This window comes from Rana temporaria, chromosome 2 (assembly GCF_905171775.1).
Source record: "Rana temporaria chromosome 2, aRanTem1.1, whole genome shotgun sequence".
Classification (NCBI taxonomy): domain Eukaryota; kingdom Metazoa; phylum Chordata; class Amphibia; order Anura; family Ranidae; genus Rana; species Rana temporaria.
Genome location: NC_053490.1, coordinates 514144514 through 514288692, shown reverse-complemented (window position 1 = coordinate 514288692; position 144179 = coordinate 514144514). Strand labels below are relative to the sequence as shown.

Here is a 144179-nt window from a genome sequence, read left to right as displayed (position 1 = left end):
CAATTTTTCCGACAGCATAAGTTTTTGTCGGAAATTCCGATCGTGTGTACGCGGCAATAGGGATTTATTTACTAAAGGCAAAATGCACTACAAGTGCACTTGAAAGTGCAGTTGCTGTAGATCTTAGGGGTAGATCTGAAATGAGGGGACGCTCTGCTGATTTCTATCATCCAATCATGTCCAAGCAAAAATTCTGTTTTTTATTTTCTGTGCTATTTAGGTGTTTTGATATAGAATGCATCGTATTGTTTTTCTATTCTGAAACAGCAAAAAAAATGTATTAAACAAAAAAAACAGAGCAAATGAACGTGTGTGTGTGTGTGTGTGTATATATATATATATTATAAACCCCTATGACTTTTTCAGGCATTTTCATTTATATGCTCCTACAGGCAGAAAATAAAACCCATCAAACTCGTGTTTTTTGAGAGGCGCTAGTGCCCCAAAAAAGCACAAAGAAGCTTGAAAACGGGTAAAAAGATTTGTTCCAGCTTTTTTTTGTTTGTTTATACAGTGGTCAAAAAAATACTATCTAGGAGGGTTTGTGGAAAAAATGTTTTTTTTTAAAAAAACATGCGCACAAAAAAGCACAAGCTTCTTCAAGCCAAAAATAAAGCTCAAATGCTTGTAAAAGCAGCTTTGTTTTGCTTGAGCTGCAGTGTGCATGAGCCTTTGAATTCAAATGTAGTTAAAGTAAAAAGTATCTATAATGGAAAAACACATACTGTATTTATCTTCATATAACGTGCCCCCGGCGTATAGCGCGCACCCCCAACCTGGAAGGGAAATTCCTGGAAAAAAAAGAAATATTTACAGTTTGGATGCCCCTCGTCTGTGTCTTGCCCAGCGTCCATCGGCGGCCTTATCCGGTCTGGCGTCCTTCTGCGGCCATCGTGGTGTCCTCCCCGCTGTGTTTTTCAGCCGATCCCCGCTTCCCGCGCTCTGTTTGAACCACTCCGCCGACATATACCGAGCGCAGTACACTCGGGTATACTTGGGCAGGCTTGGCTCCTCTCGCGTAAAGGACGTACAGGACGCACAGGATGTGACCGCGAGCGGAGCCGAGCCTGCCCGAGTGTACTGCGCTCGGTATATGTCGGCGGAGTGGTTCAAACACAGCGCGGGAAGCGAGTATCGGCGTATATCGCGCACCCGCGATTTTGCCCTGATTTTAAGGGCAAAAAAGTGCGCGTTATACGCTGATAAATACGGTATGTGAGAGTCAGGAAAAGGCTGCACACCCCACAATACCATATATACTCGAGTATAAGATGACCCAAATATAAGCCGAGGCACCAAATTTTACCACAAAGAACTGGGAAAACGTATTGACTCGAGTATAAGCCTAGGGTGTCCATCTGCATGCCTCACTTTGCCTCACTTTGCCCATGACTAGATTGATGTTTAACATGGTAGTCTATGGAAGGAGTGCCCGACATTGAAAAATCGGTGCTCTCCAGCCGTAGGTCTCCCAGACAACAAACTTTGCACGCTAGTAGAGGAGAAATGGGGCTATATGTGTGCCAAGTTTCGGGTCCAGGGGACCTAGGACCGGCCGTAACCTTGTTCCCAAATTATCCGGAAGAAATTACTGTTTACTGTTTAACATGGGAGTCTATAAAAAGGAATGCCCGGGTTTAAAAAAAATCGGTGCTCCCCGGCCGTAGGTCCCCCGGACAACAAACTTTGCACACTTGTAGAGGAAGAGTGGGGCTACATGTGTGCCGGTACCGGGTCCCCAAAGTCCAGGAGATCAAGCGCAAAAAGGTGACTTGATTATAAGCGGGTCCTTTTCAGCACAAAAAAATGTGCTGAAAAACTTGGCTTATACTCGAGTATATACGGTAATAGTAATTGAAAAATTTAAGTTTTTCTTAGCAGCAAAAAGAGTCAATAGATTTCGATTTATAAAAAACACAGATTCTTTTATTTACAAAAAGTTTTACATTTTATCGTGCAAAAAGTTAAAATATGAGCTCTGGTTTGCGAGGCAACGGGAATTGACGGGAACAATATACATCAAAGAATGGCATATCTATATGTGGTATTTACACCATATGATGCATAAGGGGTATTTTTATTTAAAAAAAAATCTATTTTTCAAGTAAAAAGTATTAACCTAGTGCGCATGTGCGGGACTTCTGGAGCAGACGTGCTCTAGCTGAGCTCTGCTCGCTCCGGCCCTGAATCCGGCTACAAACAGCGCTGACAGAGGGGATCGAGCGCCGCAAGCATCGCGGCTGTGTTCCCGAGAGGGGAATGAACAGAAGGGCTAGAGGACAGCCGAAGAGGGGACAAAATAAACACGCCGGATCGTCCGGCGGCACAGGGCCTTCCCCAAACGCTAGGCCGCAACCTAAAATGGCGTCGGGACGGAGCGACGCACGAGGCGGTGCTGCTTCCAGGGCCTCTCTGGCACGGACATCCAGCCAGGACAGCTTACCAGAGCTGGTGGGGGATCCGTTTGCTTCCCAATCCTCGGGAGACTCGGCGGCCTGCAGCAGGAGGGGTGAGTCAACTTTACAACCCCCGTCCCCGGGCCCCTATGTGGCCCAACAGGAGGCAGTGGACTCTCCAGCCTCATCCCTAGGGGGAAACATGATGGATTTGGCTGAGGCCATGTTCAGCCAGGCCAGCCAGGCTAGCCAGCAGGGACAGGACATTGTGATGGCTCAGATCCCACAGTATTCCCCAGATGCTGTGCTGCTGGCACGCTTCTCCACAATGCTGCAGCAGGAACTGTCCAAGGCCTGCACCCTCATCACAACAGATCTTAAGAGGGACATTCATAGCTTTGGAGAGCGCTTTGACCGGATAGAGACTAAAGTGGATGGTACGGTCAAAAAAGTCAATCAGAATGCTAGCATGATCACTGACCTTCAAACTAGGCTGGAGGAAGCAAATAATAAAATTGAAGATTTAGAGAACGCACTCGCAGGTACAATGTTCGCATACGGGGTCTTCCTGAGACGTGCACGGACCTGGAAGAGGCCATGGGAGAGCTTATGAAGGAATTGATACCTGATATTGCTGACCACCACATGGAGATCGATCGTATCCATAGGGCCCTGACAGCCCCTCGGTCGGACGGTCTGCCGCGCGACGTAATAGCCAAGCCGCATTTCTATCGCATTAAGGAAAAACTGATGTTGACGGCTCGAAACAGACCGGACCTGTCACTGCGGGGGTCCCCGATACAGCTTTACACAGATCTGGCTCCATCAACGGTCATGAAACGCAGGAATTTAAAGCCTTTACTGCAGCAAATGATCAACAAGCAGATAAAGTACAGATGGTCTTTTCCGTTTAAACTGTCTTTTGCTTATAAAGGCCGCTCTTATTCGTTCACAACATTCCAGGCGGGAGAGGATCTGCTCCTGGAATTGGGAATCATCGCTCGGGGCTCTCCGACCCCGTCGCCTCGACGGGATGAGGATCGTCCCATCTCCCCGCTATGGCAGGATGTCAAGAAGCGCCAGACCAGGCAGTCGCAGCGAAAGACCTGATTAAGCACCCGACTGATTTGGTGGCTTTTCATTTGTGGTGGGACACAATTGTCCCGATGCCAAAGATGAAGCTTGGATGTCTTGTTGGAGCTTCCCCTCTATAGCCTCCCTTTCCGCGCCTTTTTGTGCGGAGGGTGGTTGTGTACTTCTGAGATTTTTGAATTTTTATTTTTATACTTTTACTTGCTTTCTTACCCGTTTTGTATTTTTCTGGTCCTCGGGCCCCTCTGGCCTCCCCCCCCCCCCCCCCCGGGGTTTTGATTGCTGGAACCCGGACAGGTTGGAATCCAGCTCAACTACATATTGTTCTTCGCGGTGGACTGCCTGGGGTTGGGGGGGAGGGTGGGGATCAGTGAGATATGCTGAGAAATGTTTAAATACGTGTTGCTTGACTGACCAGTTTTTTCCCTCTTAGCAGGAATGTTGTCTGACTAGGCAATTTTTCACGCACCGATTGTCAGCACAGGAGTGTTATATTTTTTGGGTTGGAGTGGTTATATGTGCCACCCGATTGCAAGACTACTCACCCTCCCAGGAGGATGGTACCCTTGCACACTTTGTTCCGGGAGTTTTCCCCCGTTCGGATACTATTTTGATCTGTTATTACAGATATGTTCATTCAGGATCTTGGCCGCTAGGCCTACTGTTATTCCTTTTGTTTCTTGCTTTATTTTCTCTTATCCTTTCTTCTTTTCTTTTGAGGGCACCGTTCCAGCTCCCGGTCCGCCTCGCATCTCCAGCGACTGTCCTGCGATCATCAATCACCACAGTGACTTCTCCAACCCGCTTGATGTCCCAAGGTAAGAGTGCTCTGCCCTGCCGCGATGGCTAGATCCTATTCAACGGATTATGCAGTCATTACTCATAATATCCACGGATTTAACTCCCCTATCAAGAGAACCAAAGCCTTTCAGTTTTATCATAAGCAGAGGGCTGACGTTCTCCTGCTACAGGAGACCCATTTCGCCAGGTCCTCGGCACCTCGATACCTCAATGCTAGGTATCCACAATATTTCCTCTCGTGTGGCCCGGAAAAGAAAGGGGGAGTAGCTATTTGTTTTTCTAAGAGAGTTCCCTTCACACCTATAACTGTAGTCAAAGACAGGGAGGGGAGATACCTGATGGCAGTGGGTCGTCTCCACGATCAGCTAGTTTCCTTTATCACGTATTACGCCCCAAACACGGGCCAGCTGGAATTTTTCCGAAATATGCTTCGGATACTATTGCCTAAGGTTCAGGGACAGCTGATAATGGGAGGGGATAGTAATATTCCGTTGGATAGGACTATGGATAAATCGGACCCGACTAAATCAATCATGAGGCGTCCCCCGGCGAGTAGCTGCAAGGTTGCACGATTGTTTAATTCGTGTGATCTGATTGATATTTGGCGGGAGTGCAATTCCTCAACGAGGGATTTTACTTACTATTCCCAGGTGCATCGATCCTTCTCTAGGATTGACCATCTCTTGGTCCGTACCTCTTTTGCTCCCATACGTGACTTCTGCAAAAATTTTAACTACCCCTTGGTCGGATCATTCTCCGATAAAATTATCCACCAGAGGGCTGTGGACTAAAGCCACCCCCTCACCGTGGCGCCTCAACGCTAGCTTACTGAATGACCCTGTCCACTATGGGGAAATTGAGAGGGAAATACAGGCATACTTTGAAGTTAATAAATCAGCTGACACCTCCCCTGCGATAACTTGGGCTGCCCACAAAGCAACAATACGGGGCAAACTGATCCAAATAGCTAGTAGACTGAAGCGGACGCGGGAGCAAACAATTTCTCGGTTGGAGGACGACTTGGAGGCCCTAATGTTGGAACAGCATAGGAACCCCCAGACAGATTTGAGTTTTAAAATTGACGAGGCACGCTTGGCGCTGAATCTTAGTCTGACTACGCAAGCTGAGAAACACATCAGTTGGTCCAAACATCGGTTTTATACGATGGGGGACAAACCATCTACGTTGTTAGCGAGGAAATTGGTGCCCCGACCGTACACCCCGACTCTGCCGAAGTTGCGCTTACCGACCGGCCACTTCACTCAAAACCCTGAGCGGATCGTTCGGGAATTCTATAAGTTTTACTCGTCATTGTATCTCCAGCGGGACAGTTTGGACCGGACTAAGCTCGAAGCATTTTTTCATGACCTTAAATTGCCCAAAATTTCCCGAGACCATGCGGACCTGATGGATGATGCGATTACTGAAGCTGAGATTGGGGCGGCCATTAAATGTCTGAATCCCACAAAGGCCCCTGGACCGGACGGTTTTTCTGGTCATTACTACCGGAAATATCGAGACGTTCTTACCCCTCATTTATGTAAATATTTTAATGATCTACGCCGGGATGGCAAAATCCCTACACACGACAACGCGGCTTTCATTCATGTCATACCGAAACCGGGCAAAGACCATGGAGATTGTGCGAATTATCGCCCAATCTCGTTAATTAATACTGACCTGAAAATATTAACTAAAGTCCTGGCTCTAAGACTGAATACTTTTCTCCCTCATTATATCCATCTGGACCAGGCGGGTTTCGTTCCCAATAGACAGGCGTCAGAAACTCGCAGAATTATCAATTTGATCTCGGCGATTCAATAAAACTGGGATGGGGAGGGTCCTAGAGGAGGTATGTTGCTTTCATTAGACATCCAGAAAGCGTTTGATTCCCTCTCCTGGGATTATCTCTTCGACGTGCTACATCGGTACAAATTTGGTGAGCGTTTCCTGGCTCTCCTTCGTACGCTTTACGATACACCGACGGCCTCCTTAATGATTAAAGGATACCCCTCTCAATCTCTAAACATCAGAAGGGGCACTAGACAGGGATGCCCGTTGTCCCCGCTCCTGTTTGTCATGGCTATAGAGCCGTTAGCAATAAAAATCAGGGACTGCCAGGATGTTCGGGGGATCGTTGGTGGTGGCTACGAGCATAAATGTTTATTTTTTGCAGATGATTTGTTGCTGACTATGTCCTCACCAATCACGTCCCTACCCAATCTATATAATATTCTAAAGCCATTTTCAGATATCTCGGGTTTGAAAATAAACCATAGTAAATCTAGAGCCCTCAATATCTCTTTGTCTAGTTCTGCCCAGTCAGTGATCGAAAGAACACATCGGTTCCATTGGGAATCTGAAATGCTTTCTTATTTGGGAGTCAATCTGACCTCTTCTCTCCAAACCTTGTATAAAAAGAATTACCCAGCCTTAATTAAAAAAATTATCGAGGACCTGGCGAAATGGCGAATCCACCCTCCATCATGGTTTGGCAGACTCCACTCTATAAAGATGAACATCTTGCCAAGGATATTGTACTTATTTCGTACATTACCGACAGCCTTGGTGCGCAGTGACTTGGAGTTGTTACAAAGAAAAATCCTTGAATTCATCTGGGGAGACAAGAGGCCTAGGGTGAACAAACGCACTATGTATACCTTGAAACGGAAGGGAGGATTGGGCCTACCTAACCTGCAGAAATATTTCTATGCGACTCAGTTAGCCCAACTCTCCAGGTTCCATTCAAAGCGGTCACAGGCGATCTAGATGATCATGGAATCCTACGATTGTCGCCCGTCTCCTATTTCCCATATATTGTGGCTTCCGCCTAAAGACAGACCCACCATTTTATGCCCATCTTTATCCTTTTCCTTGGATATTTGGGATAGGGTCTCTAGAACACAGGCTTTTAAATCGCCTCATTCCCCATTGGCCCCCCTGTTGAGAAATCGTGCTTTCACCCCGGGTCTCGACCCAGTTGCTTTCCAATGGTGGACGAATAAGGGACTACTGCGCATAGCGGACCTTTGCGACAGAGGGAAGGTTCTCTCTGAGCAGGTTTTGCGGGAGAAGTATCAAATGCCATTGATAGAATGTTACAGATATGTTCAGATACGTCACTTTATACAAAAGTTGGCCCGCCAGGGAGACTTGGAGGTTCATACCCCCATGGAGTATCTTTGCGTTCGCTATGACAGTTTACGGGGACATATTTCTGAGTTATATGCGATGCTGATGTCGTCTTCCACTAAGCTGAATTACATGCTCCGGTGGGAGGAGGACCTGCAGGAAACCTTTGATCTAAATAAGTGGTGTGAGCTGGCAGAGACTGCTTCTAAGTCACTTATAAACACGTCCATTATAGAAGCCAATTATAAAGTGCTGCTTAGATGGTATATGGTGCCGGCCAGACTCGCTACCTTTGTTCATGGGGCCACCCCCAACTGTTTCCGGGGATGTGGCCAGGTGGGAACTGCCTATCACATCTGGTGGTCATGTCCAAAGGTCAGAAGATTCTGGATCAGGGTATATAATTTTATCTACTCATTGACCCAGTTGAACATGACTAAATCTGCAAAGCAGGCTCTTTTGGGCGACAGGGTGGTGGAGGCCTCTAAAGACCAAAGGCGATTGCTTAAGTTTATCTTTATATCAGCTAAGATCACGATAGCCAGAAATTGGCGCGCCGCCTCCTTGCCGCTCGAACAGCTTAAACGGAAACTGTCATGGTTAATGCTAAATGAGAGATTGACGGCACTGATTCAGGACAAGCTGGAGATTTTCCATAAGGTTTGGGACCCGTGGCTGGCTTACTTGGCTAGCGATCTAAGATCGCTGGAGGTGTGAGCTACGGTCATGGATCCATTTTTTTTTTTCACGTCAGACATAACCACAGCAAGAGACCTGCTCATGATTTTATTCATAATTCCGTCTCTATTTCGGGTATTGCATCATTTGTGGTACTTTTTTTTTTTTTTTTTTTTTTTACTTGATTCTATATTTGTTATTCTGCTTTTGCATATAGTTTAATTTTTTTTTTTTTTTTTTTTTTCCATAACTTCTTTCAGCCCTTTAACAATTTAGGCTGGCTAGAGCATTCCTCATAAATACAAGGTCCAACATGCTATCATTACGTGATAACGTGGCGGATCACCCCATCCTTATCCCTTCCCTCTCCTCCCCCCCCCCCCCAACTACCCTTCCCACCCCCCCACCAGACCATCTCCCGACTCCACCTAGTATTTTTATTTCCTGTACTGCTGCATTCTTATTCCGCTCTCATATTTTCTGCGTACTTCCTAGACTTTTTGAATTCAATCCATGTTTCCCAGATACCCTCATTTCCTGCCTTGTTCTTTTCAACACCATATTTTACTTTTTCCCTCCTATAGGTACCCTCTACAGAGTCGATCCACTCCCATATTTGCGGGCTTTCCGGGTTTCTCCATTTTAGGGGTATCAATCGTTTCGCAGAGTTCAACAAATGCGGAATCAGTGATCCCCTATATTCGTTCACTGGCGTTTCTCCCCCATGAAAGAGGACTATCCAAGGGTTGTCTTCCAGTTCTTTTTTAGTTATCTCTTTTATCAAAGCCAAAACTTTTCCCCAGAACGTTTTGATTTTTATACAGTCCCACCACAGGTGGGCCATCGTTCCTCTTGCCTCACATCCTCTCCAACATTCCTCTGACTCCCCTGCTCCGAATTTGGCCATTTTATCTGGGGTAGTGTACCATCCTGTCAGACACTTGAAGTTCATCTCGGCGGTTTTTACATCAACCGCTGACGTATGAGTCAAATTAAGGATTCTCCCTATGGTCGTCTTCCCCCTTGGAACTCCTAGGTCTCTCTCCCATTTTTGTATGTAATTTAGCGTATCCGACTCGTCTATTTTCTGCAAATATTTATATACTTTGGAAATATTTCCTTTTGAGCTTTCGGTACTGCACATGTGTTCCAGTGTAGTGTACTCCTCTCGTGACCTCAATGGGTGTGGGAGGCACTTAACGAATGACACCAACTGAAGGTATCTCCACTCGCAGAGTGTCTCCATTTCAATCCTGATTTCGTGAAGGGTCATAATTTTACCCTTTAATATTATGTCTTTTAACTGTGTTCTATTTTTAATCCAGTTACCACCTACCTCTTTAGTCCCGGGTGCAAAATATTCGTTTTCTTTCAAATCTATAAGGGGTGAGTTGAATTTAGTTTTTAATTGTTTGTGTAGTCGATCCCATATCCTTAAAGCGTTATGTGTGATTGCGTGTGTTGACGTGTGTAGGGTTCTACAATGTGGGGGGTTCCAGATTAGTCTCCCTAACTGTGCCCTCGCTAAAGTGCATTCAATACTTATCCACCTTTTATCCTGTGACTCTTTAGCCCATTCTATGACCCGTGTGAGGACCGAAGCGTTATAGTATAGTCTAATGTCAGGTACAGCCTTTTTCTTGGTTCGTTTTAGAATTTGGGCAGAGACTCTGTGTTTTTTATTGTTCCATATGTATTTCATTAGAAGGGTGTTAATTATTTTGATATATGACGGAGGCAGATAAATTGGGGCCATTTGGAATTTATACAAAATTTTGGGGATAAGTACCATTTTTACCACATTTATCCTCCCAAACCACGATATTGGTCTATTGTATATAGTTTTGGATCCATTTAATTGATTTCTAGGGGCTGGTCGGTTGCTCTCCTATCTGTTCCCTCTCCTTTTTTTTTTTTTTTTTCTCTCCTTTCTCTTTTCTTTTTCTTCTTTTCTTTTCCTTATACGATACTGCTTATTTATTTTTATTTTTTACACCTCCATCTTTCCAACAGAAGCCTTACAAAGCGGGTCCTCCCGTTTGGATAGTAATAGAGGCAACAGAATGGATTTGGGGTTTCCAGATCCAGGTCTCTTGACCGGCAGGTCTTGGGCCTACTAAGGTTTGGTCATTGATTAATTGGGGAGAACCACACTCAGTGTTTTACCCTGGAGTATTTTATTATGCTTTTTGTTACGATGATGATGCCGAATAATATATGGTGTTATGTATTGGGATGGAGACCTTAGGTGTTTGTTAACACTTTTGTGGCGATGCTTCTGTGTTGTTGTAATACTCATTTTCTTTCAATAAAAACTATTGGAAAACAAAAAGTATTAACCTGTTTTGATCTTAAAGGGGTTGTAAAGCTTTGTTTTTTATTTTCTAAATAGGATCCTTTAACCACTTGAGATCCGCGCTGTAGACAAGACGTCCACAGCGCGGCTCTCAAGTGCAGAGTGGACGTCTTTGGACGTCTTTTTCTGTGCATTACCCACGCGCGCCGCTGGGGGGCGCGCAGCGGGTAAACACTGTGCCGGCGCATCGCTTGGAAGCAGATGCGTGTACCTGCCGGCCGCGATGTCCGCCGGGTACACATGATCGGCGGTGACAGCAGGGACGTAGAGCTCTGTGTGTAAACACAGAGCTCCACGTCCTGTCAGGGAGAGAGGAGACCGATCTGTGTCTGTTGTACATAGGGACACAGCATCGGTCACCTCCCCCAGTCAGTCCCCTCCCCCCACACAGTTAGAACACACCCAGGGAATACATTTAACCCCTTCCTCACCCCCTAGTGTTAACCCCTTCCCTGCTAAGAAAAAATTGGTGGGAGCGGGTAACAAGCCCTGGGATTTTAGAGTCGTTTATAGTAGGAAATAGATCCAAAACAATATGGTAAATACAAAAGTAATAATTTATTGATACATTGAATATTTCATTAAAAGAATACAGAACATGGATGGTCTCTGTGATAGTTTAGCGACTTAAAAAAGCAGCAGAAGAACCTGTTGGGGGATGCCCGACATGTTTCGCTCAAGGAAAGAGCTTCATCAGAAGAAATACAACAGGATAAGCTACAAAATAAAGAAAAATAATAATACATAAACATAGGGCATTGTAAATACTGCCAAAAGACAACATTGGAAAAAAACGCTGCTGTTACAATACATATACATAATGTAGTAATGAACTACATCAAATGAATATTGAAAAGGTCAAACATTTGTAATAGTGATGATTCATGTAAATACAAAGATCACAAAAACGGATAACATTTCATACAGTAAATGGACCGTGAGCAGACTTACCTATCAAGGCCAGAGATCATCCAATCACATGAAAACCACTGTGTGCCAATAATAAGTCAACAGCTATGAAGAAAATTCCATAGTCTTTTATGCCCACTTCAGCATGCATCCAGGAAACCGCATAGAACCTGTCCATCCAAATGTGGTGTTCACAAATGCTATAGTAAGTAAAGGTAAAAGTAGTGAATACTAAGGGAACAAACCCCTAAAAAATTAGGGGAAACCTCATAAAGAGTTATAGAAAAATGTTATAAAAAATATGTATATAAAAATATAAATACCTTAACTAGGAAATTGGGTCGAATCAGAAAGGGCTGGCAAAATTGCGTTCCAGCACATAAGCGGTTAATCAAACCAATGTGCAATAGTCAGCCGGAGAGGACCTCTGGCAATGGTGATTGCTAGTAAAAGATATGTAGGGAGAGCAAACCATCAATATGGGTATAGGTAAAAGCACCAGTTACACCACTGCCTAAAACATCATTAAAGTGGAGTTCCACCCATAAATATAACATTACATCAGTAGTTTTAAAAAAATGTCATTAGTCCTTTAAGAAAACATTTTTTTTTTAGATGCCTTCAAAATGTTGTTGCTAGGCAGAATAGTTAATCTTCCCACTTCCTGCACCTAGGTGCTTAAGCTTCCTAACCTACACCTCACAGACTCCTGGGAATGTAGTGGGTGTAACTTTCCAGGAGTCTGTGCACTCCCCAGTCTCGAAGAATCATGTGACTTGGACAGTACAGGTGCTGAAACCTGATCTGAAACCTATTACACTGCTTGTGCAGCACTGCGCATGTGCGAGATCTGCAAGGCTGAAATCCAGGAAGTCATACAGTCTGGCTTCATGATGCCCACACTTAAGATGGCCCCAGTCAATTTCTATTTTATAAAGTGTCTAAATGCTGTAACAACCTAACAAAATGGACCATATGCCTCGTTTCCACTGAGCGGATCGGTTCAGTACGGTTCGGTACGGTACGCTATTTTGGGTGTTTCCACTATGAAAGTGTGCCATTAAACCGAACCGTGCCGGACCATTCTGGGTCCTGCTTCAGATGTGGGGCCATAGAAAATGGAACGGTTCCATTAGGGCGGAGATACAATACATTCCACTGATTGGTGGACGCGCTAGGCATTTTTTCTAAACCCTGAATGGTCCCTGATGGTCCGATTTGCAGTGGAAACGCTCAAGAGAATAGACCGGTCCATTCTAAACCGTTCCAAATTTACTGACCCGAACCGTTCCGTTCAGTGGAAACAAGGCATTAGTTTACAGACTAACTTTACTAGAATACATTAAGCTTGTGTATTACAGGGGTATTTATATTTAAAAAGTGAAATTGTGGCCGGAACTCCGCTTTAAGATGAAATAAGCAGGAAGCTGTATCACACAACCAAAATAAACATACCTGTACAGGGAGGTTGGAAACAAATAAAGGCAGGAACAGCCTGGGACCCTGACAGAGCAGAGCCATGAACAAGCAACTGAATCTGACCTTTAACCACTTCCATACCAGGTACTTACGCAGCTTCCCGCCCAAGCCAATTTTCAGCTTTCAGCACTGTCGCACTTTGAATGGCAATTGCGCGGTCATGCTACACTGTACCCAAATAAAATTGGCGTCCTTTTTTCCCCACAAATAGAGCTTTCTTTTGGTGGTATTCGATCACCTCTGCGATTTTTTTTTTTTGCGCAACAACTAAAAAAAGGCTGAAAATTCGGAAAAAAAATTACGTTTTTATTTTTTTCTGTTAATTTTTTTGTAAATAAGTTTTCTCTTTCAATTACGGGCACTGATATGGCGGCACTAATGGGCACCGATGAGATGGCACTGATGGACATCGATGAGGTAGTACTGACGGGCACAGATGAGGTGGCACTGATTGGCGGCGCTGGTATGCGGCACTGATGGGCACACATAGGCGGCACTGATGGGCACACATAGGCGGCACTGATGGGCACACATAGGCGGCACTGATGAGCACACATAGGCGGCACTGATGGGCACACATAGGCGGCACTGATGGGCACTCATGGGCGGCACTGGGCACTCATAGGCAGCACAGATGGGCACTCATGGGCGGCACTGATGGATACTTATGGGTGGCACAGATGGGCACTGATAGGTGGGCACTGGGCATGGATGGGCACTGTGGGGTGGCACTGATGGACACTGGGGTGGCACTGATGGACACTGGGGTGGCGCTGATGGACACTGGGGTGGCGCTGATGGACACTGGGGTGGCAGCACTGATTTTTATCAGGTTGCCAGTCAGTGCCCATTTGTGGGCACTGACTGGCATCTTTTTTCTTTATCCTTTTTTTTTTATTTTTTTTTCTGGCTTTTTTTTTTTTTTTTCTGGCATTTTTTTTTTTTGCCCACCCTGGTGCTCCAGGGTGGGCATCCCTGGTGGTCCAGTGTGGCGATCCGAGGGGGGGCTGCGCTGATAAACAATCAGCGCTAACCCCCCCTGTCAGGAGAGCCGCCGATCGGCTATCCTCTACTTGCGTCTGTCAGACGCGAGTGAGGAAGAGCCATCGACGGCTCTTCCTGTTTACATTGTGATCAGCCGTGGTTGGACACGGCTGATCACGTGGTAAAGAGTCTCCGCCGGAGGCTCTTTACCGAGATTGGAGATGCAGGGTGTCAGACTGACACCCCGCATCACCGATCGCCGCGATGCGCGCCCCCACGGCATGAAATCCTGCAGGACGTTCTAGAACGTCCTGTCAGGATTTCATAACCACTTCCCGGACGTAAATCGGCCATAGGCCGGGCGGGAAGTGGTTAAATACCCCCCATCACGGCGTGTTGCAACGCCGCTGGGGGTGGGCTCGTGGTGCCTAGTGACAGGTGTGCGGGATTGGGGAAAGCAAAGAGATGGAAAATCGCCCCATAGCACTGTTCCGCCCTGCAACGGAACAGAGGTTACTGCGCATGCGCAGTGACGCGCATCGGGCGTCACCAGGGTAGCGACGCTCGCGGGCGCCATCTTGGAAATGGGAAAACATCCTGGCAGACTGAGAGCCGACTGCCAATGAGGATGGAACCCAATCCAAGTTCGCCAGCCACAGGAGGGAGAGGCGGCGAATGGGCATGCTGTGTAGCGGAGGCAGACAACCCCAATGGACTGATCCATGATGGTTGTCGACCCCCAGGGGCAACAAACTGAACCCAATGCACTGAACGAACGGGATGGCCCCAGTAAAAGGGTCAACACGAACGTAAGCATACAGGTCAGAGGACACCCGGGGGGGGGGGGGATCACCCTAGCGGACAAGACCGACCACAAGTCTGTGAAACGGGTGCGCCCCTAGTGCCCATATAGCATGTGATAACAACCGTGGAAAGACTGGAGAACAATGAGGCTAAAAAAGAATGCATGCATGGTGGCACAACAATATATAGTAACAGAAAAATATATATTGGTGTTGAGAACAACAAACATATACCAAACAGGCAGCAGGAGATGGTGGATAGGATGTATATTTTTATATACATATTCTTTATGAGGTTTCCCCTAATTTTTTAGGGGTCTGTTCCCTTAGTATTCACTACTTTTACCTTTACTTACTATAGCATTTGTGAACACCACATTTGGATGGACAGGTTCTATGCGGTTTCCTGGATGCATGCTGAAGTGGGCATAAAAGACTATGGAATTTTCTTCATAGCTGTTGACTTATTATTGGCACACAGTGGTTTTCATGTGATTGGATGATCTCTGGCCTTGATAGGTAAGTTTGCTCACGGTCCATTTACTGTATGAAATGTTATCCGTTTTTGTGATCTTTGTATTTACATGAATCATCACTATTACAAATGTTTGACCTTTTCAATATTCATTTGATGTAGTTCATTACTACATTATGTATATGTATTGTAACAGCAGGTTTTTTTTTCAATGTTGTCTTTTGGCAGTATTTACAATGCCCTATGTTTATGTATTATTATTTTTCTTTATTTTGTAGCTTATCCTGTTGTATTGCTCCTGATGATGCTCTTTCCTTGAGCGAAACATGTCGGCATCCCCCAACAGGTTCTTCTGCTGCTTTTTTAAGTCGCTAAACTATCACAGAGACCATCCATGTTCTGTATTCTTTTTATGAAATATTCAATGTATCAATAAATTATTACTTTTGTATTTACCATATTGTTTTGGATCTATTTCCTACTATAAACGCCTCTAATATCCCAGGGCTTGTTTCCCACTCCCACCAATTTTTTATTTTCTTATACCGTGATGTGGTGTTACTGATTTGATTATCTATGCCTCATTTATTCATTTGCCCTTCCCTGCCAGTCAGATTTATACAGTAATTAGTGCATTTTTATAGCACTGATCGCTGTATAAATTTGAATGGTCCCAAATTTGTGTCAAAAGTTTCCGATATGTCCGTCGCAATATCGCAGGCCTGACAAAATAAAAAAATAAAAAATAAATCATAAATCTATCCCCTATTTTGTAGGTGCTATAACTTTTGCGCAAACCAATCAAATTTGCTTATTGCGATTTCTTTTTTAACAAAAATATGTAGAATACGTATCGGCCTAAACCGAGGAAAAAAATAGTTAAAAAAAAAAAAAAAATGGGATATTATTATAACAAAAAGTAAAAAATATGGGTCCAGATTCACGTACAATTCCGCCTTTGGAAACTTAAGCCATTTAAGTTACACCGCCGTAAGTTTTCAGGTTTAGTGCTCGATCCACAAAGCACTTACCTGGAAACTTGCGGCGGTGTATCGGAAATGCGTCCGGCGCAAGGCGGGCCAAATCGAATGGGCGGCTAACATTTAAATTAGGCGCGCGCCCGCGCCGGACCTACTGCGCATGCTCCGTTTCCTAACTCCCGCCGTGCTTTGTGCGAAGTGACGTAATTTTTTTGAACGGCGACGCGTGCAGCGTACTTCCGTATTCCCGGACGGCTTACGCAAACGACGTTACATTTTGAATTTCGACGCGGGAGCGACGGCCATACTTTAGACAGCAAAACGCTTGCTGACTAAAGTTAGGGCACCCAAAAAAACTACTAACTTTGCGATGGGAAACTAGACTAGCGGCGACGTAGCGAACGCGAAAATCCGTCGTGGATCCGCCGTAATTCCTAATTTGCATACCCGACGCTGGTTTACGACGCAAACTCCCCCCAGCGGCGGCCGCGGTACTGCATACTCAGATCCGACAGTGTAAAACAATTACACCTGTCGGATCTTAGGGATATCTATGCGTAACTGATTCTATGAATCAGTCGCATAGATAGAAACAGAGATACGACGGCGTATCTCTTTTGTGAATCTGGCCCATTGTGTTTTTTTTCCCAATTTTTTGTCTTTTTTTGTTTATAGCGCAAAAAATAAAAATCGCAGAGATGATCAAATACCACCAAAAGAAAGCTCTATTTGTGGGAAAAAAATGTTAAAAATGATAATTTGGGTACAGTGTTGTATGACCGCGCAATTGTCATTCAAAATGCGTCAGCGCTAAAAGCTGAAAATTGGTCTGGGCACGAAGGGGGTTTAAGTGCCCAGTAATGAAGTGGTTAAGCTAGCGCATTGTTGGTTCACTTACATTTTCCTTCGCTTTCCCTTCTAAATGTTTTTTTCTTTGTCTGAATTTCTCACTTCCCGTTTCACCTCAGTAAGCTTTCCACCATCATCTGAGCGGTGGTTAGTCAGCCAGAACAGCTTCCTGAACACCTTACTTAGGAGGAACAGGAACTGAGAAATTCAGAAAACAAAGGGAAAAAAAAACATTTAGAAGGCAAATGGAAGGAAAAGGTAAGTGAACCAACAATGCACTCGCTTAAAGGAACCTATTTAGAAAATAAAAAACAAACCTTTACAACCCCTTTAACCACTTCCCGACTATATACGGCCGCAGGGTGGTTCTACTTCTCTGGGACGCCGTCTTTTTACGGCCGCCCCTTTCCTCGCTCCCGAGCGCGCAGCGGGGAACTTCTGTGCTGGCCGTGTCCCTTGGACACAGCCAATCACAGATCGCCGTGAACGGCCAATCGGAGTGGCCGTTTGGTAGGCGATCTGTGCGGCCAATGAGAGATGATATCATATGTAAACATATGAGATCATCTCTCATTGCCGGCTCTCAGAGACAGCGTCCTGTCAGGGAGAGAGGAGACCGATCTGTGTCTCTTGTACATAGGGACACAGATCTGTCACCTCCCCCAGTCACCCCCCTCCACACACAGTTAGAACACTATATAGGGAATACATTTACCCCCTTCCTCACCCCCTAGTGTTAATCCCTTCCCTGCCAGTCACATTTATACAGTAATTAGTGCATATTTATAGCACTGATCACAGTATAAATGTGAATGGTGCCAAAAATGTGTCAAAAGTGTCCGATGTGTCCGCCATAATGTCGCAGTCGCAATAAAAATCGCAGATCGCCGCCATTACTAGTAAAAAAAAAATAATAAAAAATAATATTTCTGTCCCTTATTTTGTAGGCGCTATAACTTTTGCGCAAACCAGTCGCTTATTGCGATTTTTTTTTTTTTTTTTTTTACCAAAAATATGTAGAAGAATACGTATCGGCCTAGACTGAATTTTTTTTTTTTTTTTTTTTTTTTTAATTGGGATATTTATTATAGCAACAAGTAAAAAATATTGTATTTTTTTTCAAAACTGTCGTATTTTTTTGTTTATAGCGCAAAAAATAAATACTGCAGAGGTGATCAAATACCACCAAAAGAAAGCTCTACTTGTGGGGAAAAAAGGACGTCAATTTTGTTCGGAAGCCACGTCGCACGACCGCGCAATTGTCAGTAAAAGCGACGCAGTGCTGGAAGCTGACATTTCACCTAGGCAGGAGGATGGTATATGTGCCCAGTAAGCAAGTGGTTAAAGCGGAGGTTCACCCTTAGAGGGCACTTTTTCCCCTTAGCTTCCTGCTCGTTTTCTCTAGGGGAATCGGCTATTTGTATTAAAATATGTGCAGTACTTACCCGTTTTCGAGCTGCATCTTCTTCCGTCGCTTCCGGGTATGGGCTTCGGGAATGGGCGTTCCTTCTTGATTGACAGTCTTCCGAGAGGCTTCCGACGGTCGCATCCATCGCGTCACAATTTTCCGAAAGAAGCCGAACGTCGGTGCGCAGGCGCAGTATAGAGCCGCACCGACGTTCGGCTTCTTTCGGCTACGAGTGACGCGATGGATGCGACCGTCGGAAGCCTCTCGGAAGAATGTCAATCAAGAAGGAACGCCCATTCCCGCAGCCCATACCCGGAAGCGACGGAAGAAGATGCAGCTCGAAAACGGGTAAGTACGGCTCATATTTTATATACAAATAGCCAATTCCCCTAGACCGAACGAGCAGGAATCTAGGGGAAGAAAAATTTTTTTTTTAGAAATGGGTGAACTCCCGCTTTAAAGTTCAACTTATATTGCATCGAACATAAATCTTTAACTTTTAATTCCCTTCCTCTCCCTTTCAAAATAAATAAATAAGAAAACCCAGATAGAATAAAAAAGGGGGAGTGGGGATTAAAGAAGAGATTAGCAAAAAAAAAGGGGGGGGGGTTAAATTCTGCAACAAATAGATAAATTATGCTATTCAAAAAAAAAAAAAAGCTAGAGGTTATTTAACCACTTGCCGTCTGGCTCACACCAATATACATCGGTAAAGTGTCACGGGTGCGCAAAACGATGTACCCGTACGTCACTCTGTCATCGGCAGCTAGCGGGTCCCGCGGACTCGATGTCCTGCGATCGAGACACGGAGAGGCAGAACCGGGAGATGCCTATGTAAACAAGTTCTGCATAGCAACATGACGGGGATCTACTGATCCCAGTGATGGGGAACAGTGATCTCTGTCATGTTCTAGTGAGACCATCCCCCTACAGTTAGAACACACTGAGGGAACACGCTTAACCCCTTGATCGCCCCCTAGTGTTAAACCCTTCCCTGCCAGTGTCATTTACACAATAATCAGTGCATATTTATAGAACTGTTCACTGTATAAATGCCAATGGTCCCAAAATAGTGTCAAAAGTGTCCGATATGCCGCAATGTTGCAGTCATGATAAAAGTTGCAGATCACCTTCATTACTAGTAAAAAAAAATTATAATAAAAATGCCATAAATCTATCCCCTATTTTGTAGACGCGATAACTTTTGCGCAAACCAATCAACATACGCTTAATGGGGTAGATCCACATACAAATACATCGGCGCAGCGTATGCGAGATACGCTACGCCGCTGTAACTTACTTTTTGCTGGTTCGAATCCCCAAAGAATTTGCGCCGCAAGTTACGGCGGCGTAGTGTATCTCAAGCGGCGTAACGGCGCGGAATTCAAATCGGCGATTAGGGGGCGTGTTTCATTTAAATGAAGCGCGTCCCCGCGCCGAATGAACTGCGCATGCGCCGTGCCTAAATTTCCCGCCGTGCATTGCGCGAAATGACGTCGCAAGGACGTCATTTTTTAAACTTAGACGTGACCTACATCCATCCCAAATCACGGACGACTTACGCAAAAAAAAAAAAAAATTCAAATTTCGACGCGGGAACGACGGCCATACTTAACATGGCAAATCTAACTATACGCTGCAAAAAAGCAGCTTTAACTATACGCCGGAAAAAGCCGACTAGAGACGACGTAAGAGAATGCGACGGCCGCGCGTACGTTCGTGGATCGTCGGAAATAGCTAATTTGCATACCCGACTCGGAAAATGACGTGAACGCCACCCAGCGGACGCCGAAGTATTGCATCTTAGATCCGAAGGCGTACGAAGCCGTACGCCTGTCGGATCTAACCCAGAAGCCGTCGTATCTTGTTTTGAGGATTCAAAACAACGATACGACGCAGGAAATTTGAAAGTACGCCGGCGTATCAGTAGATACACCGGCGTACTCGCTCTGTGGATCTGCCCCAATGTGTTTTTTTTTTACCAAAAATATGTAGAAGGGCCAAAACTGAGATTTATTTAACATATCATTTTACTGGATATTTATCATAGCAAAGAGTAAAAAATAATTGCTTGATGCGCTATATACAGTGGCGTAACGTGGGGGGTGCAAGGGGGGCCACCGCCATGGGCACAACATTTAGAGGGGCGCTGTCACAAGTGTGGAGAGGAGGGAGCGCCAACAACAGATGGGACATAGTAACATATGCATGATGTCACCAATCCAGACTTTACCAGTCATTATCATGCACGCTCTCCTCTTCCCTACAGCCACCGCTGTCTCACACAGTGGATAATATGACCAGACTGGAGCTAGCTGAAAATAGGTCAGGGGGCGCAGATTATGCTGACAACCCACGCTACGCCACTGGCTATATATATATATATATATATATATATATATATGTATTTAAAATAAAAATGCTATAAATCAATAACCTATTTTGTAGGCCCTATAACTTTTGCGCAAACCAATCAGTATACACTTATTGCAATTTTTTTACCAAAAATATGAAGAAGATTACATATTGGCCTAAACTGAGAAAGATTTTTTTTTTCTTTGATATATTCTTGGTAAATATTATTTATTTATTTTCAAAATTGTCGCACTTTTTTTTGTTTATAGCGCAAAAAAAAAAAAAAAACACAGAGGTGATCAAATACCACCAAACGACAGCTCTATTTGTGGGGGAGAAAAGGGATGTCAATTTTGTTTGGGTACAACGGCGCACGACTGCGCACTTGTTAGTTAAAGCGACGCAGTACAGAAACACCTGAAGGGTAACCCTCCACAGTGAGTCGCTCTTTAGGGTAGTGAGTGCAAGTGATTAATTTTTTTACTGAACAATCCTTATGCTTGCAATGTGAAATATATTATATCCAAATCATTAGTGAGCAAAAAACACTGGTGCATTAACACATTCTAGTATCAAAAAATTCTTCTCAGAAGACCATGGGGTAGATCCACGTACCTTCGCGCAATAATACGCTGGGCGCAGCGTATCTAAGATACACTACGCCATCGGAATTTTTTTTTTCGAATCCTCAAAGAATTCGCGCCATAAGTTACGGCGGTGTAGTGTATCTTTGGCGGCGTAATGGCGCGCCATTCAAATCTCTATGATGGGGGCGTGTTTTATGTAAATACGTTGTGACCCGACGTAAACAACGGTTTTTTTTAACTGCGCATGCGCCGTCCGTGGGGGTATCCCAGTGCGCATGCTCGAAATGAAACCGGAACAAGCCAATGGTTAAGACGGTGACGTCATTCTACGCAAATCCCTATTCGCGAACGACTTACGCAAACGTCGTAAAAAAATTCAAAATGCGAGGCGGGAACGACGGCCATACTTAACATTGAGTACGCCTCATAATAGCAGGTTTAACTATACGCCGGAAAAAGCCGAACGCAAACGACGTAAAAAAATGCGCCGGCCGGACGTACGTTCGTGGATCGCCGTAACTAGCTAATTTGCATACTCAATGCGGAATTAGACGGAATTGCCACCTAGCGGCCGCCTAAAAGTTGCATCTTAGATCCGACGGCGTACTAAGACGTACGCCTGTCGGATCGAGCCGAGATGCCGTCGTATCTTGTTTTGAAGATACAAAACAAAGATACGACGCGCAAAATTTTAAATTACGCGACGTATCAATAGATACGCCGGCGTAATTGTTCTGTGGATCTGGCCCCATCTAGAAATCTGAAAAATAGTGACTAACATAGGTTCAGTCTTTTTAATAGTGCAGAAAAACTTGTGGCAGACTTTTAAGGGACTTGTGCTCTTCCAAATGTGACTCGTGCCTATATAGCAGATTAGGTGACTTCCGTGCTCCCCTTCAGTTCCCCACTCACCAGATCCCTGTACCCCCTGCAGGGGTAAATCGCATTTAGTGAGTGTAGTGGCAGACCTCAGGGCGTTCACCTCCTGCTTGATTCCATACGTGATGGGATATCCAGATCCTTATGTTTTTCCAGGGATGAGCCGTTCACAGTGGTTTAGTTTATCGTTGTTACCTCCTCCGTGGTAAACCACGGATTACCCTCATGGAATAAAAGAGGATGGATACTTCATAGTGTAAATCTGGATGATTTTATTTAAGATATAAAAAATCTCTTTAAAAACACCACTTGATGCAGTCAAGAGCACAAAAATAGTACAGCTAGGTTGCAAGCCACTGACCGGAGCTCCGCAACCGGAAATGACGTGAGTGCATACCGAAGCTCCGACTTACGTGTTTCGTCATAGGATGTGGTCTGAGGCGGTGCCATCTTTGTACACCTCACATTTATTATAGTGAGCGGTCTTGCAGGGTCAGCCTCCTATAGGTGTGTTCTCAAATTAGGTTATTTGGTAACCACATGTGCAATAAGCACCCCCTTCTATTTAATTGTCCTTTACCTCCCACTACCAGTTTCACAGATACCGGGGAGAATCACTACACCATATAGTATATTCTCCATGGGGATCTGTGTATACTCAGGCCCTGCACCCCCGGTGGTCGAATTTGGTATTTTCGCCCGGCAGTTGCGCTCACCATTACAATCCAGATACTATCAAGTAAAACTTTCTAAAATTCAAATCATTCTAAAACACAATATATTCAGGTTAGAGAGGGAAAGAGTGTTGTTGGTTTTAGTTCTATATGCACCAGCTCGGGAGGAGCACGAATAGTCAGGCGCATCGCAGGTGGAGGCGTCCCCCAGCCATCTATCCCAGACCTTGTGGTATTTGCCTGGGCATCCCCTGTGGACGTAGAGTAGCTTTTTGAAGGGTAGAGTAGTGTTACAGCTCTGATCCACTGCTGCAGTGTGGAGGGGGGGGGGGCCTCATCCATGTCTTAGCTATCTGAAGCCTGGCAAGGAATAGTGTTTCCTGTAAAAATATGTTCAAGTACTTTTCGGCTTCAGGGAGTGAAAGAAGCACCAGCACACACTGAGGCCCCGTACACACGTCCGAGGAACTCGACGTGCCAAACACATCGAGTTCCTCGTCGAGTTCAGTGTGGAAGCCGCCGACATCTCGGCGGGCCGACTTTCCTCATTGAACAACGAGGAAATAGAAAACATGTTCTCTATTCGGCCCGACGAGTTCCTCGTCGGCTTCCTCGCTGAAAAGTGTACACACGACCGAGTTTCTCGGCAGAATCCAGCTCCGATCGAGTTTCTGGCTGAATTCTGCCGAGAAACTCGGTCGTGTGTATGGGGCCTCACGGGGGCAGAGGGACAGTGGGGAGCCCATGCGGTCGTGGAGGAACCGGACCACCTGGGTCCAGAACCCCTATACGCAGGGGCACGTCCAGAGGAGATGATAGAAGGTGGCGCTGGGATGGTCGCAGCCGGGGTTGTATGCGGGTCTGTATCTAGAGATACGGTGGGTGTCAGGTATGAGCGGTGGGGGATATATAGGTGGGTGAGGCGGTCAGAGATCTTGGGAGAGACAATTCTGCAGTTGGCGAGAGCTTCCTCCCAGTCCTCAGCTGACACCTCGCCACATCCTGTGTTTCTTGATGCCACACAGGACTTCTGCCACACAAGGTCCACCATGTGCTAATTCCCTATTTGGGGGTCACCTTACAATTCTAACGGGGGGAACGGGGCCTATGCGCAAATGCACACAAGTCTCGTATTCCTTATTACATGAAGGCTCTCTTCCTTCCATTGCATACACAATAACCAGGGAAGGTACATGTGTATCCACACCCACATCGCTTGGATGTGGGTACACACGTATGTTGTGCAATGCCCCTTCTAGGTGCATCTTTCATATATATGCACCCAGCAGTCACCATTGTGACTAGGTGTTCCAATCTGGTTCTAATCTTTTCATACGCCATATCTTACATTTTTGAGGTATAGTTCAAAGTTGTAAAGGGCAAGATATTTCATATCTATTTGTTTCCTTACTGGGAGCCTACCTGTAAAGGTTAATTAGAGAGGGGTTAATAAGAAAATTCTGGTATCACAAAATGAGACCAAGTGGATTTATAGATTGGGGTCTTTGGCACCTAGGGGGCCTCAACCTCGAAAGAGACCTCAATTGTTTTATATCCAACTTCTGAACAAGAATTCCATCTAGCTTCTTATTAACCTTTACAGGTAGGCTCCCAATAAGGAAACGAATAGATATGAAATATCTTGCCTTTTACAACTATGAACTAGACCTCATAAATGTAAGATAGGGTGTATGTAAAGATTAGAGGACCAGATTGAAACACCTAGTTACAATGATGTTTGCTGGGTGCATATATATGGAAGATACACCTAGAAGGGGCATTGCACAACATACGTGTGTACCCGCATCCAAGGGATGTGGGTGTAGACACACATGTACCTTCCCTGGTAATTGTGTATGCAATGGAAGGAAGAGAGCCTTCATGTAATAAGGAATATGAGACTTGTGTGCATAGGTCCCGTTCCCTCAATTAGAATTGTAAGGTGACCCTGAATAGGGCATTAGCACATGGTGGACCTTGTGTGGAAGAAGTCCTGTGTGGCATCAAGACATACAGGATGTGTGCCACTCAACTGCCCGACCTGGCTGGTGCACATAGGACTAAAACCATTAGCAACAACACTCTTTCCCTCTCTAACCTGAATATATTGGGCCAGATTCACGTCCGATCGCGTATCTTTGTGTGGGCGTAACGTATCTGATTTACGTTACGCCTCTGCAACTTAGACGGGCAAGTGCTGTATTCTCAAAGCACTTGCTCCGTAAGTTGCGGCGGCATAGCGTAAATCGGCCGGCGTAAGCCCGCCTAATTCAAATTTGGAACAGGGGGGCGTGTTTTATGTAAATGTTGTGTGACCCGACGTGGAATTTCCCAGTGTGCATTGCTCCAAAGTAAGCCGCAAGGACGTCATTGGTTTCGATGTGAATGTAAATGACGTCCAGCCCCATTCACGGACGACTTACGCAAACGACGTAACTTTTTCAAATTTCGACGCGGGAACGACGGCCATACTTAACATTGGTACGCCGCACTTACGCCACCATATAGGAGGGGTAACTATACGCCGGGAAAAGCCTAACGTAAACGGCGTAAATGTACTGCGTCGGCCGGGCGTACGTTCGGGAATTCTCGTATGTAGCTAATTTGCATACTCAACGCGGAATTCGATGGAAGCGCCACCTAGCGGCCCGCGTAAATATGCAGTTACGATACAACGGTGTAACACAGTTACGCCAGTCGGATCTACGGGAAATCTATGCGTAACTGATTCTAAGAATCAGGCGCATAGATACGACCGCGCAACTTAGAGATACGACGGCGTATCTGGAGATACACCGTCATATCTCATTTGAGAATCTGGGCCACTGTGTTTTAGAATGGTTTGAATTTTAGAAAGTTTTACTTGATGGTATCTGGATTGTAATGGTGAGCGCAACTGCCTGGCAGAAAAACCCATTTCGACCACCGGGGCGCAGGGCCTGAGTATACACAGATCCCCATGGAGAGTATACTATATGGTGTAGTGATTCTCCCCGGTATCTGTGAAACTGGTAGTGGGAGGTAAAGGACAATTAAATAGAAGGGGGTGCTTATTGTACATATGGGGCCAAATCCTCAAAAGGGATACGCAGGCGGAACTGCTGTTCAGCCTGCGTATCCCTGTGCCTAACTTTGGAACTGATCCTCAGAAGCAGTTTTCCAAAGATAAGCAGAAGATCCGACATCTGTTAGGCCCCATACACACGATAGAATCCATCCGCAGATAAATCCCAGCAAATGGGTTTCTGCGGATAGATCCTATGGTGTGTACACGCCAGCGGATCTGTTTCCGCGGAGAAATCTCCTCTGGGATGGATTCCAGCAGATCGGATATTTGCTGACATGCACAACAAATCCATCTGCTGGAATCCATTCCAACGGATGGATCCGCTCGTCTGTACAGACTTACCGGATCCATCCGTCCAAAGGGATTCCCCGCACGCGTCGTAATGATTTGATGCATGCGTGGAATTCCTTATATGACAGCGTCGCGCCGTCGCCGCGTCATAATCGCGGCGACGGCGCGACACGTCATCGCCAGAGGATTTCCGCGCGGATTTCAATGCGATGGTGTGTACACTCCATTGCATAGAAATCTGCGGAAATCTTTGAGAGGATTTATCCGTGGAAACGGTCCGCTGGACCGTATCCGCGGATAAATTCTCTCGTGTGTATGGGGCCTAAGAGACTTACACTGTCGGATCTTAGGATGCAGTACCGCATCCGCCGCTGGGGGCATTTCGTGTCGAAATGCCGCTTTGCGTATGCAAATGAGGACTTACGGAGATCCACAAAGCTATTCAGCTTTGTGTTTTCTGCGTAAGTTTACGTTTGCATACGTAAAATTAGTTCTGCTTTTACAAAGTATAAACTAGTAACACCTTGTAAAAACAGACCTTTTTTTCGATCGCCGCGATTTTTTTAAAATTTTAATTTTAATTTTTCCCGGTTCGCGTAACTTTTTTTTTTACCCGACGCAACTTTATTGTCCCGTCGCAATCCACAAAGCCCGGCGTAACGTAATTTCGCGCGCTGCCCGTCGGGAAAATGACGTCACGAGCATGCGCAGTACGGCCGGCGCGGGAGCGCGCCTCATTTAAATTGTCATCGCCCCCTGCAGAAGAGGACCGCCTTGCGCCGGAGACATTTAAGTTACACGGCCTGAAATTTCTAGGTAAGTGCTTTGTGGATCGGGCACTTAGGTAGAAATTTTAAGTCAGTGTAACTTAAATGGAAAAAGATAAGTTAGGCAGGATTTTTGAGGATTTGGCCCATGGTTACCAAATATCCTAACTTGAGAACACGCCTATAGGAGACGGACCCTACAAGACCGCTCACTATAATAAATGTGAGGTGTACCAAGCTGGCACCGCCTGAGATGACATCCAATGATGAAATGCGTAAGGCGAAGCTTCATGAAGCACGCACGTCATTTCCGATTGCGGAGCTCCAGTCAGTGGCTTGCAACCTAGCTGTACTATTTTTGTGCTCTCGACTGCATCAAGTGGTGTTTTTAAAGAGATTTTTTTATATCTTAAATAAAATCATCCGGATTTACACTATGATGTATCCATCCTCTTTTATTCCATGAGGGTAATCCGTGGTTTACCACGGAGGAGGTAACAACAATAAACTAAACCACTGTGAACATAAGGATCTGGATATCCTGTCACGTATGGAATCAAGCAGGAGGTGAACGCCCTGAGGACTGCCACTACACTCACTAAATGCGATTTACCCCTGCAGGGGGTACAGGGATCTGGTGAGTGTGGACCTGAAGGGGAGCTCGGAAGTCACCTGATCTGCTATATAGGCGCGAGTCACATTTGGAAGTGCACAAGTCCCTTAAAAGTCTGCCACAAGTTTTTCTGCACTATTAAAAAGACTGAACCTATGTTAATCACTATTTTTCATATTTTTATATGGTCTTCTGAGAAGATTTTTTTTATTTTTATACTAGAATGTGTTAATGCACCAGTGTTTTTTGCTCACTAATGATTCGGATATAAATATTTCACATTGCAAGCATACGATATAGATGTTGTGAAGGATTGTTCAGTAAAAAAATTAATCACTTGCACTCACTACCCTAAAGAGCGACTCGCTGTGGAGGGTTACCCTTCAGGTGACGGCAGTATCTTTCACCTATTTTTTATTACTCACCTGTGAAGAGTGACCCATTATATGAGCACTATTCAGTTGGTAGGCAGCACCACCCACCCCCTTTTCTTTATATATCTTAAAGTGGTTAATATATCTAGTATATCATGTTCTGCCATACTTTACTTAGAAGTCTGAAATAAATTTGTAGTACAATGAAGTCGTTTTAAATTCAAACCATTTTGTCCATAATTCAAAATGTCTTCTGATCAGTTCTTTACTCCTACATGTTAATTCTCCCATTAAACGGAGATCATCAACCTTCCGTAACCATTAGGAAATGGTAGTTATAGATCGCTTTCCCCAATAACATGGAATTAGGCAGTGGCGGTGCGTCCATAAGGCCTCGTACAGACAGACGTAGACAATTATATACAATAAAGCGCATGTGGTAAATCCTGTAAAGGAAACAGACGGACGGACTGTCCGCTGAAAACGGTCCGCCGGACCGTTTTCAGCGGACATGTCCGCCCGGAGATTTCTGTCTGATGGTTGTACACACCATCAGACAGAAATCCGCGCGTACACTATACGCGGTGACGTGGCCGCGCCGTCGCCGCGACGTGCGCGGCCCTGGAAGTTCAAAGCTTCCACGCATGCGTCGAATCACTTCGACGCATGCGAGGGATGTCGGCCGATCGCACATGTACGGTGAGTCTGTACAGACGACCGAACATGTCCGACGGACAGGCTTCCAGCGGACATGTTTCTTAGCATGCTAAGAAACATTTGTCTGCTGCAAAACGGTCGGCTGGACAAATGTCCGCTGGAAACCTGTCCGGTCGGCCGTACACACGACCGAACATGTCTGCTGAAACTGGTCCGCGGACCAGTTTCAGCAGACATGTTCGGTCGTGTGTACGGGGCCTAAGGGGCGCATGGGCGCCGCCCCTTCTCTCAGTGGCAGCAATTTATGGGCACAGTGGCTGCGTTTGATGGGCACAGTGGCTGCGTTTGATGGGCACGGTGTCTGCAATTGATGGGTTGTTTTTTTTTTTGTTCGTTTGCGCCCCCCCCAAGGGATATGCTGGGTAGGGATAAATGTTGGATTGTGGACACCCTATATTGAACTATTGACTCCTTCATACAAAAAAATAGGAATGCCAGTGATTCATGTCTAATTACTTCCCCTTGTATCAAAGAGACACTTTTTTAAAACCATTGACATTTATACAGCGATCAGTGCTATAAATAGCCACTGATTTACTGTATAAATGTCACTGGCAGGGAAGGGTTTAACACTAGGGAGCGATCAAAGGGTTAAATGTGTGTTCCCTCACTATGCGTTCTAACTGTGGGGGGATGGGACTGACTGGGGGAGGAGACTGATTGGTATTCCTATTGTGACGATATTGGTATGATATCCCCGTCAAACAGTCCCTTCTTCCCATAAAAGAAATCACAGCAGCATCCATACATGAGCCAAGGCTTAATGCTGGTATAACACAGAGTTTTAATCGTAAGAAACCAGAGCTTATATGTGGTTACAACTGTTACAATGACAAATCTCCGCCCCCCTCTTACACAGTGGGGGGTCTTCAATACAGCTCCTTTGAAATAAAGATATTTCTTTGAACTACTCAGTATCTAGCCGGTTCGGCACCGCATATAGAGAGATAATTATCACAAGGAAGCAATCAGCATAATTAACATGAGCCACTTATCTAATCACAGTAACCAGTAAACACAGGGCTAGAACAATTAACATTTGAAACAGGGCTAGCTGCAGAAGAGTAAATACAATTAACAGCCTTAAACAAGCAGGGAGGATTAAACTGAAGCATATAGGTAAAAAGTCCATCACAATGGCCCCCCTTCTTCTCCCTGCTCCGGAAAAGCCGGTTGGACCTTTCCTGGTCCAGTAGGGTTGACGGGTTCAGAGCTTTTAGTCCGAGGTTAACTCCGTTTGGCGTGACAATCCATCAGCATTCCCGTTTTGCTTGCCTGGGCGGTAATGAATCGTAAAGTCATAGGGCTGTAAGGCCAAGCTCCAGCGTAGCAAACGTGCGTTGTCCCCTGAAACCCGGTTAAGCCACACCAAGGGGTTGTGATCGGTGATGAGAGTGAAAGCCCGGCCATAAAGGTAAGGTGTGAGCTTTTTGAGTGCCCATACCAAGGCCAAACACTCTTTTTCAATGGTGGCGTAACTGACCTCCCTTGGCAACAGCTTCCGACTCAGGTATGCCACCGGGTGCTCTCCTCCATCCTCCCCGATCTGGCTTAGTACTGCCCCCAGTCCAAACATTGAAGCATCTGTGTGGACAATAAATCTTTTGTTAGGATCTGGGGTAACCAACACCGGAGCATTAACCAAAGCAGTCTTTAGGGTTTGGAAAGCCACCTCGCATTCCGGGGACCACAGGACTTGTCGGGGTAGCTTCTTTTTGGTCAAGTCGGTCAGGGGTTTGGCCAGGGCGCTATAGTCGGGTACAAAGCGTCTGTAATAGCCGGCTGTGCCCAAGAAAGCCATGACTTGTGTCTTGGTGTGGGGAGTGGGCCAATTGGCAACGGCCTCGATCTTGGCCGGCTCCGGCCGTTGCTTACCACATCCTACTCGGTGGCCCAAATATTGTACCTCTGCCATACCCAAATGACATTTGTCGGGTTTCAGGGTCAGCCCGGCCCCCTTGATCCTATCCAATACTACCCCTACGTGCTCTAGGTGCGCTTCCCATGTATCGCTGTAGATGGCGATGTCATCCAGGTAAGCGCATGCGAAGCTCTGGAGACCCCCAAGTAACTGATCCACCATCCGTTGGAAGGTGGCCGGGGCGTTCTTCATCCCGAACGGCATAACCCGGAATTGGTATAGGCCGAACGGGGTGATGAAGGCCGACTTCTGTCTGGCATCTTCTGCTAGGGGAATCTGCCAATATCCCTTGCATAGGTCTATTGTGGTCAGATACTTCCCTGCAGAGATACAGTCAAGCAGCTCGTCCATCCGTGGCATCAGATAGGCGTCCGTAACTGTCTTGTCGTTGAGGCGCCGGTAATCTACACAGAAGCGGGTTGTCCCATCCTTCTTTGGCACTAAGACTACCGGCGAGGCCCAAGGACTTTCTGAGGGTTCGATTACGCCTAGCCGAAGCATCTCATCTATCTCCTTCCGCATTCCTTCCCGGACTGCTTCGGGGATACGGTAAGGAGGCTGTCTCAGGGGTGTCTGTCCTGGAGTCTCCACCTTGTGTACGGCTAGGCGTGTGTATCCAGGCTCCTGAGAGAATGTGGCCTGTTTTTCTTCTAGTAAGCGGCCAGCTTGAGCCCGCTCTTGCGGCTCCAGCTGTTCACCTAGCTGGACTTTCTCTATCTGTGTCATCCCTTTTGCTACTGCCCAATAGGTCGGGAAGGGGTAGGGTCTCTGTGTCTTCTCCTGCTGGTGCACAGATAGCGGCTACCTCCTCTGCCCGTTCCTGATAGGCCTTGAGCATGTTGATGTGAAAGGTTCGTTTCACATCTTCATCCTCGCAACTGGCTATCGTGTAGGTAGTGTCGCATATCTGTCCTATAACTTTATAGGGGCCCTGCCAGGCAGCCTGGAGCTTGTCTGTTCGGACCGGCCTTAATACCATGACCTTTTGGCCTATCTGAAAGCTCCGGTGCCTAGCCCGTCGGTCATACCATACCTTCTGGCGCTGTTGGACCGCCTGGAGGTTCTCTCGCACTGTCTGGGCTAATTCCTCCATGCGATCCCTCAGCTCCAGGACATAAGGTACAACCGGGGTCCCCTCAATTTCTGTTTGCCCCTCCCAGTGATCCTTGATGAGATCTAAGGGCCCCCTCACCCGCCTCCCATAGAGAAGTTCGAAGGGTGAGAATCCGGTCGATTCCTGCGGTACCTCTCGGTAGGCAAAGAGAAGGTGCGGCAGGAATCGCTCCCAATCCTTGTACGCCCCTGTGAACGATTTCAACATTTGCTTTAGCGTTCCATTGAAGCGCTCGCACAGGCCGTTAGTCTGGGGGTGGTATGGGGAGCTAGTCAGGGATTTAACTCCACAGGTTTTCCATATCTGCTGGGTTACCTCGGCCGTGAATTGGGTACCTTGGTCGGACAGAACCTCCTTGGGAAAGCCTACTCGGGAAAATACTTTAACTAGGGCCTCTGCTACAGTCTCCGCCTGTATGTTAGAGAGAGCTACCGCTTCAGGGTAACGGGTGGCGTAGTCTACTACGGTGAGTATATACCGCTTGCCGGAACGGCTAGGTTGGGCCAGGGGCCCTATAATGTCCACGGCTACCCTTGTGAACGGTTCTTCAATAATGGGCATGGAAACTAGTTTAGCCTTTGGGTGGTCTCCCTTTTTACCTATACGTTGGCATACCTCGCACGTTTGACAATACGCCCTGACGTCGTCGGATACCCCAGGCCAGAAAAAGTTCTGGGTTATCCGATACCCTGTCTTGCGTATTCCCAAATGGCCTGCCAAGGGTACGTCGTGCCCAATCCTCAATAACTCCTGCCGGTACTTCCGGGGAACTACCAGCTGGCGTTTTTGCTTAGGCCCTGGGGCATTACTCCGGGTCTCGGTGAGCCTGTACAAGCGGCCTTCCTCCCAGATAAATTGCTCCTTCTCTAACCCCCCTTGGCCCCTCCTGGCTTTCTCTCGATACTTTCTGAGGGAAGGGTCTCCGGTCACCTCCCGCCCAAAGTCCTCTGGGGTGTCCCAGGGTAGGGGTTCCACAGTCAAGGGTAGGTTGGGTTGGCTTACCTGGGTCTCAGTAGGAAGCGGATGGCTCTCGGCAGCGCGACTTTGTGCTCTGGTGGTTACTGTGTGGGCCTCCTGAGCGGTGGTAGAGGCGAACGCCGAAGTCAGGGGCCCAATGTCGTTGCCCAAGATGACTTCAGAAGGTAAGTCTTTCATGACGCCCACATGAACATCGCCAGCTCCCGCACCCCAGTCCAGGTGTACCTGTGCAGTAGGAATACGGTATACTGCCCCCCCTGCCACTTTCACAGCAATTGATTTCCCCGGTTTCTCTGATGCAGTAATAAGGTGTCTTTGTACCAACGTGATGGTCGCCCCACTGTCTCTTAATCCTCGGGCGGTTTTTCCGTTAACCATGACCAGCTGACAATGGTGTTTCCGGTTGTCCGTAATAACAGATTGTACCGTGAGGGCTTCGTAAAGGGGGCCCAATGGTTCTTCCTGACCCAGCTCCTGGGGATCCCAAGCCGAGTCTACACAATGGGCTGCTGCTGGTGGGCGGTACCCAGGTTGAGACCAATTTGACCTGGTGTTGTCGTTCATGGGGCAATTTTGCTTGAAGTGACCGAGCTGTTTGCACCGGAAGCAGCATTGTTCGTTGTCCTCCTGGCGTGGATAGCGAGGGCTAGATGTCATCGGTCTGTTAGGAGGTTGGTATCTAGCGGCTGGTGGGTGTGAGGGCGCCGTTGGTCGTGGAGGTTGTACCCGTGGTGTGACCTGGTTTGTCTTGCGAGTATCCGCATATTCATCCGCCAACTTCGCGGCCTCTGGTAGAGTCATGGGCCTGCGATCTCTCACCCAATCTTTGACATCCGTCTGGATGTGATTGTAAAATTGCTCCAGGAGCATTAGTTGCAAAATGTCCTCTGCGGTGGTGGCCTGGCTGCTGTTAACCCAGTTAGAGGCCGACAGGGACAGCTGGCATGCCCATTCTGCGTAAGAGTCTTTCGTGGTTTTGCGTGAGTCCCTGAACTTCTGTCGGTGGGACTCTGGGGTTACTGCATAACGAGCCAGGAGCGCTTCTTTAACCCTGGCGTAGCTATGGATATCCTGATCTGGCACGGTCCGGAAAGCATCAGAAGCTTTGCCTGACAGTTTGCCTGACAATATTGAAACCCACTCTCCTCTAGCTATTCGGTGCAGGTTACATTGTCGCTCAAAATCCGCCAGGTAGTTATCAATCTCACAGTCCTTGTCATCAAAAGCTTTAAAAGCGCTAAACGGAATCTTCCTTGCGTCTGCTGTGCTGTACTCACTGTTCGTAGAAGGTGCGGCTGCTTGTTGGACTGCTGCCAGTTTTAACTGTAGCTCTGCGTCTCTTATTTGTTTATCCTTCTGTAGTTCTGCGTTTACTAACATGTCCATCACTTTCAGCACCACATCCGGCGTTGGGTTCGGGCCGAACCACGCTAGCTTCTCTCTCATTAGCTTGTTGGTTGGTGACTCCTCCTGAATCACTGGTGTCTCCATCTCTTGTACCGCTGGCGTTGCTGCAATCACGTTCTCCTGGTCTAGCTCCATTAATTCTGCTATGATGACCCGCTTGGTTTTGTTGCTAGCAATCCTTCCACGAACTTCCAGTAGTTCTTTCAGTGTATTTCTTTTAAGCAGGGCGTAGCAGCCTTCCATTCACTGTTCCCAGTGTCTGCTTGGAATCCTGGTGTAAAGGAGAGTAGAAGGGAAGATCCCGCTGCTGCCAGCCAATTTGTGACGATATTGGTATGATATCCCCGTCAAACAGTCCCTTCTTCCCATAAAAGAAATCACAGCAGCATCCATACATGAGCCAAGGCTTAATGCTGGTATAACACAGAGTTTTAATCGTAAGAAACCAGAGCTTATATGTGGTTACAACTGTTACAATGACAAATCTCCGCCCCCTCTTACACAGTGGGGGGGTCTTCAATACAGCTCCTTTGAAATAAAGATATTTCTTTGAACTACTCAGTATCTAGCCGGTTCGGCACCGCATATAGAGAGATAATTATCACAAGGAAGCAATCAGCATAATTAACATGAGCCACTTATCTAATCACAGTAACCAGTAAACACAGGGCTAGAACAATTAACATTTGAAACAGGGCTAGCTGCAGAAGAGTAAATACAATTAACAGCCTTAAACAAGCAGGGAGGATTAAACTGAAGCATATAGGTAAAAAGTCCATCACACCTATATACTAGGAACACATTATCTGTCTCCTCTCTCCTGACAGATCCATGTTCCTGCTCTGTCACAAGCAATCACGGGAGCCCGGCAGACATCACAGCTGTCGGGCACACGCATCAGCTCCTCAGTGGCCCGTGTGCGCCCCCTATACCCCTTTAAGCGGCCTCCTTACAACTACACCAATTTGTGCAGGGGAGCCCTTCTGCCGCCATCAAACGATGTTGAGCGGACGGCATACGGTTAAAATGTACCTCCTCCATTTCGCACAACGTGGCAGGCACATAAGTAAGTTGTATAGCCTCTGTTAGCACAGAAGAAGCACAATGGTAAAGGTACCCTAAACAACGATAGCAATGGAATATTTAAATGGTGATGGTAGTGATCTATCACTTGTCTTAAAATGTGAGTGGGCACTGTATATCCCTTTCATGACTAAGCCTATTTCTGACATTTTGGTGTTTACAAGTTAAAAATCCGTATTTTTTGCTAGCAAATTACGTAGAACCCCCAAACATTTTATATATTTTTTTTAGCAGAGAATCTAGAGCATAAATTGGCAATTATTGCAATATTTTATGTCACACAGTATTTGTGCAGCGGTGTTTTAAATGCAACTTTTTGGGAAAAAACACTTTCATGAATTAAAAAAAAATTAAAAAGTAAAGTTAGCCCAATTTTTTTATAGAATGTGAAAGATGAAGTTCCGCCGAGTAAATAGATACCAAACGTGTCACGCTTTATAATTGCACGCACTCGTGGAATGGCGACAAACTATGATACCTAAAAATCTCCACACTTTAATTTTTTTTACAGTTACCAGGTTAGCGTTACAGTGGAGGTCTAGTGCTAGAATTATTGCTCTTGCTCTGACGATCGTGGCAATACCTCACATGTGTGATTTAAACACCGTTTACATATGTGGGCGCGACTTCCATATGCGTTTTCTTTGCTGCACGAGCTTGCGGGGACGGGGGCGCTTTAAAATGTTATTTATTTTTTCTTATTTATTTTGACATTATTAAATTGTGTTTAAAAAATAAATAAAAATGATCACTTTTATTGCTGTCACAAGGAATGTAAACATCCCTTATGACAGTAATATGTGGTGACAGGTACTCTTTATGGAGGAATCGGACCCCAAATCCCTCCTTTTACACTTCAAACTGCTATTCTGAATACTGTATATTTTTTAAAATCTGGTGCTTTTGGCAGCCGAGTAAACCGGAAGTGACGTTGTGATGAGAGAGAGATCAGGAGATTGGAACAAAGCCGTTTACGGCTACAAAATAGGGGATAGTTTTATGGCATTTTTATTAATATTAATATTAATATTTTTTTTTATACTAGTAATGGCGGCGTTCTGCGATTTTTATCGGTACTGTGACATTATGGTGGACACTTTTGACACATTTTTGGGACCATTGGCATTTTTATAGCGATCAGTGCTATAAAAATGCATTGATTACTATAAAAATGCCACTGGCAGGGAAGGGGTTAACACTAGGGGGCGAGGAAGGGGTTAAGTGTGTTCCCTGGGTGTGTTCTAACTGAAGGGGGGGTGGGCCTGACTTGGGGAAATGACAAATCGCTGTTCATACATTGTATTAACAGGCGATAGGTAATTTCCCCCGCCTGACAGGACCGGGAGCTGTGTGTTTACACACACAGCTCCCGGTTCTCGCTCTGTAATGAGCGATCGCGGGTGCCCGGCGGCGATCGCGCCTGCCGGGATCAGGGACGAGCGGGGGGGGGCGTGCGTGCCCCTATTGGCTGAAAGGCGAGATGATGTATATCTACGTGATCTCGCCCAGCCTCCATATAACTGCGGCGGCTGGTCGGCAAGTAGTTAATGAACAGGCTGAATGCACCAAATTGAACATTTTGTTAAAACCAGTCTTCCGGATTCTCTTGTGATTATCGCTAGCGGCTGCTATAGCCCCTAAAAATAACCACTGTCTTCTCCCAGTGGGGACGGGAGGTACTGTACCATCATCAGTAAGAACCACACCAAAGCCACCAGTGGAAAATCTTACCTCCACTACTCTAGCTGCCATCACCCCGCTTGGAAACTTAACATTCCTGGGGGCAATTTTAATAGGTTATGTAGAAATTGCTCCAAGACAGGGATGGACTGGGACAAAAATTTGGCCCTGGACTTCATCCAGACTGGCCCACCTTGACAGGTCCCATGGTGGCTGGACAACTTCCCCACCCCCCCCGGCCACCCAAGCCCCCTCTCCCCCTTGACTAGCCACTAGCCGTTCTACTTTATTAGAGTAGAATGGCTGGTACTGGTACTCTTATAGGCAGTACCAGTGGGGAAGCTAGACATTATTTCACCCAGGGAAAATAATTAATTTGGTGCCCCCCCCCCCTTATGGGACAAGATTAGGCAGAAGTGAGAAACTCCCAGGCCATAGCTGTTGAGTCAGCTGTCTGTCCCCTTCTCCATGCTCCTCTGTTGTCCCCCCTGCTTCTCTGGTCCTCCCCTGCTTCTCTGTTCCCCCCAGGTGAGCGCTGCGTGGAGGGAGAGGAGGTGACCTCTGAGGGAAGGGAGAGACAGAGGAGAGGAGGGGGGCTGCCGTCTGCTGTCACTGAAGCCGGCCCACTGAGCCATCGGCCCACCGGGAAACTCCCTGTAGTCCCAATGGCCAGTCCATCCCTGCTCCAAGATGGAGGATTACCGGTGATAGAGACTCATTACTTAATTGATATCCTGATAAACTCAGGGCTAACCATTTCTGCCGGAAGATTCAAATTATAAAGTGAGACAATGTAATCTATGAACAGAACACATCTCACCTCTCCAACGTTCAAACGGCCAAGAGAATGGCTGCCGTCTGTGTAGTTCACTTTATTTTTTAGCACACGAGCACAGAATGCATTTTCGTTGGTTCACAATTAAACAGAAACACCCATCAATCCTCCCACCCCCCTGTGAGGCTGTCATTGGCCAGTTCATATCCAAACACATCGAAGAGTTAAAACAGTCCAATCAGAGGTTTACACGAAGCAGGGAGTAGATTCAGCATAACAGTCCTTAATGGTTTTCTTTCAAACGTCTCACAAGTTCCTCCTGAGTGTGTAGAAGGGGAAGGCTTGAGCACATCTGTAACATGAGGAGCGATTTCCTCTTACAACCAAGTCCATATTTGTTCTTTGAAATTAGGAATTTAGGAGGGAGGGGGGACACGGAGTGAGTGAGTGAGGGGATGGAGTTGCTTCTTCATTTGGAAGACAGAAGGAGAAAATGTACACTGAACTAAAACCATCAGATATGATTCCTGATATCTGACAAATTCTTTATCAGGGAAAATAAACAATAGTGATCATTCTCATACATACATATACATATACAAACAGGAAATATGGAAATATTAACCGAAGTTAAAGAAAATATAAACCGAAAACCATTTCAATAGTTCTAATAATAAAAATAATTTTCATTTTAGTTTCAAGTCTATCACACCGGTACATTACACAGGGGACTTTGATGCGCGCTCCATAGTCATTCATTCGGTATCCACAGCCGCCTAATGTAAGACTCAGCCCCGCTTCCCAGCGCCCGCGTCATTGGATTTGATTGACAGCAGCGGGAGCCAATGGCTGCACTTCTATCAATCTATCCAATCAAGAGCCGAGGACGATGGGATGAGGAAAAAGTGAAAAAACATGAAGGTTTACAACACCTTCATTATAAGGAATTGAGGAAGAGGAGAAGAGAAAAATACTTGGCAGTGCTCTCATTTGTCAACTGTTTTATGACCTACCTAGAGATAAGGGTTCATACATATCAGGTGAGTGATTAGTTTGTCAGGGATGTGGATGAATAATTATTGAATTCAGACAACATTTTTGTTATTCAAATATCACCCGCCACTTTATTAAGTACACCTGTTCAATTGCTTGGTAACACAGATTGTTAATCATCCAACCACATGGCAGCAACTCAATGCATTTAGGCATCTAGACGTGATTAAGACAACTTGCTGAAGTTCAAACTGAGCATCAGAATGGGGAAGAAAGGGGATTTAAGTGACTTTGAATGTGGCATGGTTGTTGGTGCCATACGGGCTGATCTGAGTATTTTAACCACTTCCCGTCCGGTCAATAGCAAATTGACATCCGGGAAGTGGTTGCGATATCCTGACTGGAAGTCATATGACGTCCAGCAGGATAACAGCCGCCACGCGCCCGTGGGGGCACGCATCGCAGCTATCGGTGGTGCAGTGTGTCAGTCTGATACACCGCTACACAGATCTCGGCAAAGAGCCTCTGGTGGATCAGCCACGTCCAATCACGGCTGATCACAATGTAAACAGGAAGAGCCAGTGATCGGCTTTTCCTCACTCGCGTCTGATAGATGCGAGTAGAGGAGAGCCGATCGGCTGCTCTCCTGATGGGGGGGGGTCTGTGCTGATAGTTTATCAGTGCAGTTCCCCCTCGGATCCCCGCAAAGGACCACCAGAATGCCCGCCAGGACCACCTACCTGGGATGGGAATCCACACTGGACCACCAGGTATGCCCCCTAGACCACCAGGGAAATGCAAATCTGTGCCAAGACAGCTGCCAATCAATGCCCAGGCTGAGCTAAGGCACAGTTGTGTTAAAGGGGAGGAGAACGAGGAGGACTTCGGGGGCTTCGATCTCAGGTAAGTGGCACATAATGAGCTAGTATGCTATGCATACTAGGGGAACAAAACAGGAAGCGCCACCTAAGTGCAATATGTTGGTCACAATTTAATAGGTTAAAAAAAGGAAATGCACTTACAAAGATGTATAAAAAACGGGCTCATCTGTGTGCTGTAATCACAGTGCGGTCCCGTCTCGGGTGCATCCAGGCTCACAGGTAGGCAGAAGAGTGTAGAAATTCATTCTGTAGTAATCAGAAAGCCAACCAGAACGTGCGTGGAACACAGACGATGACATCACAGGAAGCGGAACCAGAGAAAGCACCAGGGGAAGGACATTATGTCAGTATAGGCTACGCGCTCTGAGCCTTCTGCTCCTTCTAAAGGCCTGCATACTAGCTCATTATGCCTTTCTCTTGCAGGTTTTTTCCCCCCGTTTTTCGGGCTTTCACACTGGAGAAACAGCAGCCGCTGTTTAAGGTCGGTTTGCAGGCGCTATTTATGGCGCAATAGCGCCTGCAAACCGCCCCAGTGTGAAAGGGGTCTAACAGATAGAAACACTCCCTAGGACACACTGAACCCCTTCAACGCCACCTAGTGGTTAACCCCTTCAATGCCAGTGTTATTTTTACAGTAACAATGCATTTTTATAGCACTGATCGCTGTATAAATGACAATGGTCCCAAAAATGTGTCAAAAGTGTCCGATGTGTCCGCCATAATATCACAGTCACGATAAAAATTGCAAATCCCTGCCATTACCAGTAAAAAAAAAAATATTAATAATAAAAATGCCATAAAACTATCCCCTATTTTGTAGACCCTATAACTTTTGCGCAAAACAATCAATATACGATTATTGCGAATATTTAATTGTTTTTATCAAAAATATGTAGAAGAATACATATTGGCCTAAACGGAGAAAAAAAATACGCTTTTTTTAAAAAAAAAATGGGAATATTTATTTTAATAAAAAGTACAAAATATTGCTTTTTTTTCAAAATTGTCGCTCTATTTTTGTTTATAGCGCAAAAAATAAAAACCGCAGAGGTGATCAAATACCTCCAAAAGAAATCTCTATTTGTGGGGAAAAAGGGACGTCAATTTTGTTTGGGAGCCACGTCGCACGACCGCGCAATTGTCAGTTAAAGCGACTCTGTGCCGAATCGCAAAAAGTGGCCCGGTCCTTTTGCAGCCAAATCCTCCGGGGCTGAAGTGGTTAAACACCACGACCTACCTGAGTATTGTTGCTGACCACCATGTCCATCCCTTTATGACTACAGTGTCTCCATCTTCTGATGGCTCCTTCCAGCAGGATAATGTCACCATGTCATAAATCTCCAATCATCTCACCACTGGACAATGAGGTCACTGTACTCCAATCATAGGTGTGCGCAGACTATTGCATTAGCGCAGTGCTTCTCAAATAGTGGGGCGCGCCCCCCAGGGGGGGCCCGAGGCTCCATAAAGGGGGGCTCGTTCCGGACTGCGGCGATCGCGCCATTTAGTATCCGCTTCTGTCCCCAGCCTCCTCCGCTAGTTAGAGGAGCGGACGGCGGGAGGCGGGACATTTTTGAACTGGGGGACGGGACCAGAGAGGTAGCAGCCTGTCATGTTGGACGGCAGGTGATTGGCTGCTAGGAGGCGGTCCTAGCAGCCAATCACCAGTTCGCCCAAAAGTCTCCCCGCCCCGCCCAGTGCTGCTGCGGCTTCACTGCTCTCCGCGCTGAAAAGTTACAGGTAGGAGTGGAGAGGGAAGGGAGGAAAAATATATGGAGATATTAAGGACGAGGAGTGGGGGCTGTGCTGTGGGGGGAAAGGGGGGGGGGTTATGTGATGGGGGAAACTGTGTGCAGGATATGTGATGGGGGTCATGTAAAGGGGGCAATACTTTGTGGGGGGGGTATGTGATGGGGGCATGTAAAGGGGGAAATACTGTGTGGGGGGATATGTGATGGGGCAATACTGTGTGGGGGGATATGTGATGGGGCAATACTGTGTGGGGGGGATATGTGATGGGGCAATACTGTGTGGGGGGGATATGTGAAGAAGGGCAATACTGTGTGGGGGGATATGTGATGCGGGAAATACTGTGTGGGGGGATATGTGATGGGGCAATACTGTGTGGGGGGGATATGTGAAGAAGGGCAATACTGTGTGTGGGGGGATATGTGATGGGGCAATACTGTGTGGGGGGGGGAAAATGTGATGGGGCAATACTGTGTTAGGGGGATATGTGATGGGGCAATACTGTGTGGGGGGGGAAATGTGATGGGGCAATACTGTGTGGGGGGGGATATGTGATGGGGCAATACTGTGTGGGGGGGATATGTGATGGGGCAATACTGTGTGGGGGGGGGAATGTGATGGGGCAATACTGTGTGGGGGGGGATATGTGATGGGGCAATACTGTGTGGGGGGGATATGTGAAGAAGGGCAATACTGTGTGTGGGGGATATGTGAAGAAGGGCAATACTGTGTGGGGGGATATGTGGATACAGTGTTATGCAGAGGTGTACTTATAACAATTTTATAGACAAATGATACTATTTACAGTCGCGCGGGGGGCGCAAAATATTTTCTTCTTCCTAGGGGGGGCATGACAGAAAATAATTGAGAAGCACTGCATTAGGGTGTGTACCCCCTAAGCTCAAACATACATGCCTTTCCCTGCAGTCTCAACTGCACTGGACAGTAAATGAACAGGATAATGCTGAGTGGCTTCCTGTTTATTCACAAACTGAAGCATAGTAAACACAGTATCCTATGCTTCAGTTATGAATGAACACAGTGAGTGTGTGTGCTCACTGTGTTCATTTAAAAAAGGAAGGGGCCGGTAAATTACATATTTACTAGCCCCTTCCCATCGCTGTTCATCCTGAAACATCCCCTGCAGCAGCCAAGGGGAGAGGAGGGGTGGGAAGCCAGCAGCAGTGTGGGAAGGGGGCAACACATGGGGATGTCCAGACAGTAGGGGGAATCGGCACTGCATGTAGTGATTAGGGCGTGCAATATCTAGAAGAATACGTCTCGGCCTTAACTGTGGAAATTTTTTGTTTTTTTTATAGATTTTAATGGAGATATTTATTATAGCAAAAAGTAAAAATTTATAGCATTTTTTTTAAAATTGACAGTCTTTTTTTGTTTATAGCTCAAAAAACAAAAACTGCAGAGGTGATCAAATACCACAAAAAGAAAGCTCTGTTTGTGGGAACAAAAGGATGTCAATTGTGTTTGGGAGCCACGTCGCACGACCGCGCAATTGTCAGTTAAAGCGACGCAGTGCCGAATCGCAAAAAATGCTCTGGTCTTGGGCCAGCGAAATGGTCTGGGGTTGAAGCGGTTAAAAATCAGCAGCTACAAAAAGTGTAATAAACAGACACTCACCTGTCCCACGGTCCAACCCTTGGTTCTCGCACTCGGTTCTGTCCGGCACCGGCATCACAAGCCTTCTCAATTGCCGGGCAATCTTCTGGGACCTGTGACATGTCCCAGAAGATTGTGGAGAGTGAGGGGAAGAGGAGAAGTTTCCTAGGCGGCCCGAGCGGAAGTGGGAGCTGGGTACCTGTCAAAACTAGGGACCCCCCCCCCCAAAAAAAAATATATATTACATGCCAAATGTGGCATGACAGGGGTTAAGAGCCCTTAAAGCAGAAGTTCCACTTTTGGGTGGAACTCTTCTATCAACTATCATTTTTTTCCCCTAGGGCTGTATTGTCCATAACCCCATCAGGTACAGAGTTTTAGAAATTTTATGTGGAATTTACATTTTTTAAATAACATTTTATATTCTGATATATTTAACCACTTCAACCCCGGACCATTTGGCTGCCCAAAGACCAGAGCACTTTTTGCGATTCGGCACTGCGTCGCTTTAACTGACAATTGCGCGGTCGTGCGACGTGGCTCCCAAACAAAATTGACGTCCCTTTCCCCCCCACAAATAGAGATTTATTTTGGTGGTATTTGATCACCTCTGCGGTTTTTACTGTTTTGCGCTATGAACAAAAAAAGAGCGACAATTTAAAAAAAAAAAAAAAATATTTTGTACTTTTTGCTATAATAAATATCCCCCCAAAATATATAAAATATATATTTATTTTTCCTCAGTTTAAGCCGATACGTATTCTTCTACATTTTTGGTAAAACACAAGAAGCGTTTATTGATTGGTTTGCGCAAAAGTTATAGCGCCTACAAAATAGGGGGTAGTTTTATGGCATTTTTATTAATATTTTTTTTTTTTGCTATTAATGGCGGCGATCATCGATTTTTATCGTGACTGCGACATTATGGCGGACACATCTGGCGCTATTTTGAGGCCATTCACATTTATACAGCGATCAGTGCTATAAAAATGCACTGATTACTGTGTAAATGACACTGGCAGTGAAGGGGCGCTGAAGGGGTTAAGTGTGTCCTAGGGATGTGTTCTAACTGTAGGGGGGATGGGCTACAAGTGACATGACACTGATCACCGCTCCCGATCGCAGAGAGCTGTGATCAGTGTCCTGTCACTAGGCAGAACAGGGAAATGCTTGTTTACATCGGCATTTCCCCTTTCTTCCTCTCCGTGAGACGATCGCGGGTAGGGGCAGATTCACAAACAATTGCATGGGCGCAGCGTATTTGAGATACGCTACACCGCTGTAACTTACTTTTTTAGCTTTGAATCCACAAAGAATTTGTTAAGTATGGCCGTCGTTCCCGCGTATAATTTTTTTTTTTTATTTCGTTTGCGTATGTCGTCCGTGAATCGGGCTGGACGTAAGTTACGGTGGCGTAGTGTATCTCTCGCGGCGTAACGGCGCCTAATTCAAATCGGCGAGTAGGGGGGCGTGTTTCATTTAAATGAAGCGCGTCCCCGCGCTGAGCGAACTGCGCATGGCGCAAATTCTTTGTGGATTCAAAGCTAAAAAAGTAAGTTACGGCGGTGTAGTGTATCTCTCGCGGCGTAACAGCGCCTAATTCAAATCGGCGAGTAGGGGGGCGTGTTTCATATAAATGAAGCGCGTCCCCGCGCCGAACGAACTGCGCATGGCGCAAATTCTTTGTGGATTCAAAGCTAAAAAAGTAAGTTACGGCGGTGTAGTGTATCTCTCGCGGCGTAACAGCGCCTAATTCAAATCGGCGAGTAGGGGGGCGTGCTTCATTTAAATGAAGCGCGTCCCCGTGCCGAACGAACTGCGCATGCGCCGTCCCTAAATTTCCCACCGCGCATTGCGCTAAATGACGTCGCAAGGACGTCATTGTTTTGACGTGGACTTAAATTACGTCCAGCCCGATTCACGGACGACATACGCAAACTAAATAAAAAAAATTTAATTATACGTGGGAACGACGGCCATACTTAACATTGCGTACGCCACCAAATAGCAGCTTTAACTATACCCTGAAAAAAGCCGACTAGAGACGACGTAAAAGAATGCGACGGCCGCTCGTACGTTCGTGGATCGTCGGAAATAGCTAATTTGCATACTCGACGCGGAAAACGACGGGAACGCCACCCAGCGGACGCCGAAGAATTGCATCTTACATCCAAAGGCGTACGAAGCCGTACGCCTGTCGGATCTAACCCAGATGCCGTCGTATCTTGGTTTGAGGATTCAAAGAAAAGATACGACGCAGGAAATTTGAAAGTACGCCGGCGTATCAGTAGATACGCCGGCCGGCGTACTCGCTTTGTGGATCTGCCCCATAGAGTCCACATCTAGTACACTGGACCCGCAGTCACACTCGGGGAGCTCACAATGCCGCGTCTTAAAGGGGACATATATATAAGACCATATGCCCTGGCGAGCCATTCTGCCAATGTATATAGTTGTGCAGCGGTCGCCAAGTGGTTAAACAGATACTTGTATGTGGACGTGAGCTAGGAAAATGTATGTGTGGTTGTGTTGAGAAATGTTTTATTGCTGTTGTAAATTATATCCTGATAAGTGTTGTTGTATCTATACAACGATAATAAAGTATATTATCTTAAAGGGGTTGTAAAGGTTAGTTTTTTATTTTCTAAATAGATTCCTTTAAGCTAGTGCATTGTTGGTTCACTTACCTTTTCCTTCCATTTCCCTTCTACATGTTTTTTTCTTTGTCTGAATTTCTCACTTCCTGTTTCTCCTCAGTAAGATTGCCCCCATCATCTGGCTGGGGGTTAGTCAGCCAGAACAGCTTACTGAGGAGAAACAGGAAGTGAGAAATTCAGACAAAGAAAAAAAACATTTAGAAGGGAAATGGAAGGAAAAGGTAAGTGAACCAACAATGCATTAGCTTAAAGGAACCTGTTTAGAACATAAAAAATGAAAACTTTACAACCCATTTAACCACTTCAATACCAGCCACTTTTACTATAGAAGAGCCCCGGGGCCATCATAAAATGTTGTGTTTTTTTTTCTTTTTTTTTACAGAATTATAAGATTGAAAAAAAATGTATAATATTTACGATGGGCGCATTTGCCACTCCCATTGATTTTCTATGCACATATGCAAATGAGGGAGATACGCCGATTCACGAACGTACTTGCGCCCGGCGCATAATATACGCGGTTTGCGTAAGTCGTACGTCCGGCGTAAAGTCATTCCCCATATATGAGGCGCAACCCATGCAAAGGTATGGACCAGGGAACACAAGCCGTCGTATTTTACGTTGTTTACGTTGGACGTGAATACGGCTGGGCGTAGGTTACGTTCACGCCGTAGGCAGTGATCCGTCGTATCTTAGGCAGTTTTTCCGACGTGATTCTGAGTATGCGCAGAAGGATACGTCCATGTCCCGGCGCATGCGCAGTTGGCGATTTGTATCTGTCTGTCGCTCGGCCCATCGTTTGCATGGGGTCACGCCTCATTAGCATGGCTCACGCCCACTTCCACTTACGCCGACTTACGACTTGGAAACCCAGCGCAGGTTTGGCAGCACTGGCTTTGTGAATCCAGTGCCTGCCTCTCTGCGCTGCGTCGGCGTAGCGTAAAGAAGATACGCTACAGCGGCATAAATATGCGCCGATGTCTGTGAATCCGGGCCAGAGTCTGCATATCGGCTGAGTGCAGAGCTTACATTTTTAAAACGGAGAAAGCTGCTCTGGCAGTTTTCTCAGATTTATTTATCTCCAACCCTGTGTCCAGATCTTATAGATAGCTGGCTGCAGGGTGTGTGCCCAGGTGCACACAGCTCATATAATGAAGGGCTGGTGAGAGTTAGAAGTGAGAGGAAGGTGGAGTTGGAGCAGTGGCTGCTTGTGAGCGTCTCTGTGTGAAGATAGATGCTGTGTGCGTCCAAGAAGCTCAAAGCTGTGTGCGTTGAAGGGCTTCAAGCGGTGTGCGACCAAGAAGCCAGAAGCTGTGTGCATTGAGGGGCTTGAAGCTGTGTGCGTTTAAGGAGCCCAAAGACTGTACGCATCCAAGACTGCTGGACTGGAAGATCTGGTGGTTTAAGGTACCAGTGCTGTTGAAGAGTAGCCAGGTGGGCTAGTATTTTCAGTTACTTTCTGAACAACTTTTAAACCCCTGCGTGGGACTCCTGAGTGGACTTTTTTTTTCCCCTTATTTAATAAACATGGACTACCAGGCCCTTAACGATATATGGCTGTTTGGTGTGGACTCACTACACAAAAATGCATCTATCACGAGAGCTAACAACCCCCAATGTCACTATATATACCGTATTTATCGCGGTATAACACGCTCCCGCGTATACCGCGCACCCCCAAAGTTGACCCGAATCCTGTGGGAAAAAAGTTTTTTGTGGTTTTTGTACTTACAGTTTTGGTGTCCATCGGCGGCCTCGTCGGGTCTGGCGTTCGTCTGCGGCTTCGGGTGTCCTCTTCGGCGGGTCCGGCGTCCTTCTGCGGCTTCGGGTGTCCTTCTGCGGCTTCGGGTGTCCTTCTGTGGCGGGTCCGGTGTCCTCTTTGGCGGGTCCGGCGTCCTTCTGCGGCGTCCTCGCGTCCTCCCCGCTCATTTGCCACGCCGAGTTTGAATACTGCGCCGACATATACAGAGCGCAGTACACTCGTGTATTGTCGGCAATGCTCGGCTACCCGCGCTGATGTCCTGTACGTCCAGGACGTGAGCGCGGAAGGAGCCGAGACTGCCCGACTATACTCGATTGTACTGCGCTCGGTATATGTCGGCGCAGTATTCAAAACTCGGCGCGGGAAAGCGGGTATCGGCGTATACCGCGCACCCACGATTTTGCCCTGATTTACAGGGCAAAAAAGTGCACGGTATACGCCGATAAATACGGTATATATACATACACAATGTGTAGCGCCTGGTTACTCTTCAGAACCGGTGCTAGTGTAAATTTAGAGGAGGTAAGAGAGTTAAAGCGGGAGTTCACCCATTTTTAAAAAAAAAAAAAATCTCCCCTTAGCTTCCTGCTCGTTCGGTCTATTTATATTAAAATATGTGCAGTACTTACCCGTTTTCGAGCTGCATCTTCTTCCGTCGCTTCCGGGTATGGGTCTTCGGGAGCGGGCGTTCCTTCTTGATTGACATTCTTCCGAGAGGCTTCCGACGGTCGCATCCATCGCGTCACTCGTAGCCGAAAGAAGCCGAACGTCGGTGCGGCTCTATACTGCGCCTGCGCACCGACGTTCGGCCTCTTTCGGAAAATCGTGACGCGATGGATGCGACCGTCGGAAGCCTCTCGGAAGACTGTCAATCAAGAAGGAACGCCCATTCCCGAAGCCCATACCCGGAAGCGACGGAGAGGATGCGTCTCGTAAACGGGTAAGTACTGCACATATTTTAAAATAAATAGCCGATTCCCCTAGTAATAACGAGCAGGATTCTAAGGGGGAAAAGTGCCCTCTAAGGGTGAACCCCCGCTTTAAGTAACTCCGACCAGGTTAATCTGTTCAAATTTGAAGCCTCTGTCCCAGCTTTAGCTGTGCTGTGGGTTCACGCTGTCGTTTCTGGGGTGCTGATCACACCCCAGGCCGACAGGTGGCAGCAGTGAAGTCAAGGATTTTGGATATTTCTTCCCAGCAGCCTATCAGGAGGAGGTTTCCGTGCTGATAGGAGGGGGTATTTATGAGGCAGACGACATTTTCTCAGGTCTTCTTCCCATGTGGCGCCCACCTTCAGGGTAGCCATACCACGGCACCCTGGCAAAATGGCCTTCTGGGCCGGGGTGTGCGTGCTACGTGGTGTTCTTGGTTCCGGGACCACGTTGGTCCGGAACATTTGAGCTGTGCCTGGGGCCTAGTAATGCAACTGGGTCCCCGATCTGAGGAGGTCCTGAGCGTTAGTCCTGTTAGAGGAAGCTGTTTGGTGGAGAGTCTGCCTGAGGAGTGCCAAGAGAGGCTGGTGTTCCAAGAGGGTCTTGACCATCCACCAGGGACCAAGGAAACCGGGTACTGAGAGGCTGGATGCCGGTCGCCTATCAGTCGGTAACCTAACCAAAACTACCTGAAGGAATATCCGGGTGTTGAATCGGTTAAAGTGGAGGTTCACCCTAAAAACAAGTATTTAGCATTCAATCCAGCATATTGCCGACATGTACAGTATGCTGTTTTTTTTTTCGCTTTACATACCATAGTATAGGTATTTCTTCCCCCGGCTTCCGGGTAGTGAATCCCGCGGGACTGGGTGTTCCTATTCGAGACTAAGTGATTGACGTGATGACAAAAGCTTTCCACGGCGCATAATGCGCATCACGAGTGGCTCAAAACCCTCCCGTGACACACCTGGTAATAGTTTGAGAGTTGTGGACCTCAGTAGCTTGTGAGGAACACAATATCTAGTTACACAACAACAGATTATGCAATAAAAGGGATTACCTTGAGTGAAGGGATCCTGCAGTATTAAAAGATAGGCTGCACACAGGCTTCAAGATAACCAAATTAATGCTTTACTTAAAGAAGAGCAAAAGAACATGAGTAAAACAGTAACAATCTATTTGCAGATCCCTGCAATATCAGTGACAATATTAACCTTTGGCAAAAGCTAGGCTGCAATATCAAATAGACCTGTGTGAGCACACAGCAAGGGGATCTCCTTCAACCAAATATGCACATTGAAACGTCCTCTTGCCAAACCTCACCTAGCTCTTACCTCTCTACAATGCAATATAAAACAGTACAACGGTTTAACCACTTAAGGACCGCCTCCTGCAAATTTACGTCGGCAGAATGGCACAGCTGGGTATAGGCACATACCTGTACGTCCCCTTTAAGTGCCCAGCCGTGGGTCGCACGCCCGTAACCCGATCTAATGCTCCGTGGCCGCAGGACCCGCAGACCCGATCGCAGCTGGTGTCCCGCGATCGGTCACAGAAGCTGAAGAACGGGGAGAGCTGTGTGTAAACACACCTTCCCCGTTCTTCACAGTGGCAATGTCACTGATCGTCTGTTCCCTGATATAGGGAAAGGCGATCAGTGACGTTACACATCCAGCCCTACAGTTAGAAACACATATGAGGTCACACATAACCCCTACAGTGCCCCCTAGTGGTTAACTCCTAAACTGCAATTGTCATTTTCACAGTAAACATGCATTTTTATAGCAATTTTTGCTGTGAAAATGACAATGGTCCCAAAAATGTGTCAAAATTGCCAGATGTGTGCGCCATAATGCCACAGTCACGAAAAAAATCGCTGATCGCCGCCATTCGTAGTAAAAAAAAAAAAATATTAATAAAAATGCCATAAAACTATCCCCTTTTGTAAACGCTATAAATTTTGCGCAAACCAAACGTTAAACGCTTATGTAGCGCTACCCCCGAAGGAGCCGCTGATTTGTTGTTGGGATCGGCATATTAAGTTACCTTGGTGTTGTCTAGGGGTGCAGTTGTAGAAACAAAGCAGCGAGCGAATGTCCAGACAGTGAATAAAGGTTTTTCCAATGCTTTATTTCCAGGCCAACACGGCCAACATCAACATCAATTAGGAAAAGAAAGGCTGATGAAGAGAAAGGGAGAACCTTGTGGTATCAGGCCTGGATATGAACAGAGCAGTCCTGCTCTCAATAGTATCAGATTGCGATTCGTCGCCACTCTAGCTGGAGTGGGTGAAGTGCCCCTGGACAGACCCCTCTCACAAGCCTGGCAGCCGAGAACACATGACACCTGTCACAGATATACCCTTCCCCAGCATGCCTTGCGAGGCAGAAACTTCTTTAATTGGCTGCTGGGTAAAACTTGCTCTGCCAGAACCCCTCTAGCGCCAACTGCCTACCAGGGATGGTACTGCATCCCTGGAGTACAGATTGACCCAGTGGACATTTCTGGAATGACAGAAGTCCCAATTTAAATAAATTGTGAATGGGAGCAAAGTAACTCTCCAATTCCCCACTAACTTTAGCGTAGTGCCCATACTGGAAGTAAAGGGGGCGCTACACTTATTGCGATTTTTTTTCTTTTACCAAAAATATGTACAAGAATACGTATCGGCCTGAACTGAAAAAAAAAAAATGTTTTTTTATATTTTTTGGGGGGGGGGGGGGTATTTATTATAGCAAAAAGTAAAAATATTGATTTTTTTTTTTTCAAAATTGTCGCGCAAAAAATAAAAACCGCAGAGGTGATCAAATACCACCAAAAGAAAGCTCTATTTGTGGGGAAAAAAAGGAAGTTAATTTTGTTTGGGAGCCACACCGCGTTAAATATGACGCAGTGCCGAATCGCAAAAACTGGCCATGTCCTTTACCTGCGTAATGGTCCGGGTCTTAAGTGGTTTAGTATAACGGATTAGAGTAATAGAACTGATTACTCGGCCAGCGAGCAATGCAACCTATATAGTGAATATAACTCTAAACCGATAGTCCTCGGATGTTATGGCTATAACTACTTAGGATGGCCTGGCGTCCCAGGCCAAACTTCAACTCAGTCTCAAACTAACAGTTCGTGCACTTGTTCATGGGCATGCGTTGGCGCGCTAAAACAACGTGTAAGGCGGGGTGTCCAAACTTTTTTCAATGAGGGCCAGATTTGATGAAGTGAACATGTGTGAGGGCCGACCATTTTTGCCTGACATTCTTTGAACCATTAAAATTTGGTCTAAGTGTGTTTGTTCGAGGCACAAATACACGGCCCAACAAGAATTCTCCTGCCTTTGTGGCTGTGTGTGGTGAAGAGTTGAGCTTGGGGGGTGTTATTTATATCTATCTTATCTATCTATATATATATATCTATATATCAGCCTCCCCACTGCCATGAATGCAGCCTCCCCACTGCCATGAATGCAGCCTCCCCACTGCCATGAATGCAGCCTCCCCACTGCCATGAATGCAGCCTCTTCATTGCCATGAGGCAAGAGGCCGCCGAGAAAACAGGAGATTCTCCTGCATGTAATCTGTTAGCACTCTTCCCGCCCCCTCCCTGTCTGCAAATGGGCATGGATCAGGCTGCACTGATGGCAATGGTGAGGCTGCATTCATGCCCATTTGCAGACAGGGAGGGGGCGGGAAGAGTGCTAACAGATTACATGCAGGAGAATCTCCTGTTTTCTCGGCGGCCTCTTTAATACCAAGTCCTGCCTTCTATGATAGACAGAATAGTCGTCCAATGGCAGCCCAGGAGACAGAACTTCCTATGCCAGATGCCACTGAGTAAACGCTTGTTATGCCCCCTCCCTGTCCCCTCTGAGATAGCGCCGGTGAATACAACATATATCATTAGTAGCCCGGGGGGCGCAATATATATATATATATATATATATATATATATATATATATATATATATATATATATACAAATTACCAGGGGGGCCACATTAAGCCCGGAACAAGGGCCGCATTCGGCCCGCGGGCAGGACTTTGGACATGCCTGCAGTAAGGTAAAGGCAAATTGGTAAAGTCTCCTGGACCGTCAGACCACAAACATGGATGTCAGCGATCCGCCCCTCCGCAAAACAACAGTACTTTTAGGCAAGTGCCCGTCTCACCCAATCGGTGTAGGCCTTGTCCCTCTACGGCACACCGCCCGGTCAATCAGCAGTCTCCGGTCCTCAGACAGGTAGCAGGGTTACTGGGATCTCGTCCGATGACTCCGGTAGAATCTTCATCTCACAGCCGCTCCGCCCCGGCGTATGCAGGTCTCAACTGCGGCCTACTCCCCGTGGAGACACTCCAGTCAGTGTCCTCCTGGGTTGATGAGGCGGTCCCGAGAGAGCGCGCCAAACATGTCCTCTCCCTTAAATTACCTCCCTTTCCAGGCGGTGCGGAAGGCACAGCATCCTGGGGTTGTCCAGCTACTCTCTGGGTAATGCAGTCCATTACAGGCCAGGGCAAGTGGAGTCTCTTCTCCTCCTGAACTCAATTCCCCAACATTCACTGCTGTACCAGAACAAAATGTAAACAGGTGGCTGTAACCCAATTCGGCCACTGGAAGGAGCTGAGATCCTTAATGATCAGCAATAGTAGTCTTTGTATTACATCAAAAGGGCAATACCCGCTACATATGGTAATTATATTTTTCCATTGTATCTCTGTTCTTTGCAACAATATCTAGCATTAATGGTTGTGAAATGGAGATAACAGACCAGGTTGCTGTAGAGGCAGACAGGACATTCACATGATACTAATGCCCCGTACACTCGATCGGAATTTCCGTCGGGATAAACTCTGACGGATTTTTCTGATGGAATTCCGCTCAAGCTGTCTTGCATACACACTGTCACACCAAATTCGGACCGTCCAAAACGCAGTGACGTACAACACTACGATGAGCCGAGAAAAATTAAGTTCAATGCTTCCGAGCATGCTGTAGTGATCATGTATAGTGTCCAACACAGAACCATAAGATCCAATGTACTGAAGTCAGAGAGTAAATTAGGTTGTTCCGCAACAACTCACACCAGGTTCTCCAGAGAACGCATTTAATGGATCTTCCAATAACATACAAAGTCCACAGATGATACAAGAATCCAACAGAGTATAATTCAGAATCCCATCTTCTCCTAGACCTGTGCAATGTTCATCGTAGGGAGACAAGACTAGACTCGAATGCCAGCTTGAGTCCTTCAAATATTGGACTCACACTGGAAGGGGGGGGGGTCAACCAAATGTTCCCATTGAATGAATATCCCACAGAGTCTAATTAACATCAATAAACACTTCCTTATGTAAGGAAGTACCAGGCCACACACCTAGGTCGTCTTAGATAAGATTAACACATCAAAGAGTCCTTTTGATACGTGTCGTTTGACCACTAACCCCTTTGATGTGTAACCTTGAATGCCTGTATGTAAACCTATATATACTGTGCCTTTCATATACCACAATATTTTACAATACCTACATATCTATATTAATATTACAACACATGCGTCAACTTGATTCTGAGCATGCATGTTTTTTTCTCTGTCGGAGTTCCATACAAACGAACGGAATTTCCAATATAAATTTTCTCTTTCTAAGTCCGTCGGAATTTCCGATGGAAAAACTCAGATGGGGCACAAACATGGTCGGAATATCCGATGGAAAAAATTCTGTCTGACTTTTTCCATCGGAAATTCCAATTGTGTGTACAAGGCATTACCCTGCAACACAAGCTACATGTTTCCCATAAAGTTCTCGGAACAGAACATTGTGTAGAATTTTACTTTCAAAACATTTTTTATTTATCTCAACATAGAAAAACACGTCCACAATATCAAATTGTCGAAAACAACACATAAATCCATAACACAAGGTTGTTATAAAAATAGGAGACCCGAAGGCAATACCAAGAACCAAAACCCCTGAAATGCAAGGGAGTGTATATAAAGGCCCTTAGTATTGCTACAGAGCATGCTACACAACAAGGTATTCATAAGGCACTCCCGATCGGTGCAAAATACCTTAAGTCACTATCAATGCCACATCAACAAAGATAAGATGATGGATGTTATAGAGGGACAACAAGGGGTCCAAAAAGAGAAGGAAGAAAGAAGAAGATAATCAGGAAAAATAAGAATTCAGAAGACACAAGGAGACCAAGATTGGAAAGAAAGTTGGCATAGAAGGTGATGGGGTCCCATGTTTGTACCGTACTGGACAACATGGATAAGGAAACATGTATGTAGGTTGCTCAAAGCTCCCAGGTCTGGTCAAACAACTTACTTTGATCGTTAATAATCCCTGCAATCTTTTTATGAACCATAATCCAAGAGATTTTATGTGTAGCGCCTGGTTACTTCCAAGTGCCGGTGCTTTGCTAAATTTAGATGGGGATCAGAGAGTTGGATAGCTCTGATCCAGTTAAACTATTCAAATTTTTTCTCTGTCTCGGCTTGGCTTTTGCTGTGGGCTTACTCTGTTGTTCCTGGGGTGCTGTTCCCACTCCAGGACTATAGGTGGTAGCGGTGAAATCGAGGTTTGGGTGCTTTTCCTCAGCAGCCTATCAGGAGGTTTTCTCCTCACTGTGCATGTTGGGGCAGGGCATTTATGAGACAGACGCCATTGGCCTGGGTTCTTCTTCGAGTACGGCACCCACCTTTAGGGTGACTGCATCACGGCGCCCCGGCGAAATGGCCTACCAGGCCGGGGTGCGCGTGCCACGTGGTGTTCCTGGTTTCCGGGACCATGTTGGCCCAGAGCATTTAAAGCTGTGGCGGAGCCCCAGTAATCGACTGGGTCCCCATTCCTGAGAAGATCCCAAACGAGATAGCTGTTCGGTGGGGAGTCCATCTGAGGAGAGCCAAGAGAGGCTGGCAATCCACCGGGGATCAAGGGAGCCGAATACTAAAAAGGATGGACGTTGGTCACCTGTCAGTCGGTCACCTGTAAACTACCTGAAGGAGATCCAGGCCAAAGTCTTTTAAGGAGGATTACCTCCGCTACCTTAATCCTAAGGAGGGTCTGTGGCAGAGACTTTTCCTCTAAGTTCCGAGTGATACTCTGGCTGCCAGGTCAGTGAGAGAGGCCTGTCCAGGTACGCTATGCCCACTCCGGCTAGAGTGGCGAAGAAGACTAATGCCGCGTGCACACGATCATTTTTCGGCATGTAAAAAACTACGTTTTTCAGCATCTAGAAAAACTATGTTTTTTCCTACTTCATCATTAAAACGACGTTGCCCACACATGATCGTTTTTAAAAAATGCTCTAGCAAAGCGCGGTGACGTACAACACGTACGACGGCACTATAACACACGATCATTTTTTACAACCCGAAAAAACGCTGTTAAAAAATGCAGCATGTTCGGATTTTTTTTTTGGTCATTTTTCAGAACCCGAAAAATGATGTGAAGCCCACACACGATCATTTTAAATTACATTTATTAAAAACGTTTTTTTCATGGCGAAAAATGATCGTGTGTACGTGGCATTAGTGTTGTTGGAAGCAGGACTGTTTCCCTTTGATAAGCCTGAATCTGCTATTTCTCCTTCTACTTCAACTTTTCTATCACCACAAAGTTTTATTGTTTTTGCCCGGCTGGGTAATAAAGAGCACAGAAAAAAACACCTGTCATGGACATTCCGTTAATGCTACATCCACCATACACCCTTAGACGGCGGAGGAGCCATGAGGTAACATGCCACCCAAAACAATCCAGCAGCTCCTTCGGGGGTAGTGCTACATATGTTTCAATCGTCTAAAGCAGCCATTCTCAACCAGGGTTCCTCCAGAGGTGGCTAGGGGTTCCTTGAGCTGTGGCTGATTTTCCTCATATTTGATGGTTCCTACATAGTTCTGAGCCAATGCCACTTGGAGAAGCCAGTGGTATGACACCAATGATCGTTATAGCTCTCTGTAAGGGTGTCATGCTTACCACCACTGTAAAAAAAAAGGCATTCTTCTCACTGACCACCAAAGTAAGGGGCATTGTTCCCACTGACCCCCAATGAAAGGTTTTATCAGGGGTTCCCTGAGACGTGAAAATTATTTTAAGGGTTCCCCTGGGGTAAAAAGGTTGAGAAAGGATGGTTTAAAGGATACTGAGGGTTTCTTCCATGCTCCTCCTATAATAATCTGAGCTGCTAGCAGTATGAAGAAAATTTGGTGTTTCAATGGACGTGGCCACCCAGATGGTAGGTCATTTAGTATTGCTAGATTGGGTTGTTCTTCAATGAAGAACCCCGTCACTTTCCGGAGCATTGAAAACTCCCTATGTGAAGCATGGAATCTGGTAGATTACAACCCATGAGGCACTCTGCGGTGGCTGTATTATACATCCTGACCAGGCCTGTAGGGACTAGATACCATCTGGTCAGTACTTTAAGACTGGCCTTTATCAGAGAAATGTTCAAGATGCCTTTGTAGGAGACTTGAAGTCTGAGATACCAAGACTCTGAGTCCTCAGCACAGTCAAGGTCCCACTCCCAGGCCAGCATATATGGTTGTTTCTGGGGTGGTGAGAGTAGCGACTTGTATAACATGGGGCAGGCATGACCAAAGTCCGGCCCGCGGGCCGATTGCGGCCCTTGTTCTGGTTTAATGTGGCCCCCCCCGGTAATTTGGATATATATATATTTTGCGGCCCCCGGGCTACTAATGATATATACTGTATTTACCGGCGCTATCTCAGAGGGGACAGGGAGGGGGCATAACAAGTGTTTACTCAGTGGCATCTGGCATAGAAAGTTCTGTCTCCTGTGCTGCCATTGGACAACTATTCTGTCTATCATAGAAGGCAGGACTTGGTATTAAAGAGGCCGCTGAGAAAACAGGAGATTCTCCTGCATGTAATCTGTTAGCACTCTTCCCGCCCCCTCCCTGTCTGCAAATGGGCATGGATCAGGCTGCACTGATGGCAGTGGGGAGGCTGCATTCATGGCAGTGGGGAGGCTGCATTCATGGCAATGGGGAGGCTGATATATAGATAGATATATATAGATAGATAAGATAGATACAAATAACACCCCCCAAGCTCAACTCTTCACCACACACAGCCACAAAGGCAGAAGAATTCTTGTTGGGCCGTGTATTAGTGCCTCGAACAAACACACTTAGACCAAATTTTAATGGTTCAAAGAATGTCAGGCAAAAATGGTCGGCCCTCACACACAGGGCCAGATTAAGAACATCATGGGCCTGGTGCTGAGGATTTTGGTGGGGCCTTTTAGGCTGCATTCACACCTCCGCGACAAGTAACGCCGCGTACGCGGCATATTTTGCCGCGAATAGTGTAACTTTTTTTTTACAAATCCTTCCTATTGCTTTGTATGGCCGAACGCCAATGCCGCCTGAAAAAAAGGGGCCGGGACTTTTTTTCATGCCGCAGGTGTACGGCGTCTATGAGATGTGAACCATCTCATAGACAGCAATGGGAATTCTCCCCTCCAGCGGCACGAGCGGCCGGCGTCGGGAGTTTTGTCGCGGAGGTGTGAATGGGGTGTAATAAATAATAAATAAATGCGTGGGAATGACATGAACGCAGCCCAGCCAAGGCAAGTGACCAAAGGCACAGAACCCAGAAGGAAGACCGGGTGAAGATGGAAGTGTCCAGGCCCCGACTGATTCATCACAGCGCAGCACTGGAGGGCTCAGTCTGAAAATTGAAGTGTACACTAATGTGCTAATATGCTGTGCATACTTGTACGTTGTGGCATAACCTACCCCAGGGCCTTTAAAAACAAGTAATATCAGGAAAGTTTACTACCGCTTTATTATCACAGGATCCCAGGAGCCGCTCATGGTGCCCCCTACTGACCCGGTGGACGGTGGCCCTTGGGCAGTGCCTAAGTGCACAGTTGCCAACATTTAAAAAATATTTTCAGGGCCACTTTTTTATATAAGTGCTATATTTAGAGAAGCTGAGATCCCCGATGTTCCTCTATACATCATAGTAGTAATCACAAAATTAAATGAGTACTAATAATGGGGCAGAACAAATATGAGAACTGAGATTTCCTTTAGTTGAACTAACAAAAGTGTGTCCATTCTAGAGCTGGTAACATTGAGGATATTCAGTATAATTTTAAAGAACTGTTTTTGTGGGTAAGCGACATAGGGGAGGAGTATGGACGGTATATAAGTGGGAAGTATGTGCAGGTGAGGGAGAGGAATGTGGAGGGTCTAACAGTGGGCATTATGTACAGGAGAGGAGTGCAAAGGGTACGGAAAAAAGCACTATGTACAGGAGAGGAGTGTGACAGGTATGACAATGGGCAGTATGTACAGGAAGAGTGAGGGGGTATGACAGAGGGTAGTACGTACCAGAGAGAAGTGTGGAGGGTATGATGGGGCAGTATGTACAGGAGAGGAGTGTGGAGGGTATGACAGTGGGCAGTATGTACAGGAGAGGAATGTAGATGGTATGATAGTGGGCTCTATGTATAGGAGAGGAGTGTGGAGGGTATGCCAATGGGCACTATGTATAGGAGAGGAGTGTGGAGGGTATGACAGTGAGCAGTATGTACAGGAGAGGAGTGTGGAGGGTGCGACAGTGGGCACTAAGTACAGGAGAGAAGTGTATGACAGCAGGCACTATGTACAGGAGAGGAGTGTGAAGGGTATGACAGTGGGCACTATGTACAGGAGAGGAGTGTGGAGAGTATGACAGTGAGCACAATGTACAGGAGTGGAAGGATATTTAGGGACTGAGTAGTGGTTAAGCGGGTCATACATGGATTGAAATTACGCCAATTATGCAGAGACCAGCCATAGTCAATCTATGTATGGGCTAGCTGGTTTTACACAAGTCAATCTATTAATCAACTTGAGTACAACCAGCCTGTTTTTTTTTTCTTAAAACAATCAGTGCTGCCAGCTAAAGTTAGCAACACTGATCATTGTACGCACTAGCAGAACACAATAACACTGCAGGAGTGATTCCCCCATCCACAGGTCAGCAGGTGAGAGGGTGTGTGGGGACAGGCTGGGGAGAGATACTAGTCAGTGGCTGGGTAGGCACTGGTAGTATCAGAGCCAGATACACACAGGTTACATACGCCACGATCGTTAGAGCGAGAACAATAATTCTAGTACTAGACCTCCTCTGTAACTCTAAACATGTAACCTAAAAAAATGTAAAGCATCGCTTAGGATACCAAAAAAATTGTGCTAACTTAACTAACTAACTGTTTTTTTAATGAATGAAACATTTTTTTCCAAAAAAACATGTTTGAAAATTGCTGCGCAAATACCATGCTAGAGCTGCACAATTAATCGTTAAAAAAATCGTGATCTCGATTCAACCCCCCTGACGATCTTCAATGCAGAGTTTGCTGATTCTTTCATATAACAAGTGGAGAGACTTTCAGCTATCAAAAGAAAATATCTGGGCAGTCTGCCAAGTTTTTAACAGGAAACATTGTAACTGACACTTCCTTCTTAGATCAAAGGGATACACTTCTGTGTGTAAAAAACAAATCTGGGCAGTCTGCGAAGTTTGTAAACTAAATGAAACATTGTAACTAACATTGTAACTAAATTTAACCACTTAAAGTCCAACACTTGTTTCTTAAGTTAGAAAGCAATATTATTTGCTAGAAAATTACTTGGAACTGCCAAACATTATATATATTTTAGCAGAGACTCTAGGGAATACAATGGCTATTGCTGCAATATTTTATGTCACACTGCATTTTCCCACTTCAATGAATAATAAAAACCATAAAAACAAACAGTGAAGTTAGCCCATTTTTTTTTTTTTGATGTGAAAGATGATGTTACGACGCAACAATCGTGAGAGAATCGTGATCTATCTTCTAAGCAAAAAAATTGCAATTCTCATTTTAGCCAGAATCGTGCAGCTCTGTACTGTGCAACATAAAAAGTGCAAAGACCACCATAGAGTAATTTTCTAGCAAAAAACAAATGATGATTTTTACATGTAGGAGAGAAGTGTCAGAATTGGCCTGGGTGGCAAGGGGTTAATTACCATGAGTAATATACAAATAATTATTATAAGCACTGTGATCCTATCAGTCTGCTGTAGTGTGTCAGCTTGTATTTATATTGGCCGCTCTGAATGTAGCTTCTGACAGGCTGTGCAAGCAGGCCCGTATCTCCGGAACCATAAATGATAGCCGTCCCATATTTTAACCAGTTGTGGGGTAGCTCTTCCCATGCCTACCCCCAAATGTGGGGTTTCTGTGACCTCTGGTCATCGAGCTACAACCCCCCAAATTCGATCTTAAAAAAAAAAAAAATTCTTAAAAAAAAGAGAAAGGGGCCTGGAGCTGCAGCTCCATCAGCCCCATTGTTATTTCGGCCCTGCTCACAAATGTTCAATTCATCAAATCTGGCCCTCATTGAAAAAAGTTTGGACACCCCTGACATAGGGGCTAGTCTAAAAATAAACGTGACCGGCCACAACTAGCACCTGCATGCCTCCATCCCTAAATATGCATGTGTTAAAAGTAAGAAATATTGGTGGGACATTAAATGAGGCATCTCTGTGCATTTAATAATTAGGATAAATAGTATATTATATTTTTTTCTGTAATAAAGTTTAATGTCGGCATGATGTGATGCGTTGGTTCCACAAGTTTGTGCAAAGCCAAACGCACACATCTGACCGATCATGTAAATAATATGATTAAATAAATTAGAGATTAATGGTAGTGGTAGCAATAATGCATCACCACTAATAATGTTAATACTCATGATACTTGTAGTAGTAATAATAATAATAATAATAATAATAATAACATTAACTCTAGTATCAATATGCTTTAATCAAAAAACATGTAAATTCATAGTGAGATTATACAGAAATGAAACATTGATAAAAAAACAGGAAGCATGTGTAAAATCACATAGACATGATCAACAACGCAAATCCATAGTAACATATTACATCCAATGTACACCTCAGTATATAACATTATAAGAAAAAAAACATCAACACAACCAATGGGAGGGTTACATTCCTGGCAAGTGACAGAAATGTAACTGTTATTTGAAACGGTTAAATGGATGGGTTTACTTCCACTTTAATCACCTTGCAGGTGGACAAAGACAGGGGGAATGCCATAGCCAAAACCAGGATGCTGGAATGAGGAGCAGGAGTGCTAGACGCTTCTGACAGGTATGTAGAATACCATCTCTGAACCCACAACATATCGCACCTTGAAGCAGATAGACTACAGCAGCAGAAAACCACTCCGGGTGCCACTCCTGTCAGTTAAGAACAGGAAACTGAGGCTACAATTCAAACAGGCTCACCAAAATTGGACAATAGAAGATTGGAAAAACGTTGTCTGGTCTCGATTTCTGCTGTGACATTCAGATGGTAGAGTCATAATTTGGCATAAACAGCAGGAAAGCATGGATCCATCCTGTCTTGTATCAACGGTTCAGGCTAGTGGTGGTGGTACCAATTGAGCATTGTTTTTTTTTTTTCTAAATCAAGAATAAAGTTTTATTGGAAAATACAGCATACATATCAAATGACACAGTTGCCATGTAGCAAAGAATATAGATACAGTGCCTATAACATTGCTCAACAAAAAACAGTGCAAAATTAAAAATATCTCCCACCTGTATGAAAGTAGCTGAGCACCAGGAATTCCTTCTGCATTATATCGTAAATAAAATAAAGGTAATCAGGTGCTACAAACATGACTACACAACCTTAAACATTGACAAAATATGAAAATTCCATAGTACAGATAACCTAGTCCATACAACTGACACAATCTTGTCATTTGCATGCATCATAAGACCATATACAATTCACTCATCTTATTAAACTATACCACCATGACCCTACTATTGCTATTCTGTGGAAAATAAACACCGAAACAATATAACGTTCTCCATCCCACCACTGATACTGGCACATCACATTTGCAATAACCTGTCCATAACTAATTGAGCAGGTCCCAAGCCAGGTGTATCAAGCCAGGGCTGCCACAAGGAATAAAACTTCTTAAGAGCATTTCTATGTTGGTATGTGAGTTTCTCCCGTATCAACAATCTATTCACCATCTCCACCCATTGACCCTTCCTCGGTACCCTAGGAGTAATCCACAATCTCGCTATAGCCTTCTGGGCAACATACAACAGGCGCAGAACAGCCGTATGGCCATTAGGCGAAAGAGAGGGTACCTCCAGGGCACCCAGTAAGCACACTACGGGTTCATGCGGCACCGGAAAGCCATAAGCCTGAGATATGGTGGAAATAACAAACTGCCAGTACCTAAAAAGCTTTGGACATTTCCACATCATGTGTAGCAATTAGCCATTATGTGCACTGCATTTTGGGCATAACGGGGAATCCCTTAAACCCCATTTGTGTAACCGGGAGGGGGTCCTATAGACCCTATGCAGCAGGAATAAGTGTGAAAGCCTATGTGCCGCAGAAACCGACACCAATGGGGCGGAGGATAAGCACAGCTCCCAGGTTTCACCGTCGATAGGACCCAAATCTTTTTCCCAACCCTTCCTACATGCCAGGGTGGACGCCTCATGTGTGGCGTTGAGTAGTCTGCCGTAGATTCTTGAAATCATACCCTTCTTTTTCTCAGCTATCAGAACATCATTAAATAAGGGATGCTTTATCATCGAAATTGAGGACAGTCTGCCCTCACTCTGTATAGCATGTCTCAACTGTAAGTATTTGTAGAATTGATTCCTATCAAGAGAGAACTCATCCCCGAGGTCGGCAAATGATTTATGGACTGGCCCCACAAACAGCTGGGATATATAATGAACCCCCGCCACTTCCCAAGAGCGGAAGTCCCTGAGCTTGAAGAGCTTCTTGTAGTAAGAATTTCTCCAAATAGGAGTAAATGAACATACGCCTCTAATTTTTAGGATAGACCGAATGTATTTCCACAAAGTGTTCAACAGGACAATGGTGGGGAGGGCCTGCGATAAATGCGCAAATCCTGCTTCCAAATGGGATATAACCGGAAGCTCAGACCCAGGCGGGACCAGCAGTGCCCTAATTGGATCACCATCGTCTATACCCCCCAGTTACCCAGATGTTGGGTCTGCGAGGCCACAAAGTAATAACGGGCATGCGAAACTGCCATACCCCCTTGATCTTTAGCCAGCTGTAACGTGGAGAGGCTTATCCGTGCCACTTTGTAGCCCCAAATCAGATCCCTAAATTGCGCATCAATCTGGATAAACCATTTATGCGGTATACAGATTGGGGTGTTGTGAAAAATGTAGAGGAGCTGTGGGGCCTACACCATCTTAATAAGATTATCTCTCCCTGTTACCGAAAGAGGGAGTTTCGTCCAAGCCAAACATTTTGCTCTGAACTTATGAAGTAATGGTGGCAATTTCAGAGAAAGATATTGGGCCAGATCTGGAGTCACCTGAATCCCCAAGTATCTAAATTCATTTACCACTAATATGTCCTTGGTGCAGTCAGGTAAGGGGCCCGTCAGGGGATCCAATGGCATAAGCACCGACTTGTTCCAGTTAATGCTGAAACCCGATAAGCCTCCGAAGTCTGCAATCAAAGTCATCACGTTCCTCAAAGAAACATCAGTGTCCCCCAGATAGATCAAGGTGTCGTCTGCAAATAGGGAAATTACATCTTGTCTGGCCCCTTGGTAAAACCTGTAATAACCGATGAGGCTCTAATGTGTATCGCTAGGGGCTCTAAAGCCAGGGCAAACAGGGGTGAAAGAGGGCACCCCTGCCGCGTACCCCTAAAGAGCCGGAAGGGGTCTGAAACCTCTCCATTAATTCTCATTCTTGCTAGTGGTGAACTGTAAAGCAGTTGAACCCATTTTAGAAAAGACAGACCCACCCCAAATCTACTCAAAACTTCCCATAAATAGGGCCATTCAAAACTATCGAACGCTTTAGCCGCATCCAAGGAGAAGATGGCCCTATTACCTGGATTATCACTGGGTACCTGCATATTAAGAAACAATCTACGTAGGTTTTGAGAGGTGGATCTGGTTGGTATAAAGCCAGACTGATCCCTGTGCACCACATGATGGATGCACTTGGACAATCTAGTGGCCAGAACCCTGGCCAAGAGCTTCACATCAAATGTCAGTAGGGAGATAGGCCTGTACGAATCCGGGGAAAGGGGATCCTTCCCGGGCTTCAACAGAACCACTATCAGCGCCTCATTCATAGAGGGGGGAAGCGTGCCAGTTGCAAAGGCTGTGTTGTAGACACTCAAAAGAATAGGAATATGTTGATCAGAGTAGCGACTATAAACCTCTGAAGGAAGGCCATCCGCCCCTGGTGCCCGCCCATTCCGAGCATGCGCCAGTGCCTCCAGGAGCTCCTCCTTAGTCAAGGGAGCATTAAGCAATGCCATGTCAGAGGCGGGTAAATTCGGTATAGGGTATCATCTATCTAGGAAGGAGTGAAGCTCCTCAGAAGAAGGTCGGACCTTGGATGTATAAACATCTTAAAAAAATAAGTAGCATGGTATTGGTGACAAAATTGTCGGACCGCAAATTTTGGAGTGGTCCCTGGAGGGAGGTGAGTCTCCTGTAAACAAATCACATCAGCACCCAATCTCTTGATCGTGCGCAGCACGGCCAGACGTTTAACCAGATTATTTAGACCCCTGACATTCCATGAAAGACATCTAGTTAACTTAGACATGTTATATTCAGTATAATGAGAGTAGGATACCAAGAAACCTGCATGGGGAAGTCAAGGAGATAGTAGCCAGAACGACAAACAAGAAAAACAACCAAAGTCATCTCATTATGGGACAATAGAGGAGCAAACTGGTGTGACAGGTATCCCTATGGGAGACAAAAAAAGTTGCAGTAATATAGGGTCTGGGCCAGAGAGAACAAAGAAGTCAGCAAAAAGTAAAAAACAAAAACAAAGTTCCAGGTCATGGTGAAATATCCAGTCAGCAAAAACAAATGTAAACCGGCCAACATGGCCAGAGAAACTGTGCAAAAGGCTCTTCAAGGCCTGCGTCAGACCTTTCTGGGGGTAATAGTGGAAGCGCACAACAGTGTCTTAGAAACTTCTCAACAGCAAAAATAGAGGCCAGAGTAACCAAAGCGAACATATTACATAACCCGCCTTATCATAGGTAGCGTGGAAAAAACAAACTTGGTAGACAAGAGTTCCTTTTAATGTATCACGGGTCATCCGGACGCCTGACGCAGGCCTCCCTGATCGACTGTTCCTCTCGATCCAGCCACTGCGCAGCAGTAGCAGGAGAATCAAAAAATTGCACAGAACCAAACACCTCCACTCGAAGGCAGGCAGGATACAGCATGGCGTATTTCAATTCAAGATCCCTCAGACGACGTTTAACATCCAAAAACTTGCCTCTTTTTTTCTGTAACTCAGCAGAAAAACCTGGGAACAGGGACACTTTAGCGTTATCAATCTTCAGAGCAGCTGGCTTAATTCTAGCATTATGAAGGATAGCATCCCTGTCCTTATAGTGAAGAAGCTTAAACAAAAATGGACGTGGAGGTGCTCCTGGAGGTGGCGGCCTAGCAGGCACCCTATGTGCGCGTTCCACAGAAAACATGGGGGAGAAAACCTCCTTCCCAAATGCAGCAATCAGCCATTTCTCAATGAACTCCACAGGGTTCTTCCCCTCCATTTTTTTCCGACAAACCTATCGCTCTCACATTATTTCTTCTCATCCTATTTTCCAAATCTTCCAAACGGGATGAATGCTGATCGATTAGGTGATTGTTATAGGTAAGATCCCTCTGCATAGGCCCCATATCATCTTCAATGGTGCAATGCTCACCCTTTCCTTCAGCGCAGAAGTCTTTTCCCTCATCTTTTGGGCATCTTGCCTTAGAAATGAAATTTCAGACTTCATCCCCTTTTATTTCAGTGGTGAGGACTGCAATGGACATATTACAGGAAGTCACTGCTGCAAATATATCTCGCAGCGTGGGTTCCCCTACTACGCTAGGACTCACTGGGGCTTGAGGCCTATCAGACCCCAGGGTAGGAGTACTCACTGTGTCCCATACTAGGCCGGCGTTCACGGTGTCTTCCAGGGGCACTGTATCGTCCGTCTCAGACACTCCTCCGGATGAGTCCTCCGGAGTGCTGGAGGACGCCACCGATTCCTTTGTGAGCCGTTTGGAGAATCGTTTTTCTGCAGCCTCCCTGTGCTTCTCCTTGGCCGTGCGGCCTGCATAGGCGCCATTTTGAGACATGAGGTCTGCAGACTTATTCACAAGCTGATGCTTAGCGGATGACATCGCGGGACGATTGAGCTGGGGAAGGTAGGTAGTTGTTCCCGGGACCTTCCGACACCCTCCAGGGTCTGTTAAGGGGATAAAATCGGCGGAGCTCACTTCAGTCGTGTCCGGCTACATCCGCTGCCTGACCACGCCCCCGAATTGAGCATCGTTTAACCAGTTCCCTACCAAGCCATAGTAATATGACGTTGGCAGGAACTGTCTCTCCCTCAGAGTGGACATCATATGATGTCCGCCGGGCACCCGCGATTGCCGGCGATCATGGCAGGAGTGTGGATCTGTGTGTGTAAACAAAATAGGCAGGTAGGGGGCGTGTTGTATGGTAATAAATTCACGATTCATTACCATACATGTAAATGAAGGGCCGGTCGTACGGCGCATTCGCGCGCATGCTCAGTATCACGCCGCAAATACTCCATGCTTTCGACGTGAACGTAACCTACGCCCAGCCCCATTCTGAATCGGCTTACGCACACGACGTAAACAACGTGAAATTGGACGGCTGTCCCGACGTCCATAGTTAACATTGGATGCGCCATCTTTTTGGTGGTTTATCTTTACGCCTGAAAAACGCCTTACGTAAACGGCGTAGCTTACTGCGACGGGCGTACGTACGTTCGTGAATAGGCGTATCTTGCTCATTTACATATTCTCTGCGTAAATCGACGTACACGCCCCTAGCGGCCAGCGTAAATATGCAGCTAAGATACGACGGCGTAGGAGACTTACGCCGGTCATATCTTAGAAACATACAAGCGTATATCAGTTTGAGCCTATGCTTAAAGATACGACGGCGCGGATTCGGACTTACGACGGCATATCTACTGATACGCCGTTGTAAGTCTTTGTGAATCTGGCCCTATGACTTTTGCGCAAACCAATCAATATATGCTTATTGCGTTTTTTTTTTTTACCAAAAATATGTAGAAGAATACGTATCGGTCTAATTATTTATTAAATCAAACAGTAAAAAATATATGGGCCTGGATTCCTAAAGCACTTGCGCCGACGTAAGTACAAATGTGCGCCATCGTATCTATGCGCCGACCCACAAAGTAAGATACGCCTAAAAATAGGCTTCAAACGACCAACGTAACTTGCCTACGCCGGTGTATCGTGGGCCCATATTTACGCTGGATGCATGTGGCGCTCCCATTGATTTTCGATTCAAATATGCAAATAAGGGAAATACGGCGATTCACGAACGTGCTTGCGCCCGGCGCATAATATACGCGGTTTGCGTAAGTCGTATGTCCGGCGTAAAGTTATTACCCATATATGAGGCGCAACCCATGCAAAGGTATGGACCAGGGAACATAAGCCGTTGTATTTTACGTAGTTTACGTTGGACGTGAATATGGCTGGGCGTAGGTTACGTTCACGCTGTAGGCAGTGATTCGACGTATCTTAGGCAGTTGTTTTGACGTGATTCTTAGCATGCGCACTGGGATGCGGCCACGGGATGGCACATGCGTCGTTCGTTATATGTATCTGTCTGGCACTCGGCCCATCATTTGCATGGGGTCACGCCTCATTTGCATGTCTCACGCCCACTTCCACCTACGCCGACTTACGCCTTAGAAGCCCAGCGCAGATTTGGGAGCAAGTGCTTTGTGAATTCGGTGCTTGCCTCTCTGCACTGTGTCGGCGTAGCATACAAAAGATACGCTACAGCGGCATAAATATGCGCCGATGTCTGTGAATCCGGGCCATGGTGTTTTTTCAAAATTGTTGCTCTTCTTCTGTTTATAGCGCAAAAAATAAAAACCGCAGAGATGATCAAATACCTCCAAACAAAAGTTCTATTTGTGGGGGGAAAAACATTAAGATTTCATTTGGGTACAGTGTTGCATTACCGCTCAATTGTCATTCAAAGTGCAGCAGCGCTGAAAACTAAAAATTAGTCTGGGCAGGAAGGGGGTGAAAATGCCCTGTATGGAAGGGGTTAAACACCACGGCCTACCTGAGTATTGTTGCTGATTATGTCCATCCCTTTATGACTACAGTGTACCCATCTTCTGATGGCTCCTTCCAGCAGGATAATGTACCATGTCACAAAGCTCCAATCATCTCACCACTGGACAATGAGGTCCCTGTACTCCAATGGCCTCCACAGTCACCAGATCTCATCCAATAGAGCACCTTTGACATGTGGGGGAATGGTAGGGTGACCAGACATCCCCCGTTTCAGGGGACAGTCCCTGGATTGAGGACACTGTCCCCGGACCAAGTCTGTCCACGGTTTTGTCCCCGGATTGGAATTGAACAGGTGCTGGGGCAATTTCAAAGACATTCAGTGCGGAATAAAAATAAAAAAAAATCTAAATTATGAACCCCAGCTCCTACTAGCTTAGGGGGGTGTATTTTTTCCATTATCTGTGCCCCTTTCTGATGATTATGCGCTAGTCGGTGCGGAGGGAATATTTCTTCAGTTTCGGGTGCATGCCCATTCAGCTACGCTCGCATGTTCTTCTACCTTGGCTCAAGTCCCAGCAAGCCGTCTTCCTGCTGATCTTCTTGCCTTCCCTAGCAAAGTGATTTTCCTCCGCTCACCACCCAGTAGTAGCCGGGGGCCCAAAGAGTAAGACTTGACAGGATGTGAGTCGGGCGGCGATGGCGATGGGCAGAGACAGTCCCCGATTGTCATCATTACTAGTAAAAAAATATATATATATATGTCCCCGGATTTCATTTAAAAAATCTGGTCACCTTAGGAATGGGAGATTTGCATAATGGATGTGCACCCGGAGAAAATGCAGCAACTTGTTCAGGCAGTTCTGAAGTCAAAGGGAGGGCCAACCTGGTACTAGCAAGATGTACCTAATAAAGTGGCCAGTGAGTTTAAATGTATGGTACACAGCCTGTGCAGAAGGGAGAGCAGTGGGCGGGACCCAGCACACTCCACTAATTACCGGCTACCTGCAGTAAATTACAGGAGGCAAAGGAGAGAAGATCAGTCACCCTGCACAGGGAGAGAGAGCAGCAGTGAGCGGTCTTTATTACAGGAAGCTCCTACACAGGGAAAGTCGCACACTGGATGACTGCACAGATCTGGAAGAAATACACAAAGCACACCAAGCATCAAGTAAGAATACAATTATCTAATATTTATAAGATGCACAATATCAGTAAAGAAGATGCCCTGAAGCATCTGAAAGAGTGTAATGAACTTCTCACTACACAGGCTGACAAGGGTGATGGATTTGTTATCCAGGACAAAACTAATAGAGTTTTCTTTTGGTGGCATTTGATCACCTCTGCGGTTTTTATTTTTTGCGTTATAAACAAAAAAAGACCGACAATTTTGAAAAAAAAAAAAAAATGTTTTACTTTCTGCTAATACATATTAGGGTTGTCCTGATACCACTTTTTTTAAGACCAATTACAAGTACCGATACTTTTTTTCCAAGTACTCGCCGATACCGATTACCAATACTTTTTTTTTAATCTCGTGTGACAGTGGCACATATGTCAGTTTTTTGTTTTTTTTTACAATGTTTTCTTTTTTTTTAAGATGGTGATGGAGAGGAGTCGCTGTCTTCTCCATCTCTTAATTTTAAGCGCAGCTGAGGCTGCTGAGAAAGGGACTGGGGAAGCTGTGTCCTTAGTCCCTTTCGCTGTCTCAAAGGTGAGATGTCAGAGGTCTGTTAAGACCCCTGATATCTCACCAAAGCCCCCAACAGGTTGATAAAAAAAAAATTGCAATGAATAATAAAAAAATTAATTGTAAAAAATAATAAAATAAAAAACACACTGACACTGTCTATGGACAGTGTCAGTGTGTTTTTTATTTTATTATTTTTTACAATTATTTTTTTTATTATTCATTGCAATTTTTTTTTTTTTTATCAACCTGTTGGGGGCTTTGGTGAGATTTCAGGGGTCTTAACAGACCTCTGACATCTCACCTTTGAGACAGCGAAAGGGACTAAGGACACAGATTCCCCAGTCCCTTTCTCAGCAGCCTCAGCTGCGCTTAAAATGAAGAGATGGAGAAGGCAGCGACTCCTCTCCATTCATAAACTGAAACATTGTAAACACAGTGATCACTGACTCTGTACATTCGGAAAAGGTAGGAGCCGGGTTTAGTGGCTTCTACCTCCGCTCTCCATCCTGACAGATCGAGGGTGACAGCAGCACGGAGGGGGACAGCAGCACAGAGGAGTAGAAGAGAGGGGGACAGCAGCACAGAAGGGGACAGCAGCACGAAGGGGTAAAAGAGAGGGGGACAGCAGCACAGAGGGGTAGAAGAGAGGGGGACAGCAGCACAGAGGAGGAGAATAGAGGGGGACACGGAGGAGAAGAGGGGAGGACAGCAGCACAAAGGGGGACACGGATCAGCACGGAGGGGGACACGGATCAGCACGGAGGGGGACACGGATCAGCACGGAGGGGGACACGGATCAGCACGGAGGGGGACACAAAACAGCATGGAGGGGGACACGGAGCAGCATGGAGGGGGACACATAGGGGGACAGCAGCAGAACGGAAGGGGACTGGAGGACAATGCGGGGACAGTCGGCGGTGATAGTGTGAGGGAGAGTAATGCTGGCCATACACTAGACGAAAAATCTGACGAAAATCGCTCATGGAGACACTTTGTTCGTTTTTTGTCAAGTTAATGGGGCCAAATCGTTAATCGTTTGTGACGTTTTCGTGGAAAAAAAACGATCATCTAGTTTGGAAATGTTTTGACGGCCGAACGATAAATCGTAAGGTTAATGCGTTTTTTTGTCTGAAAAAATGAATGCTTGCTATTGCGCATGTATGAAAACACAAACCCGGAAGGTAAATATTCGTATCAAAGAACGTTCATGTCAAAGGCTGCATTCACACCTGAACGCGGCGTATTTTACCGCGATTTGCCGCAACAAATTGCAGCGTTTTGTCCAGCGATTTGCCGCGACAAAACGCAGCGTTTTTTAAGCCTGAATTACGCCGGGGGGGGGGTGATTAACATCGTCGGCTATGCTGAACGCCGAAAGCCGCCTGAGAAAAGGGTCCGGGACTTGTTTTGAGCTTCGGGCGTACGGCGTTTCGGCGTTCGGCGTGGAGGTGTGAACCATCTCCATAGCCGACAATATTAAATCACCCCTCCGGCGTATTTCAGGCTGCAATAGCGTCGCAATACAGGCGACAAAACGCCTTGGTGTGAATGGAGTCAAAAGGTCATGATACACTTCACCAACTACCTGCAATCTCATCAAATGTGATATACCTTCATGTTTATGTAAAGAATTCACTACGAACACAAAATATGCCATAATAAAACTTTATTGCAAAATGTATTATTTAGAAACAAAAATAAAGTAATCCTGTGACATTACTTGTCCTTAATTCTGTTTCTTTTATTGTATACAAGACATAATATTAATAAACATTATTCCAGGATTTTTTTTACACAACAGAGCATCATTTTTTTTATTACACAGGGGAGCATAATTTCTTTTTACACAGAAGAGCATAATTTTGGATATTACACTTGGGAGTATAGGGCCAGATTCAGAGACATTTACGTTACTCCGCGGCGGCGTGACGTATCCCATTTACGTTACACCGCCGCAGGTTTACAGCGTAAGTGCCTGATTCACAAAGCTCTTAACTGTAAACTTGCGGCGGTGTAACGTAAATCCGCTCGGCGCAAGCCCGCCTAATTCAAATGCACCATTTAAATTAGGCGCGTTCCCGCGCCGAACGTTCTGCGCATGCTCCGTGTTAAAATTTCCCGACGTGCTTTGCGCAAAATTACGGCACCCCGTAGTTTTTTTTGAATGGCGACGTGCGTTGTGGCGTTTCGTATTCCCGGACGTCTTACGTGGATCGCCGTAACTAGTCATTTGCATATTCTACGCCGACCGCAATGGAATCGCCACCTAGCGGCCGGCCTAGAATTGCATCCTAAGATCCGACGGTGTAAGTCAATTACACCTGTCGGATCTTAGGGCTATCTATGCGTAACTGATTCTATGAATCAGCCGCATAGTTAGGACGGGCGAATCACAGATATACGACGGCGTATCAGGAAATACGCCGTCGTATCTCTTCTGTGAATCTGGCCCATTTTTTTTTTATAAATACACAGGGGAGCCTAATCTTTTTTTTAAGAGAAGCATAATTTTGTATATTACACAGGGGAACATAGGGCCAGATTCACAGTGGAGATACGACGGCGTATCTGCTGATACGCCGTCGTATCTCTGTTTCTATCTATGCGACTGATTCATAGAATCAGTTACGCATAGATAGCCATAAGATCCGACAGATGTAATTGTTTTACGGCGATTCCCGACGGTTTTTCGCGTTCGCTACGTCGCCACTAGTCTAGTTTCTCGTCGCAAAGTTAGTCGTTTTTTTTGGTGCCTTAACTTTACACAGCAATCGTATTGCTGTATAAAGTATGGCCGTCGTTCACGCGTCGAAATGTAAAAAATAACGTTGTTTGCGTAAGCCGTCCGGGAATACGGAATAACTTTTTTTGCGCGTCGCCGTTCGAAAAAATGACGTCACGGTGCGCAATGCATGGCGGGAGTTCGGAAACAGAGCATGCGCGGTAGGTCCGGCGCGGGAGCGCGCCTAATTTAAATGGCACACGCCCATTTAAATTGGCCCGCCTTGCGCCGGAGGCCGCCCGCGTAGGTTTTCATTGCAAGTGCTTGGTGAATCAGGCACTTGCGATGAAAAATTGCGGCGGTGTAACGTATCTACGATACGTTACGCCGCCGCTCATCTACGTGAATCTGGCCCATAGTTTTTTATAAATACACAGGGGAGCCTAATTTTTTTTTTTTAAAGAGAAGCATAATTTTGTATATTACACAGGGGAACATAATTTGTATTTCTTAACAAGGAGAACATAATTATTTTGGTAAAAATATTTTTAAAATTAGCTCTCATGTTTTTGAAAGTTCAAGTTTTTGCTAGCAAAAATATCTCTAGTTTTTGGCCTGCAGAATAAACATGGTTTGAGATTTTATTTGAGGTTTGAGATGTCAGTCACCAATACTACAATGTATGTCAACAGATAAAGTGACTGTCCTATAGTAAAAGTGACTGTCAGCTCAAATCTCAGTGACAGATTTGCTCTAACCATGTTTTTCCATGCCAGGCTTGACCTTTAAATGTGCAAAGGACTCACAATCTAAAGAAAGTGCTTGTTTTCCAAAGTAAAATATTAGAAATGTTGTGCAAACTTCAGCAAACAAATAACTAAAACAAAAAAACAAAAAGAAAATTAGACATGGGTCAAAAAAACACCTCCTACATTTTAGTTAGGGTGTCAAAACCAACCAGGAATTGCTTCTGGACAGAGGTTAAGTGATCTTTATATTTTTCCTAATTCTGAGGAGCATTTCTCCAACTGTGAGGAGCACTTCAACAGATCAGATAACAATCTTAAATGGACAAAAGAGGAGAAAAAAAAAAAAAAAACGAGAAAAAAAAATAATAATAAGGAAAAAAAAAAAAGAAAAAAAGAAAGTAATCATAAATTTAACTAAAATGATCATGATCCACTTATGATGCGATACCATAGAGGAGATGATATCGGCAAGTGAAGTGTGGGCCAGGAGCGTGGTCCTCTCCTCATCCAATAGATTATTTTTATCTTTGGTGGAGTCTGAAGTGGAAAAAAAAAAGATAACAGGATGTCTCCAATTTACAAGCCGACCTCAATGCTCTGTCTAATTGGGCGACTAAGTGGCAGATGAGGTTTAATGTAGATAAATGTAAAGTTATGCACTTGGGGACTAAGAATATGCATGCACCATACATACTAGGGGGAGTACAACTGGGGGGATCTGTGGTGGAGAAGGTTCTGGGGGTTTTGGTAGATCATAAGCTCAATAATAACATGCAATGCCAAGCTGCGGTTTCCAAAGCGAGCAAAGTCCTTTCTTGTATTAGGAGAGGTATGGACTCCAGAGACAGAGATATAATTTTGCCCCTGTACAAATCATTAGTAAGACCTCATCTGGAATATGCAGTTCAGTTTTGGGCACCAGTTCTCAAAAAGGATATCGGGGAACTGGAGAAAGTGCAGAGAAGGGCAACCAAACTGATAAGTGGCATGGAGGAGCTCAGCTATGAGGAAAGATTAGAAGAACTACATTTATTCACTCTTGAGAAGAGGAGAATAAGGGGGGATATGATCAACATGTACAAATATATAAGAGGTCCATACAGTGAACTTGGTGTTGAGTTTTTCACTTTACGGTCAACACTGAGGACAAGGGGGCACTCTTTACGTCTAGAGGAAAAGAGATTTCACCTCCAAATACGGAAAGGTTTTTTCACAGTAAGAGCGGTGAAAATGTGGAACAGACTCCCTCCAGAGGTGGTTCTGGCCAGCTCAGTAGATTGCTTTAAGAAAGGCCTGGATACTTTCCTAAATGTACAGAATATAACTGAGTACTAAGATTTGTAGGTAAAGTTGATCCGGGGTAAATCCGATTGCCTCTCGGGGGATCAGGAAGGAATTTTTTCCCCTGCTGTAGCAAATTGGATCATGCTCTGCTGGGGTTTTTTGCCTTCCTCTGGATCAACTGTGGGTATGGAGTTGGGTGTATAGGATTGTACTGTGTGTTTTTTTTTTTTTTTTTTGTGGTTGAACTGGATGGACTTGTGTCTTTTTTCAACCTGACTAAATATGTAACTATGTAACAATCTTTGGCCAGTGACTGTATTTAATTCCTGTTCCACAGGCAGATGATGTGCTGTTGAAGATAGAAAAAAATAAAAAAAAGTCAGGGGAATGTGTTTCCAATAAGTTCAAGTTACAGTGTATGTATACTGGCTAACCTGTGGTGCTTGTGATGCTTCCACAGGAATGCTGTGCCTGGTCTGCTTCAACATCTATCATACTTTGGCCTGGTTCAGCATCATCCTCATCAGTTCCTTTTTCAGTGACTGGAGATGTGTCATCAACCGTGATAATATTCAGTTCTGTTGACACAGTGCTGTTTTTAATTGCTTTTTTGTTTTTTTCTGTGTTTAAAAGAAAACAAAGTAAAATGCCAGAAATTAGTATCCATGCTAAAAAAACTATTTTTCATACATGAACACATTGCAGGCAGACTACAGGGATTGCATAGCTAGTTAACCACTTCCCGACCGCCGCATGTATATGTACGTCCACAGAATGGCACGTACAGGCAAATGGGCGTACATGTACGTCCTTGCCTTCTACCGGTTGGGGGTTCCCTCGGGGAGCGATCCTGGACGACGGCGCGGCTATTTATTTATAGCCGCTCCGTCGCCATCGCCCCCCGGAGCTGAAGAACGGGGAGAGCCGTATGTAAACACGGCTTCCCCGTGCTTCACTGTGGCGGCGTATCGATCGAGTGATCCCTTATATAAGGGAGACTCTATCGATAACGTCAGTCCTACAGCCACACCCCCCTACAGTTGTAAACACACACTAGATGAACCCTAACTCCTACAGCGCCCCCTGTGGTTAACTCCCAAACTGCAACTGTCATTTTCACAATAAACAATGCAATTTAAATGCGTTTTTTGCTGTGAAAATGACAATGGTCCCAAAAATGTGTCAAAATTGTCCGAAGTGTCCGCCATAATGTCGCAGTCACGAAAAAAATCACTGATCGCCGCCATTAGTAGTAAAAATTTTTTTTTTTATAAAAATGCAATAAAACTATCTCCTATTTTGTAAACGCTATAAATTTTGCGCAAACCAATCGATAAACGCTTATTGCGATTTTTTTTTTACTAAAAATAGGTCGAAGAATACATATCGGCCTAAACTGAGGGAAAAAAAAAAAATTTATATATGTTTTTGGGGGATATTTATTATAACAAAAAGTAAAAAATATTGCATTTTTTTCAAAATTGTCGCTTTATTTTTGTTTATAGTGCAAAAAATAAAAAACGCAGAGGTGATCAAATACCACCAAAAGAAAGCTCTATTTGTGGGGAAAAAAGGACGCCAATTTTGTTTGGGAGCCACGTTGCACGACCGCGCAATTGTCTGTTAAAGCGACGCACTGCCGAATCGCAAAACCTGGCCTGGGCATTTAGCTGCCTAAAGGTCCGGGGCTTAAGTGGTTAAGAGAACAAAAATGACATAAATTATTTTTAATTACCTTTTTTGATCAACTGGTGTATTTTACACAACTGTGCTTCTTCTCTGTGTTTTAAGTCGGACCATCTCTTCCTCAGCTGGTCTTTTGATCTTACCACACCATACTTCCCAAGCACATGGATAACCTTCTCCATGATGTCCTCTTTTCACCTATTAGACTGCGACATTGCAGCGGACAAATATGACCCCAAATGACAGTTTTTGGGGACCAGTGACAATACAGCCATGTCCCCCCACATAAATGCACGGGGGGGGGGATGAGCCAAACACCCCCCCCGTTCGGTTCGCACCAGAACCTTCGAACGGACCGACCGTTCACGCGAACATTTAGAACCCCATTGACGTCTATGGCAGGGTTTGACAAATTTGCTTGGAATCTAGGAGCCAGCTAAAAAAGTTAGGAGCCAAAAAACGCACCCCGTCCCGACGAGCTTGCGCGCAGAAGCGAACACATACGTGAGCAGCGCCCGCATATGTAAACGGTGTTCAAACCACGCATGTGAGGTATCGCCGCGATTGGTAGAGCGAGAGCAATAATTCTAGCCTTAGACCTCCTCTGTAACTCAAAATATGCAACCTGTAGATTTTTTTTAAACGTCGCCTATGAAGATTTAAAAGGGTAAAAGTTTGTCGACATTCCACGAGCGGACGCAATTTTGAAGCGTGACATGTTGGGTATGAATTTACTCAGGGTAACATTATCTTTCATAATATAAAAAAAATGGGGATAAATTTACTGTTGTATTATTTTTTAATAAAAAAAGTGAATTTTTTTCCCAAAAAAGTACGGCATGACAGAAAGTATTGCAACGATTGCAATTTTATTCTCTAGGGTGTTAGGATAAAAAATATATATAATGTTTGGGGGTTCTAATTAGAGGAAAGAAGATGGCAGTGAAAATAGTGAAAAATAGTGAAAAATGACATTAGAATTGCTGTTTAACTTGTAATTCTTAACTTGTAATACCAACGGCCACCACCAGATTAGGCCTAGGGTCGTTTTTGTGTCTCCCATCGTAATAATTGTTCTCCAAAATCTTCACCATAGTTGTCATTTCTTCCAGGGACATAGGTTTTGCATTTTTCTTAAAAATTTCCAGCCTAATCCTTTTGGAAAGAGCATGCTCCTTCTCTTCAGACATCGTTCTGATGGGTAAAGATGGCGCCGAAAGAAGAAGGGCGGAGCATGTAAACTCACATAATAACTCCCATAGTGCAATGCGGTGCACTCTGACCCGACACACAGAACGTTGACATCCCCACATTTCCTCCCCCAATTCATAGATATGTACAGGGAACTGTCTTGTCTGTGGAAAGTTCACTCTAAAGAGTACCGTATTTTTCGGACTATAAGGCGCACCGGGTTATAAGGCGCCCTATCGTTGAGCGCCTAATAACAGATTTTTTTTCATACATAAGGCGCCCCGGGTTATAAGGCGCACGCGGGTATAGAAAATTAATAAATTAATGCATACACCTCTGTCACACGCAAGCGCCAGCTCCGAAATGCCGTTGCATTCCAATGACGTCACCGTGGCTCACGCTGCGCCCCATGCCTCGCTTTCAACAGTGTCAATGTACCAGCTAGTTTCACTGCTATACGGACGGTTCGACATAGAGGGGCATAGGAGCATTTTACAGCTTACATCTGGTGCGGAAGGACGTTACAGTAGAGACTATTTCCATGATCTACATGCCGGATCTCTACTATTTACATGTAAGTGGATGCTGTAAACCTATCATGTATGTCTGTAATGCTCAATACAACCATACATAAGGCGCACCGCATTATAAGGCGCACTGTCGATTTTTAAGAAATCTGGTGCTGAAGCAGACCAAGTTTACGTGCCACGCCTGTGGTATTTTGAGAGCATGAGATTCCTGACGGAACAAGAGGAACCCAGAGCCTCGGTATCTATTCTGGACAGTAGTGTGAGTGCTACTAATTCTGGAGATGAGGAAGATGGGACAATTGAAGAACTTGATAACGGTCAGGTAATTTAACCACAAATTATTTTATTATTCACATTGCTATGAACATAACAATAATCTTTATTCAATAATTATACTGAACACAATCACACCACCAATGTTTTTAGGGACCAATGCTATTATCTCTACTTTTATTGAAATGAAAATAAACATATTTACTGAAAAAGCAATATATCATTCCAGCCACTGATATTATTTTTGAACATTTAGAGATTGTATTGCCAATCTACTGCACCAGGACCAAGAAAGTATTGCATGTAGTCCAGCCGATTCTGACGGGCTGACTAGCGAGACGTGGCGGGGCACGGCCTAGGTCTGAAAGTCCTTCAGTATCGTTACGCCACTCGTCAGGCATGACATCCCCAGACAGAGTATCTTCCCGGGCCATCATGTTTTGGGATATGTAGGTGGAGCTGGTACGTCTCAGAAAATTATGGAGCACACAGCAACAATGGACCATAAGGTAAATTTTTGGTGGGGTTACACTGATTGGTGTATGAAAGATCCGAAAGCGGTTGGCCATAATCCCAAAGGCATTTTCGACCACTCGTCTAGCACGAGATAACCGATAGTTAAAGATTTTCTGATCAGGGGTAAGGTTTTTAAGGGCAAAGGGTTTCAAAACATGTTCAGATAATCCAAAGGTGTCATCTGCAACGAACACAAAATTGAGGCCTTCCACTGTTTCCTGTTTGGATAGTAAAAACACTCCAAAAATCGCGCTAATAGCGCCCTAAAGTTCATAAAGACAAGGGTATGAAATGGTTATATGTAATCACATGGTCCATTTATTGTAAGAAAAACTAAAAAAAAACAAAAAAAAAAACACCCTTGTCTTCATACCCTTGTCTTTATAAACATATAACCATTTCATACCCTTGTCTTTATGAACTTTAGAGCACCATTAGCGCGATTTTTGGAGTGTTTTTGTTGTGTTGGTACTTCCGGGTGCCTTTATTTTCGCAGCTCTGGCTCCTCTTTCCCACACCTTATTGATGAACTAACCAAGTAATACTTTCATTAGGAACTTAGCTATTCCTGTTTCAGCGCCTGTGTATTTGTTGAGTTTTCCTGTTTGGATAATAGATTGAGTAGTCCATTTTTTAAACGCTGAGAAAAAACTGTTTTGTCAATCACTTCGCCATCAGAATTTCTACCATTTTTGCCTATGTCAAATATGAATTCATATTTAGCATTGACGATTGCCTTTAGGACAATGCTAAAGTAGCCTTTGTAATTGTAGTAGAAGGAGCCTGATTTTGCTGGGGGGGGTTATGCGCACATGTTTGCTGTCTATGGCACCGCCGCAGTTTGGGAAATTCCAATAGTCGTGGAATTGTTTGGCAGTAGCTTTCCATTCCTGCACAGATGATGGGAGCTGTAAAAGGTAAAAAAAAAGATTTTCAGTATGCAATTATTTAAACATTGTTTTATTTGCGATTATTATACAGGATCTGTTTGGGAATGAGACGCAGACCGTGTCATCACCAGCAGTGAATCGACCCCAAAAAAAGAAAAACACCACAACAGGCTACAGGGAACTTTCTGTTACAAGCAACTGCAGCCCTCAACCAAAAAAAAGATGAGTGCGATGACCTAGGTGGCTTGACGGCCAAAAAGATACGTCGCATGACAGAGGAACAGAAACAATTGGTGGAACCCTTACTTCTGCAGCTTTTGAATAAAGGGTTAAGAGGGGAGCTGACTACCAACACCCATTTAGCAGAGCATAAACCCACCAACAACCAACCATCCCAACAACATCTGCCAAATAATCAGTGGCCCGGCCCATATCAAACACAACAGGATCGTCCCCAAGGCCACTGGGCCCATGACTATAACTACACATTCCTGTGAAACACATACTAGATTTGTTAATTTTTTTTTTTTTACTTATTACTTTACAGTTACGTTTGCAGCTTCAATGTTCAAGGAAGCAGTGTTTGTCAGACTTTAAAATAAAAGCAATCTGTTATTACCTTTAAATATTCGTCTTGTAACATTCTTATGATGGCTTGGCAGGTTTCAGGTATGATGCGGCCGAGGCACTGGGCAGAGATTCCAGTAGTGAATTTCAGGTCTTAAAGGGGTGGTTCACCCTAAAAACTACTTTTTCTTATTGGATTGGATTGGATTGGATTGGAATAAATACTTATAGAGCGCCGAATGCGAGTTGTGAAACTCGCGTCTAAGCCCCCCACATTACAATACGATTAAGCCTATTATCTTTTTTTTGATGCTGTACATACCTTCGTACAGCTATTCACCCGTGGCTTCCGGGTTGCGAGTCCCGCAGGAGTGGGCGTTCCTAACATGTCTGTGATTGACGTTTTGACCAAAAACGAGCTCATCCCGTCGCGTAAGTCGCGTCAAGGTTGGCGAATGGAGCCGAACGGCGAGTCGGCGCTATACTGCGCATGCGCATCGCGGGTCGGCTCCTTTCGCCAACCGTGACGCGGCTTACGCGACGGGGGGAGCTCGTTTTTGGTCAAAACGTCAATCACAGACATGTTAGGAACGCCCACTCCCGCGGGACTCGCAACCCGGAAGCCACGGGTGAATAGCTGTACGAAGGTATGTACAGCATCAAAAAAAAGATAATAGGCTTAATCGTATTGTAATGTGGGGGGCCAGTGTAATAAGAAAAAGTAGTTTTTAGGGTGAACCACCCCTTTAAATACGTTTGTCAGAAAACGTAATGTTGCTACCAGTCTCTGCTCCGCTGTGATGCTGGCTCTTAAGACAGTGTCTTTTTTGGTTATTAGAGGTGAAACAAGACTGAGTAGCAGCTGAAAGGACTCATCAGGCATCCTCAGATAATTCCGGTAATCTTCAGGATTGTTTTCCTTTAATTCTCTCACCAATCTCGTATGTGAGAAGTTGTCACGGTTCTTCAGCCACTCTTTACTCCATAACCTTCGCCTTTTTTGAGGGGGCTGCTCATCTTGCTCTATAGCCATCACTCCGAGCATTACTATGGCAATGGTCCTCTCATCAACATTCATAGTGAGGGTGGTGCTGATTTAGGTGATGCAGTATAGATGCAGGTGATGTAGTAGAGATGATACGCTCAAGGATCGTTCTGACGAACGTACGTTGCTTCTCTGGGCGTATACGTGAGCTAAGGAAGTCAGGGAGCAGAGGTCAAAAATGTTTTGTCACTTCCTTTTTCAATGCAAAAACCGGACGAAAAAACGGTAAATTAATGTACTCCGAACGATTTATTGTTCGAATATCGGAATTACATGATGGCGTGATCGCTTGCTCTCACGAACGTATGTTCGTTTTTCGACAGCGCAATCGGACGATTTTTCGTCTAGTGTATGGCCAGCATAAAGCAGCTGAAAGCCGAGGGGGAGCAGAGAAATGGACCGGCTGTCAGACTTTGAAACCTATACAGGGTGATCAGTGCTTGTAACTCTCCCACCGCACTGATCACCCTCACTGTACAAGTATCGGGTGAAGCATCGGAGCATTTGCCCGAGTACAAGTATTAGGGCAAATGCTCGGTATCGGTACTGATACTAGTATCGGTATCGGGACAACCCTAATACATATCCAAAAAAATAAATATACATTTTTTGTATTTCTTCATCAGTTTTGGCCGATATATATTCGTCTACATATTATTGGTAAAAAAATCGTAATAGGCCTATATTGATTGGTTTGCGCAAAAGTTATTGCGTCTACAAACTGGAGATAGATTTAGGGACTTTTATTTATTTTTTATTGTTTTTACTGGTTATTGCGGCAATCAGCGATTTTTAGCGGGACTGCGACATTGCAGCGGACAAATATTACCCCAAATGACAGTTTTTGGGGACCAGTGACATTATTACTAGGGATGAGCCGAACACCCCCCCCCGTTCGGTTCGCACCAGAACCTTCGAACGGACCGACCGTTCACGCGAACATTTAGAACCCATTGACGTCTATGGCAGGGTTTGACAAATTTGCTTGGAATCTAGGAGCCAGCTAAAAAAGTTAGGAGCCAGAAAACGCACCCCGTCCCGACGAGCTTGCGCGCAGAAGCGAACACATACGTGAGCAGCGCCCGCATATGTAAACGGTGTTCAAACCACACATGTGAGGTATCGCCGCGATTGGTAGAGCGAGAGCAATAACTCTAGCTCTAGACCTGCTCTGTAACTCAAAACATGCAACCTGTAGATTTTTTTAAACGTCGCCTATGAAGATTTTAAAGGGTAAAAGTTTGTCGGCATTCCACGAGCGCACGCAATTTTGAAGCGTGACATGTTGGGTATGAATTTACTCGGCGTAACATTATCTTTCATAATATTAAAAAAATGGGGATAACTTTACTGTTGTATTATTTTTTAATTAAAAAAAGTGTAATTTTTTCCCAAAAAAGTGCGCTTGTAAGACCGCTGCGCAAATACGGCGTGACAGAAAGTATTGCAACGATCGCCATTCTATTCTCTAGGGTGTTAGGATAAAACATACATATAATGTTTGGGGGTTCTAATTAGAGGGAAGAAAATGGCAGTGAAAATAATGAAAAATAGTGAAAAATTACATTAGAATTGCTGTTTAACTTGTAATGCTTAACTTGTAATACCAACGGCCACCACCAGATGGCGCCAGCTCACACATCTGGTGGTAATAACTTGTAATACCAACGGCTCACCACCAGATGCCCACCTTCCAAGCCAAGTCGCCAGGATGCTATTTCTAGTCGCCATGGCGACCGGGATTTGTCAAGCCCTGGTCTATGGGACTCGAACGTTCAAATTCAAAAGTGCTCATTTTAAAGCCCACAATATGCAAGTTATTGTCTTAAAACGTCTTTGAGAACCTGGGTCTTGCCCCAGGGAACATGTATCAATGGAAAAAAAGCATTCCCCCCACCCCCCCACCAAGGCGTAAGAGAAGGAGTAAAAATAGAGGATACATGGAAGGGAGAGGAAAAGAGGGGGAGGAACAAAGAAAAAGGGAGAGAAAAAATAAGAGAAAGCACAAGAAAGACGGCTAGAGTGAGGAATGGGGAAAAAAAACAGGAAATTATGATAGAGAGAGATAAAAGCAGTGCAAAGATAAAGAGTGGTACATCCTAAAATGTACCATAAGGGGTTTTAAGGCTGTACAAGTGGAAGGGACATGTCCGTGGGTTAGGAGCGCAAATTTCTTGTCTTGGTTTGGGTGCTGACAACCCACGCTCAGGGGCGTAACTAGAAATCACAGGGCCCCATAGCAAAATGTTGTATGGGGCCCCCCAGAGCCGCCCTAGTGTCAATGCAGCGTGACCTGTGCCCCATGCAGCGTGACCTGTGCCCCATGCAGCGAACGTGCTCGAACGTTCGAATTCAAAAAAGTGCTCATTTTAAAGCCCAATATTCAAGTTATTGTTGGAAAACGTCTTTGAGAACCCGGGTCTTGCCCCAGGGAACATGTATCAATAGAAAAAAACGTTTTAAAAACTGTAGTTTTTTCTTGAGCAGCGATTTTAATGATGCTTAAAGTGAAAAAAAAAAATCCTTTAAATATGGTACCTGCTGGGTGTCTATAGTAGTGGCACATGTTTAGAAATGTCCCTTCACAACATGAGATTACTATATATATACATACACACAGTATATGTATGTTTTATGTACTACTTTTTTAATGAATAAACTGCAATATTTATTGTGAAGCGCCAGTTTATGAGTTGAGGACACATCTAACATTCACATGCATTAAACAAATATAGCACAGATGTAACAACAAAATAATTTAATCTGTATGCTATACTAACAATAAAACACACCACACTGTGTGATAATGGTTCCCTCGCAGGGAATTTCTAAAACAAGTTGCAACAACTGGGACTCCTTCTGCACTATATTTCTATTCAGGCTCCAATGTGTGGGACCCCTGCTGCCCCAATGCGTCTGCACACATGTGTTAATCTGTGCAGAAGAGTAAGTTTGGGATTGCTGAGTATGCCGGCTTGTGGCCCCTCTCCTCAGGCTGCCTGCCCTGGGCCACTCACTCCTCAGTGCCCATCAAATGCAGCCTGATTAGTGCCCATCAATGCAGCCTTGCCAGTGCCCATCAAATGCAGCATGATCAGTGCTCATTATTGCAGCCTTACCAGTGCCCATACAATTCAGCGTGATCAGTGCCCATCAAATGCAGCCTGATCAGTGCCCAGTAATGCAGCCTTACCGCCTTACCAGTGCCCATCAAATGCAGCTTGATCAGTGCCCATCAATGCAGCCTTGCCAGTGCTCATCAAATGCAGCTTGATCAGTGCCCATCAATACAGCCTTGCCAGTGCCCATCAAATGCAACCTTACCAGTGTCCATCAAGTGCAGTCCGATCAGTGCCCATGAAATGCAACCTGATCAGCGCCCATGAAATGCAGCCTTGCCAGTGTCCATCAAATGCAGCCTAATCAGTGTGCAGCAATGCAGCCTGATCTGTGTCTAGCAATGAAGCCTGGCATGTGTCTGAATCTGGGATTTGAATATCCCAGCGCCATCCCGTCCTCCCCTCCCTCAGTCCACCTCCTCCTCCTCCAGTGGCCGCTGTAACAAAGTCCCGGCTCCTATAATTTACATCACATTGATTCAATTTGCCAATGAATCAGTGTTCACCCATCACTAGAGCTGGGACTTTGTAACAGCGGCCGCTGGAGGAGGAGGAATAGGAGGACCAAGGTAGGGGAGGTCGGTGCACCTTGACAATGAGAACGGCATTCCTGCTGTGGAAAAAGTAAAGGAACGTTGTTCCCATGCGTTCCCGCAGGACTTGAGCCCTGGGTGTTCACACCCATGTGATTCAATTCCTGTCCGAATTTGCAGATCGCACTGCGATATGCGAACTGATTTGGGGGTGCCATTAAGTTTTAATTGGCACTCCCAGCAGTTCATATGGGGCAGTGTAAACTGCCGACAGGAGACATGCGATGTGGGAACTGCTCTGCATTTGCGATTCCTGTGCGGGCTGCGACTCCAGAAATGGTGGAGGGTCCTTTTGACCTTTTCTTTGTATTTAAGGAGGCACAGCAGCCCACACAGTATAAATGGGCTGCCATGCCCACACAAAATACACCTTGCAGAGCCACATCAGTGTGAACTAAAGGAAAAAATCCCCCCCTCTACTGCTTAAGAACCCCCACAAGCAAAACTCCCCACTGAAAAACACCACCCTCCCTCATATATCCCCACAATATTAACCCCCCTGTCTCTGATCACACCTCAAGGCAAAAATATCTCCCTCATATCTAATGCTAAATAATATCTCCCTTCATTTAACAAACTTCCCACCCAGAACCAAATCCCTGCCAACCACCCCCTGTAAACTTCTCTACAAGAAACTTACAGGGGGAGGGGGGTCCTTCTCCAAAAGCAAACCCACCCCCTTTCCTTAACCTCCCCACTAAAATAAACTGCTCCAGGCAGGAATTCTCACCCCCTCCTTCCTCCACATAGAAAGCCATGCTTCTCCACCTACCTGACCTCATCTTCAGAAATCGGCACGGCACAGAGGCAGGAAATGAAATCTGCATCCCCGGTCTCCCTTCGGCTGTGTCAGAGCTTTGAAGTCTCTAGGAGATCCCCCGGCAGTGTGCTCTCATTGGCAGAGCGTGCCTGGAGCAGTGTGTGTGTGTAAGCAGCCACAGCTGCTAACGGGAACAACGTTCCTGCCGGGCCCCCCTGATCCTCACTCGGCTGCGGGCCCCATAGCGCCCGCGTGGGTCGCTATGGTGGTAGTTCCGCCACTGCCCACGCTACAAAAATAATTTTACTGTTAGGGGTCCTCACAACTTGGGAAATTTTATCAAGGGGTCACGGCACTAGAAGGTTGAGAACCACTGATATAGTGTCTTGTGAGATGCTCACTACCTTTTTGTTCAGCATGATCCACGTGAGTTTGCTTTTCATCAGGGTCATATCTATGACAGGGCTTTTCCATGCTGTGGCTATAGCGATTTTAGCTGCCAGGAACATGAAATAAATCGGGGTCTGGGTATGTCCGAAACAATCAGCGCGGTTGGTTCCTTTGCAACCTAAAAAAAAAAGTCCATCGTTATTAGGAAATCTTTTATAAGAACATTTTATGGCTACTAAGATACATCGTCTTTGATTGCAGTATTGCTGCAACCTGATCAGAATAAACTTCAAGTGGTTGTAAAGGCAGAATGTTTCTTATCTTAATGCATTCTTTGCATTAAGATAAAAACCATACCTCCCAACATTTTAAGTTGGGAATGAGGGACACCTACTAGAAAATGTATGTAGGCATGGGACACGCCCCCTGCCACACCCCCTTAAAGGAGAATTAACCCAAAAAAAGGTTAATTAAATCCACAAGGGACTTTATTCCAAATCAGGGACAGTCCCTCGAAATCAGGGACAGTTGGGAGCTATGTAAAAACCTGTGTGCAGCAGTCCCCCTAATGTTTACCTGAGCCCCATCTAGATCCAGCGATGTTGCACGAGAGACTCGGCTGTCTGAGACTCTCCCTCATCATTGGTTGAGACAGCAGCGCAGCGCCATTGGATTCTGCTGCTGTCAATCAAAGTCTGTAAGCCAATGAGAAGAGAAAGGGGGTGGGGCCGGGACACGGCTCAGTGTCTGAATGGACACATGGAGCTGTGGCTCTGCTTGGGTGACCCCATAGCAAGCTGCTTGCAGTGGGGGCACTCAACAGGAGGGAGGGGCCCAAAAAGAGGAGGATCTGGGCTGCTCTGTGCAAAACCAACTGCACAGAACAGGCAAGCAAATATTAATTGATGGACACTGGAAGGCTGCATTGATGGGCGCTGGTAAGGCTAAATTTGATGGTGAGTAAGGATGAGCCGAACACCCCCCTGTTCGGTTCGCATCAGAACTTGCGAACACACCAAATGTTCGTGTGAACTTTAGAATCCCGTTAAAGTCTATGGGACTCGAACATTTGAAATCTAAAGTGTTAATTTTAAAGGCTAATATGCAAGTTATTGTCCTAAAAAGTGTTTGGGGACCTGGGCCCTGTCCCAGGAAACATGTATGAATGCAATTTTTTTTTTTTAAACGGATGTTTTTTCAGGAGCAGTGAATTTAATAATGCTAAAAGTGAAACAATAAAAGTGTAATATTACTTTAAATTTCGTACCTAGGGGGGGTGTAAAGTCAGCATGTGAAAAAGCGCATGTTTCCCGTACATAGAACTGTCCCTGCACAAAGTGTCATTTCTGAAAGAAAAAAAGCCATTTTAAACCGGCTTTGCGGCTCTAATGAATTGTCGGCTCTTTCAATTACAGAGATGATTCATTCATAAAGAAAAAAAAATGTGTGGGGGTTCCCCCAAATTAAATTACCAGGCCCTTCAGGTCTGGAATGGATATTAAGGGGAACCCCGCCGTAAAAAATAAATAAAAATGACGTAGGGTTCCCGGCAAATATCCATACCAGGCCCTTCAGGTCTGGTGTGGATTTTAAGGGGAACTCCACCCCAAATTAAAAAAAAAAATGGCGTGGAGTCCCCCTAAAAATCCACACCAGACCCTTTTTCGAGCACGTTAACCTGGCCGGCCGCAGAAAAGAGGGGGGGACAGAGTGTGGCCCCCCCTCTCCTGAACCACACCAGGCCACGTGCCCTCAATATGGGGAGGATGTCCCCATGTTTATGGGGACAAGGGCCTCATCCCCACAACTAGGGTTGTCCAGATACCGATACTAGTATCGGTATCGGGACCGATACCGAGTATTTGCGGGAGTACTCGTACTCGCGCAAATGCTCCCGATACCTAAATAGAATACTTTTTTTGTATTTATCAACATGTTCTATGAAAATTCTTTGAGTTTTTTACTATTGCGTGACAAGCAAATAAAACATTTTTATTCATTTTTACTCATTTTTATTCTTTTATAATGTCTTGAGTTAGAGTTCTTCATAATTCTAAAGAAAATATCCTTAGTCTGTATTGTGGTTTGAAAACTGTCACATGACATTTAAAAAAAGTATCGGTATTCGGTATCGGCGACTACATGAAAAAAAGTATCGGTACTTGTACTCGGTCCTAAAAAAGTGGTATCGGGACAACCCTACCCACAACCCTTGCCCGGTGCTTGTGGGGGTCTGCGGGCGGGGGGCTTATCAGAATCTGGAAGACCCCTTTAACAAAGGGGACCCCCAGATCCTGGCCCCCCCCTATGTGAATTGGTAATGGGGTACACTGTACCTCTACCATTTCACGAAGGAAGTGTAAATAGTTAAAAAAAAAACACACAGACACCGTAGAAAAGAAGCCTTTATTAATAAAAAAAATCCAGCGATGTGAATCCACTGTCTCCTATCCAGCGATGGATGATCTCTCCAGCGACGGATGATCAGCGGTCCGGTCCAGCGATGCAGAAGATCCATCCGTCCAGAGCGCAGCAGGGGAGCTCCACTCTCCGCTGGACACAGCCCAGCGGAATGACGCGCTGGAGCTGTGACATTTCTTATATAGGGGAAGCGGCCACCCGTCACTTGACCCCGCCCCCTCTAACGCACCCTCGTACGTCACTGGGAAAGCCCGGTCTTTCAGGGTCATTCCCAGTGACGTACGAGGGTGCGTCAGAGGGGTCATGTGGCCTGGTGCGGTTCAGGAGAGGGGGGGCGCACTCTGTCCCCCCCTCTTTTCTGCAGCCGGCCAGGTTAACGTGCTCGAATAAGGGTCTGGTGTGGATTTTTAGGGGGACTCCACGCCATTTTTTTTAAATTTGGGGTGGAGTTCCCCTTAAAATCCACACCAGACCTGAAGGGCCTGGTATGGATATTTGCGGGGAACCCTACGTCATTTTTTTTTTTTTTTACGGTGGGGTTCCCCTTAATATCCATTCCAGACCTGAAGGGCCTGGTAATTTAATTTGGGGGAACCCCCACACATTTTTTTTTCTTTATGAATGAATCATCTCTGTAATTGAAAGAGCCGACAATTCATTAGAGCCGCAAAGCCGGTTTTAAATGGCTTTTTTTCTTTCAGAAATTACACTTTGTGCAGGGACAATTCTATGTACGGGAAACATGCGCTTTTTTACATGCTGACTTTACACCCCCCCATAGGTACGAAATTTAAAGTAATATTACACTTTTATTGTTTCACTTTTAGCATTATTAAATTCACTACTCCTGAAAAAACGTCAGTTTTTAAAACTTTTTTTTGCATTGATACATGTTTCCTGGGACAGGACCCAGGTCCCTAAACACTTTTTAGGACAATAACTTGCATATTAGCCTTTAAAATTAACACTTTAGATTTCTCCCATAGACTTTAACAGGGTGTTCCGCGGCTTTTCGAATTTGCCACGAACACCCCTAATTGTTCGTTGTTCGCCGAACAGGCGAACAGGCAATGTTCGAGTCTAACATGAGTTCGACTCGAATTCGAAGCTCATCCCTACTGGTGAGGCTGCACTTGATGGACGCTGGTGAGGCAGCATTTGATAGGCGTTGGTGAGGCTGCATTTGATGGACGCTGGTGAGGCTGCATTTGATGGACGCTGGTAAGGCTGCATTTGATGGATGCTGTTGAGGCTGCATTTGATGGACGCTGGTGAGGCTGCATTTGATGGGCGCTGGTGAGGCAGCATTTGATGGACGCTGTTGAGGCTGCATTTGATGGACGCTGGTGAGGCTGCATTTGATGGGCCCTGGTGAGGCTGCATTTGATGGGCGCTGGTGAGGCTGCATTTGATGGGCACTGGTGAGGCTGCATTTAATGGGCGCTGGTGGGCTGCATTTGAGCGCTTCATTAAAAAGGTGGGGTACACATGGGCAGGGAAAAGGGGATGATGTCAGGGGTGGATCCAGGGGGGTGGCAAAATTAGGTTTTGCTTAGGGTGTAAAAAATCCTTGCACCAGCTCTGATCTTATGACTGTCAGTAGGTTATTCCCGAAGCTGATTGTTGTCATTATTTCCATCTTGACACTTTAATGCCGCCTGCGTTGCGGTTTCACACTTATGTTTGCTTTTTAATAAATCACCTATAGGCCTTATCCTTTCATGCTAAATAAATATTAGTGGAACAGAATAAACGTCAAATTTAAATAGTCAATAAAAAACACAATAGATAAATTGGCAAATATTGGGGATTTAACTGCTCAAGAATCAGCTCTGTGCTTAGCTGAATGAAATGTAATGGACATCCAAGATTTGGAGGTAATATTAAATGAGCATACCTCCTCTAACCAGGTGACTACGCATTTCAAACTGCTTTTTTTCAAGCCACAGGAGGAAGTTTGTAGGTAAGCTACATTGAGAGAAGAACTCCATCCCTGGGTGGCACATCCATTTAAAGTGATTGCAAAGTCTATTTTTTTTTAAATAACAAAAATGTTATACTTACCCGCTCTGTTGCAGTGGTTTTGCACAGAGCAGCCCAGATCCTCCTCTTCTCTGGTCTCTCTTCTGTGATCCTGGCCCCTCCCTCCTGTCGAGTGCCCCCACAGCAAGCTGCTTGCTATGGGGGCACCTGAGCCAAGCTGCAGCTCAGTGTGTCAATTCAGACAAGGAGCTGCCGTTCAGCCCCACCTACTCTCTCCTCTGATTGGCTAACTGACTTTGGGCAAGGGACTCCTGGACACCACTGGACAGAGATTGAGCTCTATTAGGCTCCATTCACATCTATGCGACAGCGGCGTATTTTGCCGCGAGTGTGTATCTTTTTTTTTTTCAGATTCTTCCCATTGCTGTCAATGGGCGAACGCCAATGTCGCCTGAAAAAAAGGGTCCGGGACTTTTTTTCAGGCGACAGGCGTTCGGCGTCTATGAGATGTGAACCATCTCCATAGACAGCAATGGGAATTCTCCCCTCTAGCAGCAGAAGCGTCCGGCGTTGGGCGTTTTGTCGCATAGATGTGAATGGAGCCTTAGGGGGTGCTGGGGAGGCTGCTACACACAGAAGTTTTTTTTTTATCTTAAAGCATTAAATGCATTAAGATAAAAAACCTTCTGCCTTTACAACTCCTTTAACTCTAAAAGTGTGTATAAAAATCAATAAATTATACCACATAGGTAAAGTTGATCATGGGAATATCAGGTTGCCCCTCGTGGGATCAGGAAGGAATACACTCCCTGCCACCCACATGCTTAGCGTCTAAATTCCAGCTTGTCCAAATAAGGAAAGCTTGCAGGGAAAACCAATTTAAATGTGATTGTTTACAAAAATAAATGTTAGTTTTGCTGCAGCAGGTTCTATACATGGTACAGATGTGCCACTTTATAGGCAGACTAAGGGGACCCCACAGGCACTATATTTGAAGGAATTTTTACATTTTTATTTCACTTTAAGCTTTAATTAAAATCACTGCTCTTTTAACCATTTAAGCCCCGGAAGGTTCACCCCTCTTCATGACCAGGCAATTTTTTGTGATACGGCACTGCGCTAATTTAACTGACACTTGCAAAGTCATGCATCGCTGTACCCAAATACAATTTGTGTCCTTTTTTTCCCACAAATAGAGCTTTCTTTTGGTGGTATTTGAGTACATCTGCGGTCTTTATTTTTGGCGCTATAAACAAAATTGTTTTAAATTTTTTTTTTTTTTTTTTTTACTTTCTGCTATAAAACATATCCAATAAAAAGGTGTAAAAAACGAATTTATTCATCAATTTAGGCTAATATGTATTCTGCTACATATTATTGGTAAAAAAATCCCAATAAGGGTATATTTTTTTTTTAAAGGTTAACTTTTTTTTAATTGTTTATAAAAACATAACAAACAAACACTACACAGGTGTATTATCCTAGCGAACATCGCTTCAGTCAAAGTGCAATACAATACTCGGGCATACAGGTAAACATTGTGAAACAGCATACAGAAAATATCATCACATAGCACAATCTACCCTAGTCAGGGCCTAGGCACTGGCAGTTCTGGAACCATAGTATCCCTATTAAGAGCTGTACCCTAGGGGGCAGGTGGTATGGTACTCTCTGAGTTAAAGCGGAGTTCCGGACACAATTTCACTTTTTATATATAAATACCCCTGTAATACACAAGCTTACTGTATTCTAGTAAAGTTAGTCTGTAAACTAAGGTCTGTTTTGTTAGGTTGTTACAGCATTTAGACACTTTATAAAATAGAAATTGACTGGGGCCATCTTAAGTGTGGGCATCATGAAGCCAGACTGTATGACTTCCTGGATTTCAGCCTTGCAGATCTCGCACATGCTCAGTGCTGCTGTAATAGGTTTCAGATCAGGTTTCAGCACCTGTACTGTCCAAGTCACATAATTCTTCGAGACTGGGGAGTGCACAGACTCCTGGAAAGTTACTACCCACTACATGTGCGGTGTAGGTTAGGAAGCTTAAGCACCTAGGTGCAGGAAGAGGGAAGATTAACTATTCTGCCTAGCAACAACACTTTGAAGGCATCTAAAAAAAAAAAATAATTTCTTAAAGGACTAATGACATTTTTTTAAAACTACTGATGTAATGTTATATTTATGGGTGGAACACCACTTTAACCCAGGAGGTCCATATTTTGGAGAACTTTTTTGGGCATCCTCTAGCTTTGTATGTTAACTTATATAGTGGTATCGCTTGGTTGACAATGGTAAGCCAAAGCTTTATATTTGGTGTGGACTGTGATTTCCAGTGCATGGTAATCGTTTTTTTAGCGTAAAATAGCACTATGCGTATGAAGGAGTGTACGTTTTTGGATAAATCTTCATCATCCAATGTATCCCAGTAAACATCTAAGAGAATTGCAAATATTAGGCATCTCAGCTACAGAGCTGATGAAAGCAGTAACATCCGACCAAAACTTCCTGATCGGAGCACATTCCCACATCAGATGGAAGAATGTACCATCTGCCATTCCACATCGAGTGCATAAAGGAGTGGATAATCTCTTTAATCTATATAACAAATGTGGTGTAAAATAGGATCTATACAATAGTTTGGTCTGGATCACCTTGTCCCTTGAGGAAATGACGGAGGTCACCTGCAGGGGAAGAATCTCTCCCCAGATCTCCTCCGTTAACTCAGGTATGTCTGCGCGCCATCTTTGTTCAATGGTGGTAAGCCTAGTGGTCGTGGAGTGTAGTAGACAATAAGCGTAAATTGATTGGCTTGCGCAAAAGTTATAGCGTCTACAAACTATGGGATAGATCTGCATTTTTTTGCGGGACTGCGACATTGCAGCAGACAAATCAGACATAAAGGGGGTTATTTACCAAAGGCAAATCCAGTTTGCACTACAAGTGCAAACTACAAGTGCACTTGAAAGTGCACCTCAGATTTACAGCGACTGCACTTTCAAGTGCACTTTCAGTGCAATTTCAAGTGCACTTTGCACTTTTAGTTTGCACTCGTATGAATATGAGACATCACCACACCGTGGACGGATAACCATGCAATCAAATTTAGAATACCCACCGACACTATCCTCAAAAAACCGACTCACCCATTAACAACACACTTGACAAGATCACAGAAGAAACTACACTCTGAATTTTTCAAAACCACACTATCGAACAAAATAAATAAATCAAAATCAATCAACGGAAGAAACACTCAACTATATTAACAAAGCATTATTACAGACAGCAGACTTAATCGCTCCGAGACGCAGGGCACTCATCCGCAAAAATAATTACGGTTGGTTCAATGAGGCTCTCACATTACTGAAGCAATAACGAAGAAGAGCGGAAGGAGCCTGGAGAAGAAACTCAACAAAGGAAAACCACACAAACTACAAATTACTAAGAAAAACCACAAAGCAATCTTCAAAGCAAAAAAAGAACACTTCTCCAACACCATCTCAAAAGCCCTAAACCGTCCCCGCAAACTTTTCAACCTAGTCTCTCAGACTTTGAACTCCACCTGCCTAGAACTGCCAGAAAACGAAACACAAGAATTCTGAAATGAAATTGAAAAAATCGTGAAACAATTCAACAGAAAAAAACAACCAACCTCACTCTGACAAATCAAGAAGAAAACATCAATATAAATATTCTACAATCAATGAAATTTACACTGGTCCCAATTACCACCGACACCACCAAAAGCATCATCAGAAGCCTCCGAGACAGTACATCACCAAACGACATTATTTCCACAAAACTTCTGAAAGAATGTTCGGACATCTTGGTACCCACTATCACACACCTCATAAACCAATCATTCAAAGAAGGTATTGTTCCGACCTCCCTCAAGCAAGGTATAATCAAACCCCTCCTAAAGAAACCTAACCTCGACCCCCAAAGACCCAAACCACCGCCGACCGGTAACAAGTCTTAACGTCTTCTCCAAGATCATTGAGAAAGCAGTAGTACAACAACTACAACTCCATTTGGACACCCACAAACTACTGGACCCACTACAATCGGGTTTCCGCCCAGGCCAAGGGACGGAATCGTCACTTCTCAAAATTTGGGATGATGCCCTCGAAGCAGCAGATGACGGAGAATCATGTCTCCTGGTGCTGCTGGACCTCAGTGCAGCTTTTGACACAGTAGACCACAAAATGTTGCTATCTCGCCTCACAGAAGTAGCCAGAGTCACATACTCTGATTTACCCTGGTTTGCATCGTTCCTGGAGAACCGATCCCAGACAGTGAAACTAGGAGCCTTCACTTCGGAAGCACGCACCATTACATGTGGAGTCCCTCAACGATCACCCCTTTCACCCGTACTCTTCAACATATACCTCCGCCCGCTCCTCAAAATCATCAGCAAACAGGACCTATTCTATCACTCCTACGCTGATGACACTCAACATTACTTTCGCATCAGCAACAAAAAAGACCAACATCACGGACTAGAACAATGCCTCACATTGATAGACAATTGGATGACAGGGAGAGTTCCCTTAAACTTAATGGATCCAAAACGGAACTTCTTTTTCTTCACGCAAACCGAAACACAAACTCTAGGACGACATGGACACCACCCCCCATCCTGGGAAAAACTATCACTGCGGCAAATTCGAAAAGCCGCGGAACACCCTGTTAAAGTCTATGGGAGAAATCTAAAGTGCTAATTTTAAAGGCTAATATGCAAGTTATTGTCCTAAAAAGTGTTTGGGGACCTGGGTCCTGCCCCAGGGGACATGTATCAATGCAAAAAAAAAGTTTTAAAAACGGCCGTTTTTTCGGGAGCAGTGAATTTAATGATGCTTAAAGTGAAACAATAAAAGTGAAATATTCCTTTAAATTTTGTACATAGGGGGGTGTAAAGGATGCCTGTGAAATAGCGCATGTTTCCCGTACTTAGAACTGTCTCTGCACAAAGTGTCATTTCTGAAGGAAAAAAAGTCATTTAAAAATCACTCGCGGCTATAATGAATTGTCGGCTCCCGGCAATTCAGAGAGAATTCATTTATTAAAAAAAACAGCGTGGGGGTCCCCCCAAATTCAATTACCAGGCCCTTCAGGTCTGGTATGGATATTAAGGGGAACCCCGTCGTCAATTTAAAAAAAAATGACGTGGGGTTCCCCCAAAATATCCATTCCAGACCCTTCAGGTCTGGTGTGGATTTTAAGGGAAACTCCACCCCAAATTAAGAAAACAAAAATGGAGTGGAGTTCCCCCAAAAATCCACACCAGACCCCTTATTTGAGCATGCAACCTGGCCAGCCGCAGAAAAGAGGGCGGACAAGAGAGTGCCCCCCCTCCTGAACCGTACCAGGCCACATGCCCTCAACATGGGGAGGATGTCCCCATGTTGATGGGGACAAGGGCCTCATCCCCACAACCCTGGCCAGTGGTTGTGGGGGTTTGCGGGCGGGGGGCTTATCATAATCTGGAAGACCCCTTTGACAAAGGGGACCACCAGATCCTGTCCCCCCCTATGTGAATTGATATTGGTGTGAATTGGTAATGGGGTACATTTCACGAAGGAATTGTAAATAATTGTAAAAAAACACACACACACACCGTGAAAAAAAGTCCTTTATAAAAAAACAAAAAAAAAAACAGCGGTGGTAATCCACTCTCGATCCCCGCTCCCCGCTCCAACGTTGTCAGTATCCAGCGACGGGTGATCTCCTCTCCGCCGGGGTCCAGCGATGAGAAGATCATCCAGGTCCGGGATCCAGAGCGCAGCATCGCCGGACGCCTGTCTCCACTGGAGACAGCCCGGCGAATGACGCGGCTGTAGCTAGTGACAGTTCTTATATAGGTGAGGCGGGGCCACCCGTCATGTGACCCCGTCCCCCTCTGACGCACCCTCTGCGTCAGAGGGGGGTGGGGTCACGTGACGGGTGGCCCCGCCTCACCTATATAAGAACTGTCACTATCACCAGCCGTGTCATTCGGGCTATCTCCAGTGGAGAGAGGAGAGGAGATCACCCGTTGCTGGATACTGACAACGTTGGAGCGGGGATCGAAAGTGGATTACCACCGCTGTATTTTATTTTTAATAACGGATTTTTTTCCACGGTGTCTGTGTTTTTTAACAATTATTTACACTTCCTTAGTGAAATGGTAGGGGTATAATGTACCCCATTACCAATTCACATTGGGGGGGCAGGATCTGGGGGTCCCCTTTGTTAAAGGGGTCTTCCAGATTCTGATAAGCCCCCCGCCGGCAGACCCCCAAACTACCGGGCCAGGGTTGTGGGGATGAGGCCCTTGTCCCCATTAACATGGGGAAATCCTCCCCATGTTGAGGGCATGTGGCCTGGTACGGTTCAGGAGAGGGGGGCACTCTCTCGCCCCCCTCTTTTCTGCAGCCGGCCAGGTTGCGTGCTCGGATAAGGGGTCTGCTGTTGAATTTTGGGGGAACTCCACGCCATTTGTTTTTTAAATTTGGGGTAGAGTTCCCCTTAGAATCCACACCAGACCTGAAGGGTCTGGAATGGATACTTAGGGGGAACCCCACATCATTTGTTTTTTTAAATTGATGGCGGGGTTCCCCTTAATAACCATACCAGACCTGAAGGGCCTGGTAATTGTATTTGGTGGGACCCCGACGCTTTTTTAAAAAAATTTTTATGAATTCATTCTCTCTGAATTGCCGACAATTCATTATAGCCGTGAGTGATTTTTAAATGACTTTTTTTCCTTCAGAAATGACACTTTGTGCAGAGACATTTCTAAGTACGGGAAACATGCGCTATTTCACAGGCATACTTTACACCCCCCCCCCCATGTACGAAAATTAAAGGAATATGTCACTTTTATTGTTTCACTTTAAGCATTATTAAATTCACTGCTCCCGGAAAAACGGCTGTTTTTAAAACCTTTTTTTGCATTGATACATGTCCCCTGGGGCAGGACCCAGGTCCCCAAACACTTTTCAGGACAATAACTTAGCACATTAGCCTTTTTAAATTAGCACTTCAGATTTCAAACGTTCGATTCCCATAGACTTTAACAGGGTTCTAAAGTTCACACAAACTTTTGGTCTGTTCGCAGGTTCTGGTGCGAACCGAACGGGGGTGTGTTCGGCTCATCCCTATCTAGGAGTTACCTTTGACTCAGACATGACCATGGACACCCAAATAGGATCAGTAATCAGCGAATCTCGCTATCTTTTCCGCCTGCTACAAAGACTCATCCCCTTCATCCCGGAAGAGGATACAGCAGTAGTAGTTGGAACAATTATCAATTCCAGACTCGACTATGCAAACTCCCTTTACCTCGGACTACCCAAATACCAGATTTCTCATCTACAAGTCGTCCAGAACACGGCAGCCAGACTGGTAACCGGAAAAAAAAACTGGGAATCAATCACCCCGTCCCTGAGGACCCTCCATTGGCTAGCCGTAAAGGATCGGGTTACATTCAAGACCCTCTGCCTCACTCACAAATGCACACAAGGAATCTCCCCTCATTATTAATGCGAGAAAATAAAATACTAAGACCCAATTGCATTCTTCGGTAAACCAACCAAAACATCCTCCAAATCCCCAAGTCCCGCTACAAGTCTAAAGGAGAACGAAGATTCGCAGTCCAAGGACCACGGCTATGGAACGCTCTACCAACTAACATCCGTAAGGAAGAAAATCATCGGGCCTTCAGAAAAAAAATTAAGACCCACCTCTTCTGAAGGATCAGGAGACAATAGATACAAAGCGCTTTGAGGCGATTTAGTTCGCATTTGTAGCGCTATACAAGTTATTCACTCACTTACTCATCTGTGTTTCTGAAACACAAGCTCTCCATCTTTCTCTCTGACAGAACGGCAGTCTGCCTTGTTTACCTGTTGGGTCCAATCACAGCGGGATCGGGCCACCGACGGCGTGCGCGTCATGAAATCACGTATAGTATATCTGCGTGGGGCAGTCCTTAATTTTTTTTTATTTTTTTTTTGCATTGATACATGTCCCCCAGGAAAGTACCCAGGCCCCCATTCCCTTGTTATGGCCAATAACATGCATATAAGCCTTCAAAATGGGGACTTTTGATTTTTTAAGTTCGGGACCCATAGACTTTAACCACTTAAGACCCGGACCAATATGCAGGCTAAGGACCCAAGGTGTTTTTACAATTTGGCACTGCGCTGCTTTAACTGGTAATTGCGCGGTCATGCAATGTTGTACCGAAACAAAATTTGCGTCCTTTTCTTCCCATAAATAGAGCTTTCTTTTGATGGTATTTGATTGCCTCTGCGATTATTTTACTGCGATATAAATGGAAAAAGACAGAAAATTTTGAAAAAAAAATTATATTTTCTACTTTTTGTTATTAGAAAAATCTAATCTGTATTCAGCCACACGTCTTTAGTAAAAAAATTGCAATAAGCGTATATTTATTGGTTTTTCGCAAAAGTTATATAGCTAGATTCAGAGAGAGTTACGGCGGCGTGCCGGGGGGGCGGGGCCAGGTGATACAGTAAGCCGCTATTGGCCACCGGCTGTGTCACGGGAGCGCGCCCGCAAGAACTAACCCCCATGGGAGAGAGCTCCCATGAAGGGGGTTAGTTATTGCAGGGAGGAGCCGAGACAGCCACCGAGGGATCCCAGAAGACCAGGTTCGGGGCCACTCTGTGCAAAACAAGCTGCATAGTGGAGGTGTGTATAACATGTTTGTTATTTAAAAAAAAAAACATATATATATATCCTTTACATCCTTTACAACCCCTTTAAAGTGGTTATAAATCCAAAGGCCTCATCGTTCACTGATCGTTCTATTACCTGAAGCTCATTGTTGTCATTATTTCCATGTTGACACTTCATGCCGCCTATGTTGCGGTTTCACACTTATGTTTGCTTTTTGATAAAGCAAATAAAGGCCTTATGTTTTCAAGTTGAATAAATATTATTGAAGCAGAATAAACTTCAATATTCATAATTCATATAAAACAGAATAGATTAGTCAGCAAACATTGCGCATTTAACTGCTCAAGAATCGGGCATTGAAGCTCTGTACTTAGTTGAATCAAATGCAAGTGACGTCCGAGATTTGGGGGTACTGCTGCCAGTAGATGATGAAATTAGCATACCACCTCTAATCAGGTGACTACGCGTTTCGAGCTGTTTTTTTCTCAAGCCACAGGGGGAAGTTTGTGCGTAAACTATATTGAGAGAGGAACTCTATCCCTGAGTGGCACATCCATTTAACTCTAAAAGTGTGTATAAAAATAAATAAATTGTACCACATAGGTGATGTTGATCCAGGGAATAACCGATTGCCTCTTAGGCCGGGTACACACGGACAAACATGTATGGTGAAAGCGGTCCGTCGGACCGTTTTCACCATACATGTCTGCCAGAGGGCTTCTGTACGATGGTTGTACACACCATCGTACAGAAGTCCGCGCGTAAACAATACGCGGGGCGTGTCCGCGGTGTCGCCGCGTCGATGACGCGGTGTCGCCGCGACAATGACGCGGCGACGTGGGCGGCCCGCCTTTAAAATGCTTCCACGCATGCGTCGAAGTCATTCGACGCATGCGAGGGACGGCGGGCGCCTGGACATGTACGGTAGGTCTGTACTGACGACCGTACATGTCCGAGCGGGCTGAATTCCAGCGGACTGTTTTAAAACAAGTCCAGGAATATTTGCCCGCTGGGAAAAGGCCCGGCGGGCAAATGTTTGCTGGAATTCGGCCCGCTCGCGCCCACACACGACCAAACATGTCTGCTGAAACTGGCCTGCGGGCCAGTTTCAGCAGACATGTTTGCTCGTGAGTATGGGGCCTTAGGGGATCAGGAAGGAATATTTTTCCGCTGCTGGAGAAAATTGGATCATGCTTTGTTGGGTTTTTTTTTTTTCCTTTCTCTGAATCAATTGTGGGAATAGGATTGTAATTTTTTTTTCTCTTTCTTTCTTTCTTTTTTTTACCCCTTTTATTGGTTGAACTGGATGGACTTTTTTCAATCATACTAACTATGGGCCAGATTCACGTAGACTAGCGGCGGCGTAACGTATCGTAAAAGCACTTGCGATGAAAACTACTCCGGCGTAAGGGCGCGTAATTTAAATGGGCGTGTGCCATTTAAATTAGGCGCGCTCCCGCGCGGGACCTACTGCGCATGCTTCGTTTCGTAATTCCTGCCGTGCTTTGCGCGCAGTGACGTCATTTTTTCGAACAGCGACGCGCGTAGCGTAATTCCGTATTCCCGGATGAATACGCAAACAACGTTAATTTTTTCATTTCGACGCAGGAACGACTGCCATACTTTATACAGCAATACGATTGCTGTGTAAAGTTAGGGCAGGTCAAACGACGACTAAAATTGCGACGGGAAACTAGAGTAGCGGCAACGTAGCGAACGTGGATCGCCGTAACTGCTAATTTGCATACCCGACGCTGGTTTACGACGCAAACTCCCCCCAGCGGCGGCCGCGGTACTGCATCCTAAGATCCGACAGTGTAAAACAATTACACCTGTCGGATCTTATGGATATCTATGCGTAACTGATTCTATGAATCAGTCGCATAGATACTCTGAGAGATACGACGGAGTATCTGAGATACTCCGTCGTATCTGAGATACTCTATCATATCTGAGATACTCCGTCGTATCTGAGATACTCCGTCGTATGTGAGATACTCCGTCGTATCTCGATCTGGCCCTATGTAACCAAGTTTTTTTTAAAGAAATTAACGAGCAAGGCCTGACTTATAGTTAGGAAAAATATAAGCTGTAAAGCCCTGTGGTAGTTCATTCATGCTTCCTGTCAGATTGTATCTGCTTACCAATACAGGATGTTGCTGGTCGTGGGTGCAATGGTTTACAGGCTCAAAAAAAAAATGCAAATGTGCATTTATTATTTTTTATCCTTTAACCACTTAAAGCGGAGGTTCACCCTCATAATAAACTGCAGCTCATTCAAACCAGTACACAACTACATAAACAGTCCTGTGATGCAATTGCCTATATGTCTCAGTTTAATGCTCCCTGCTTGTTTAAGGCTGTTAATGGTATTTACCCTTCTGCAGCCAGTCCTGTTTCAAATGTTAATTGCTCTAGCCCTGTGTTTACTGGTTACTGTGATTAGACAAGTGGCTCATGTTAATTATGCTGATTGCTTCATTGTGGTAATTATCACTCTATATGCGGAGCCGAACCGGCTAGATACTGATTAGTTCAAAGAAATATCCTTATTCCAAAGGATCTGTATGGAAGCCCCAGTGTGAGGGGGGCGGAGATTTGTCAACAGTAACAGTTTTGGAAATGACATATAAGCTGTGTGATATAACATTAAACTCTGTCTTGTTCTAGCAGTAAGCCTGGACTAATGTGTGGCTTAATGGGCGATCTCAGGGATATTCCTCCTAGTGGAATATTGGGGTGATGTTCTTATGGAAGAAGGGACTGTTTGACGGGGATATCATACCGATACCGTCACAAGTCCGATATGCAACATTTTTAAAATCATTTCAATATCTTTAATTGGGGTGAAATTAGCAGCCACTTCTGGGTATCACTCCCGCGGGAGTGGGCGTGCCACTTCATTCCCAGATCGAAATGTATACTGCTGTATCAGTAAATATCGCGGGATTTTGTGATCAGCTGCAGTGCTTTGTGAGCTTGTGCTAAGAACACTGCCCATGCGTGGGATAGAATCCTGGAAGTATTTGCTTGTGGGCTTCACAGTGCCCACAAACAAGATGGAACATGACAGGAGAAATTTTTTATAAATATTTCTTCACGGCCGAATGTGCATGCGGATGGCTCTAAAATTCAGAGACATAAGTACACTTAACTATGTTAAAGGCAGTAGATGCACCTGAAAAAAAATGTTTTCCCGCGGAACCCCCGCTTTAAGGACCGAGCCTGTTTTTCAGACTCGGTGTTTACAAGTTTAAAACAGTTTTTTTTTGCTAGAAAATTACTTAGAACCCCCAAACATTATATATATTTTTTTCTAACACCCTAGAGAATAAAATGGCGGTCATTGCAATACTTTTTGTCATAACGTATTTGTGCAGCGGTCTTACAAGTGCCCTTTTTTTGAAAAAAAAAAAACACTTTTTTGAATTAAAAAATAAGACAACAGTAAAGTTAGCCCAATTTGGGGCGTGGCCGAGATGTGAAGGAGAGCAGACGTGTGCAGGCTGAGCTCTGCTCCTACATACATCCTGACCTGATTTCCAGTGCAGATTTCTCATTACAGCAGCCGCCTGCCTGACACCCTGGGGCGGAAGAAGGCACCCCGAGGCCACCTCCGCTGTCTCCGGGTAAGCTTCGTTCGTCCACGGTGGCCGGTGATCGGTCCGCGGCGGCCATCTTGCCCACGAGGCTCCCCGCATCTGAGATGTCAGCCAGCTCCCCAGCCTCCCCTAATCCATCGGCATCCCACGCCGCCTCACACGCTGAGCTCCTGGCGGCCATCAAGGAGGGAAGGGATTCAGTGATGGTCAAGATAGACCACCTTGTGGCGGATGTCAGCCTAATCTGGCATGACATGGACAAATTTAGGGCCTGAGTCACTGAGGCAGAAGGCCGCATTTCTCAGCTGGAGGACACCACCAGGGCCGACTCCAGAGACCTACATGCCTTACAGCTACAGGTTAAAGCCTTGCAAGAGAAGTCCATAGACACAAAACATAGGCTCAGGAGGAACAAAATCAGGGTCCTGGGCCTCCCTGAAAAGGCGGAGGGCCTGAGGCCTGCAGAATTTACAGAAGCCTTCCTGGTCTCCCTCCTGGATTTTCCTGCCATGCTGCCTACATTTGTGGTGGAGAGGGCCCACAGGGTCCCCCCTAAACCTCAGATTCCTGGGGCCCCACCTCTGGCTTTCCTGCTTCGCCTGCCTAACTACAGGGACAGGGATCGGATCCTGGCGGCTGCCAGGGAGAAGCGGGACCTGCTCTACAATGGGGCCAAGATCATGCTGTTTCCTGATTACTCCCCAGAGATTCAACATCGCTGCCGCTCTTTTACAGAGGTGCGGAGGCGCCTGAGAGATCAAGGCCTTAAGTTCAGTCTGCTTTATCCCAGCAAGCTGCGAGTGATTGATGGGGACCGAACACGCTTTTTCATGGACCCGGAGGCGGCTATGTCGTGGTTGGAGGGTCGCCAATGGACTTCACTTTGTGGCAAGTATCTCTGTTTGCTATACTGGTTACTACCCTTACGTTATCTTTGCCATTTATTCCCTTCCTGGAGGCCCTGAGACGGCCCCCCTGCCAAGATTTTTTATTTTATTTTTTGTGATCTCTACCTTCATTTTTTTCATTATGGCTGCTGTTGTTTTTCACCCCCCCCTAACCATTACTGGCCGGTGTGGAGCAGCTAACACATCCTCGAGGAGTCGCTCCTGGCCTGGGGACGGAGATCCGTTCAACCCCCATGTACTTCCGACACTTTAATTTGCTCACGATGGGGAATCTTGCCAGACACTATCATAAGGAGTTCTGTTGCTCAGTGCACTGTTCAAAACACGCACCTCGGTTCACGGACGCAGTAGCATTCCAGGACTGCTACCCCCCCCTGTTTTTTCTTTTCTTTTCCCATTTTTGTTGTTGTGTCCCTCTTTTTTCTGGATCCCAGATACTGACCGTAGGGTCATTTGCTTCACACCACTGTCCGGCTGCTGAAGCGGGCGACCTGGCGCCTGCCGTGTAGGGTCCCCAGTTTCGAGGCTCATTTACACTGTGTTTTGTATGTTGTTGGGGAGAGAAACTATTCCCATCCCCCTACCCGTTGTTGGAGGGATGGGACATAGTAGGATAGGCACCCTGTGCCTGGGAAGTTTGTTTCTGTTTGTGCTGTTTCTGTTCTTTATGTATGATGTTTTTTTCGGCTCTCTAACTGTGCTATGCTCACATGTTGTCACTATTTAATGCAATGTGCTCAGGGTTTTGCTGCTCCTGGGGTGTCCCAGGGTGTATCTTCATAGATATCCTTTCCTTTTCTTGCCCCCCTTACGGGATGGCTGACCGCTCACCTGACTCCTTTACCATCCTTTCCTGGAATGTCAGAGGCCTTAACTCCAAGTTCAAACAAGCCCTCCTTTTTCAGTACCTAAAATCCCACTCTCCCTAGCTCATTCTCCTCCAGGAGACTCACCTTATGGGCAGCAAGATCCTGACTCTTAAAAAACCCTGGATACGGTGAGTGATACATGCCACATATTCTACATACGCTAGGGGTGTATCGATCCTTATTCACAAAAATTTCCCCTGTGTGAATGAGGAGGTCCACACGGACCCCCTAGGTAAATATGTGATACTGGTCTTCACGCTCTGGGCGCAAAGGTATATTATTGTTAACTTATACATCCCTCCCCCGTTTTCATCTGCTCTGTTATATGATGTGATTGAAAAGATCACGCCTTTTTGCCCGGGGAAGGTTTTTGTAATGGGTGATTTTAATGCCACTCTGTCACCGAAACTGGATAGACCTACGCCGCCCAAACATCGGTGTATTGACCTGCCGGCCTGGGCTCAGGCGGTGGGTCTGGAAGAGATCTGGAGGTAGAAGCACCCTGACATGAGGGCCTACTCGTGTTTTTCGGCTTCGTACAAAACCACATCCCGGATAGATTTGGCCTTCTCCAACCCCACACTGTTAGTGGATGTGTTGGAGGCGGACTATCTTCCTAGCGGTTTGTCGGACCATAGCCCTTTAGCGGTGGTGCAGTGCTCTGGTGGTTGGGCGCGCAGTGGGTCACCCATCCAGATATCTCTGATGTTCTACCCCCCCTGCTAGCTGAATTTTGGGAGCGGAATGCGGGTTCCTCCTCCCCTGACATTGTCTGGGATACCTTTAAGGCATACACCAGAGGGCAATATATTTCTTCCATCGCCAGTGTCAAAAAGCAACATTCGGCTATGACTCAGGCGCTGGAACAATCGGTTACTGACCATACTGATACATACAACTCTGACCCCACCTCGGATCATTTTGATCTGTTGATGGCAGCTCAGAGGGAGTTACATTTACATTTAGCTGAGGCCACATGCTTGGACATATATAAGGGTAAACAAAGGGCCTTTGAGCAAGGGGATCGCAACGGCCGTCTCTTGGCCATGATGGCCCAGCACGACCAACCTCTCATGATGGTATCGATCCTGCAGACCCCTGGGGGTGGGACTGTGTCCTCCCCTGCGGACATCCTACAGACCTTTAATGACTTCTACAAGACTCTGTATTTTTCTAGCCGGGTGGTATGGCATTTCCAGACTGCTATAAGTACTACCTGGCCATGCAGTTGGTGACTGCGGCTTGGTGGTTGCGGCCGGACGGGACGAATTCATTCACTGTGCTGGAGGCCTCGGGGGTTGGCTCGCTGGAGGCCCTCCAACTCTTGCTTTACCGGGGCCCCCGCGCTCCGTACCCTTTGACCCCCTCAATGCTTACCACCCTGCAGGCGTGGCGAACTGGCCTAGCCATTGAAAAGTGCAAACTCTCTGAAAATTTCCCGAATGCCCCAATTTGGATCAATCCTAGCCTATCCCACTTCTATAAACTTTTAGACCCCTACGCATGGTCAAAATATGGCATTAAACTTGTATCGCATATTGTTTCACAGAACGCCTTGCTGCCCTTTCCTGATCTCTCCTCCACGTTTAACCTGCCCCATCATTATCTTTTTAGATACCACCAGCTATCACATGCTTTCACAGCTCAGTTCCCGCTGTCATCCTGTATCGTGGCCCAGTCGGAGTTGGAGAGAACACTTAGGTTTAATTGTGACGCAAAACCCACCTCGCATTTGTACTCGTACTTGCTCTTTGTGTCTCCCCCCCCCCCCCCAGACAGGCTGCGATCCAGTTGGCAGGGTGACATCCCCACACTAGACGCGGACGACTGGGACGATGTCTGGGATCTCCCTTGTCATTCTCTTGTCTCTATCCGAGACAGGTTAGTGCAATATAAAATAGTCCATAGAGCGTATTTCACCCCGCACAGGCTTCATAAGATAAACCCTGCGCATTCCCCCGGAGTGTTGGAGGTGTGGCGCCTCCCCTGGCGACTTCTCCCATATCTTCTGGCGGTGCCCTGGGGTGAAACAGTACTGGGAGACGGTGTTGGACATGATCAATAAAATTGCAGTGGTCCAGTTGCCATTGGTGATGGAGGTGTGTCTCTTAGGAATAGTTGAAAACATTGTCCCGACTTCCGCAAAACACATTTATTCAGCCTGTTACTTTTCTATATACCTAAAAATATTGCTATGCACTGGAAGAAACCCACACCCCCCTCCTTGGTGCAGTGGAAGTGCTTGGTGAACACCAGCCTTCCCCTGTACAGAGACACGTATGTCAATCGTGGCTGTCCACTGAAGTACGACAAGGTTTGGCGTGCTTGGCTGGCGGAGCCTGAGACTGCGGGCTGAAATAGAGTGCGCTGAGACACTGATCTGTGACTTGGTCCTTTGTGAGTGGTTCCGGCTGAGCTACTCTATGGGTCTACTGGGGCTATAACTGGGAAGAGATTTGATGCACCCTCACCCTGACCTATTTCCTGTACACATTGCAGTAATGTATTGTACCAGTTATTGCTGTGACTGTATTGTAGGCACTTGAGCTATGTATGAGTTTTTTGTTTTGTTTTGTTTTTCTTTATTGTTATGTAAAAAACCTTAATAAAAACAACTTAAAAAAAAAAAAAAAAAAGTTAGCCCAATTTACTTTTTATATTGTGAAAGATAAAGTTATGCTGAGTAAAATGATACCCAACATGTTATGCTTCGAAATTGCGCCCGCTCGTGGAATGGCGTCAAACTTTCACCCTTAAAAATATCCATAGGCGACGTTAAAAAATTCTATAGGTTGCATCTTCTGAGTAACCAATAAGATCTAGGGCTATAATTATTGCTCTCGCTCTAACGATCGCGGCGATACCTCACTTGTGCGGTTTGAACACTGTTTTCATATGCTGCGCTACTCACGAATGTGTTCACTTCTGCGCGCAAGCTCGTCGGGACGGGGTGCTTTAAACAATTTTTTTCTGTTTTCTTATTTATTTTAATCGATTTTATTTATTTTTACACTCTTTAAAAAAAAAAAAAGGGTCACTTTTATTCCTATTACAAGGAATGTAAACATCCCTTGTAATAGAAAAAAGCATGACAGGTCAAAAAGACCTCAGATCTCATATTTTGACTAAAATGCAATAAAAAAAAATGCAAAGCGCAGGAGAGCGGCGGGAGGGGGGCCCCTCTCAGATATCTCCGACCATCTGAACGCTGAAGGGGTCAGACTCTTCTTGAGATATCTGAACGCCTGGACCACATCAAGGAATAGGAGGACACCCGGGCAAGGGGGACACCAAGGTCTGACTACAACACTCTCTACCCCTGCAGGGGTGAGGCGCTCTGGTGAGTGCGGCCACAAAAGGGGAGCACAGAAAAGTCACTTTAATTACGTAGCACGGAATCACTTTACATACTGTCACTTTTGGATTAAGCACGTGTCACTTTCTGGATTATGGTCATTTGTTATTCAATTACAGTGGAACCTCGGATTACGAGCATAATCCGTTGCAGGAGAATGCTCGTAATCCAAAGTACTCGCATATCAAAGCGAGTTTTCCCATTGAAGTCAATGGAAACGAAAATAATTCGTACCGCATTGACTTCAATAGCATGCAATACCGCGTGTGGACAGAGGTGGGGGCACCGGTGAGCCTCGGAAACAAACGGAAAGGCCCGAGGAAAGCTTGGCTGACCTTGGCAAACCTTGTATTTCTATGTCTTTCTGAGCATTTTCGAACGGCTCCGATTGGCTGGGATCGACGCCGTTCGGCTCTGGCACCCCCCAACAACACTCGCAAACTGAGTTAGGATTTTTAAAAATACAGTGCTCTGTGGCCTGTATTTGTATTCAGTCAATACTTTGTAGAACCGCCTTTCACTGCAATTACAGCTGAAAGTCTTGAACGTCGGTGTCTTCTACGTTACCGCGTTCTCTGTCCGCGGGGATTTTGGTCTGATGGTGTGTACACACATCAGACCAAAAGCTCCCAGCAGACATGTCCGATGAAAACGGTCCGCGGACTGTTTCCATCGGACATGTCTGCTCGTGTGTACAAGGCCTAACAGGTTTTCTTCTAAGGCCGTGTACACACGATCAGTCCATCCGATGGGAACGGTCCGAAGGACCGTTGTCATCGGTTAACCGATGAAGCTGACTGATGGTCTGATGTGCCTACACACCATAGGTTAAAAAAAACGATCGGATCAGAACGCGGTGACGTAAAACACAATGACGTGCTGAATTAACGAAGTTCAATGCTTCCAAGCATGCGTCGACTTGATTCTGAGCATGCGTGGATTTTTAACCGATGCTTTTGCATACTAACCATCGGTTTTGAACGATCGGTTAGGCGTCCATCGGTTCAATTTTAAAGCAAGTTCTACATTTTTTGACCGAAGAATAACTGACCGATGGGGCCCACACACGATCGGTTTGGACCGATGAAAAGGTCCTTCAGTCCGTTTTCATCGGTTTTGGCCGATGAAAACCGTTTATTATTTTCCTTCCACTTCACAATTATGTGCCACTTTGTGTTGGTCTATCACATACAATTCCAACAAAATACATTTAAGTTTTTGGTTGAAAATTTCAAGGGGTATGAATACTTTTTCAAGGAACTGTATAAAAGAAACATAGTAAGTCAGTAAACTTGGATACATTTGTAGCAAATGGTTTTCTACTAATTAATATCATCCACCATATCACCCTGCTGCCAGACTTCAATATATCACTCTCAGAGACAATGAACAGTCATTTTGCTTTGTTTTGTTTTTGTTTATTTGGGGGATATAACTTGGTTGGGTAAAGGGGGTATGAGATGCCCATAGAACAGATCACTTTGCCATCATAGTTAAAAAATTGTTCAATTAATTGTGCTTTAAAGAACTGATGGACTCTAACATTCACAGTCACTTCCCCTGCATCAACTCCTGCAGACCGTCACTACTCCTCTGCACTGACTCCTGCAGACTATTACTCCCAGGGCACTTCTCCTCCTGCACAAAACTTCCCTGTGCAATGTTAGTTTCTCCACCCCATCATCTTCACACTACACCAGGGATCACTCTGAATGGTCCCAGGTTTTTGCTGAACTTGCTGAATTGTTAGTAGGCCAGGGGCCTGCAGTACCCCCTCTTGGTGGCTTAGAGTTTAACAGCTTGAGTTAGTTGGTGGACTACTGATCCGAGCTTGCAAATCCTGTGCCCGGAGGCCACATTGATTTGACACAAAGCCCCACAGTCTCTCCTCTGGCCTTGCAGCCAGCTCCCCTGACATGCCTCCTCCAGATATCCTCTGTGCCTCATTCACCGACCTTTTCCTGCCCTGAGTCCATGATGAAGAACTTATCCAGACATGCGTACTGACCGCTTCTCTAGCCTCTCTGTTCCATGATATCTCCTCTATAACTGTTATGGATGATGCTCCCTCCCAGCTCCCCCGCCGTGGCGCGCACACCCCCTAGTTGGGGATTGGCCTCCTGCTGCGATCTAATGTTGCATACATACACGGTTGGAATTTCTGATGGAAAAAGTCAGATGGGAGCTTTCCATCGGATATTCCGACCGCGTGTATGCCCCATCGGAACTCTTTACTTTAGATAGAGAGCAGTATTTCTATTTTTCAGTCGGAAATTCTGACCATGTGTATGCAGCATTACACTCCATTCTCCACTTCACCCAGCCGACGACTCCCCTTCAGTGGGCTGGACCTGAGCTTATGAAGGAGGACTGCCCCCTGCCAATTCCAATTGAGGATTGGTCAGGGCTCGTCACATGAGCTCCCTGTCACTCCAATTCTCAGCCCTGCCCCTCTTCCAGAACATTCTCCCTGGAAGCAGGGGAGGCGCCCAAGAACGGAAGGACAGGTGATCACACCCACTGCTACACAAACCACTCCCTGCCCCCCAGATCAAAAACAAGCAGGCCTAGCATGCAGCATAGGCCTGCCTAATTAGCCTGGCAGCTATCACATAAAATCTTTATTACCTCTAGCACCTACCTATGGTAGAAGATGCTACACATTTATTACAACAAATAATTATTTTTATCTAGGTCTGCTAGTACATTTTCAAATATATTGGAGAAACAGCCTAAGGAGTTAAAAAGTAAGAACATTTATACAAAAGGGAACTTGCCATATAAGGAGGAAATAACCCTTTAGAACGTAAAGGAAATAGAATATGAATTGTCATTAGTCAAGCTGATATGGGTGGGTGTGTGGTTGCATTAAATTCACACAAATACAAAAAGTTAGCTGATATTGACACTTATGTGAAACTCTTGAAGGATCCATAGTGAAATACGAGAGAATTTATTATGATGAATCGTGCAGGAAGGTAAGTAGTTGGGTGTGATTCGTAAGATAAAGTGAGGAGATATTCAAGAATAGATCTTCAATAGTTCTTTATGTAGGCAGGACCTAATCAGTGTATCTGAAGATTTGAAGGAATCACCAATTGAGTTATTTATATGCTTTTTATACTGTAGAAATTGAATAGGCACAAAAATGGCAGTAATATCAATGACACTACTGTAGATGTGTTCATGTAAAAAGAGTTTTCCAGGACTGCACCTGCACCACCAGCACTGATTTCTTGTATTAAATTTGAAGTCTCTGACTATCTCTTGTATCATGCCTGCAGTCTCTGACCATCTCTTTTATCATGTCCTCAGTCTTTGACCATCTCTTGTTTCATGCCTGCAGTTTTTGGCCATCTGTTGTAGTGTGCCAGCAATCTCTGACCATCTCTGGTATCATGTTTGCAATCTCTGAAAATCTGTTATCATGTCTGCAGTCTCTGACCATCTGTTGTATTATGCCCGCAGTCTCTGACCATCCGTTGTAGTATGCCCACAATCTCTGGCCATCTCTCGTATTATGTCTGCAGTCTCTCACCATCTCTTGAATCATACCCATTGTCTTTGACTATATCCTGGTTTGTATGCAGCACCATCTTAGATAGGTTGCTAGTTAATAGGAAAATTTTGTTTTTGGCTGAGTGGTAGTTATCCCAGTTTTGATTTGTATAGTTGTACGTTGGTTATTCCCTAAGCTCAGTAGGGTTGTAATCCCTCATTGTTGCCAGTAGATGTCACTGGCACTACTGGCTATAGTATGAAGCTTCCCTGCCAGGCTGAGTTATAAATGTAGCACCCTGCTCCTGTTGGGTAGGCGTTATTTGTAAATTTAAGTTATCTGAGCTGTAGTTTAGCTTGGAATGATTATGTCAAATTATTGGTTTCTGTCCCAGTTCAGCTGCGTTGCACATTTTTCACTTGACTGTAGGTGACGCTGTCACCACGGGACAAGGTTGGAACTGCAGCGGGTTGGGCGTATTGAGTATTTAATTTTCAGAAGCAGCCTAGTGGGCATGGTCCTCGCCGCTGTGCATTCTGGGAGAGGGTACTTAAGGGACAGACACCGTTCTGGCGGGGTCTTCCGATCCTGACCTGATGGCTCTCCTGGCCTCAGGGATATGTTAGCAATTCCTCTGCCTCTGGGCCTGCTGGCCCGAGGCTCCGTTTACTGAGAGTAGGCCCAGGAGTTTCTGGGGCCTACTGGTCCAGGGGTGGTCCTGTGCTGTCTTGCCTGCGGGAAGAAGCTGAGCAATTGAGGACTCAATTGGAGGACGCATCCTGGCCAAACTTTTCAAAGTGTGTGTGTGGTTACATGGTCCTGTGGCAGAGGACTGTGCAAGGACTCGACTGCACTCATCAAGTCTGTGGCAGAGACTTTGAACGAGCCTCGCACCGGCTGCTAGGTCAATGAGAGAGGCCTATCCGGTGGTTGCTGAATCCAGTGTGGAAAAGGTTTGTCCTCTGGATCTAAGAACGTACCCGTGATCCGCAAAGCAAGGTACCTGAATATTCCCCCTAACCCTCCATCCTTCTGTTTGAGCCTGTTTAATTAAACCTTGGAAGAAAATAGACTCAGTGTTGGTGCAGACATTTGTGAATAACTCTTCAAGGTGGACCCCTAAGACGAACGTGGTGAGGTAACGGATGTCCCAAATTTAAACCAGCAGCTCCTTCGGGGGTAGTGCTACATAAATATTATATTTCCCCCCCCAGCCATCCCAGTAGAAGGTTCAGACATCTGGAGCTTGATGGAGACACTCTTGATACTTCACCCTTAAGGAGCCAGTCTACTATTCCTTCACTAGAAGGCACCAGGAAGTTAAGGCTGGGTGTCTATTCCCTGGCCTCATGAGTAAAAGACTGTTTGCCGATTTGTGGGATGTTTGTTGCTGCAAAGATATAAGAGCCAGTGTAGCTTTATGGGGTGCAGATCACACAGTGCCCCCCAACTTGATTTTTCCTTACAGTCTCAGTGGTCAAGGTGAGTGTTACTTTCAAGTCAGGGAAGTTGATGATCTCTTCTTTGAAACTCGCATTATCGGCATATGCCATGCCCTCAAGTTTCCTCAGCAGGAAAATGTAAAAAGACATCTTCTAGACTGGTTACTGGGTTGGTGTGCATGGAGTCACTAATGTGTGTGTGTGCTGGTAGCCTTTACACAATCATCATCTGTGTGACTGTATATATCTGTCACATTCTATCCTCATCAATGAGGGTACCATGGGGGTACCACTACATGTATCAACTGTCTATGATAATGAATATTCACTGAACTTTATGTACGACCCTTTGGTGATGTTGTGGGCCACACTTGAGGCACCCCATGGCAAGAAAATTACCAAGACTACCACTGCTCTAGATAATCGTATCTTGTCTATCATAACCCTAGAATCTACTAAGAGTATAAACTACCAGCAAGACTACCACTGCTCTAGATAATCGTATCTTGTCTATCATAACCCTAGAATCTACTAAGAGTATAAACTTTTTCCTTTTTACTGTTGGGACATGGAAGTTTTTTTTAAAGAATATACCGGGTCCTGGTTTCACAAAGATTGAGGATAACTGCACCAAGGGATGGAGTCAAAATCTACATAGAAAACGTACGGAGCACTAAACCAGTTGTCAAGAGTTCAAAAGAGCTAACCAAAATGTTTTTTTATTGTATGAGGAAATACATTTTCAGTTTTTACAATTGGTGTGGTCCTTCATTCTTCTTTTATGTGAGTCTTGACCTATTCTTCTCTTATTAAAGCGGAGGTCCCCTCAAAAAATAAATACACAATAAAAGCCAGCAGCTACACATACTGCAGCTGCTGACTTTAAATAATAGGACACTTACCTGTCCTGGAGTCCAGCGGTGTTGGCACCGCAGCTGATGCTTCCATCAGCTGTCGGGTGCTGCCACCACCATTGCGGGAAAGGGAACTTGACAGTGTAGCCTTATGACTTCACGCCGAAAATCCTACTGCACATGCGCAAAGGCCCCGTTCCTCCCTCCTACTGGCCCAGCTACAGGGGGAGGAGGAGGGAGCCCCGTGGTGACGTCATGGGTATCCTGTCCCCCCTCCCCCCGGAAAGGTGCCAATTGTGGCACCAGAGGGGGAGAGGAGACAAATGAGCGGAAATAATTCATGATTTTGTGTTTCAAACTTTATCATACCCGGGATGTCTACTAGCATCTTGTTTGGACAGATTTAAGTGTGTTATTACTAAGAATTACAGGCCTACAATATAAAATGCCAAATGTCTATGCAAAACAATGTACCGCTTTGCGATTCAAAAATCTAACACAATCATAACGCCAGGGAGGCTACTAAACATATACAGGTGAATCAAAATTGAATATCATCAAAAAGTTCATTTATTTGAGTAATTCAATTCAAAAAGGGAAACTCATATATTATATATATTCATTACACACAGAGTGATATATTCCAAGCATTTCTTTATTTTAATTTTGATGATTATGGTTTAGAGCTAGTGAAAAACCCCAAATTCTGTATCTCTGTATTCTGTATTCTGCATAGCGCTATACATATGAAGCCACCCTGGCTGCTGGGCACATAATAAATACTCGGCACAAACAGTCATAATGGCACACGACTGTAATGACACTAGGGATCCAGGAACCAAAATGGTGGGACTGGAACTTCCGGCGCCATCAGCCAAGATGGCGGCCGGGGATTTCCGGTATTCAGTGACCACAGTGCTAACTTACAGGTAACACGTAGGGGTATAAATACAGCTAAAGAAGTAGTGTCCACAGATTTCCTGATGACGCAATAGCGAAACGCGTAGAGGCTGTCTGGACACACACATGGAGGGGGAAGCATACCAGTACGCCAGGATCCCTTGTAGTAACACACGAGGAGAGAAGCGGGGTATGCACACCTTCTAGGATGCTATTTAAATGCTGGTCAGCGGCTTTTAATGGTTGACACTGCCAAAGACACTCAGTGCCGGTCAGAGGCACTTCTTATTGTAAGTGCAACTTTTTATCTTTTTTAATAAATACGTTTTAATATACTACACCATGATGAGCCCCTTGTTTTTGAGGATTTAAGGATATCTTGTAAAAGGGAGAAGGAGGCAACACCCACTGACGGACAAAGAAAAGACACCACTTTGGGGCCTATTATTATCTGGGGTCTGGTGAGTGTTGAGTTTAACCATTGGTGATGGTGGCACATCTTTGTCGGGTGGAAGAGACAGTTGCACTTTTCTGTATACAGCATTACCAGCATTGAACTCTTGTTACACTGGAACCTATTGTATAAGAGCAAGATTGTCTGTCATTGGACTATTTTCAGTGCAGCTGACACATTGCACATTTTACTGGCTTCTTGATTATTTTTGATTTATATATTTTTTTGCATTGTTTGTTTCCAATATTAGTCATTGGACTATTCACAGTGCAGCTAGCACATTGCACATCGTTTGTTTTCTTGAATATTTTTAATTTATATATATTTTTTGCATCGTTTGTTTTCACTATTTTGTCGGCTAGTAGTAGCAATAGTAGCCATTTTTTTCCTTCACAGGAGCACTATGGCATATTGATGTGTATGCCGACACACCAACCAAAATCTTTGGTTCACGTTTAAAGTATTGAGTCACACTTGCATAATATATATTTCTATAGATTGTTTGTATTTAGTTTATCCACACTAAATATTGGGTACATTGTGTCCCTGATATTTTTTGTCACACAGGGTTGATTGTGCACTATATCAGTCCACAGTTCACATCTCCAGAGATTAAACCCTCTGGATAATTAGATCAGTGTAGCCTTATGGCTTCACGCCGAAAATCCTACTGCACATGCGCAAAGGCCCCGTTCCTCCCTCCTACTGGACCAGCTACAGGGGGAGGAGGAGGGAGCCCCGTGGTGACATCATGGGTATCCTGTCCCCCCTCCCCCCGGAAAGGTGCCAATTGTGGCACCAGAGGGGGAGAGGAGACAAATGAGCGGAAATAATTTATGATTTTGTGTTTCAAACTTTATCATACCCGGGGTGTCTACTAGCATCTTGTTTGGACAGATTTAAGTGTGTTATTACTAAGAATTACAGGCCTACAATATAAAATGCCAAATGTCTATGCAAAACAATGTACCACTTTGCAATTCAAAAATCTAACATAATCATAACGCCAGGGAGGCTACTAAACATATACAGGTGAATCAAAATTGAATATTATCAAAAAGTTTATTTATTTGAGTAATTCAATTCAAAAAGGGAAACTCATATATTATATATATTCATTACACACAGAGTGATATATTCCAAGCATTTCTTTATTTTAATTTTGATGATTATGGTTTAGAGCTAGTGAAAAACCCCAAATTCTGTATCTCAGAAAAGTCGAATTTTACATAAGACCAATAAAAAAAGGATTTTTAATACAGAAATGTTGGTTTACAGAAAAGTATGTCCATGTACAGTATAGTATGCACTCAATACTTGGTCGGGGCTCTTTTTGCATGAATTTCGGTCTGGAGGTGGTGTGGCATGGAGGGGATCAGCCTGTCGAACTGCTAAGGTATTATGGAAGCCCAGGTTGCTTTGATAGCAGCCTTCAGCTTTTCTGCATTGTTGGGTCAGGTGTCTCATCTTCCTTTTGACAATACCTCACAGATTCTCTATGGGGTTTAGGTCAGGCGAGTTTGCTGGCCAATCAAGCACTTTGATCATTAAACCAGGTATTGGTACCTTTGGCAGTGTGGGCAGGTGACAAGTCCTTCTGGAAAATTAAATTAGGCATCTCCATAAAGCCAGTCAGCAGAGGGAAGCATGAAGTGCTTTAGAATTGCCTGGTAGAGGGTCGTGCTGACTGTGGACTTGATAAAACCCAGTGGACCAACACCAGCAGATGACACGGCTCCCCAAATCATTACTGAGTGTGGAAACTTCACACTGGATCTCATGCAACTTGGATCCTGTGCCTCTCCACTCTTCCTCCAGACTCTGGGACCTCGATTTCCAAATTAAATGCAGTCTTTACTTTCATGCGAAAAGAGGACTTTGGACCAATGGGTAACAGTCCAGTCCTTGTTCTCCTTAGGCTAGGTAAATGCTTCTGACATTGTCTCTGGTTCAGGAATGGCTTGACACAAAGAATGCGACAATTAATTATACATAAGTACATATTTACAAAAATAAAAATACCGCGCTAATAGAATTTAATAGAAATTAATAATGGAGCAGCTAACACAGCAAAAGAGATCAGAAGTTGCTAGAAAAACATTTGTTATAGATTATACACTGGAGAGGGTACACCATAAACGTCTTGCGATTCGGTATTATTGATAAAGACCTCAGGCAGACAATACAGGAGTGGTTCCCACCAAACAGCGATATTCAGCAGATCACAAGAAGGGCATGTCAATTATTCAACCGATGAGTATGAAAAAAGAAGAAGTAGGGCGCACATAGCATAATTACGTAAAAAAAATAGATTTATTTAAAAGGAGAATAACTCACATTTTGCAATGATAAAACAAGCTCCCTAGGGATGGACTGCTGTTGTTCCTGCTACCCTATTTTTATGAGCTTGTTTTATCATTGCAAAATGTGAGTTATTCTCCTTTTAAATAAATCTTGTTTTTTTATGTAATTATGCTATGTGCGCCCTACTTCTTCTTTTTTCATACTCATCGGTTGAATAATTGACATGCCCTTCTTGTGATCTGCTGAATATCGCTGTTTGGTGGGAACCACTCCTGTATTGTCTGCCTATAATTAGTTGAATTTTAATTCATTCATCCAGTCAAAGATTTATGGACTTTAATTATCAACAATACCATTAGTTCACATGTGGTGTTGCACAATATACTCTAGATTGTCTTATCACAATTTATTCACTGTTAGCACTACACTTTTCCACAAATGCGACAATTGTAGCCCATGTCCTGGATACGTCTGTGTGTGGTGGCTCTTGAAGCACTGACACCAGTCGTACTCCACTCCTTGTGAATCCCCCCCCAAATTCTTGAATGATCTTTGCTTCACAATCCTCTGTGGGCTGTGGTAATCCCTGTTGGTTGTGAACCTTTTTCTACCACACTTTTTCCCTCCACTCAACTTTCCATTAACCACTTAAGCCCCGGACCATTTTGCAGCTAAATGCCCAGGCCAGGTTTTGCGATTCGGCACTGCGTCGCTTTAACAGACAATTGCGCGGTCGTGCGACGTGGCTCCCAAACAAAATTGGCGTCCTTTTTTCCCCACAAATAGAGCTTTCATTTGGTGGTATTTGATCACCTCTGCGGTTTTTATTTTTTGCGCTATAAACAAAAATAGAGCGACAATTTTGAAAAAAATGCAATATTTTTTACTTTTTGCTATAATAAATATCCCCCAAAAACATATATAAAAAAATTGTTTTCCTCAGTTTAGGCCGATACGTATTCTTCTACCTATTTTTGGTAAAAAAAATCGCAATAAGCGTTTATCGATTGGTTTGCGCAAAATTTATAGCGTTTACAAAATAGGCTATAGTTTTATTGCATTTTTATTAAAAAAATTTTTTACTACTATTGGCGGCGATCAGCGTTTTTTTTTGTGACTGCGACATTATGGCGGACACTTCAGACAATTTTGACACATTTTTGGGACCATTGTCATTTTCACAGCAAAAAATGCATTTAAATTGCATTCTTTATTGTGAAAATGACAGTTGCCGTTTGGGAGTTAACCACAGGGGGCCCCTTAGGAGTTAGGGTTCACCTAGTGTGTGTTTACAACAGTAGGGGGGTGTGGCTGTAGGACTGACGTCATCAATCGAGTCTCCCTTATAAAAAGGATCACTCGATCGATACGCCGCCACAGTGAAGCACGGGGAAGCCGTGTTTACACACGGCTCTCCCCGTTCTTCAGCCTCGGGGAGCGATCGCGACGGAGCGGCTATAAACGAATAGCCGCGCCGTCGTCCCGGATCGCTCCCCGAGGGAATCCGAACCCCCCACCCGCTAGAAGGCGGGGACGTATATATACGCCCATCTGCCTGTCCGTGCCATTTTGCGGACGTATATAGTCATGCGGCGGGCGTTAAGTGGTTAATATGCTTGGATACAGCACTCAGTGAACTGCCTGCTTCTTTAGCAATGACCTTTTGTGACTTATCCTAGTTGTGGAGGGTGTCAATGACGGTCTTCTGGATAACTGTCAAGTCAGCAGTCTTTCCCATGATTGTGTAACCTACTGAACCAGACAGAATGACCATTTTATAGGCTGAGGAAAACTTTACAGGTGTTTTGAGTTATTTAGAAAAACAGAAAGACAAACAAAGGCGCCTCTAAGTGCAGAAATAAAAACTTTTTAATATCCCCAAGAGGATTAAAAAACACTTACAAGATATAAGATGAAAAGGAGCATGTCGTAAGTGTATCCAGGTGATGTTCCGATGTTTGCAGGAAGGTCCCAGTATGTAATACTTCCAATAGGATCCAGGAAACAACAGCCGGTGGACACTGCAGGCTCTGGAGACACAATAACGTTGTCTGGGTCAGTGTGGAGTATGGAGCACGGAAATGACATCAGCGAAAGCGGGACGAAAACCAGCATGGAACACAAACAGGAAGTGTGTCATCACCCTTTCTGATGACACAATTCCTGTTTGTGTTCCGGGCTCCATACTCCACACTGACCCAGACAGCGTTATTGTGTCTCCAGTGTCCACTGGCTGTTGTTTCCTGGATCCTATTGGAAGTATTACATACTGGGACCTTCCTGCAAACATCGGAACATCACCTGGATACACTTACTACATGCTCCTTTTCATCTTCTATCTTGTAAGTGTTTTTTAATCCTCTTGGGGATATTAAAACGTTTTTATTTCTGCACTTGGAGGCGCCTTTGTTTATTTTTCTGTTTATCATTAGAGATCGCTTGTCTCTCTGAGTGCGGCCTGAAGTGTATGAAGATGTCTATCCATTCCAAAACAGACTTTATTTGCTAGGTCCTGATATCCGGAGCGCCCTTGATATACCGTATATGTTTTGAGTTATTTAGCTGATTAGAATGTGGCGCCATGGGGTTGATTTACTAAAGGCAAGTAGACTGTGCACTTTGCAAAGTGCACTTGCACTCTGGAAGTGCAGATGATCCAGAACTTAGTAAATTAGGTAAAGCTGCACTTTGCAATCACATGTAAGGGAAATAAAAAAAAAAACAGCAATTTTGCTTGCTCATGATTGGATGATGGAAGCCAGAAGAGCTTCTGCTCATTTGGAGCAAAGTGCACATTAATTTGCCTTTAGTAAATCAACCCCTATGTGTAGTGGCTCCAGATTCTGTCTGCTCCAATTTTAGTAAATTCCACCCCATGAGTCTAAAATATTGAACTTTTTCACAATATTGTAATTTTCTGTAATTTTCTGAGATACAGAATTCTGGGTTTTTACTAGCTGTAAGCCATAATCATCAAAATTAAAAGAAAGAAATGCTTGAAATATATCACTCTGTGTGTAGTGAATCTATATAATTTATGACTTTCACCTTTTGAATTGAATTACTGAACTAAATAAACTTTTTAAAGATCTTAAACATTTTTGAGATGCACCTGTATATGCTGTGGCCTTGCTTATTTCAACATGACTTACATTATTATTTTAATTGGATAAGGCCCTCTATAAATAATTCTGAAATATGTTATTAATGCATACAGTATTCTTCTCAGAAGTCAGGGCGGTGAAGTTTAGTAATGCATTTCCTCATCTTTCTGAGCAAATCGCCATGAAGCACTAGCAGGGCAGAAATCTGTCTTGTTGATGGTGCAAGAAGACAGGTTACATAACTTTTTAGTAACCTTACTGCCAAGCTGCTGATGGAGAATTGCATATCTGCTTTATTTTTCAGTTGTGTTCCAGTGGTCCATTGTGGGAGGGCAGAAGAAGTGTGAGCCTGTGCCCTGTATGCCCAAGATTTGGAGTTTTCACTGAGCCTGCACCATTAATTAGACTGGCCAACATAGCAGGTAAGTTGCCTTCTAAACCAAGGTGGTGGTTGTGATATTTTTTATTTATTTTTTCACCCTAGTGGTATGCTTTAATGAAGTTTTGGTGAATACATAAATGCATTGTTTTCTTTTTATGAGTCTGGAGTGTAGCTTTGATAAAAAGACCAGGTCTGGGACAAGGAAGGGGGGCAGGAGGGGCAGCCACCCTGGGTGCAGTGCCCTTACAGAAGGGAGAGGGGGAGGTTGCTGATTAATGAGCACCCCATGCATGTACGTTTCAGATTGGTAGTGGGGAATTGGTGAACTGTGTCCTCCCTTCCATCGAGCCACAGATTTCTGTCTGCTCAAACAGTTACTGCTTACTCCAGCATGCCCACTCTCTGCCCCTTCACCTAGACCACCCACAGCCAACACAATATAACACACCATGCATCGGAAAACCGTCTAGATGGTCGAATAAAAACAAATGATTTTGGTCTGAAAAGAAAAGAATAGAGTAGAAAATAATGGAATATAGTAATGCAGAACAGAATACAAAATAAAAGAATAGAAAAATAGAATAGAAAATAAAGGGATAGACTAGATAAGTAAAGTGGTTATAAACCCACTCTTGCAACTTGCACCTACAGGTAAGCGGACTGTAACACCATTCTAGGAGAACTGGTGCCAGAGAATTATCGCATTCTAACAGAAAGCAGAGTGGGGCAAAGAGCAGGAGGCCTGGCGGTGATCCACAAGACTCACCTCTTGATCACCAAACCAGACCTTCAGAACTCACTTCTATTCATGGAAACCCTCACTCTGCAACTGCAAACAAATCCCCAGGATACCGTTCACATACTACTCTGCTATAGACCACCTGGACCAAAAACGCACCTCCTCACGTCATTGACAGAATTCATCTCCACCTATACCCTAAACATCAAACACCTCCTGCTGCTCTGGGATTTAAACCTCTGGGCCAACTCCTCACAGGACCCCGTTGCCAACGCCTGCATTGACCATTTGGAAGGATTAGGTCTGCAGCAACTAGTATGTAGGCCCACACATGCATCAGGTCACACGCTCAATCTCATTTTCAGACAGGACTTGGAAATTAACATCCTACCATGGACAGATCACCATGCAATTAATTTCATAATTACTAAAAATGCCCCCTCTAAAAAAACGATAAAACCGGTGACAACACACTGGACTAGATCTCAGAAGAAGCTCCACTCGGAACTCTTCAAAACTACATTAGGGAACAAAATAAAAACAAGCCAACAACATCAAACAGTCACAGAAACTCTTTACGCCATCAACAAGCAGACATAGTAGCGCCAAAATGCAAAACGTGCATCCGGAAAAACAACTCCAGCTGATTTATCGACCAGCTGTCGAAGAGCGGAAGCAGCTTGGAAAAGAAGCTCTTCAGAGGAAAACCACACTATTTACAAGGTAATAACTAAGAAATACCATAAAGAAATCTTTAAAGCCAAAAAAAAAACATTTTTCCAATATCATCAAAAATGCCCTAAACCGCCCCCGCGAACTCTTTAATCTAGTCACCCAGACCATGCACCCAGTCTGTCTTGAGCCCCCGAATTCTGATTCACAAAAATTCTGCAACGAATTATCGGATTATTTCATTAACAAAATTTACAAAATCAGTGAAAGTATTCAGCAAAATAGAACCCTCATCGACCCCCCCCCCCAAAATCGCAAAGCTAATACCCACATAAACCTGCCGCATTCAACTAATTTCACTCTAAAACCCATTTCCATCGATGCCACTAAAAATATCATCGGTACTCTGCGAAATAGCACAGCGCCCAATGATATCATCCCCACCAAACTGCTGAAAGAATGTGCCGATATTTTGGCACCAGCTATCACGCAGCTCATAAACCAGTCATTCAAGGAGGGCATGGTGCCAACCTTACTGAAACAAGGAATAATCAAACCAATTCTAAAAAACCCACCCTTGACCCCAAAGACCCAAACCACCGTCGACCCATAACAGGCCTAAATGTCTTCTCCAAGGTAATGGAGAAAGAAGTTGTACAACAGCTACAACTTCATTTAGACACCCATAAATTACTCGATCCGTTTCAATCGGGATTCGGTCCTGGTCACGGGACAGAAACAGAACTGCTCAAAATATGGGACGATGCCCTCGAGGCAGCAGACGAAGGAGAATCTTGTCTTCTGGTACTGCTGGATCTAAGCGCAGCATTTGATACTGTGGACCACAAATTATTACTGACTCGGCTAGCTGAAGTAGCCAGAGTCGCGGAATGTGACTTATCTTGGTTCTCCTCTTTCTTGGAAAACTGATCACAAATAGTGAAACTTGGTCCTTTCACATCTGAAAAACGCACAGTGTCATGCAGAGTCCCCCAGGGATCCCCTTTGTCACCTGTTCTGTTCAATATCTATCTCCGCCCTCTTTTTTAAATCATCAGTAACCAGAAGTTACTTTATCACTCTTATGCAGATGACACACAACTGTATTTTCGCATCTGCAACAAAAAGGATCATTATCTCGGACTAGAGAAATGCCTTACCTTGATAGATAATTGGATGACCAAGAGTTACCTTAAACTCAACGGTTCGAAAACAGAATTTCTCCTCTTTCACGCCAATCGAAAGAATCATCCCGCAACAACATGGACACCCCGCCCATTCTGGGTAAAACTATCACCCCTAGCACCAAAGTCAAAAGTCTCTGAGTCATTTTTGACACCTACATGACAATGGATGCACAAATAGGGTCAGTAGTCAGCGGATCTCACCATCTGCTGCGCCTACTACGCAGACTCACTCCCTTTATCCCAAAAGAAGACATAGCAGTCGTGGTGGGAACAATTATCAACTCCAGACTTGACTATGCAAATGCCCTCTATCTCGGACTCCCTAAATACCAAATCACTCGTCTGCAAGTCGTTCAAAATACGACCGCTCGACTTGTGACTGGGAAAAAAACATGGGAATCAATCTCACCTTCACTGAGATCCCTTTATTGGTTGCCAGTAAAAGACAGAATCGCTTTCAAGGCACTCTGTCTAACGCATAATAGTAGAATAAATGGAGGGGTCTCAAGGATTCCCCAATGAACCCTGAAACTCCAGTGAAATAATGTGGGCAGGGAGGACTATACCGGTACTTGATAATTAGGTTCAAAAGCCTGAATAGTTCATGTTTAAGAAAATATTTATTGACAGATAAACATTAAAGACAAGAATAAAATTACAAAACATAAAAACATTACAAAAATACAAACTTGACCACAATCAGGTCACCGGTTGTGCAATCCCCATTTAACAGACAGGGTAGAGTATCGGTGAGAAAATTGAAATCATGAGACCAGCAGTCTCGAGTCTCGACTAGTTTCGCTTTCGCTTCGTCAGGAGACGGTCTAAAAACATAACATAGAACAAACATCAGGCATTTAAAAAACAACACAATTGTTATTAATAACGGGGGTCTTTTGTGTAAGAAGACTGCCCAAAACATACTGTGGTACCCAACGGGGAATTTTTGTCAGATCATGTCTCCTACCTAGAGGCACAAGGTCCCTTGTTCCCAGAGAGGGGTCCCAGTTGGACGGTAAGTGCATGTGAACTACGACCAAGTCTAATGAAACAGACCTGGATAATAAAACAATACATAATGAGTTAATTGCATATGTGAGTCTAAGTTTATCAAGGAGCTTCTGCAAAGTGCAGAGTACCCCCCCCACCCCCCCTTTCCCCTTTTGACTCACATCACTGCATGTACTCTGCACTTTGCAGAAGCTCCTTGATAAACTTAGACTCACATACGCAATTAACTCATTATGTATTGTTTTATTATCCAGGTCTGTTTCATTAGACTTGGTCGTAGTTCACATGCACTTACCGTCCAACTGGGACCCCCTCTCTGGGAACAAGGGACCTTGTGCCTCTAGGTAGGAGACATGATCTGACAAAAATTCCCCGTTGGGTACCATAGTATGTTTCGGGCAGTCTTCTTACACAAAAGACCCCCGTTATTAATAACAATTGTGTTGTTTTTTAAATGCCTGATGTTTGTTCTATGTTATGTTTTTAGACCGTCTCCTGACGAAGCGAAAGCGAAACTAGTCGAGACTCGAGACTGCTGGTCTCATGATTTCAATTTTCTCACCGATACTCTACCCTGTCTGTTAAATGGGGATTGCACAACCGGTGACCTGATTGTGGTCAAGTTTGTATTTTGTAATGTTTTATGTTTTGTAATTTTATTCTTGTCTTTAATGTTTATCTGTCAATAAATATTTTCTTAAACATGAACTATTCAGGCTTTTGAACCTAATTATCAAGTACCGGTATAGTCCTCCCTGCCCACATTATTTCACTGGAGTTTCAGGGATCATTGGGGAATCCTTGAGACCCCTCCATTTATTCTACAATACTAGGACGATGGTACACCCCCTATCAATTTGTATAATTCTAAAATAAAAAGGTTTAATCATATTCTAACGCATAATAGTGTTCAAGGAAACGCCCCCCCCAATATCTATGCGAAAAACTAAAAGTTTACAACCTCAATCGCGTTCTGCGATCCACCAACCAAAATCTACCCCAGATACCCAAAGCCAGATACAAGTCCAAGGGAGAATGAAGATTTGCAGTCCAAGGACCTAGACTATGGAACGCTCTACCAACCAGCATCCGATTGGAGGTGAACTACCTGGCCTTCAGAAGAAAAATCAAAACCCATCTCTTCTTAGGGTAAAAGAGTTTACTTAGGGAATGGATACTAAGCGCCCAGAGGCGATTGAGTTTGCATGTGTTGCGCTATATAAGTTTTTCACTCACTCACTCACTCACTCATTTTCACAGAAACGGGCACCGCTGTCTACGGCTCAGGCGCACTGAGCGGTGCCTTTTTTGTTAATGGCATAACTGGGTTAATGCCGTGTTTTTGCGCATGCGCGGGGACCTGCTGGTCCCACGCTTATGCGCAGGAGTGACGTCATCGCAACTGCAGCCAATCACAGCGCCGGAGCGCCGATAACAGGAAATAGCGACGAGGGGACATGGCGGCGGCGGTGGACGGGACTGAGGCGGACTTCAGGGGCTTCGATCTCCGGTAAGTGACACATAATAAGCTAGTATGCTGTGCATACTAGCTCATTATGACTTTCTCTTGCAGGTGTATTTAAAAGAAATACAGAGGGTTTACTTCCTCTTTAAAGGAATAGAATAAAAAAAGTATAGTCAATATCAGTAAAACAGGGAAATACCTAATTTTGTACATGTGTGTTATGTATCTATTGAGAGAGGTTACCATTGGCCAACTCCAGGAAGTGGGAGGTGTTCACTGACATTAATGGAGCTTCCGGAAGAAGTGCGGCTTTCAGAGTTTGCCGTACACTTGTATTTAGGGCCTGAGGCTTAGACACTCAACCTGGGAGAAATCACATGCACACAGTCTGGGATGTTGTATAATATCTTGTATATTGTAAGAACGTTTACAGAGGTATTTGAAAATAGTAGCTTTAGGCACTGGTACTCAAGTAACAACCTGTTGGGTATTCATACAATTGCAGTATAACACTTAGCAAGGCACAGTGTTGTGGCAGTATATCATTTAGTAATGTCTCAGTATTGCAGCAGCATATTACTAGGCAGTGGCACAGTATTCCAGCGGTAGATCAATGAAGTAATAGTACAGTACGGCAAACTTCGGACCCGCAACGGAAGGAGCTGTGTTACGGAGAGACTGCATTCTGAGTCTACTCTCCCTCCCAGGGCGAGAACTGGTGCTTGCCTGTACCTAAGGCGCGCTCCTAGGAGTAGGACGTGCGGCTCAGGCACCAGACAAGCAGGGTTTCCAGCCAGGATCCAGGTCAGCCTATCTTCCCCCTTGCCCCCCTCTTCCCCCCTGGAAGCATCCACAAGGTAAGGCCTCTTTCCCAGGCTTATCCTCCTCCCCTTGGGCAAGCGCGCGGCAATCCTTTTCAGGATAAGCCACGACTCTGGCCCAATATCCCCTTACACTCCCCAGTCACGTTCGCTACATCCCCCCGGCCACCTCTCCATCCCGGTATCCACCATCCTCAAATCGCACCTCGGCCAACTCAAATTCCCGTGGCACGATCGCGGCGACCACCTCAAGGAAAGTCCATGCGCTGCTCTCGCACCAGCCATTCCCACTTAAATAGTATTAAAACCCCCTTCTTCTGCCCCAGGAGGATCGCCACCGGCCCCCCTCGGCACCCCAATAACCTCCCCTGCATACAACAGGGCTTTACGCAGCTACACAGCCCCCGGCTCGGGCCTAGGCCCGGCCGACGGCCATCTTGCTACACCCTGGCGATTGAGAAATCTCAGGACATACCCAACTCCTCTTTCCCAGCCCAAAAACTGGGAATTGACTCCTACCCCCCCCACGCTTGAGCCAGGGCTCCTCCGATCGCCGTTGAGGGATCATGAAGGAATTTTTCCCCAGCCACTACAAATTGGCACAGCACGGCTAAGTTTTTTTTTGCCTTCCTCTGGATCAAACGGGAAGAAAAAGGTTTGTCGAGTGAAACCCACTTGAAAAATCTCCCTTCATCATCATTTCATTGAATACCTCCCCGATCAATAGCATCTCCCCCAAAGTTTTTTCTGCGATTATGGCTAATCTGCGATACTCTGCAGAAAACATTTGGGGGCTAAAACCATTCGCCTCAATATTAGCAGCCGTCACCAAAAAAGCTCTAAGGAATGAGCAACTGTTAAGAATCGATCGACGATCAACAGTCAAAAATTACATACATTCACCCCAACCTAAGCACATATCATGTGCTTTGCTCAATACAAGATCGGGAGTAACACACCGACAAGAAATCCATGATTTCATCCTACAAAACGATTTAGACTGTCTCTTTATCACAGAAAGCTGGCTTACAGCCGACTGTAACACCATTCTTGGAGAATTGGTGCCAGATAATTATCATATTCTAACAGAAAACAGAGTGGGGCATAGAGGAGGAGGTCTGGCGGTGATCCACAAGTCTCACCTCTCGATCATCAAGCCAGACCATCAAAACTCACTTCCATTTATGGAAACCCTCACCCTGCAACTGCAAACAAATCCCCAGGACGCCGTTCACATACTACTGTGCTATAGACCACCAGGTCCAAAAACGCACCTGCCCATGTCATTGACCGAGTTCATCTCCACCTATACCCTAAACACCAAACACCTTCTGCTGCTCAGGGATTTTAACCTCTGGGCCAACTCCCCACAGGATCCCATCGCCGACGCCTGCATTGACCATTTGGAAGGGTTGGGTCTGCAGCAACTAGTATGTGGGCCCACACATGCTTCAGGTCACACGCTTGATCTCATTTTCAGACAAGATTTGGAAATCAATATTCTGAAAAACGAGCCGCTACCATGGACTGATCACCATGCCATTAAATTCACAATTACCATAAACGCCCCCCTCCAAAAAAATGGTAAAACCAGTGACAACCCACTGGACTAGATCTCTGAAGAAGCTCCTTTCAGAACTCTTCAAAACAACATTAGGGAACAAAATAAAAACAATTCAACAACATCAAACAGCCACTGAAACTCTGGATGCCATAAACAAGGGTCTACTACTGTCCACAGACCTAGTAGTGCCAAAACGCACAACGTGCATCCGGAAAAACAACTCCAGCTGGTTTAACGACCAGCTGTCATTGCTAAAGCAAGAGCACAGAAGAGCTGAAGCAGCTTGGAAAAGATGCGCTTCAGAGGAAAACCACGCCATTTATAAGACAATAACCAAAAAATACCATAAAGAAATCTTCCTGGCCAAAAAAAAACATTTTTCCAATATGATCACTAATGCCCTAAACCGCCCCTGTGAACTTTTCAAGCTAGTCACCCAGACCATGAACCCAGTCTGCCTAGAAGCCCCTAACTCTGACTCACAAGAATTTTGCAACGAATTATCGGATCATTTCATTAATAAAATTTAAAAAATCTGTGAAAGTATTCAGCAAAATAGAACTCCCACCTACCCCTCCCCAAATCCCGAACCTAATATCCATATAACTCCCCCGCAATCATCTAAATTTACCTTCAAACCCATCTCAATCGATGCCATTAAAAATATCATCAGGACTCTGCGAAATAGCACAGCGCCTAATGATATCATCCCCACTAAACTGCTGAAAGAATGTGCCGATATTTTGGCACCAGCTATCATGCAGCTCATAAACTAGTCATTCAAGGAAGGTGTGGTGCCACTCTTGCTGAAACAAGTTATAATCAAACCAATTCTAAAAACCGATGTTCTTTTCAATATCTATCTCTGCCCTCTTTTTGAAATCATCAGCAACCAGAAGTTACTTTACCATTCTTTTGCAGATGACACACAACTATATTTTCGCATCTGCAACAAAAAGGATCATTATCTCGGACTAGAGAAATGCCTTACCTTGATAGAAAATTGGATGACATAGGCCCCGTACACACGACCGAACATGTCTGCTGAAACTGGTCCGCGTGCAAATATTTCCAAACTTGTTTTAAAACAGCCCGCTGGAATCCTGTCCGCTCGGACATGTTCGCTGGTTAGTACACAAAATCATCGTACAAAAAACCCGCGCATGCTCAGACAAAATGAGGGGACGGGAGCGCTCGTTCAGGTAAAAGTTGCGTTTCAAAGATTTATTCTAGCAAGAGAACAATGAATAAAACGACACAATAAACAACAGTTTATTGCGTCGTTTTCTTCATTGTTCTCTTGCTAGAATAAACCCGTTCTCTTGCTGATGCTATTTCAACTGAGTTGTCCCATACTGAAATGTGACATTTGTTGCTTGTGATGTAATATTTTGAAAATGTTTTCTAGCCCAGACGTGGCATTTTTTTGGTTGGTCCTCCACATGTCTATCTTTTAATATTATTTTTAGTTTAATGTTCATCTTCTCCAAAATGTTTGGGTGTTTCTAGTTATGTCACCATTTTGTTCATTTTGGTACTTGTTTTTTTTTGGGTTTTGGGCAAGTTATTTTATTTATTTCTTATTTTTGGTTATTTAATTTTTTTTTTATGTTGGCACACCAAATTTCCCCCTCCCCCCAAGGAGTTTCTGGCCTTTGTAAATGACCCATTGTATTTGTTTTTAATGTTTGATGCCTAATAATCCCCACAGTATAACAAACAATAGACAAGGTTGGAATTTAAAGCAAAAAGCCATTTATTTTGGCAAATGCAAAAAAAAAAAATAAACAGAACGGCAGCACTTGAACAGCTAGCAAAATACATGCAGACTTGCATTTACAACATGATGAGGGATAAACTAGCAAACCTCAGGAGGCACCCAAAAAAAATCTGAAGCAGCAGCACATAACCAAAGGAACCCAAGCTGTGGCAGTCCAAACAATATGTCTTTTGTGGGGAATCAAATGGAAGGCAGGGAATCACTGTCTCCTCTTCTTTCCAACCTTCCCTCCAGGCTGCCTTACAGCGGATCTTCCACGGACCCGTACACGGCCCCTTGCAGGTGGGGATGATGTGGCAGCAGGAGGATGGTGTTCAGCAAGCCAGGCCGGGTCACATAGCCCAGTGTCTCTGGTCAGCAGGTCCCTCTCCATCCACCAAAGGACCTGATTGATCAGGCCCTTTGCCAGTCTCCTTTGCTCCTCCCCCTTGGGTAAGATCGTGAGCCACGGAGGCACTGTAGGCTTCTGTGGGGTTGAGGGGGGCCCTCATGATAGCACTGGCCTCCTGTATCATGCGGAGGCTCGCGTCCTCCACTAGCCTCATCTGCCTGGCTGGTGGTGGTTGTCCTGAGCCTGGGGCCCTGCTGAACGCCACTGGGCCCGGCCTCCTCCTGGCTGCCACTGACCCCTTCTGCCTGGCTGACATTGACCGGAGGATCTGCCACCTCCTGGCTGGTCTCTTCTTCCTGTGTCAAAAAAAGGGACATGTTTTAATATTTACCCCAATCAAATCACACACATTTTCATGCTTGATATTTTTTTTTTTGGTTCATTTTAACTTGAACAGACTCTCCTTCTGACCCTGCAGTTGTCATCCCTGACACCTATTTGTCTGCCCATGACTTTTTTTTTTTTTTTACCAGCTTGGCTTTTATTTTACAATATCAAGTCAATAATCCAACAATAATAAGTAGCCCAGAAATATTTTGGAAACTACTATACCTCATCATCGAAGACTAGCAGATCTGCGTCTCTGTCAGCCAGGCCCTCTTCTTCAGACTCTGCAGGGCTGTGTGGATCTGGGGAAGTTCCGCTGTAAGGTAGCATGGAGGGAAGGCTGGGAGTCAGACTTGACATCGATTGCCTGCCGTCCAGTTGATCCCGCAAAAAAGACATCTGTTTGAAATACCACAGCTTGGGCTCCTTTGGTTGTCTTGCTGCTGCTCCAGATTTTTGTTTTTGATGAGCTTTGTAAGCTCTTCTATATGTGCCCCTGAGGTTGGCAAGTTTATCCTTCACCATGTTGGCAGTGCATTCTGGCACCCATGTTTTCATGTAGCTTGCTAGCTCTTCAAGTGCTGCCGCTCGTACGTCTTTGTTATGGTAATTAGCCTGCTTTGAATCCCACAGAATGGGCATTTCGCGAAATGTATCCAACAAGCGCTGGATATTGTCCTGTGACTGGAGTAGGTCCATTACTTGGCCAATTGAAGTAATATTATTTTATACTCTAGATTAACAAAACAAAAAGAAACAAAAAACACGATTTAAAAAAGGCTCAGCGTTGACATTGATCGAATATGTGGCCCAAAATGTAGGACCTATATATAAATACAAACACAGTGTCTCCTGTTGCAAAAATGCTGGCCAGCTCTGCCCCATTGGTTGTAACAAACATTGATTTTATTCATGCAGACCCTTTGGTTACATTGCAGTAAATAAGTGCAATCTCGAACCATACACAATTATTATAAATGAGAGCATTCATCAAGGCACTATTTCATGTGTAGATATCCTGCCCCTCAGCATTGATGACATAAAAGACACTTCCTAATGACCTCTGTCCAACCAACACAGAACAATACTTGGCCTGATCTGAATACACCATACAAAAATTTTAATGAGGTAGAGCATTGTTCCCATCTAAATTTTGTGATGTGTCCAAAAGCATTTGGATACCAAAATACCATTGTGGTACCCAAGAGACATAATAGCTTAAAAGGGTGCAACCAACAGACCAAACCCCCATCCCATGGCTCTCCATTTTCTAGGCCTCTGCTGATCCCATGTTGAAATTTCTTACCTTCCTCTCTCTTGCTCCTCGATTATCACGCTCGAATAATTACCGCGTAACCTACGTAATCACGTCGTTTGCCTTTTATACACTCCGCGTATGTATGAAACGCCGCCCTCGTCACCTTTGCCATGCCCCTAATCAATGTGAAACGAAAATATGGCGTTAACTGTGTAGGTTCTGAAATCGCTCGAATAGTCTCCGCGTAACGTACGTAAACCCGTTGTTTGCATTCTCTACACTCCGCGTATGTATGAAACGCCGCCCTCGTCTCCGCCCATGGTGGAACATTTCCTCTTTTCCACGCCCATAATCTCTGTGGGAAGGAAAGATGGCGATGTCACACGAGCGTGCACGAAGCTCTCAGGCCGCAAGTGAAGGGACAGAGGCAGGAACGTCCCGATCCAGGCCAAAACGATACAAAGCCACTAATATGGCATTCGACGAAATGGTGGAGTTAGTTTACATCATGCGGAGGAAGGACTATGACGGGGAATATGGGCCATACAAGACCCCTAATCGCAGAAAGGCCCACATTATGGACAAGGTGGCGAGGAGAATGAAGGACATGTTTGGTGTCACCAGGTCCAAAGAACAGCTCAGGAAACGTTGGTCAGATTTGAAATTGCGGGAGCCACATCAGATGAAGAAGATCCTGAAAATTCTGAGGAAAAGTAAGTCCTTATTTTTTTTTGGGGGGGGGGGGCAATTGTCTTCAAGAATGTGTTGACATGTATATTTCGACATCTGCCTCCTTGGCCTGCTTGTACTTTTGAACACATGTTTAAATTGGATGTGTTTAACGAAAATACCTACCTTTTGCAAATATCGTAAATAGTAAACCGCGTAACATCACATCGTTTCTCAGAAATGCGAGGTTAGTCCAGGAACAACACACCTGGACATGGCTCACTGGCCAAAAACTTTGTTTGCAAACATTGTGTAAAAGCTAGTTCTGACAAATCAAATTAAGAGAATGTGAAAGGCAAACAGGATTCATTCTCAACAGTGATCATAAAGCAGATGTTTTCCCATCTGGAATGCAGAGCACCTGTGTCTCCACAATAAAAATGTTCCTTTTTTTGTTGGGTTTTCCAGAAAGAAAGTTTAGGGGGGACATCCATGTGTGTCACTTTTAGCTAAAAAGGGGCAGGATCAGAGCTTGGCCTAGAAGTCTGCTAAAAATGTAGGTTTGGTGGAGGAAGACAAAAACACAAAAAAAATGAAAGCCTCTTCTAAACCAATGTATGCGATTTCTGCTCTCCAATATCTGTGTGCTGATGAGTCTACCTTTTGTTTTGTGTTATTTAGGGGAAAGAAGACGCCAGCATTTGGAGGAGGCAGAGAGGGCCAGACACGCCGAAAATCGCACATCTCGGCCTGTGGAGGAGGAGGAGGATGTGGAAGGAGAGGAGGAAGGAAGAGAGGAGGAAGAAAGAGAGGAGGAAGGAAGAGAGGAGGAAGAAGTAATTTTGGATTTGGAATTTTTGGAAGATGAAGGAGGAGTCGTGGAAGATGAGGGTGAAGTGGTTGAAGAAGGAGGAGTCGTGGAAGATGAGGGTGAAGTGGTGGAAGAAGGTGGAGTGATTGAAGATGGCGAAATTGTGGAGGTGGAAATGAGCACACCATCAGGTCAGTGTCACCCCAGCTTTATAGGGCAAAACATATGTAGATAGGCCTGAAAAAAGTTAAAATTTTTGATTGCTAATTTTTTATTTTTTAGGGGGTGAAGATGGTGTTGCACATTTTTTGCGTGCAAGTGCTGAAAAAATTAAACAACAAGTTATGGAGTGCAGCACAGAGATGGACAATATGCGGCAAAGTATGATGGTCATGGAACAGAATGTTCGAAATGTCATTTTGGAGTGCAGCACAGAGATGGACAATATGCGGCAAAGGATGATGGTCATAGAACAGAATTATAAAAATATAATTGACATGATGGGCCGTGTCAAAGACTGAAACACCCCCCGCCCCCCCAACCCTTTTTAATTTTTGAATCATCAATAAGCCAAAATTTGAAGATGCACACACAGTGTGCCGCATGTGCTATCTGCCATCACTGAATATCTCTTGTCTGTGCTTTGTGGGTACAACCCCCTCCTTCGATCCTCAAGTAGTTGAGAGGAAGGGTTTGCTCCCACAAAACACAGACATTGATCACCCATGATGTCAGATAGCACATGTGGCCATTTGTCTCTTGAACCAATGAGATTTGGCGAATTCACAATGAATGTGTGCATCTTCAAATTTTGGCGTGTTCCAGTGTGAAAGCACACCATGACTGACTGCTGTTGTGAATCTTGAATTTTTTTTACTGTTGAAGTTCTATTGGTTGTACATTTTTACAGTTTTATAAAAAAAAAAGTTGGGAAAAACAAGAACCCAAAAACGATAAAAAAAATAAATTATATATATATATATATATATAATTTTATATATACAAACAAACAAAAAAAATAAATAAAGTTTAATTATATATATCTCAAAAAATTTGAAAAAGAAAGCTTTATTTTTCAGAAAACAAAAAAAACAAAAAAAAATTCAGAAAACAACCCCAAAAATAAAAAAATATATTTTTAGGAAAACAACAAAAATCTAAAATGTTTGAAGTGTGTATATATATATATATATATATATATATATATATATATATATATATATATATATATATATATATATATATATAAAAAAATTATATTCATTTTATATATATATATCTAAAAAAAAAAAAAAAAAAACCTAGATTTGATACCCAAAAATGTTAAATTGTAAAAAAATCTATATTCTGGATAAGCACTATAAAAACATAAAAAAAAAGTGCAAAAATAAAAAATAAAAAAATATATTGTTGACTCCAAATTGTAAAGACATGTTTTCATAATAAAATGCATACTTTTTTGGGGGGTAATGAACAAGCTGAAAATAAAAAGCTTGACATCAAAATATGAAAAATTAGTGGCTTCTTATTTCTAGACTCAATACCCTGTTTGTAGATGAGTGAATAATGTGCAATTGTGGTTATTTACTAAAACTGGAGAACTAAATTTGTCACTAGAAGTGCACTAGTTAGTTGGATAACCAGGAAGACAGATAAAAAGAGAAAAAGCAATAATGACAAACAACTGTATAAAGTCCAATGGTCAAATTATTTATTAGTTCTGTGAATATTGCTTTCTTTTGGGGGCCGAATTAGAAAGAAATATGATCTGGCATAGCAATGGCCCCCCGACCCATGAAGTACTCAACATATTTGTCGCGTACATCACAAGCAGATTGGGGGGGCCAAGCCAGCGCGACCAGTGTCCAGCCCAGGAAGGGTATCTGAGGGTAGTCGTGCCTCAGCACCGATGTTGGGTAGGTACGTCTGGGAGTGCCTGCGTAGAAAGTTGTGCAAAATGCAGCAGGCAAAAACAATGGTGTTCAATTTATATTCCGCCAAGTGTATCGCTGTCAGGAACAGGCGGAACCGGTTGGAGAGTATCCCAAAGGCATTCTCGACTACCCTCCGAGCCCTGGCCAACCGATAATTGAACACCCTCCTCTCTGAGGTGAGGGTCCTCTGGGGAAAAGGCCGCATGAGGTTAGGTCCAAGCCCGAAAGCTTCGTCCGCTACAAACACAAACGGAAGTCCTTCAACGTTGTCTTCATCCGGTGGCAGTGCCAGACCACCAGCTTGGAGACGACTGTAGAATTCTGTCAGCGCGAAAACTCCCCCATCAGACATCCGGCCGTTCTTCCCCACGTCCACATATAGAAACTCATACTGTGCCGACACCACCGCCATCAACACAATACTATGATAACCTTTGTAGTTAAAATAGTAGGACCCCGAGTGGGGTGGCGGCACTATGCGGACGTGTTTCCCATCTATTGCTCCACCGCAGTTCGGAAAATCCCAACGCTGGGCAAATTTGGAAGCCACAGTCTGCCATTCCTGTGGTGTGGAGGGAAGCTGTGGGGACAAACAAATAAAGATAATTAGTACTTTGGCACATAAACATTGCAAACATAATCCTACAAGCATCCTTGTGCTACTTCACAGTATTCAAATAGCATTTAAAAATTGTGCAGGGAGAATTTCGGGGCACAAATATATAGGCCCACTTAATTAAGAGACTCCACAGTCCTCTGATGGGGACAAAAACAGTTTTAAGGGGGGGGGGTTTGAACTGTAAAAAAAAAAAAAATAGCTAAAAATAGGCTAGGTGGGGTTGTCCCTAGGATAGCATGCTGGACAGGTTAATATTGGGTAAGGTACAAATATGCAGGTAGGCCAAGAAAAAGAACATGGAAAGCTTATATCAATATGCATAGGGAGAAAAGGGAACGTTAGTTAAACACACAGCATATCTGGGAAATAAAAGAAAAGGTTAGTTTCCCACATTATTAAAGACAGATTGTGAGGTTAAAATGAGGAAACTTACCTTAATATACTCCTCCTGCAGAACTTTGATGATGGCAGAACACGTGTCCGGTATGATGACCCCAAGCGCCTGCGGAGAGATGCCTGTCGAGTACTTGAGGTCCTGCAGGCTCCTCCCAGTCGCCAGGTACCGCAACGTGACAATAAGCCTCTGCTCGGCCGTGATGGCTTGACGCATCACAGTGTCCTGCCTCGTGATATAGGGGGACAGAAGATCCAGCAGACGGTTGAATACGGGGTCCGTCATACAGAGAAAGTTCCTATAGTCATTAGGATTATTCTCCTGGATTTCCCTAAACAGAGGCATATGAGAGAACTGGTCACGCTGGCGCAACCAATTCTTGGCACAGGAACGCCTCCTCCCCCTGTTCCTGGCCAAACTACTGGAATGCTGAGCATATCCAGAAGCCATCCCATAACCAGCACCAACTCGCGAAAATTGACGCTGCTGCTCCATCATGGCTTCAAACCGGCCGGCTGGTCAGTCAAGAACACACTCCAACAGAAAGCACTCACAAATCCAGCACAACCTGCAAAGAACGCGCGACAAACATATACGAGCGGACAGGACGCAACTGCAAAGCAGCACGACCTGAAAGCCTGTACCCGATTGCCAACTACGATCCCGCAAGCACACGCACTGAACCCGAAAATACTACCTGGTAAAGCGCGGAGACCGAAAAGCGCAAATCCGCTCTAACCAAACCTTCACTAACACGAGCAAACCCGTAACTAGCAAAAGCGGAACAGAGGGCGGCGCCATTGACTTTGGGCTTTCCCTTTATAGTGACGTCGTACGTGGTTTACGTGCACGCGTTCTGGTACCACGGGAATTTGATCCGCTGGTGTGTACAAGCCAGCGGACCAAAAGACAAATCTGCCTTGTACGCCGGAAACTGCCCGTCGGACAGTTTCAAGCGGACAGGTTCGGTCGTCTGTACGCGGCCTAAGAGTTACCTCAAACCCAATGGCTCAAAAACAGAACTTCTCCTGTTTCAGGCTAATCGGAAGAGTCGTCCTGCAACTACATGGACGCCCCCGCCCATTCTGGGTCAATCCATCACCCCCAGCACCAAAGTCAAAAGTCTTGGGGTCATCTTCGACACCCATATGACAATGGATGCACAAATAGGGTCAGTAGTTAGCGGATCGCACCATCTGCTGCGCCTACTACGTAGAGTCACCCCCTTTATCCCCAAAAAATATATAGCAGTCATGGTGGGGACACTTATCAACTCCAGACTTGACTATGCAAATGCCCTTTATCTTGGACTCCCAAAATACCAAATCACTCGTCTGCAAGTCGTTCAAAATACGGCCACTCGACTTGTGACTGGGAAAAAACCATGGGAATCAATCTCACCTTCGTTAAGATCCCTTCATTGGTTGCCCGTAAAAGACAGAATTACTTTTAAAGTACTCTGTCTAACGCATAAGTGTATTCTGGGAATTGCCCCCCAATATCTATGCGAGAAACTAAAAACTCACAACACCAATCGCATTCTGCGATCCACCAACCAAAATCTACTCCAGATACAAGTCCAAAGGAGAATGAAGATTTGCGGTCCAAGGACCTTGACTATGGAACGCCCTACCAACCGCCATCCAACTGGAGGCAAACCACTTGGCCTTCAGGAGACAGATCAAGACCCATCTCTTTTGAGGGCCGTAGGAATGGATACTAAATTGCCCAGAGGCGATTCAGTTCGCATGTGTTGCGCTATATAAGTTTCTCACTTACTCACTTAATGGCATATTATTTAACAATGGTACAGAATTTTAGCGTCGGAGTTTCAGGCTTAGTCTGTATTACCAGAGGACGACATCTGCTGGAGGTGTGGCGAACTGTAAGGTAAGGCAGTGGCAAATAGACATGTGCACACTGAAATATTTTGTTTCGGAATTTCATTTTAGTTAAAAAATACATTTATTTAGTTACTCCCGAAATTCGTTTTTATTTATTTAAATTCGTTAAAAAATGCAATAGTCTGAAAATCCGAATTAATTAAGGTCGAATCTGTCATTGAAGGCTTATGGTGCCCGTTAGATGTTCTAAGAAGATCAGATGAAGCAGCTAAAATGTACGACACCGCGATCGTACATTTCCGGACGAATGCTCCGTCCTCAAGCTATAGTAGAATTCTAATGTTGTATGACTAGTAATAATTTTATTTATAAATTATTATCACTAGTCTTATTATTATAAGTCAACCAACACTAGAATTCTTCTATAGCCTATGGGCAGAGCATTTGACCATAAATGTCTGTTTGTTTCTAATCCAATTGTTAATGTCTTGGACACTTGGAAAATATATGATAAGGTTTTTTTTTTCTTTTCTGAAAGGTTTTCATTTGCAATGCTTCACTTCAATTTTGAGGCCTACTGGATTTTCATATTTCTGCCAGTAAATATTAAATGTATTATTATTATTTGCATCATAACTCACGACAAGTAATAGTTAATAATAAAATTCATAGCGTTCATGGTGTTGAATCTCAAAATCACATAATTGTATGATGTAACATAAGGCTAAGGCTCTACGCGTTTCGTGGAGACATCCATTTGTCAGGAGGAATTTACATAAGCATAAGTCTATGATAGAAAAAAAGAGGAATTACAAAGTGAACAGATGCTTGACACAGAGGAGAAATAGAGCGGAGGTGCAGCGGATAATTCCAATCGCTCTTACGAGTAAAATGGATAAAATACTTTACTGATGTTGCTGACAGTGCCATGGAGAAACAAACATCACATGGGAGCTGAGGCTGCAATTGTGCGGCCGCACTAGGGCCAGAGGATGTGAGATAGGGAGCATCAGTGATGGTGTAATCTCTTCATGTTGGTAATAAAATATTGATTAAGGTGTGTGACAATCACCGTGAATATACTGGAAAGTAAGCATTATGTGAGTGTTTATGTGAAAAAATGTCCTTGGGTCAATAGAAAACTATTGCCCAAGGGGTATGTGAAAGTGTCGGGTGACAGGGAAAAAGTGGACATACTAGATGGTACATCTCACGTATCCTGTCAATGTAAGTGTGGATATGGGGATGGGATAAAAAATACAACTCTGGTGTGTGTACCGCAATACCAAAACCAAGAGGAAAAGAAAGGGGGGGGGGGGGTTTTACCTTGGGTCTCAAGATGCGTTCGCGAGGAACGGTGTGCATTCCGCCCATGTGTGGTTTCAAAGGCCATAACACCACACTGCGTTTGGGATGGGGGGAAGAGGCGGCGCCAGTGCCCGGATGCATAGCGTCACTTGGCAAGTGATGCTCAAACTCTCCCCTTATATAGGATGCTGATGGAAAACAACACACAGGCGTGCAGCATCATATGACTCCACACGTCCGGTGCGTGAAGCGTGGCGTCGATGTGCGTCAGGTTCCCGCCCACCGCCTCAAACCTATCAGGGGAGAGGGGGAGGGAGGGGCCATGCTACACATCCCATCTCCCGGGGATGCAGGAATCCGGGCATCCCCAGTGGAGGAACATCAATAAATAAAAAATATGAACCTTATAGTCCAGAGTGTTAGGCAGGAGTCCTAATGCAATGTGGCAATTAATAGCAAAGTAAAAACCATATGCTAGCTTAGCTGGCGTGTTTCCATCCCTAATTCATTACAGAGAAAAGATGGGGAAGGGGGTTTTTTGGGACTTTAATTGAGGCAATGAGTGGGTGCGTTCATCCGCCCCCATCCCTATTATATATGTAAAATAATATCAATTAATTAATTGAAGGAGTTGGTTGGGACTTTATATGAAGCACAGCTAAGAAAGTAGTATGAAATCACATGATAATGAATTCTAAAAGAATATACCGTATATACTCGAGTATAAGCCAAGTTTTTCAGCATATTTTTTTGTGCTGAAAATGCCCCCCTCGGCTTATACTCGAGTCAACTTTTTGTGCCTGATATCCCAGACTTTGGGAACCGGTACCAGCACATCTTCCTCTACAAGTGTGCAAAGTTTGTTGTCTGGGCGACCTACGGCCGGGAGCACCGTTTTTTCAAAGCACCGTTTTTTTAGACTCCCATGTTAAATATCAGTCTAGTCATGGGCCCAGTAAGGCATGGGCCCAGTGAGGCATGGACACAGTGAGGCATGGGCATAGTGAGACATGGGCATAGTGAGACATGGGCACAGTGAGGCATGCACATGGACACAGTGAGGCATCCAGATCAGGGGAGGGCTGGGCCAGGGGGCAGGGTGGCAATTGCCTCCCAGACCGCCCTGACTTGTGTTCAAAATGGCCGGCAGCCGCTGGTCGCTACCATTTTTTTTATTCTGGTCTAGGAAGTTGGGCCAGGGGCATGGCCACAGTGGCCGACCGCTAGCTGTTGCATTCCGGGGATGTAGTAGTCCACGCTCAAGCTCCCGGTGGGTGGAAAACAGAGCAGCGCAGAGGAAACTACAACTCCCGGAGACAGGATTTTTGGGAGCAGGCAGAGGCAGGGTGTCCCAGGGAGTTGGGACGCAGGGCTGGGTGGTGGCTGCAACTTGGCCCCCAGGGCCAGGAGCATTACCCCCCCCCAGGAGGCTGTGGCATGCAAGGACCTGCTGAGATCACTGAGGTGAGACCCTGAAACCCATAGCTGACCCCCCATACACCCCATGTAACTTGCCCCAGTGATCAGGCTGCATTGATGGGCACTGGAGTTGGCTGCACTGGTGAGGCTGCATTGAAAAACCAGATGGGCCATAGATGGTGAGCTGATTTGACGGTTCAATGGCCACTTGACTGAGTTTGCCCCCCAGGCCTAAGGCTGCCAGCCCTCCCCTGATCCAGATGGACACCCTAGGCTTATACTCGAGTCAATACGTTTTTCCCATTTTTTTGTGGTAAAATTAGGTGCCTCGGCTTATATTCGGGTCGGCTTATACTCGAGTGTATACGGTACATTGGATAAAACAGTAACATGATAGACAGGAGTACCACCTTGACAATTTACGTACACAATCTCTTGGTAATAGATGCATTTGTATAATAAAACTGTTCCAATTCATGAAATACATAACTATATTAATAATAGTAATAGTTAATAATAAAATTCATAGCGTTTGATTGTGTACGAATCATGTCGTTATTATGTACAATCAATTGTCACGGTGGTACTCCAGCCCATCATGTTAGGCCCCTTTTAGACGTACGGATCCCGTGAGGATGCGTACCTTTCTTATCCGCTTGCTCAACGGGGATCGCTCTGTTGATCCCCACTGAGCCGGCAGATGACAGGGCGGTGACAGGGACCGCCCTGTCACATCTCCGCTCTCCCCTATGGGGGGATCGAGTGAACACGGACCGTCTGTTCGTGTTCACCTGATCCGCTCTGCAGATGGATGGAAAAATAGGATTTCCCTCAGTCGGCAGAATCGGAGCATAGCGGACACCGATGAGATCGGGTGTCATGTATGCACGTATGTCCCTTTTTTATCCGTAAACGGATGGATGAAAAAACGGACATACGCAACTGTCCCTGATTTCGAGGGACTGTCCCTGATTTGGAGCAATGTCCCTCTGTCCCTCATTCGTCCCTCATTTTGACCTGATCTGTATAGATGTATATAAAATTCCCTTTTTATCTATCAAAAAGTGTTTCCCAGCGATATACCTTTCATCTGATTTCTAAATTGCTGCATTTGTAAATTCCAAAAGCCAATATAAAGAAATAGTAATAGTAAAAAAAAGCACTTGTGGGTTTAAGCAATCTTGTTTTTTTGTTCAATTCCCCTTTGAGAGGGCGTGGCAAGGGGTGTGTCCTATTTCTGCATACTTTTGCCATAGGTGTCCCTCATTCCCATCTCAAAAAGTTGGGAGGTATGGGCATACGGTCCGCTGGTGTGAAAGGGCCCTAACTGTTTTGTTTATTGTATATTTTTTTGGAATACATTATCATGTGATTTTATACCTCTACTTTCTTAGCTGTGCTTCATATTAAGTCCCAACCAACTCCTTCAATTAATTAATTGATGTTAGTTTATATCTATCTAAAGCTAGAGATAGATTTGACCTTATTGTAAAATTATTGATAAGAAACGTATTGACACTTCTCTTTCTCTATCTGTCAGATGGCTCCCAAAAAGATGATCATTGCGGCATTCGTAATACTACCGTGTTTGAGCATGCTCTCATACATCATTTACATTGATACTTTCAAAAGGAACCCCTCTATAAAGTTGCATGGAGACACCTGCAAACAAAACCCTCCTTTCTTGGTTCTGCTGGTGACCACGACACATGACCAGAAGACAGTGCGCATGGCCATCAGAAAAACATGGGGGCAGGAGCAACTCATCCTTGGAAAACGAGTGGTGACCTTCTTTCTTCTTGGCACCAATCCAACTCCTAGTACTGAGAAAGACGCCTTTTTATCAGAAGAAATTGACACCTACAAAGACATCATCCAAAAAGACTTCATGGACACATATGACAACTTGACTTATAAAACATTAATGGGCATGGAATGGATTACTAACCATTGCCCTCAGACACACTACGTCATGAAGACAGACGTGGACATGTTTATCAATACATTTTACCTTGTCCAACTACTCATGCGTAAAAAACAGACTTCAAATCTTTTCACAGGTTTTCTAAAGCCAACCGATGCCCCAATACGTGATAAAAACAGCAAGTGGTACGTAAGTGAAAGCGAGTTCAGCGGTGATAAATACCCCCCGTTTTGTTCGGGTACTGGCTACGTGCTCTCTGTAGATGTTGCCCAAAGGATCTACAACATATCTTTCTCCGTACCGTTCCTTAAACTGGAAGATGTGTACATAGGGATGTGTCTGGAGAAACTAAATATCGGGTTGCAGGAACTTCACGATAAACCTGTGTTTTTTCCATCAAAGCCTCCATTCTCTGTGTGTACCTATCGGAACCTTGTGACGTCTCATAGGGTCGAGCCACACGAAATGATACTTTATTGGGATACCTTGGAGAAGGCACAAGACGAAAAATGTTAAGATGCACTTTTCTTTTCTAAAATTAATACGGTGAACTTTTAAGAAACCTTTACTTGCACTGTGTAATGCCCTGTACACACGATCGGTTCATCCGATGAAAACGGACCGATGGATTTTTTCATCAGATATCCGATGAAGCTGACTTTCATTAGTCTTGCCTACACACCATCAGTTAAAAATCAGATAGTGTCCAACGCGGTGACGTAAAACACAACGACGTGCAGAGGAAAATAAAGTTCAATGCTTCTGAACATGTGTGGATTTTTGACCGATGGATTTTCCCACAGACGATCGTTTTTTTCTATCGTTTTTTTAACCATCAGAAAATTTTAAAACGGGTTCACCGATGGGAAAAAA

At 44.9% G+C, this 144179-nt stretch overlaps 1 protein-coding gene across 2 annotated transcripts; it reads left to right on the top strand.

The window, feature by feature from the left end:
* The first annotated feature begins 69357 nt into the window (after positions 1–69357).
* On the top strand, positions 69358–143959 carry LOC120927967 (beta-1,3-galactosyltransferase 5-like). 2 transcript variants are annotated; one of them, XM_040338994.1, is made up of 3 exons: positions 69358–69567; positions 121092–121209; positions 142923–143959. In XM_040338994.1, the coding sequence occupies exon 3, from the start codon at positions 142923–142925 to the stop codon at positions 143820–143822; it is 900 nt and encodes a 299-aa protein (XP_040194928.1). In that variant the 5' UTR covers positions 69358–69567; positions 121092–121209; the 3' UTR covers positions 143823–143959. The 2 variants fall into 2 exon arrangements, with proteins under 2 accessions (XP_040194928.1, XP_040194929.1); XM_040338995.1 differs by lacking the exon at positions 69358–69567 and adding an exon at positions 111123–111208.
* The last annotated feature ends 220 nt before the right edge of the window (positions 143960–144179 follow it).

Bases quoted from the DNA above. Each gene is read 5' to 3' on its own strand.
- LOC120927967 (XM_040338994.1), top strand. From the start codon at position 142,923: ATGGCTCCCAAAAAGATGATCATTGCGGCATTCGTAATACTACCGTGT.